Source organism: Pseudophryne corroboree, chromosome 3 (genome assembly GCF_028390025.1).
Source record: "Pseudophryne corroboree isolate aPseCor3 chromosome 3, aPseCor3.hap2, whole genome shotgun sequence".
Classification (NCBI taxonomy): domain Eukaryota; kingdom Metazoa; phylum Chordata; class Amphibia; order Anura; family Myobatrachidae; genus Pseudophryne; species Pseudophryne corroboree.
In genome coordinates this window covers 285,682,457-285,826,635 of record NC_086446.1, presented here as the reverse complement: position 1 = coordinate 285,826,635, position 144,179 = coordinate 285,682,457, and the positions used below count along the sequence as shown (strand labels likewise).

The 144,179-nt window shown below is 46.1% G+C and overlaps 1 protein-coding gene across 3 annotated transcripts; it reads right to left on the bottom strand.

The window, feature by feature from the left end:
• Positions 1 to 28,722: 28,722 nt before the first annotated feature.
• On the bottom strand, positions 28,723 to 104,178 carry NKAIN4 (sodium/potassium transporting ATPase interacting 4). Of its 3 annotated transcripts, XM_063959253.1 has the most exons (7): positions 103,895 to 104,176; positions 62,335 to 62,472; positions 57,518 to 57,598; positions 54,217 to 54,414; positions 41,995 to 42,055; positions 36,336 to 36,420; positions 28,723 to 29,345 (listed from the first exon to the last, which is right to left on the bottom strand). In XM_063959253.1, the coding sequence occupies exons 1-7, from the start codon at positions 103,946 to 103,948 to the stop codon at positions 29,336 to 29,338; spliced, it is 627 nt and encodes a 208-aa protein (XP_063815323.1). In that variant the 5' UTR covers positions 103,949 to 104,176; the 3' UTR covers positions 28,723 to 29,335. The 3 variants fall into 3 exon arrangements, with proteins under 3 accessions (XP_063815323.1, XP_063815325.1, XP_063815324.1); XM_063959255.1 differs by lacking the exon at positions 36,336 to 36,420 and having other exon boundaries at positions 103,895 to 104,178; XM_063959254.1 differs by lacking the exon at positions 28,723 to 29,345 and having other exon boundaries at positions 36,332 to 36,420; positions 103,895 to 104,178.
• Positions 104,179 to 144,179: the final 40,001 nt, after the last annotated feature.

Genomic DNA, 144,179 nt, shown 5'->3' with positions numbered 1-144,179 from the left:
AGTGTTTGCTTTCACAATTAAGTAACCAGACACATTTGCCACAAACAGGCATATGTATGTATTTAAGTTATGAGTGATGATGTTGCTAGGCAGAATATCTGAAAGCAACAGTGAATGACATGTGTTCCATGTGTAGTGATTTGTTTTCATTTATCAAACATGGATAGCTAACGGCAAATTTTTCGACATTTCAGCTTCTAGTCCTGGTAACAGCATCCCTCCGCAACAACAGCAACACAGTGCCATGGAGGAGACAATCATCTTAGAAATGCAGCCATTAAGCCAAGGAATCAGCCCCCCAGCACCTGTGAGTACACCACCACAGCAAAGCACACCACCACCACAACACAGCCCAACAACACCAGTAACACAAGTCCCTGATCAGGTGTTTTGGACCATTTGGGCTAGACAGCAGGCCACTAATGAAGATTGCCTGCGTAGGCAGACACAAATGTTTGCAAGCCTACCATGTCACCTCAGAAGAATAACCAGAAATATGAGTAGACAAAATGAACAAACAACCAGAATTGGCAATACCATGGAACTCATGCGTACAGACATTACACAGGTCATGGGCAACTTACAACGCATAATGGAAGAACAGCACAGACAACAGCAAAGTTATATGAACATTTTTCAAAACAATCAAAAGATTCATGAAAGTTTATTCCGAATTGTAGACAATCAAAATGCTGCTACACGTGAACTCAATGCGACCCTCACTAACCTGAATGAAACACTCCGATCCATGCACCAACAGCAAACAAGCAGCAGTTCTGGTACGACTACTCCAAATATCACGCCAGTCTCATCACCACGAAGACGCTCCACCAGAGCACGACAACATGACAGTGCTAAAGGCAAAGGGCAGGACAAGCAGGCACCCAAAAAAAATTAACACAAAACAAACAAATTTTACATTTCTGAGAAGTAATTCAAAATAGTTAGTAAGTGTATGTTTGGCAAAATATATATAACACTTAGCTCCTTGACAATTTATACAACATCATTAATTATAAGTGGTACAAACAACAGCATAAAATGTGTATGCACATTTATTCTTTACCATCTTTGTTTTCTTTTGGAGGAGGGAAATGTTGTTGGAGCTGCACATACATGTTAGCAGGAAGTAACCAGATCACTTGATTTTTTTCTAATCATTACTCTTTCTAGATTCCAATCATTCTCCTATCCTGCAGCCAATCCACATTACAATGTGATTGTTAACTATTTTACCTTTCTTCGCTATACAACATTACAAGAATAACACAATTTAGTTGCGTAAAAAGCTTTTAATATGTTGTCATTGAATTGAGATAATTCATTGCCAAAATGAATGTCATTATTGTTGGGCCATGTTTGTGTGTGTTAAAAATGAGTAATAATGTTATTACACATGATGCAGAAACAAAAAAAAACAAAAAATTTTACAACCAAAAAATACATAATGTGTATAATAATGTATATATGTGGCAAACTGTGTATTTACTCACAAATCAGCAAGTTTACTGCAGCAAACATTACGAAATAAATTATTTTGGATGAGAGTAAGTTTGTGTCCCTTAAATATGATGGAGCATCACACATAGGGACACATGTATTCCTCAAGGCTAACATATTATATGTTGAGGACTGTTTATTTAGAACACAGGTTCTCAAACTCGGCCCTCAGGACCCCACACAGTGCATGTTTTGCAGGTCTCCTCACAGAATCACAAGTGACATAATTAGCTCCACCTGTGAACCTTTTAAAATGTTGTCAAAGTCGACAAATATTCCAGTACACACATCACGTACAAACCACACACACATGCCCGCTGCGCATGCACTTGTTCCGCCATGCGTGCACATATTCGCAAATTGCGTGTGGTCGCACCCACGGTCCTGCACGGTTTGAGCGTGGTATGAGTAATTACAGTGGAGTTTGTACTCTCATGGAAAAGCCACAAAGACATATCATAAATCTAATATATATATATATATATATATATATATTGTATAAATCCCACACTGTCTGCGTTAACCTTTAAATAGCATGAAAATCAGTCACACATAAATTAAAACTCCCAGAAACTAAAATACAATGGCCTTATTTACACTAAGCTTTGAAATTCTATAAAGAAGGCATACACCTTTGTTTACTAAAATAGCCAAGTTTCTATTTAAAACAATGAGTACTGAATTGTCATTGTCTCACCTGAAAGTAAAAACAAACGAAGTGACAATACCCAGGAACCGATTCTGTTTAGAAAATCAGAGACAATAGCTAACCACAACACAAGACCAGACAGAAATTTAACATTCATAGTCTAAAACCCATGGAAATGTAGGTGTTCATATATATGTATAATATATATTTTATATATATATATATATATATATATGAATAAATATATAATTCCTAACCAATTGTAATAGCAGGAGTATGTGTGTACGTGTGTGTATATATGAATATGTGGATATATGTATATCTTGAAGATTGAAATAGATAATCATATCATGTGTGGGATCATATTGTTCAGAGACACGTAAACATTAATCTGGTGGGAATAAGAACATTATTAAATATTACCTCATTAAGTTATTAATAATACCAGATTTATGATTAATGTGATGGGTTTAACTGATCATGGGGCGGGAAATCAGATGTAAACAACAGAAACCACATCTCAAGTCCTAGCCATCGCCCACTTCTTGAACTGACCAATGGTCCCCGGTGCACAGGATATGTCCCACCCCCGAACCAATGGAAGAAGAGCACTCAGTGTCTATTGTATTATGTTTTGATCTACTGAATAAAGAGCGAGCTGCAGGCCAGGTCACCATGACAAACTCTTAACGCTTTCAACCTGATTAGTGGAGGACCGGGACCGGGAAGCGCACGCGATTATTCACACGTATGTACATTGACTGTAGCCATTATTCTGTTGTAGATTTATCTTGTTAGCCTGTAGTGTATAATTTGTACTGTTTTACCTTTTGAAATAATCCACTGTGGCCTTAGAACCCTGTGGTTCAACTACATATCGGTGTTGTGTCCTCATTTCCCTGCTAAGGGTTTAAAGCGTATTTAACTGTATAAGGTTTATAAGTATTGATAAGGTGTACGCACTGCGGGTACTTTATACCGTCAGCGCTACTTAAGGTTTAAGGTATAACATCATTGCAGTGCTTTGCTGCATAAAGGTTTAAAGTGTAACCATATTTATTACATTGTATTACTAAGGTTTAAAGGTTATCAATTGTGTGTGCGCGCGCTGTGCGTACTCTGTACACTCAGCGCGGCGTGTGTACGCCAAGTATGTACCACGTACGGGACTCTGTACGCAAATAGCGTACAAAGTGCGTAGCGCGTGTATTCAGGTAAAAGTGTATCTAGAGGTATAGCTTTATGGTTTAAGATAATATCGACATTATCAATGTGTATGTGAGTAATTCATACACCTGTGCTTCTACTGGGTTACCTGTAAAACATGCACTGTGTGGGGTCCTGAGGGCTGAGTTTGAGAACCTGTGCATTAGGACGTTACACACAATCATAAAGTAAAATACTAAATAAATTACTATGTGGATTATGTGTGCTTGTAATAAATTATCAGTGCAAGTTTAAGAACACTTATCCAGACTTAATGCATGGCACTCATAATCTGTTGCTTTGATTTTTCAAATAAACACAATACATATGCGACATTAGTTTTGCATAAAGCGAGAGTATGTTTGCATGTCTCAAGGAGACAGACACATTCTGAGTAATGGTTTTTACAATAAAAATGGCCCAACATCTATTTAGGATTACACAACAAATGAAATTAGCAAACCAAACTTACCTTAGAAATAGCGAGTGATGAGCTTTTGCCTAACCTGCCTCCCTACATCTGTACTCCAAGTATCACCAGATGTCTCTAATTCCTCTGCTTGCTGGCTGCTTTCTTCATCCTCCTCCTCCTCAACATGTGGCAGATGTTGTTGCAAACACATGTTATGAAGAAAGCAGCAGCAGAACACAATTTGAGTCACCTTCGAGGGACTATACAACAAAAGGCCACCAGACTTATCCAGACACCGAAACCTAGATTTCAGCACACCAAAACATCTTTCTATCACATTCCGCATGGACTTATGTGCATGATTGTAATTGTGTTCAACAGGGGTATCAGGTCGGGACAATGGAGTTAGAAGCCAAGAGAAACAGCCATATCCTCCATCACCTAAAAGACAGATATAGTAACGTGATTCATGTTAAGATACAGCAACACATAAGTAACACACTGTGGGCCAGATGTATTAACCTGTAGAAGGCATAAGGAAGTGATAAACCAGTGATATGTGCAAGGTAATAAAGGCAGCGGACAATCTGTTCCTAAATGTTCATTTACATATTGGAGCTGATTGGCTGGTGCCTTTATCACCTTGCACATATCACTGGTTTCTCACTTCCTTATGCTTTCTACAGGTTAATACATCTGCCCCTGTATTTGGACAAAGTATACGCAGGCCTACACATATCAAATTACATATCCAGCAGCCATCCATCTGGCATTTGTCCATCCTCAAACTTATCAAAGAGGGATGACTGACTGAGGATGAAGGAGTCATGGCAGCCCCCAGGCTAACCAGCAACAACACTTATTATTTTGAGATTTGCATCACAAACCACCTGCACATTTGTGGAGTGTTCTTGATGGCGATTAGTATATATATATGTGCTGCCTGCCCCTAGGTGGTCTCAGCTGAATGTGTGTGCAATCTATGGCTCCAAGCACATTGGGCATGCCAGCCAGCTCATAGAAATCTACCCTGACGGCATGCCACTGAGACTCCTGGGTAGGGAAGCAGATTGAGGCATCGATGTGGGGCTGCAAAACAGCCAACACCTGTGTGTATATTTAAAAGAACAATAAACATGAGATTTTAGGACAGAACTGTCCACCGAGAAATTAAAACAAACAAAAAAAAGAAGAGGTAGTTAGGTATACATCACCTGTGTTAATATTCTCGAAAATGAGGGCTGTGAGATTCCTATGACATCCCCAGACACAGCCTGAAAGCTACCAGTAGCCATAAAGTGCAACACAGCCAGGAGTTTGTGCAGGCCTGAGACAGAGCGAGAGCGTGCTATCTCAGGGTCTAGGCCCAGTTTGACAAGGTCATACAGACGGAAAATGTTGTTACGATTTAGACGGAACATCTGTATGACCATATCATCGGACAATGCGTTCAAGTTTAAACGCCCCCTAAAAAAACGAGGCCTGCGCAGCCTCCGCGGAACCTGTACAACCTGCTGAGCATGTTCAGTTTGTTGGCCCTGGTTACTTACAGGCTGATGTCTGAGTCTGAGGAATCCCACAGCACACAAAATATCACTGGTCCACAGTCCTGCTGCCATTTCTGAGTGTAGGTGGATTGAATTGGGCCTAACATCCTTTTATAGGCATCCGTATTCAGGTGTGATTGATTTTTGAGTTGCAACACATGTAAACACGCCTGAAAAAAGCAGGTCTATTTTTTTGCCCCTTTTTTTAACGATTCGCAAAAAAATACGACAGCATTTGAGCACTCAGAGACTAACACCCAAATACGAATGAATGGTGAATTCCCGTATTGTATGAAATAACCGCCGCGTTTGACCGATGGTCTATTCATTCATATTTCTGAACTTTGCAAATCAAACCATTACGAATAGTCCAAACACTGCCGAGATTGGTGCTTAGTGAATTTCCGGATTGGGACTTAGAAAAAAAAACACAAATCGGCCAAACTCGGATTTTTAGTAAATATAGGCCCAGGTTGGGAACAGAATAGGCCAGAGGCAACAGCAGGAGATACTGAAAGCTGGCACATCCTGGAGCTCTGCCCATCCTCTTTACATGGCTCACTGTGTGCTTGTGGCTGTGCAGCAAGGTGACTTCTGTACTGCAGCACCACTCTGCCACCGCTGCTGCTGACCTCTCTCTGTCTAGCCCAGCTACTGCATGCAGCAACGCTCTCTACCCCAGTTGCTGCATAATCTCTCTCTGCACTAGCTTTTGCAACATGTCTCTCTTTCCTGGAAGCTGCAGCACGTCTTTACTTCAGATGCTGCAGCAGCACCTCTCTCTGCCCTAGCTGCTGCAGCACCTCTCTGTGCCCCAGCTGCTGCTGCAGCAGCACCTTAAGGGGGGTACTCACTGAGCGATCGCTGCTTAAAATCTAAGCAATCTGACTAGATTGCTTAGATTTTAAGCAGTGATCTCTACGTGTATACCCCTCACAGCAATAGCGATGCACAGCCCCGCGCATCGCTATCGCTGGTGCTAGATTGGCCAATCTAGCGGGTCGCTCACTTCACCCGCTGGGTGAAACGAGCGCCCCCCCGCACGCTCAGCACACATTGCGCTGTGCTGAGCGGGGGGAGAGATGTGTGCTGAGTGGTTCGCTCAGCACACATCTCTCCCCACATCTGCCAGTGAGTACTGGCCTTTACTCTGCTTCTCATGAAGTTGCAGCACTTCTCTCAGCGCCTCAAGCTGCTGCAGAGCAGCTATTTCTGCCCCTCTGGCAATTATGTAACATTATTTTCATTGAGGCATAGTGGGATTATCAGGTCAGAGATGGTAATCATTTTCATTGAGGCATTGGGAGATTATCAGATCTGGGGACGAGGCAGTTTTGGGACATTTTTTTCATTGAGAGATTGGGGGGTTGTGAGGTAAGGTTAGTGGGGCATACATAGTGTTTTTAATTTATCTGAATTAAATAAGTATATAGTTAAATCCAGCTACTCCCATAATGGTTCTACTGTGGCGTAATGTGTATAAGCAGCTCTACCATGGCATAACAAGTGCAAGGGGCTTTACCATGGTGTAACATGTATAAGGGGCTCTACTGTGCCATAATATGTATAAGGAGCTCTACTTTGGCGTGACGTGTATAAGTGGCTCTAAAGGCATAATGTGTATAAGCAACTCTACTGTGGCGTAACATGTAAAAGCAGCTCTACTGTGTGGCGTAACTTTTATTGTCTGCTCTACTGTGGCCTAACGTGTATAAGCAGCTCTACTGTGTAGCGTAACGTGTATAAGCAGCTCTAGGGTGTGGGGTAAAGTGTATGAGCTGTTGTACTGTGGCATAACATGTATAAGCGCCTCTACTGTGTGGCGTAACGTATTAGGGGTACTACTGTGTGGTGCTATGTGAATAACGGACACTACTGTGCGGTGTTATGTGAGTTGGTACAATTCTGTGGCCACGCCCCTTCCCTTGAAGCTACGCCCCTATATTTTAGTTGCACGCCTTTGACTCACACTGTCCATATTTTAGACATGGGGCACCCAAATAAAGCTTCACAAGGTCTAGAACTGGCCCTGTCACCAATTTAGGAATGTTACATTATTTTTATTTTCAAATTTAACATGCCACCACATGTTAGCCAGTCCCCCAATTCCGTACAGGGGAGGGGGCGCCAAAACATGCCCTTGTTCCGGGCACCATGGCACCTAGCTACACCTCTGCACACAGCGGCCGGGCCGTGCATGCAGTTTTTGGACAATAGTCCAAATTGAGCTGCATGCACGGCCAACAACGAGGGTCGTTAACGACCTGTGGGGCCGCACTTTGCTCGGTGGCTACATACACAGCGATAAAGTAAACAATGTCGCTCAGCAAGGGACAAAATGAGCGACGTTGTTTAATTTATCGCTAAGTGTGTAGCCACTTATACACTGGGAATATCATATAGTACAATATAAAAGTAATATTAACTGTATCAGATGTAAATGCTTGCACCTGGTTTGCACCAGTTACTCCAGACATATTCGTGCTAAACAGAGTTGAAGGAAATTGCAATCTGACAGCAGGTTTTTTGCAAGATTTTGCTGTTTTTTCAAGGCACTAAAGAACCGGTGCATATACTATAACAAGATGTTTTCAGATGCACTGAGGAGTCACGTACATACTAGAAAGTGTAATGTATGCACAAAATGAACCAAGCAAATAGATAATAGTGAGCTATTATGCAAAAGTAGGCATAACTGCACCAAATCAGATGTGCTAGTCTGCATTGCACTGTCCAGTAATTAGTAGTGATGTGCACCGAAATTTTTTCGGGTTTTGGATTCGGTTCCGCGGCCGTGTTTTGGATTCGGGCGCATTTTGGCAAAACCTCCCTGAAATTTTTTTGTCGGATTCGGGTGTGTTTTGGATTCGGGTGTTTTTTTACAAAAAACCCTCAAAAACAGCTTAAATCATAGAATTTGGGGGTCATTTTGATCCCATAGTATTATTAACCTCAATAACCATAATTTCCACTAATTTCCAGTCTATTCTGAACACCTCACAATATTATTTTTAGTCCTAAAATTTGCACCGAGGTCGCTGGATGGCTAAACTAAGCGACCCAAGTGGCTGACACAAACACCTGGCCCATCTAGGAGTGGCACTGCAGTGTCAGGATGGCCGATTTAAAAAATAGTCCCCAAACAGCACATGATGCAAAGAAAAAAAGAGGTGCACCAAGGTCGCTGGATGGCTAAGCTAAGCGACCCAAGTGGCCGTCACAAACACCTGGCCCATCTAGGAGTGGCACTGCAGTGTCAGGATGGCCGATTTAAAAAATAGTCCCCAAACAGCACATGATGCAAAGAAAAAAAGAGGCGCACCAAGGTCGCTGGATGGCTAAGCTAAGCGACCCAAGTGGCCGACACAAACACCTGGCCCATCTAGGAGTGGCACTGCAGTGTCAGACAGGATGGCCGATTTAAAAAAATAGTCCCCAAACAGCACATGATGCAAAGAAAAAAAGAGGTGCACCAAGGTCGCTGGATGGCTAAGCTAAGCGACCCAAGTGGCCGACACAAACACCTGGCCCATCTAGGAGTGGCACTGCAGTGTCAGGATGGCCGATTTAAAAAAATAGTCCCCAAACAGCACATGATGCAAAGAAAAAAAGAGGTGCACCAAGTTCGCTGGATGGCTAAGCTAAGCGACCCAAGGGGCTGACACAAACACCTGGCCCATCTAGGAGTGGCACTGCAGTGTCAGACAGGATGGCCGATTTAAAATATAGTCCCCAAATAGCACATGCAGCACACATATGGATAGTATACTTGACGACACAGAGGTAGAGCAATGGACTACTGTACCGTACTGCTATATATATACTGGTGGTCAGCAAAATTCTGCACTGTCCTCCTACTATATACTGCGCACAACTAAAACGCAACACAGGTATGGATGCATAGTATATTTGACGACACAGAGGTAGAGCAATGGACTACTGTACCGTACTGCTATATATATATATATATATATATATATATATATTCTGGTGGTCAGCAAAATTCTGCACCTTCCTACTATATACTGCGCACAACTAAAACGCAGCACAGGTATGGATGCATAGTATACTTGATGACACAGAGGTAGAGCAATGGACTACTGTACCGTACTGCTATATATATACACTGGTGGTCAGCAAAATTCTGCACTGTCCTACTATATACTGCGCACAACTAAAACGCAGCACAGGTATGGATGCATAGTATACTTGACGACACAGAGGTAGAGCAATGGACTACTGTACCGTACTGCTATATATATACTGGTGGTCAGCAAAATTCTGCACTGTCCTCCTACTATATACTGCGCACAACTAAAATGCAGCACAGGTATGGATGCATAGTATACTTGACGACATAGAGGTAGAGCAGTGGACTACTGTACCGTACTGCTATATATATACTGGTGGTCAGCAAAATTCTGCACTGTCCTCCTACTATATATTGCGCACAACTAAAATGCAGCACAGGTATGAATGCATAGTATACTTGACGACGCAGAGGTAGAGCAGTGGACTACTGTATCGTACTGCTATATATATATATATATATATACAGCAACTCCTAGCAAGCAGTGGCACTCAGGGAAAAACTCATGGGTATTCCAAACAAGTGGTGTTTATTCCATGATGATACACAAAAAGAACATCCAACGTTTCGGGGTGCTAACACCCCTTTGTCAAGGTGAACGAAAAAGAAGTATATATATATATATATATATATATATACTGGTGGTCAGCAAAATTCTGCACTGTCCTCCTACAATGCAGCACAGATATGGAGCGTTTTCAGGCAGAGAACGTAGATATTTGCAGCACACTGAGCACAGATATTTGCAGCACACTGAACACAGAAACTGAGAGAATGCAGCCACGTCCTCTCGCTATAATCTCCAATGCACGAGTGAAAATGGCGGTGACGCACGGCTCCTTATATAGAATACGAATCTCGCGAGAATCCGACAGCGGGATGATGACGTTCGGGCGCACTCGGGTTAACCGAGCAAGGCGGGAAGATCCGAGGCTGCCTCGGAACCGTGTAAAATGGGTGAAGTTCGGGGGGGTTCGGATCTCAACGAACCGAACCCGCTCATCTCTAGTAATTAGTGGTTACTTTCAAAAAGACCCCCCCCCCCCACCCCATATAGTTCATTGGCCCTAATGTGTGCCTTTGAAAATAATTTTACAGCACATTATAAACAAAAATGCTTTCTTTTTATTCTCAAAAGTGGAACTTCTAACATTCAATTACCGATGAAGAAGCTTCGGGCAATTTTTCACGAACATCCTTTTCACCCAAAAACACACAGGTTCAGTGAAACCTGTGTGTTTTTGGTAGAATCAGCCCCATTTTTGCCTGAAAAAATGCGTCTGTTTTTCAGGGATTTTGCTGAGGTAGGTGAAACAAATCCCTGATAAGCCGAGTCTCGCACCGGCTTATCGGGGCTAATTGACGATACAATGATCACATGTAATTGAATATCTTCTAAAAGACAATGCCAGTGAGTGGCAGCAGAAGGAGGGACCAGGAAGTGTAACAGTTTAATAGTTACCTACCCCTGAAATTTATAGATCTCTATTTCTCCTCTGTCCTTAATTTTCATTTATGCTGAATGTAATAACTTTCTCGATTATGGACATATTTTTCAGTATATCTGTAGTTATGTCCCCAGTAGTTTAGTCCCCAGTAGTTTAGTCCCCTGTAGTTTAGCCCCCTGTAGTTCAGCCCCCTGTAGTTTAGATCCCATGTAGTTTTGCTCCCATGTAGCTAGCCTCCATGTAGTTTAGCCCCATGTAGTTTATGTAGTTTGCCTCCAGTAGTTAGCCCCCATGTAGTTTATGTAGTTTGCCTCCAGTAGTTAGCCCCCATGTAGTTTATGTAGTTTGCCTCCAGTAGTTAGCCCCCATGTAGTTTATGTAGTTTGCCTCCAGTAGTTAGCCCCCATGTAGTTTATGTAGTTTGCCTCCAGTAGTTAGCCCCCATGTAGTTTATGTAGTTTGCCTCCAGTAGTTAGCCCCCATGTAGTTTGCCTCCAGTAGTTAGCCCCCATGTAGTTTATGTAGTTTGCCTCCAGTAGTTAGCCCCCATGTAGTTTATGTAGTTTGCCTCCAGTAGTTAGCCCCCATGTAGTTTGCCTCCAGTAGTTAGCTCCCTTGTAGTTAGCCCCCAGTAGTTAGCCCCATTTAGTGTAGTTTTCCCCCATGTAGTGTAGTTTGCCCCCAGTAGTTTGCTCCCATGTAGTGTGGTTTGCCCCCCAGTAGTTTGCTCCTATGTAGTTTGCCCCACGTAGTTATCCCCCATGTAGTTTGCCCCACGTAGTTATCCCCCATGTAGTTTGCCACCAGTAGTTAGCCCCCATGTAGTTAGCCCCAGTAGAAGCGCGCTTATACTCACACATAAAAATAAATAAATAAACACAATACTCACCAAGCCCCGCTCCTGCGTCTGACCACTGTGGTTCTTCTGGCGCCCGCTCCTCGGAACTAGCAGTGGGGCGGGGTCTGTCATGGTTCTGCCGGAGGTGCATGTGTGCTGGAAGGGGGCGGGGCTGCCAGACAGTGTGTGTCATGTGAGTGTAGAGCGCTGAGCAGCAGCTATGATGAGCTGGGACTGGACGGAGGAAGCATGAAGGCTGGCTCTGCTCTGTCACCCAGGGGAGAGGCTGTCACTGGTGAGGTAAGACAACCCCCCCCACCCCACCCACCTAATTGGGGAATGTCAGGACGCCATTACGCATAGTTTTGGGCTGCAGCAACAATCTGCATGCTTGGAGACCCTCTCCCTGCCGGCGTCTGTTCCCATCCCTGTCCCTCCCTATGTGACATTAGGGAATGCGGGGGATTGGTTTACCTTTGTGGGGCACCATGAGATTCCACCAGGAAGCTCCTGCAAAATGCAGGAGTGTTAATAACTATGTCCCTGCAACTAATACCCCTTTCACACCGCACAAATAACCTGGTATCAACCCGGCATATTGCCAGGTCGACACGGGTCAGCGTGCGGTGTGAAAGGGGCATAGCCAAAATCCCGGGTCGCCTGACCCGGCAACTCAACCTGGGAATAAAGCAGTGTTATTCCCGGGTTGAATACCAGGGTCAATGGCAGCGTAAATGGGCTCCCGGGTCGATGCAAACCGAGACTCATTCATTACAACAGGGAGAGGCGACGCAGAGATGATCTCATCTCCCAGCGCCACCTCTGCCTCCACCCCCGCTGCTGGCTCCGCTCCCCGCCGCTATGGCAGCCCACCCAGTATATTGACGGGTCAGGGAAGCCAGCGGCAGCGACCAATGCTGGATCCCACCCGGGAACTTCTCCACTGGCTCACTTCTCCACTCTTTTCACTGCTTCGTGAATAGACGCCTAAAGCTCTGCAATGTTTCATCATGACTGCAGCACAGCGGCGCCCTCCAGTCCTCACTTTTGCGCTCTCCACATCCGCATACTCTGCGTAATTGTCCGCCCTGGGATGCAAAACTTCGAGTTCACTTACCCACAGCTGACGGGCAGCCAGGTAAAAAGAAGCACACTTACTAGGATGAAATGTAGGTACTGTTTGTAAATTGGGTGGTAGACTGATCAGTCGCCATGGATACATCAGTGAGTGACGTTACTGCAGTGTAGCTTCAAGTTACACAGAGCTGTGAGCTCGTATTGGCTGGCACGGTTGCACGTGCCATTAGTCCTGCAGCTGGGATGGCCCAGGCTGCAGGTTTGAGTCCCACCCCTGCGCTCTGCCACTCGAGCTGATGTCTGTACCTAAGCAATAGATAGAGACTTCAGCTTTGCAAGGGGGTGATCTGGAACCTTGGGAGCAGCCTGCTTTTTAGTGTATGATACAGCATACGAAGCAGAACATTTCCTGTTCAAAATACTTGCAGAGATTATTTATGAAGTCTTCTGAAAGTTCCCATGTACTGTGCCAATTGGCTTATCAGGACTGGACATTTCTTATACACTGTAACAGAACGTGACATGTGACCATGGCCTGCAAAATGCCACTGTCATTATCATGCCAAACCATTACCAACAGTGCAGATATCCCAGTAAGCCAGTGTTGTACTGTGGGTCAGGAATGAGCAAACCAAGGATGATTTGAAGGTCAAGCATGGCAATTTTTTTTTTTTTTTACAAAATGTTAAAGTTTAATTGCAGACTGTTGTAATAATGTTTATTAGTATAGTTGAGTGGCACTGGTTCCCAAACTGGTTGCCATGGCACCCTCTGGGCACTTGCAGGGGTGCCCTGGGTTGATGGTCCAGGACCAATTCACATTTTTTCTGGTCAGTGTGATAGGCAAAACCAGTGTTTGTGGCTTCCAACATGACATAGCAACACAAATTTAATTTAATATTTTTTTATGATTTTTTTCATAAGAAATTTTTGTCCTTGGGGTGGAGTGAACATTTTTTGATACTTTAGGTCGACGTGATTCAAAAAAGTTTTGGAACCACTGGTAGAGTGTATGCAGAAGAAATCCCTCCTATAGACTGCTTCTTCTGACTACTGGGGTAATTGAGCAGTAATTCTAGGTTTTTTATAGTCTCTAATTTCCACGGACAAACCCAGTTTATAAAGATTTGTACCTCAAAATGTTCCTGTTTTCCAGTATTGCTCAACTTCACAGTACGATTTATATTATGTGTATTGGAAGCCTCACTCAGTATATATGATATGGGTTTAGTCACGATTTATAAAACTGGAGCATTTAAAATGGAAAAGTTTATGAACCAAATCCTAATGGGAATGGTCGTTTATTAAAGTCCTTCTAAAGATAATAATTACACATATATTCTGTACTGAGGTTCATCTGCTCAGCTGCAAATTGAGCCTCAAAATGATTTTAAAATGTAGACAGCCATGCTTTTTATGGGTATGGGACTTATTGGTCGACAGTGACTAGGTCGACACCAGAAATAGGTTGACACGGTCATTAGGTCGACATGGAAAAAGGTAGTTATGGAAAAAGGTTGACATGAGGTTTTTATTGTTTCGGGCAAGGTGCATCGCTCTGCTACCGCTGCACTCGGCACAAGTTACCGACCCCAATTGTAGTCCATGTGGATCGTAAAGTATGGAAAAGTTAAAAAAAAAAATATATTTTTTAAAAACTCATGTCGACCTTTTTCATGTTGACCTAATGGCTGTGTCGACCTATTTCTGGTGTCGACACACTCACTGTCACTGTCGACCAATAGGCATCGACCTAATGGGTGTCGACCTAAGTGCTGTTGACCTAGAGTCCGGATACCGCTCTTTATAATGCTAGCCTCACAACCAGGTGTGTAGTCTGCATAAAAGTATTATTTCCACAATATTACCCTTAATAAAATATAAGTTTTGGTTTGAGTTGGTATAAAAAGCTGCATTTTCTTAAGTATATGATTATATTGGGCAATGCTTTTTTTGCATGAACTACCATAGGTCTCCTTCACACCTATCCTCTGTTATTGTTTTTTTGTCTTCTGACGAACACCTAAACAACGCATTAAAACTGTATGAAGGTTATATTACAGCCTAATTCCTACTATTCCTAACTGAAATGTCAAACCTGCAAGCCCATGGAAAATGCACAAAAATTTATTTTTAACCGTGTTTGAAGTTTTCATGCACTTTACCCATTTTTCCAGCATGTACAGTATGAACAAGCCAGTATTTATAATACCCAGCGCAGTGCAAAATACCTATGTGAAAATATTCCACTCATACTTGCCTACTTTCCTGGAATGTCTGATAGACTAGATCATTTTGGAAAGCTTCCTCCAACCCCCGAGACAGCAAGTGGGTTGGGTAGAAATTGTCCATAGTTATCATGTCTACATAGTTGATATGTCAACATGATAAAACAGTCGACAAACATTCACTGGTGGTCTAGTGGTGTCTTCAGGGCCGGTTCTTGACCTTTTGGCGCCCCGGGTGGAAAATAGGGGTGTGGCTTCATACAGGGGGTGTGGTCAGTTACGCCCCCTGTACAGTAGAGTAGCGCCGCTGAAAAAAATAAATACATTTATACTTACTATCCCCGTTCCCGACCGCTGCAGCCCTCCGCCGGCGCCGCTCCTGTCCTCGGATCTGGCATAGACAGACACTAGAGGTCAATTATGACCCCTAGCGTCTGTCAGTCCCACAATGCTGTGCGGTGCGCGATGACGTCATTGCGCACTGCACAGCAAAGGTCCTCTCCACGAAGGGAAACTAGACGTGTAGCGTCTAGTTCCCTTCACAGCGGGGGACACAGCGGGCAGCGGGGGGCACAGCAGTAGCAGATCTTGCCATGGTGCGGCGCCCTCCGGAAGGCGGCGCCCCGGGCAAAAGTCCTGCTTGCCCGTGGCAAGATCCGCTACTGGGTGTCTTACCTTGTCCCGGAGGCTGTAGGAGGTCCCGGCGGTCACGTTTGTATAATTTCCAATGCAGGCATCTGTAGAGGGGCGTTCCGGTAAGTAGTTCTCCCTTAACAAGAGGTGTCACTATGGGGGTGCCAGACAACATCCGGGTGGCACCCTACGAGAAGTTGACACAAAAATGCCGGCTCCTCCTCAATGACCTGGAAGCGTGTGCTGCATCGTTACATTATCATGCAGCGCTTGGCTCCTGTCACTTAACAGGAGTTGCCACGGCAGGGAGAGCCTCTCGGGACATAGCATCTCCAGGAGTACTGGGCCTGCCCCTGAAGTGATAAAAACCCAGGAGACCTCACCCATTTTCAATTGCATCCGTCATCAACATTCCCGCTGGCACTATTAATGCACTGAGCATCACCGACCACACTGACTCTTGTATCCAATAAACCTCTCCCTAGTGCCTATCCCTAACCCCCCACCAGGGGTGTAGTGAGGGTGGCTCCAGTAGAGCGCGAGCTCCGGGCACCAAAAAATTTAGAGTGCGCGCTGCCGCCCACCCCCACACCCTGTCCGTGGGCCACTGTACTGGCAGATGCAGAACAGGAGAATCAGGGGGCGCACACTGACTCGGATATTAGGTAGGAAACAGGGCAGGCCAGAGGCGACAGCAGGAGACACTAACAGCTGGAACATGCCGGAGCTCTGCCCTCCCTCTTTATATGTCTCACTGTCTGCTTGTAGCTGTGCAGCAGGGTTACTTCTGCCCTGCCCAGGCTGCTCTGGCATCTCTCTGCCCCGGCTGCTGCAGCACTTCTCTCTACATTGATGTTGCAGCACCCCACTCTGCTCCAGCACCTCTCTCTGCCCCTCAGGCTGCTGCAGCACCTCTCTCTGCTCCAGCACCTCTCTCTGCCCCTCAGGCTGCTGCAGCACCTCTCTCTGCCCCCTCAGGCTGCTGCAGCACCTCTCTCTGCCCCTCAGGCTGCTGCAACACCTCTCTCTGCTCCAGCACCTCTCTCTGCCCCTCAGGCTGCTGCAGCACCTCTCTCTGCCCCTCAGGCTGCTGCAACACCTCTCTCTGCTCCAGCACCTCTCTCTGCCCCTCAGGCTGCTGCAGAACCTCTCTCTGCCCCTCAGGCTGAGGCAGCACCCCTCTCTGCCCCTCAGGCTGCTGCAGCACCTCTCTCTGCCTCTGAGGAACTTCTGGGACATTATTTTCATTGAAGCATAGTGGGATTATCAGGTCTGGGATATCAGTTATAGGGTTAAGGTATTGGGGACTATGAAATTGTGTGTGTGTGGAGGGGGGAGGGGGCAATTTTGATGCAGTATTTTCATTGAGAGTTTGGGGGGGTTGGGTCTGTGTGTGCGGAGGGGTGTCACATTTGGGGCATTCTTTTAATTGAGGCATTGGGAGATTATCAGATTGCCATGAGCTCCACAAGGTCTACAACCAGCCTTGTCACCAATTTAGGATTTTTAAATATTGTTTCTTTTCAAATGTAACATGCCACCACATGTTGGCTAGGCCCCCAATTCAGTATTCAGTATAGGGGAGGGGGGCACCAAAACATGCCCTTGCTCTGGGCACCATGGCACCTAGCTACACCTCTGCTCACAAGCTTACAATCTATAGGATCTGTCTATCTACAGCTATCTCATATATTTCTGATATTTATGTATTTAACTCTTTATTTCATATCTATCTAAGGGCAGAATAGATGGGCCAAGATCTTCTTATCTGCCATCAATTTCTATGTATTTAAGAGGGCGCTACTCCCTAAACTTTTGTACGCTTTCCATAATTCACCAGTTCTTCTCCCCTCTGCTATTTACAGACAGAAAAACTATCTAATTTCTTCCCTGGCTGTGGGACAATGTGTTCCATGCGCAGGTTCTTGACTGTCATTTCAGCGATGGTTTGTTTGTTGTAACAGTTTCACCGGGTTACTGCTAATCCTTACCGTAATCTTTTAAAAGAAGTACTAGTATTGTGGGGTTGCAGGGGGAGGAGTTTAGAATTAAAATGACAGTAGTTTGAGTGCCAAACTCCAGCCCATCTTGCAATCCCATGGTCTGGCATCTCACAGGCTGATTCAGAGAAAAGGATTCAACGGCAAGTGACCAAAAATCCTCTTTTTGCAAATTAAGCTGAAAGTTGTCAAAAAAGTCTGTTATGGCAAGTCTGACGGTGCATTTAGACTGTTCTAACTTAACGAAAAATGAATATTGCGTTGGTCCATGGTGGATGTGCCACTACCAATTCTTAAAGAACTGGTAACCCCATTGCCAAGGGGCCATGCCCGATAGCCATGCAATAACAGCCACGGGTGGGTTTCTTTGCCTTAGGTTCCCAAGCCTGAAATTGGGTTTCTTTTGCCTTAGGTTCCCAAGCCTGAAATGGGGTTTCTTTTGCCTTAGGTTCCCAAGCCTGAAATGGTTTTTTTTTTTTGCCTTAGGTTCCCAAACCTGAAATTGGGTTTCTTTTGCCTTAGGTTTTCAAGCCTGAAATGGGGTTTCTTTTGCCTTAGGTTCCCAAGTCTGAAATGGGGTTTCTTTTGCCTTAGGTTCCCAAGTCTGAAATGGGGTTTCTTTTGCCTTAGGTTCTCAAGCCTGAAATGGGGTTTATTTTGCCTTAGGTTCTCAAGCCAGAAATGGGGTTTCTTTTGCCTTAGGTTCCCAAGCCTGAATTTGAGCTTCTTTATGGTTCTCAAGCCAGAGCTGTTGCTTTCATTCCTGGAAACAGAATTTTCATCAACGCTCACCACAGTTACTGGTTACTGTATTAGTTTATACCACCTCTGATGGGAGGCTGATCCACTTTTGAGGCCGCACTGCCGGTTTTGGTAATGGGCCTGTCCAGTACGATTTTAAGCTGATGTAATACCCTGCTGTCCACCCTCAGCTTTAAGATTCTCAAAGACCTGGGCAAAATACTGGGGGTCAGCGTGGAAGCGAAGCATCTTTGCTACTTATTAGGTTGATAACATAGAGGCAATGACTGCAAAAGGCTTCCTTTGAGCATTCAGCAAGGAACAGCTTAGTGGGTAGGTGATCTCACTGCCCACATATAAATAGGATACCTAGAGACATGTTGATAGACATGACATTAGCTCCCACGCGCTGAGCAACTCGGATGACATGACCTCTTGGCAGAGCATGTAGAGAAACACTACATTGATCAGAGTGATGAAACTGACATTAAACCAGTATTCAGAAAGGAAGCTACAGCGGTTATCCATAGAGCAATATATGTTGGTGATATAACCTGGAACTCTTTACACCTGCGGCAGAGGAACTCTGTTAGAAAGCTGAGCAGATCGCTGGTGGATGCCTGCACCGTCTTGGATTTTGCAGGTGAGCGCACTTCCTGGTCTCTACCAGGTTCCTTGTCATGAGCATCATGTGAGGCCTGTATTAAGGCTGAGAGATCCACACAGGATAGCATTGAATCCTTCCTGCTCTCAGTGATGAGGTGGGTAATGTTGGTTCCACCCATTTTGCCTTGCCTCCTCGTAGACATGAATCTCCTAAAACGCGCGATGAGTGAACGTCTCTCGGCAGGTCTTGCAGTCTCGCTGTTCTCAGTGCGATGGTTCCCACTTGAGTCCTGATCAGGCCGGCTCGCCTTGCGGCAGCACGGAGGTAGCAAACAGTTCAACATTCTTATTCAAGGAATGCCAGCAAATCTGGTGTCTGTAATCTGTGGTGAGTCTGATTGTAGAAAGTTATCCAATAGGTACGGTCTGTTTCCAGCACATGAGTGATGCTGCCTAGTTCAACACTAGGCAGCAATTGAGTCCAGCAGACCGTAATCAGAGGTTTACCCTGCTTACTGTGGCATTGTGACATCACTGTGATGCGTTATTTATGCAACTGAGCTGGTGATTGTGATGCGTTATTTATGCAAATGAGCTGGTGATTGTTATGCTGAAAATTCGTTTAAAGATAGAAGGTATTATCACCTTATTACAGCCCTGTAAGGGAGGGAATATGTGTAAAATTAATAATAGGATATTTTGAATAATCTGAGAGATAATTAGTTGAAAATAAAACAAATGCAAAATTATTTCCCTTCAGCAATGGATCTATAACGCTTCTCCTACTCTTTCTGTGTTTTAAGAAAAATGATTCTTCCTTTTTAATATGAGATAACATCAGATGCATTTATGTCTGTGGATGTAACGCTGAGATAATAGCGGGTCACTGGCTATGTCAGCTGGCACTGAAGTTATAATGAAACAGAAACTGAGGGTGTATGGCTGAATATTGAACATTTGGTGGATACATGCGATGGATGCTTAGAATCAGCACCTGATGTATTTTCTTCATGATCTTGTGCCTATCCTTGTTATGCAGTTTTTCTTTTCTTATATAATGTAGTATTGGTAAAACTGACCCTATAGGTAAGTGCACAGTGGATCACATGCTTGTATCCTTCTAATGCGAAACACAATTCAGTGACTATGTTGCAGTCTGCTGTTTCCTAAAGCATGGCTGCAAGACACATCACACACTTACACTGTCACCCCATTTCTATCTCCCTACCTTATATCATTCTGTATAGGTCATATCTATCTCCCTACCTTATATCTGTATAGGTCATATCTATCTCATATCTATCTCCCTACCTTATGTCTATATAGGTCATATCTATCTCATATCTATCTCCCTACCTTATATCTGTATAGGTCATATCTATCTCCCTACCTTTTATCTGTATAGGTCATATCTATCTCATATCTATCTCCCTACCTTATATCTGTATAGGTCATATCTATCTCCCTACCTTTTATCTGTATAGGTCATATCTATCTCATATCTATCTCCCTACCTTATATCTGTATAGGTCATATCTATCTCCCTACCTTTTATCTGTATAGGTCATATCTATCTCATATCTATCTCCCTACCTTATATCTGTATAGGTCATATCTATCTCCCTACCTTATATCTGTATAGGTCATATCTATCTCATATCTATCTCCCTACCTTATATCTGTATAGGACATATCTATCTCATATCTATCTCCCTACCTTATATCTGTATAGGACATATCTATCTCATATCTATCTCCCTACCTTATATCTGTATAGGTCATATCTATCTCCCTACCTTTTATCTGTATAGGTCATATCTATCTCATATCTATCTCCCTACCTTATATCTGTATAGGTCATATCTATCTCCCTACCTTATATCTGTATAGGTCATATCTATCTCATATCTATCTCCCTACCTTATATCTGTATAGGTCATATCTATCTGCCTACCTACCTTATATCTGTATAGGTCATATCTATCTCATATCTATCTCCCTACCTTATATCTGTATAGGTCATATCTATCTGCCTACCTACCTTATATCTGTATAGGTCATATCTATCTCCCTACCTTATATCTGTATAGGTTATATCTATCTCCCTACCGTGTATCTATATATGTCCTGTCTATCTTCTATCTCATATCTATCTACAGGTTGGGTATGAAATACCGGCTGTCAGGATGCAGACAGTCACAACACCGACTGCGCCATCCCGACACTGGACACGGGTAAGTATTTTACCCCTCTTCTGCCCCCTACCATAACCCTTGGGGGGTGCCATCCAGGACTAAGCTGTGGGGAGATGGCGGCTACAGCTAACAACCCCTCTAGTGCCTAACCCTGATACTCACCTTCAGCATTTCGGCGGTCTGTGTTCCGGTGTCTGTCACACGACCACCAGAATACAGGCCACCGGGAAGCCGACCACATCCCCTATCTCCTTTTTATTATTTATTTAGTAAGTTTCTTAGCGCAGAAAACTCTGAAAAAACTGGGTAATAACAGTCAGAGGTAGGAAGGCCCTGCTTGCAAGCAGGGGTGTAGCGAAGGTGGCTCCAGTAGAGCGCGAGCTCCGGGCACCAAAAAAGTTAGAGTGCGCGCTGCTGTCCACCCCCACACCCTTCTCGCAGGCCACTGTACTGGCAGCCGCAGAATAGGAGAAGCAGGAGGCGCACACCGACTTGGATACTAGGTAGGGAACAGGGCAAGCCAGAGGCGACAGCAGGAGACACTAACAGCTGGCACATGCCAGAGCTCTGCCTGCCCTCTTTATATGTCTCACTGTCTGCTTGTAGCTGTGCAGCAGGGTTACTTCTGTCCTGCCCAGGCTGCTGTGGCATCTCTCTGCCCCGGCTGCTGCAGCACTTCTCTCTACTAGTGATGAGCGGGTTCGGTTCCTCGGAAACCGAACCCCCCCGAACTTCACACATTTTACACGGGTCCGAGGCATACTCGGATTCTCCCGTATGGCTCGGTTAACCCGAGCGCGCCTGAACGTCATCATCCCGCTGTCGGATTCTCGCGAGATTCGGATTCTATATAAGGAGCCGCGCGTCGCCGCCATTTTCACTCGTGCATTGGAAATGTTAGGGAGAGGACGTGGCTGGCGTCCTCTCCGTTTATTAATAATATTTGTGCTTATTTCTTAATTGTGGGGACTGGGGAGCAGCTGTATTATATAGGAGGAGTACAGTGCAGAGTTTTGCTGACCAGTGACCACCAGTATATGTTGTCTGCCTGAAAAACACTCCATATCTGTGCTCAGTGTGCTGCATATATCTGTGCTCACACTGCTTTATTGTGGGGACTGGAGACCAGGAGTATTATATAGGAGGAGTACAGTGCAGAGTTTTGCTGACCAGTGACCACCAGTATACGTTGTCTGCCTGAAAAACGCTCCATATCTGTGCTCAGTGTGCTGCATATATCTGTGCGCACACTGCTTTATTGTGGGGACTGGGGACCAGCAGTATTATATAGGAGGAGTACAGTGCAGAGTTTTGCTGACCAGTGACCACCAGTATTATACGTTCTCTGCCTGAAAAACGCTCCATATCTGTGCTGCATTGTAGTATATAGTAGGAGTACAATGCATAATTTTGCTGACCACCAGTATATAATATATAGGAGTACGGTACAGAAGGCCACTGCTCTGCCTACCTCTGTGTCGTCAAGTATACTATCCATCCATACCTGTGGTGCATTTCAGTTTTGCACAGTTTGCTGACCACCAGTATATAATATATAGCAGTACGGTACGGAAGGCCACTGCTCTACCTACCTCTGTGTCGTCAAGTATACTATCCATCTAGATTCTATACCTGTGGTGCATTTTAGTTTTGCAGTTTGCTAACAGTGACCACCAGTATATATAGCAGTACGGTACGGAAGGCCACTGCTCTACCTACCTCTGTGTCGTCAAGTATACTATCCATCCATACCTGTGGTGCATTTCAGTTGTGCGCAGTATATATAGTAGTAGGCCATTCATACTGGCATATAATTCCACACATTAAAAAATGGAGAACAAAAATGTGGAGGTTAAAATAGGGAAAGATCAAGATCCACTTCGTGCTGAAGCTGCTGCCACTAGTCATGGCCGAGACGATGAAATGCCATCAACGTCGTCTGCCAAGGCCGATGCCCAATGTCATAGTAGAGAGCATGTAAAATCCAAAAAACAAAAGTTCAGTAAAATGACCCAAAAATTAAAATTGAAAGCGTCTGATGAGAAGCGTAAACTTGCCAATATGCCATTTACGACACGGAGTGGCAAGGAACGGCTGAGGCCCTGGCCTATGTTCATGGCTAGTGGTTCAGATTCACATGAGGATGGAAGCACTCATCTTCTCGCTAGAAAACTGCAGTGCCACTCCTAGATGGGCCAGGTGTTTGTGTCGGCCACTTGGGTCGCTTAGCTTAGTCACACAGCTACCTCATTGCGCCTCTTTTTTTCTTTGCATCATGTGCTGTTTGGGGACTATTTTTTAAATCGGCCATCCTGTCTGACACTGCAGTGCCACTCCTAGATGGGCCAGGTGTTTGTGTCAGCCCCTTGGGTCGCTTAGCTTAGCCATCCAGCGAACTTGGTGCACCTCTTTTTTTCTTTGCATCATGTGCTGTTTGGGGACTATTTTTTTAAATCGGCCATCCTGTCTGACACTGCAGTGCCACTCCTAGATGGGCCAGGTGTTTGTGTCGGCCACTTGGGTCGCTTAGCTTAGCCATCCAGCGACCTTGGTGCGCCTCTTTTTTTCTTTGCATCATGTGCTGTTTGGGGACTATTTTTTAAATCGGCCATCCTGACACTGCAGTGCCACTCCTAGATGGGCCAGGTGTTTGTGTCGGCCACTTGTGTCGCTTAGCTTAGTCACACAGCGACCTTGGTGCGCCTCTTTTTTTCTTTGCATCATGTGCTGTTTGGGGACAATTTTTTTGAAGTGCCATCCTGTCTGACACTGCAGTGCCACTCCTAGATGGGCCAGGTGTTTGTGTCGGCCACTTGTGTCGCTTAGCTTAGTCACACAGCGACCTTGGTGCGCCTCTTTTTTTCTTTGCATCATGTGCTGTTTGGGGACTATTTTTTTGAAGTGCCATCCTGCCTGACACTGCAGTGCCACTCCTAGATGGGCCAGGTGTTTGTGTCGGCCACTTGTGTCGCTTAGCTTAGCCATCCAGTGACCTCGGTGCAAATTTTAGGACTAAAAATAATATTGTGAGGTGTTCAGAATAGACTGAAAATGAGTGGAAATTATGGTTATTGAGGTTAATAATACTATGGGATCAAAATGACCCCCAAATTCTATGATTTAAGCTGTTTTTGAGGGTTTTTTGTAAAAAAAAAAAAGAATCCAAAACACACCCGAATCCGAGAAAAAATTTTCAGGGAGGTTTTGCCAAAACGCGTCCGAATCCAAAACACGGCCGCGGAACCGAATCCAAAACCAAAACACAAAACCCGAAAAATTTCCGGTGCACATCTCTACTCTCTACATTGATGATGTAACACCTCTCTCTGCTCCAGCACCTCTCTCTGCCTCTCAGGCTGCTGCAACACCTCTCTCTGCTCCAGCACCTCTCTCTGCCCCTCTGCTCCAGCACCTCTCTCTGCCCCGGCTGCTGCAGCACTTCTCTCTACATTGATGTTGCAGCACCTCTCTCTGCTGCAGCACCTCTCTCTGCCCCTCAGGCTGAGGCAGCACCTCTCTCTACCCCTCAGGCTGCTGCAGCACCTCTCTCTGCCTCTCAGGAAATTCTGGGACATTATTTTAATTGAAGCATAGTGGGATTATCAGGTCTAGGATATCAGTTCTAGGGTTAAGGCATTGAGGACTATGAAATAGTGTGTGTGTGTGTGTGTGTGTGTGTGTGTGTGTGTGTGTGGGGAGGGGGGGGGGGCAATTTTGATGCAGTAGTTTCATTGAGAGTATAGGGGGGTTTGGGTCTGTGGGGGGGGGGGGTCACATTTGGGGCATTATTTTAATTGAGGCATTGGGAGATTATCAGATTGCCATAAACTACACAAGGTCTACAACCACCCGTCACCAATTTAGGATTTTTAAATATTGTTTATTTCAAATGTAACATGCCACCACATGTTGGCTAGGCCCCAGATTCAGTATTAAGTATAGGGGAGGGGGGCACCAAAACATGCCCTTGCTCTGGGTACACCTCTGCCCCCCGCTTAACCCTAACCATCTCGGAGGCGCCTAACCCCAGCCGTCAGCATCTTCAGAATGCCGACATTTCACATTGTGACATTTCATATGTCGACACTGTGAGCCTGTCAACAGTTTGAGGGGGATGCGGGAATACCAACACTAGGATCACCACCGGCACAATCCCGATATATTCTCCTTCTGTGGGTGTCCATGACACCCATAGACGGAGAATAAATTAGTGTGCCGAGCGTAGCGAGGCACCGTGCCCGCAGCGCGGTCAGCGCAAGCCCACAAGTGGCTGCGTTGCGCTCGCCCCCCTGTTGGTATTGTGCCGGTCGGGATTCCGGTGTCGGTATTCCGACCGCTGGGATCCCATCCGGCGGTACCTCGTACTGATCCCGTTTGAGGCTACAGGCTGGTGTCTGTAGACAGTTTGGACCATGTCAACATTCTGATGGTTATTGTCAACCTTCTGGTCGGGTACCCAGCAAGTCACATTCTCACATCCCACCTAACATCCCTAGAGAAATGCAGTCTGAAATGCAAATAGTATTGAGATTATTTGTCAATTAACCACTTGCCTGGCATGGTCCATTGAGATGCGACCACACTAGGCTGAATTTTCCCTGATATGGTCGCGTCTGATGTGACAAGTCAAAAACACCCACTGTTCGGCTGTGGGAAGACAATCTTCCAGCAGCCACCAAAATCAGAGGGACCTCCCGACCCCTCTGCACCTTTGGATCCTCCTCCAGTGTCTGTGGATCAATGCTGGGCATAGTCAGGCCTGCCAGCAGGAGGTACTGCGGGGACAGCTGTCCCGGACCCGGCCTCTCTATAAGAGAGGGGAGGGCCCAGGCCGCACATGCGGCCGCCGTCTGTATCCCTATCGCTCCGCTGCCGTCCATCCGGCAAGCTCTATTGAAAATGTCCCTCTCAAGATGTCCGCCATTTTAGAGGAGACAGTTATAAAAGATATTAGAGGAGGCTCTAGTATCTTTAATAACTGTCTCTTCTGAGGCAGCGGCCATTTTGGAAGCATCTTTTTCAATAGTTTTTACTTGAAGCAGGCTGCCGAACAGTCTGCTGTGGCAGTGGGGAATGAGCAGAACCCCTAACAAGAAGCAGATACTGGGGCATTACTGTGTTGGGCATAATATGGTGATAGGGGCATAAGTAGGAATTTAATTAAAAAAAAAATATATATATATATTTATTTATTTTTTATTTGGGGGGGGGGGGGGGGGGGCTGCCTATTTTGCTCAGTCCTGGGCCCCACAATTTCTGCTGGCAGCTCTGGGCACAGTGATCAGCCAGCCCAGCAGTCCCCCCACAAACACACACCTTTCCCCTATCCCGCGCTGCTCCTCTCTGCAAAGACCGGGAAAATGAAATCAGTGGAGCCATGGAAATAGTATGAGTGCAGTTGCTGCCCCCACCCCCCACTCCCGTGTACACCTGGCGCTGCTCTTTGCAGACACAGAGGAAATGGTGTAAATGGAGCCGCTCGCTACCCCCATTCCCCTATGTGTACACCTGGTGCTACTCCTCGCAGATGCTGGGAGAATATAATAAATGCAGCCGCTGTGTACCCGGCGCTGCTCCTCGCAGCCACCGGGGCAGTGTAATAAAAGCAGCCAATGTCCCCTGTGTTCCGCATCCGCCGGAGACATATAATGAATGGAGTCACTGCCCCTCCGTGTACTGTACACCCTGCGCTGCTCCTAGCAGCTGGCGGGGAAATAGAACGGTATACTGTGTTTCAAAAAAGAAAAAAAATATTTTTAACTGTTCTTGCCCTAATTTAATTTAAAAGTAAATTTCTGCAAATTTTTGGGGAAAAAATATTAGCCAGTAAAGTGGTGAAGGAACTTTCAGATACTTAATTATTATATGACTGCATAAAACACTGATACTAATTTACAGTGAGCCAAAGCAATGTGGGTGATTTATTAACCTGTGCACTGCTGCACTGTAGGAAGAGACTCAAAAAAACTTACACATGATGTTTTTATTAGAAGGACATTGATAATACACTGACGCCAGGGATGTATAAAGGGGGTCATTCCGAGTTGATCGCTCGCTAGCTATTTTTTGCAGCGCTACGAACAGATAGTAGCCGCCTATAGGGGAGTGTATTTTTGCTTTGCAAGCGTGTGATCGCATGTGCAGCCAAGCACTACAAAAATGTTTTGTGCAGCTTCTGAGTAGCTCAGAACAACCTGTTCTTGTCCGGAATTGACGTCAGACACCCGCCCTGCAAATGCTTGGACACGCCTGCGTTTTTCCAACCACTCCCAGAAAAAGGTCAGTTGCCACCCACCATCGCCCTCTTCCTGTCAATCTCCTTGTGATCGGCTGTGCGAATGGATTCTTCATTAAATCCATCGCTCAGCAACGATACGCTTTGTACCCGTACGATGCACCTGCGCATTGCTGTGCATACGCATGCGCAGTAGTGACCTGATCGCAGCGCAGTAAAAAATCCTAGCATGCGATCAGGTCGAATGACCCCCAAAGAGAGTAAGCCCGTGTGCAGGATCCAACTGTGCTCTCTCCTCTCTTGCTGGCAGCTTTGTAAACTCTGACCACTAGGGGACCCTAGCGCTGTCCCAGAGTCTTGTGCGCATGCGCAGGTCTCTGGGGAAAAAATTGCGCAGCAGGTATTTTCCTGGAGTTTTTCTTGCTGCGCATGTGTGAATGAAAATATGGGTGTTTTTTGCAGGACATAATTGGATAGGGGTGATAATTAAAAATGCGAAAAACTGGGTAATTTTATACCACCCTAGCTGTGTCAATTTACATGTTCTTATGATGTGTCAATTGACTGTTACTATGTATGCTCCTTGTTCCTACTATGTTCCAACAGCACCCCCTACCCTGCAGCGCTGTGTGCGATGCCCCTTACGCACACACCTAGTTACCGGTCTGGATAATCCTGTGCGACCAGGTCAGATAAAGCACTTTCTGGTATGGTTGCATCTGATGTGACAGTGCCAGGCAAGTGGTTAATGAGGGACCCATGAATTATACTGGTTCTGTGGCTGATGAAATTCAGACTTGAAGCCAGCCCGCCATTCATTCACAGAATGTGTAAATATGGGTACACACTACATGAGTTATGAAGGACGGAGTGACATATTGTTCCATCCTTCATTTACATATAATAGGTTGGTAGCGTTATCACCTGGTTAGCCAACTGCATCGGCAAATCAGGTATACACACTGAGCGATATGCCTGATTTTTCATTCTGATTTGGCAGGAAACGACAGTGTGTACCTGGCTTTATTCACGTGTGTATGTGTGTGTGTTTTTTATTTTTCTTCTTAGCATTAATCTGGTAACCTTTAGTCTACCTTAACTCTGTGCATTATTAATGGGCTACATACAAATGTAGCCTGTGTTTCACCTCTACATACATAAAATAAAACCTACCCCTTGCTATGCAATGTGTTTCTCTGAAGTGCTAGTTATTTTTTCCCTTTTTGTTTTCTTCAAAGTCTGCACCAGCCCCATGTTTGTGTAATGTAGAATTATGATTCTTGTAGTAGTAGAATAGTGAGACAGGTAGATCGGACACTGGTTCAGAATTACAGATTTATTAAATGTTAATGTAGTGGTAAATGATGTTGCCCACACTGGGACACTCAAACTCTTTGCAGTGATGCATGCCTAGGGGCTGTACTCCTGGTATATTACAAACTGCTGTAGGCTACATCTGATCATGGTTCCTATAAGATGCCATTTCCAGAACCTACTATTAAATATTTATCTAACCACTCATTTTGTAAACTTTTTTTTAATTAACATTTGTTGTCCACTGGGCACTACAACCAGCTACAGATGGGAAATCACATTGTTCTACTCAATAGCTGCAAGGTCAGGGAGCCACAAAATGCTTTGAATAAAGACAGGAAAAGCTATGAAAGTAGAACTGTGTATTAGAGTCTGTTCCACAAACCAAAATTCTGTATCAGTCAAAGCTACACAGAACAGGCTTTGTCACTTTGCTGTGATGATTCTAATTCTTCACGGCTTGTTAGCAAATCTCAGCTCTCCGCCCAAAATGGGGTGACGCTCCAGTCCTGTGTCACCTGCCTTCTCTCCATGTAAGGCTGCATGTCACTAGTACAAGAGACGTCTGTGCTGGCAAAGAGATCTAGTTCCTTCAGCTGGCATTGCCCAGTTTCACTTACGCTGGCCTGTAGTAAGACAGAAAGATGGTCAGGAGGAGATGAAAGGCAAAGGGTGGTATTCAAATGATATATCATGCCCAATCTCCTTTCTAAAGTCATCCCTGTTTTTGCGCATATCGCGCCCATGGTAATCAAATTTAGTTGTATAAAGGGTTAGGGTGCCTCGCTACCGCGGGGGTAGCAAGCTGAAATGATGATACCACACTCACCAGCAGAAGCAGAACGGGGGTGGAAGGGGGTGAAAAGAACTGAATACCATCCAAAGTGTTCAACTCATTTTACCATCCAGAATCTAAGCAGTAAACCTATTCGGACATGGGCCAAATTGCCATGTGCTAAGTTCTGCAACACTACAGCTAACTGTATTGTGTGCCATTTATTCTTATAGCTGTAAATTTGTTCCGTATCATCTATTATTATCATGGCACTTAGAGCATAGAGCTACATGAAGTGTTTTGGTAAGTCAAATGTCAAACTATCCCCTGCTCCAATTTGAAGACCTTTTAGTAGTAATCTAGGAACAGAGAATTTGACGGCAGATAGGAACCACTTGGCCCATCTAGTCTGTCCAATACACATGTACACGTACACACTTACATAGTAGGGTTAATTTTTTTTGTAGGCGGCCAATTAACCTACCAGTATATGTTTGGATTGTGGGAGAAAACACATGCAAGCATGGGGAGAATATACAAACTCCACACAGAGCCATGTTGGGTATCGAACCCATGACTTCAGTGCTGTGAGGCAGTAATGCTAACCAACATTTTCTCAGTTCAGACAACTGTATAGTATATTAATGGTCGAAATGTAGCAGATGTTCTCTTAGGGATGGTATCAGAATGCTGGCAGTGAGAATACAGACAGCGGCATCCCGACGTCAAGGATCTCCCCCACCCCCATAGCTTACCAGTCTTGAGCACTGGAAGACCTTTATTTGGGATCTCAGCGCTGGCATTTCGATCCATGTCAGGATACCGACGTCGGTCTTCCGAGCAGTGTCAGGATCCTGACCGGATCCCGTTGCTCTATGACAGTGATTTTCAACCTTTTTTTACTCGCGGCACACTGAACAATATTTTAAAATTGCCAAGGCACACCATCAGTTCCCCACAGAAAAAAACCCCCCACACACATTGGCCTTCACAGTAAAAAAATAAAAAAAAAATCCACACATACTTTGGCCTACACAGAAAAAACAATCACATTGTTCCCCACATAAATCCTATTGCTCCCCACATGAATTATTCACATTGTTCTTATTCTCCCCACATAAATCCTATTGAAATACTATTGTTCCCCACAGGAGAAATAAAATAACAAATATTATTATCAGCTGTCTTCCTCCCTGTCCCTCAGTGGCGGGGGTTGTTCATACAAGCAAAAGAAAAAAAGGTTTTTATGGCGCTGAGCAGAACTGTGTATGTTTACACCCTGGGATTAGCTGCCACCTGGTGAGGAGGAAGCCAGCCTCCAACAACAAAACAAATGCAGAAAATTACCAGGTCAGCGCTTAATGCCAATGGATGTACACAAAAGTATATAAAACAATTTATTAGACAAAACTAAAATACATATAACAATTAAAAATGATAAGACCACAGCATAACAATCATATAAAACTGAGGTATCTATTACCTCTGAAATAAACAATAGTATACACTAATTGTAAACAGTAGAAGGCAGTCGCAAAACCTTAATGGGAATGACCCTCAGTTTGATTTTATCCGTGTTTGAATAATTGCCCACAGTATAAGCACAGATGAATCTCACACGACCGTGCACTATGGGGGTTGTTCATAGTGGAGTTCTGCGAATACAGAGCAGCGGGCGGTCGGGCAGGTGTGGATGTGGGTAGGCAAGGAAAGCTGTGTATGCAAGCGGGAACTGGAAGATGTGTATGCAGGCAGGTGGGCTGGCTGGGTGGTGAGATGCGGCGGCTGTGACCTATGATATCACATCGTTTTCAAGGCATAGGTCATGGCCGGAGCACGACTGATCCTCTAAGAAGATCCCGGGCCAACAGTTCACTCTGACGGTGCAGGAAGCTGCTCTGGCTCCGCGGCACACCTTGCAACTGGTCGCGGCACACTAGTGTGCCACGGCACACTGGTTGAAAAAGCCTGCTCTATGAGGTATGAGAGACGTGATACTACTCATTGCTAGACATTTACCAGCAATGTGTGCAAGGCTTATGAGTTGTCACAATTACATGCCATGCTTATGCTGTGCAGTGCAAGACATGTAAGATGAATAAGGAAAGAGAGAGTGGTGACCCTTCTGATTGAGCTACATTGTTCCTTCCATGACCTTGGTCCTAACAATTAGCACCTAAAAATGTAAGTAGTCCATTTCTTGCTCAAAAATATTTCCAGAACATCCCATGTACAACACAATCCTAGTCTACACAGGAAAATCAGCATTTTACCACAAAGAAAATATTTGTGTCAGTCCAAGAGGACATTGAGAAATTGCCATAAAAAGAAAGTCTTTACTTTAGATTTTTTCTGTTCCCAAAGACTAATACAATGAAAATATAGTTTTCACATTTTCACAATAATGGAGCGTAACATACTATTTTTTTTAGCTTTCACTAGCGTAATTAAAAACTGTGTGGAATTCCTACATTTACCAAATGTGAGAACGTAGCTGTCCAAGGAATATTGGTAACGCTTTCCAGAGTTGCGCCTTATTCGGGTGTCAAGGAGAAGTTCTCATTGCAGGACTAATTCTTAAACAGTTATTGGGGGTCATTCCGAGTTAATTGCTCGCTAGCAGTTTTTATCAGCCGTGCAAATGCATAGTCGCCGCCCACGGGGGGGGGAGGGGGAGTGTATTTTTGCTTTGCAGGAGTGCGAACGCCTGTGCAGCAGAGCGCCTGTAAACGCATATTATGCAAATAAGACCAGCCCTGTAGTTACTTGGACTGTGCAATGATTGCTGTGATGAGTGACACGGTGATGACATCAGATACCCGCCCGGCCACGCCTGCATTTTTCCAAATACTCCCAGAAAACGGTCAGTTGACACCCATAAACGCCCTCTTCCTGTCAATCTCCTTGCGTTCGGCTGTACGATTGGAATCGTCGCTAGAACCAGTGCAAAACCACAAAGGCCTTCGTACCCGTACGACGCGCGTGCGCATTGCGGTGCATACGCAGATTAGCCATTTTCTGTGCTTTGTGGGTTATAGGAAAATAACTCTAATATGGGCTAGTTTTAGCCCATTTTGGGCTTCGTCTCTGGCTCTTTTTATGACTAGGGTTATTACAAATGTATAACAACTCAGATTAGCATTAGATTCAAATTATGATTATTATTTTTATTTGGAACTGAAATAACAATGTATTGAAATAAAAGAGCCGACTCGGATTTCTTGTCTGATATTGTAAGTGCCTGCGCTGGCCTTAATACCTCTACAGGAGAAGAGAATACACTATATGCTACATGCTCTCTGGGCCCAAAAGGGTATAGGAAAAAAAACAACAACTAATTTTTTTACTTATTATGTAGTGTGCAAGGTATTATGCAATAAGCAAAAAAGGCCACTGTAAAACCTGGTTAACAGGTTCTCTTAGAAGTCTGACATTTAGTGCAATCCTGGATTGTTCTTCTACAAGTTTACATAACATATAATGTTTAAATTGTACAAGTTTTAGGGAAAAGGTGCTGGTGTAATCTTACAAGAGGGCAATTTTACTGTATTAAGCTAAGCTAGCCTTACATAAGTTTAATAGTTTCTTGTTAGGAAAATTATCATTTCTATAAAAACAGATGACTAGAAACCTCAGCAATACTGAAAGGACACTGACCATTTATCAGAATTTCCAGGCTGTTACTCTTAGTGATAAAGCCTGACATGATCAATATTTAATCTCCAGCACGGTATGGTCTAATGACGTTTCCTACTACGCTTTATCACTCTCCAGAAATGACAAGAACCACAATCAACCAACAATCAGTCAACATCTAAGTTCTCTCCACTATGTACTAAGGTGGTAATTCAGACCCGATCGCTAGGGTGCGTTTTTTGCATCCCTGCGATCAGGTAGTCGCCGCCTACAGGGGGAGGGGAGGGGGTGGAGAAATTCGCTTTGCAGGTGTGCGATCGCATGTGCAGGAGAGCTGCACAAACAGAAGTTTGTGCAGTCTCTGCTCAGCCCAGGACTGATCGGGGCCGGAGCAGACGTCACGATTCCTCCCACAAAACGCCGGGTCCCTCCTGCGTTTTTCCGGACACTCCCTGAAAACGGTCAGTTGCCACCCACAAACGCCCTCTTCCCGTCAATCTTCTTGAGATCGCCGGTGTGATCAGATTTTCCGCACCAACCCGACGCTCTCCATCACGCCTGCGCATTGCAGTGCATGCGCAGTTCAGACCTGATCGCCCAGTGTGCGAAAATGCACAGCAGCGATCAGGTCTCAATTAGCCCCAAAGTGCCAACTCAAAGTTTGAATAGGCTGAGGAGACTGCTGTGCCCTTTCTTTAGCTGCTGAATGCAATTTGCGAGTCCACACAAAACAATAGTCTTGTGTCTTTCTGGAAAATCACCTTTCCCCCCCACTAATTTTGTAAGATCAACTGAGTCCTTGGGAGAAAACTGTTCTGTATGCACTTGACCAAACGCTTACTCAATTAGATACCATGCCAGAGAGTCAGCTGGGTATATTTGTAGGTTGTTACCCGCATTTGCCACAAGAGTGTATGTAATGGCAATTCAAAATAACAAGTCTAGTAAACACTAGATTATTGTCATTTAAAACATTTTGTTGCAATCCAATTATGACAATGCAGGTTATCAACACACTAGGAACCAGTAACATTATTGAGGCCTATGACATATTGTGCCTCATACTTCTAGTAGATTATTACTTCAGTCCACGTAGTGGCTGCCTCTGTTATGTGTAGGTAAAGATTCACTTTAAGGAGACTATTTATTAAGGGTAAAAAGAGTTGCATGGATAAAAGCTGCCATTTAGCAAAGGATAAATGTAGGAAGTATCTCCTTTGTTAGGCTAACTAATGCTGCAGACTGCAGTCCCCAACACTGATACTATTTCCGACTTCTGTTATACCTCTTGTACTCCACACAAGTAACCCTGTATATGGGCCCTAATTCCGAGTTGATCGCTCGCTAGCTACTTTTAGCAGCCATGCAAACGCATAGTCTCCGCCCACGTGGGAGTGTGTTTTTGCTTTGCAAGTGTGCGGTTGCATGTGCAGCCGAGCGGTACGAAAAAGATTTTTTGCAGTTTCTGAGCATGTCTGAACTTACTCAGCCCTTGCGATCACTTTCAGCCTGTCTGGTCCCGGAATTGACGTCAGACACCCGCCCTGCAAACGCCTGGACACGGCTGCGTTTTGCCTACCACTCCCAGAAAACGGTCAGTTGACACCCATAAACGCCCTCTTCCTGTCAATCTCCTTGCAATCGGTTGTGCGAATGGATTCGTCGCCAGAAGCATTGCACAGCAATGATGCTGTTTGTACCCGTATGACGCATGTGCGCATTGCGGTGCATACGCAGTAGTAACCTGATCGCTGCGCTGCAAAAAACGGCAGCGAGCGATCAACTCGGAATGAGGGCGATTGCCGGGTCGACGCAGGTCGAGGTGCAGTGTGAAAAGGGTTATGCTACAATTTCCCAGGTTGACTGACCCGGTATTTCAACCTGGGATTAAATCGGAGTTACACTATAGGTAGAGGCGGCGATATAGGGACAGGTGGCACTTGGAGATGATCTGATCTCAAAGTGCCGTCACTGCACACGTCACCAACCCAACAATATGACGGGTTGGTGCCGCCAGTCTGCAAGAGGTCTCAAGCGGGTTGCACCTGGGAAGGACCCGTAGACAAGTCACGGGTGCAACCAGCTTAATGCAATATGAAAGCGATATAAGGTTAACGCCATATTCAGATTGTACAAAGAAGCCACTCTGTCCCTACCACTCCCTATGTTCGCCTTGTACAGTCTACAACAGGCATTCCCACCCTCAGTCCTCAAGGAACACTAACAGTGCAGGTTTTAGTGGTATCCAGGCTGCAGCACAGTTGGTTAAATCAAAATAACAGGTACTAATTAAGTCACCTGTGCTCAAGCATGGATATCACTGAAACCGACTGTTACTGTGCCTTGAGGACCGAGGTTGGGAATGGTCTATAGCAAAGTAATATTGCGCATGTGCAGACTCAGAGACAGCAGAAAGTGACAGCAGTAACGATCACTTTACTGCAAAGCTCTTCGCTGGGACAGGCTACTGTCAGAGCTGTAGTCCTAGCAAGGTTTTCTTTTTTCTTTAAAGGCACCAATATGCTGTAACCCATATTGTCCAATCAGATATTGGTGGTCATTCCGAGTTGTTCGCTCGTTGCCGATTTTCGCTATGCTGAGATTTGTTGCTAAATGCGCATGCGCATGGTACGCAGAGCGCACGCGCTAAGTTATTTAACACAAAACTTAGTAGATTTGCTGGTGTTCGTGCAACACTTTTCAGTCGCACTGCTGATCGGTGAATGATTGACAGGAAAGGGGCGTTTCTGGGTGGTAACTGAGTGTTTTCCCGGGAGTGTGCTAAAAAACGCAGGCATGTCAGTGAAAAACGCGGGAGTGTCTGGCCGAACGCAGGGCGTGTTTGTGACGTCAAACCAGGAACTAAACGGACTGAGGTGATCGCAATCTAGGAGTAGGTCTGGAGCTACTCAGAAACTGCAAGAAAATATTTAGTAGCAGTTCTGCTAATCTTTCGTTCGCTATTCTGCTATGCTAAGATACACTCCCAGAGGGCGGCGGCCTAGCGTGTGCAATGCTGCTATAAGCAGCTAGCGAGCGAACAACTCGGAATGACCGCCATTATCTTCAGTTCAGTATAAGTTAGATTAATAAAACAAATATTACGTTGGTCTTTGGATCCCTTATGCCTCTGCCTAGCCCTTCAGAGATAGGGAGCCAGAAAGCAGAGTGCCTGTATTATCCGCTTTCGCCAGCTTATACTTACAGGTAACTCTGCTTGAACAGCAGGTGATTGGATTTTTCATTGACATGATAGAGAGGGAATGGATCAAATCCACCAATGAAATCAACTGAAAGAAATAAATTACCAAAATAAAAGCAAAACGAATGAAATGGGCATGTAGGCAGCATGGCAAGATGAGTATGTGAATATGGAAAAATGTATTGGTAATGGCCATGGAGTATAGATATACAAATCAATGACATACAGAAAAAGACAAAAACAGGTAGATGAAGGGGGTGGCAAGAACAGACAGAGGACAAGGACATGAGGGCCATGGAGGAGAAAAGGGGGAAGTCTGTAATCATACAATCTCTTTTCTATAAACACCCTAGTCCTCTCTATCTATCTCCTGAATGTCATTATATTAACTGTGCAGAGTTTGTGTATTTTCCCCGTTCTTGTGTGGGTTTCCTCCGGGTACTCCGGATTCCTCCCACAATCCAAAAATATACTGGTGGGTTAATTGGCTCCCAACAATATTAACCCTAGTGTGAATGTCAGTGCATGTATATGTGATAGGGAATATAGATTGTAGGCTCCACTGGGTCAGGGACTGATGAGAATGGGCAAATATTCTCTGTAAAGTGCTGCGCTATATGAATAACTGGTAAATAAATAAATAAATAAATAATAGTATCTCCTCTATATAAACCATGTCAATCTAGTTCTGTCTCCCCTATCCATCTCCAGAATATCACCATAGTACCTCTATATGCACCCAGCTTCTCTCCTTCTGTCTCCCCCATCTCCAGAATGTTACCATAGAGCACAGGTTCTCAAACTCGGTCCTCAGGACCCCACACAGTGCATGTTTTGTAGGTCTCCTCACAGAATTGCAAGTGAAATAATTAGCTCTACCTGTGGACCTTTTAAAATGTGTCAGTGAGTAATTAATACACCTGTGCACCTGCTGGGTTACCTGCAAAACATGCACTGTGTGGGGTCCTGAGGACTGAGTTTGAGAACCCCTGCCATAGAGTATCTCCTTTATATACACCCTGGTCCGCTCCGTCTCCCCTAGCCATCTCCAGAATGTCACCATAGTCTCTCCTCTATATACACCCTGCTCATCTTCTTCTGTCTCCCCTATCTCCACAATGTTACCAGAGTATATCCTCTATATCCACCATGGTCCTCTCCTGTCTACCCTGTCTATCTCCAGAATGTCACCATAGTATTTCCTGTATATACACCCAGCTTCTCTACTTCTGTCTCCCCTATCTCCAGAATGTTACCATAGAGTATCTCCTCCAGATACACCCTGCTCATATCCTTCCGTCTCCCTATCCATCTCCAGAATGTCACCATAGTTTCTCCTCTAATACACCCTGGTCTGCTCCTTCTGTCTCCCCTATCTACAGAATGTCACCATAGTCTCTCCTCTATATACACCCTGCTCATCTTCTTCTGTCTCCCCTATCTCCACAATGTTACCAGAGTATATCCTCTATATCCACCATGGTCCTCTCCTTCTGTGTACCCTGTCTATCTACAGAATGTCACCATAGTATCTCCTGTATATACACCCTGCTTCTCTACTTCTGTCTCCCCTATCTCCAGAATGTTACCATAGAGTATCTCCTCCATATACACCCTGCTCATATCCTTCCATCTCCCCTATCCATCTCCAGAATATCACCATAGTTTCTCCTCTAATACACCCTGGTCCGCTCCTTCTGTCTCCCCTATCTATTTACAGAATGTCACCAAAGTCTCCCCTCTAATACACCCTGGTCCGCTCCTTCCGTCTCCCCTATCTACAGAATGTCACCATAGTCTCTCCTCCATATACACCCTGGTCCTCTCCAGCTGTCCATCCTATTTATTTCCAGAATGAGTCTGTCCTCTTTATACACCCTGCCTCTCTCCCCTATCCTTCTGCTGTATGTCACTGTAGGGTCTCTCCTCTATATACACCCTGCCTCTATCCTTCTGTCTTCCTATATTTTCCAGAATGAAGGGTAAGCTTTTGCCCTTCTCCACATCAGATTTTTGTCCTTCCTGCGCTCACCTTAGGACACCTGCATTACGGTTTGACAGGTGTACCACACAACTCAAATTCCCTAATGCCACTTCCCTGGAGCAGAGAAGGATTAGGGAGACAAAAGGAGAGATGAAGGGTGTATATAGAGGAAAGACTCTATGGTGACATTCTGGGGAAAGATAAGCGAGGCAGAAGGAGAGAGGTAGGGTGTATATAAAGAGGAGTGTCTCTATGGCTATGGTGACACTCTGGAAAAAGACAAGGAAGATAGAAGGAGAGAGGCAGGGTGTATATAGAAGAGAGATGCTATGGTGACACAGGAAAAAGATAGGGGAGACAAAAGGAGAGAGGAAGGATGTTTATAAAGGAGAGACTCTAAGCTAACATTCTGGAGAAAGATTGTGGAGAAAGAGGAGAGGCAGGGTGTATTTAGTGGAGAGACTTTGTGGTGACACTCTGGAGAAGTATAAGGGAGACCTATAATCAGATTGATTCTAGGATGACATGTTGTAGAAGAATAGGGAAACAGAAGAAGAGGAAAATGGTCTATAGAGAGAAAAGACACCAGTGACATACAGTAGAAAGATTGGGAAGACAAAAGGAGAGATGCAGGGTGTATATAGAGAAGAGACTCTATGATTACATACTGGAAAATAGTGGATACAGATTGAGAGGAGCAAGTTCTAAATAGAGTAGAGATTCTATGGTGACATACAGGAGAAGGATTGGAAAGAGAAGGAGATTAGCAGTGTGTATATATAGAGGAAAGCCTCTATGATGACATACTGGATAAAGTTAGGGGAGACAAGGACCGGAGCAAGACGTATTATAGAGAAAACACTTTATGGTGACATTCTGGAAAAGGAAAGGGAAGACAGAAGGAGAGTGGCAGGTTGTCTATAAAGGAGAGATTCTATGGTTACGTTCTAGAGAAGCATAGGGGAGACAAAAGGAGTGAGGCAGAGTGTATATAGAAGAGATTCAGGAGAGTATGGGGTCAGGGATGATAGGAACAAGGGGAGAGACTGCAGGATGATAAATGTGAGAATAACAGATGAGACAGGAGAACGTGGATGAAACACAAACATAGGAACATGACATACTGTATCCCCCTGAAAAATAACTACATGCAGAACTGAAATTTTTTGTCATTAAGCCAATTAAAACTAAACTGCAAAGCAATTTTTTTTCTAACCTTTCATTCTCGTGGAATGGCATGTAAACAATAACATGTCTGTGTAAAAAAAGAATAGTTCTGACAATACAAAGCACATATACAGTATATGAGAAAGGACAGCTCTGTCACTCTTCATCCTTAACGATGTCGTTCCTTCTTGGTACAAGGGTGGTGGTGTATGGGAGGTGTTACTCATTAGAGATTTCTGCCTGTACTGCTGTTTCTATGTACGGATCAGTAGTTATAGGACAAAAGATTAGTCTGAGTGATTGGGAAAGAATAGGGGGTCTAAAGCAACTTTATTAATCCTTACTTATCGTGAGTATAAGATCTCATAGATATTGTGTATATGCAATGAATATAAACAGCTTGTGTCACCTGAGTGACCCAGATTTCCACTGACAATCAGTCATTGTGCTAGAAGGGGGATAGATGAGGATTGTGTTATAGCAGTGGAGGGAAACTGCTTGGGGTGGTAGCTGAGAGATGCATTACTAAGAAGTTGACATCAGTTAAGGTGAATGTGGAGGTTGGTGGTATTGAAGAATTGAAGTACAGTTAATGTGAGTATTGGGGTGAATTTTAGCAGTGAGCTTTTGTGATGAGGAGTGAACAACTGGGGTGGGTGAGGATGCAGGGAATGTGAAGAAAATAGCTGTCACAGATGTGTATTCACACACTGTGACCTGCGTTGCACAAAACAGCCCCTCTCGTCACACCACCTCCCATGCAAGTTGGCCACGCTGAGCGTCTTTCTCACTGCATCTAATTCATATAAATAAAACTGGAAGCAACAAAATGACTCTGCTAGATTACACTGATCAATCTGATGTGCGACATGTATACATCTGTTTGTGGGTAAGTTTGAATCTGTCTATGACACAGTGGCCTCAGATTGTTCCCACGCACTGCGCTTCATCTGCCACTTTACATTGTTTAATACTAAATTCCTGTGCAGTTAAGTTTGCATTGTCTCTTGTATACTTTGAGTGGTGTTTTGTTGCGAATAAAACACAAAATGTAAAGAGAAAGGTGGTACACTACATCTCAGTCTCTTGCCGTATGGTATATAGAAGCTAGGTGAATGTGGACACATCTGTGAGGAGTACTGAGGTGGGTGGGGTAGTGGATGAATGGTTCTTAAGCAGGTTGATAACAGTGGTCATAAGAAGTGTTGAGCTGTTGATTTAGGCATTGGACAGTGTGATGAGTGCATGCATGTGTCTGGATAAGGTGCTGGTGGCTTCATCACAGAGATTAAGTGATGTACAGGTAAAATTATTAATAGCTCACAAATACTGATGAGGTAAAGAGGTATGGTGCAAAGGAGGTGACATGAAGGGCAGGTAACAAGGTTGGTGTATCTAGAGAGAAGGATTACAGAATTGTTAAGGACATGATAGTCTGGGGAAGTAAAATGGTTGGTAACTGAGAGTGCAAGAAGGAGTGTCAGTTTGGTTTCAGGAACATTTCTATCTTTTTGTGCCCGAGGAAGGAAGTATCTCCAAAGTAGTGCTCGGCTCTCTTTCCGCTCTTAATAATCATGTGGGGTTTTTTGTCCACAGGCGATAAGTGCCCTAAACAGTAACAACGCTATTTAAATTGCTGAAGTTATATTTATTTATCTGGTGATGAAGTATGTTCTTTGTATCTTTGATGTCCTTATTTTTTGTCTTTCTTTACCATGTTCTCTGCTCATGTCCAACATTTCGTTGATTGTTACTTGTGAACATCAATGACAATAAAAGGTATTATTATTTTATTAACACATTGCTTGTAATTAGCCTTGATGAAGTCCCATCAGTTCTCTAGTTTCTTCTGTTTTATGCTAACTTGCTATGGACTTTTTGGTGAAGATCCTAGTTTTCCAGTGTGCACTTTAGCAGTCAGACTCAGCTTCTCAGCTTTGAGAAGTGCACTGGGGGTATACATACTTGGCCCTTATTAAATGGTGTGGAGCCCATATCTCTGGACCCCAGCAACCTCCCAAGGAGGGTGTAAGTGGGTTACATTGCAGATATCTCCAACAGTTATAATACTTGCGAGGTGAAGTAAAGGTCAGCTAAATAGCTTGATCATCATGTGCAAGAAAAAAACATGGGGTTAAAGGAGGCAACAGTTCAGGGGAGGCAAAATTAAGGGCAGGTAAGAAGTATGGCGAGTGAGAAGGAGGAGAGGTAAGCAGGACATAGGAAGGCAAGATAGAAAAGGGGCAATTGTTGAGGAGAGAGTTGACAAATTATAGCAAATATATTGGATGGACATCTCTAATGCAGAGAATCTGTGGCAGTGAGGGTGTCGCATCATTACTTCCAATGAAGTCAGTGAGAATAGTTGACACAACTTATGCTGGCACAATACACTCTCTATTTAAGCAAAATGCAGAGAATGCTGTTCTTCACTGACATTTAGGTGATATACATCATATAGGCTAACAACATCATCAATAAACCTATGTATGAGGTATATACTGTACTTACAGCTGTCCTCTTCTTCTGTGAACACACTGGTCACGTAACAAGCGTACACAAACCCGAGGAGCTGAAACAGAGCATATAGGTGAATACATTTCCAACATGCACACAATACTTATCTATTCATGGAGAATACACTTCATCTATCAGACATATGGAGAGAAAATATCTAATTAACCGTAATTCATGAACTATCTGCTTGAGGTAGCAGGGCAGCAATGGAGATCAGTTTAATATTAGCTAACTCCATAAAAAGGGTTAATGCAGAGTTGGAAACAAATCGTACATTGTACAAAATGATGTGCAAGCAATAATGTGTGCATTTGCCTATATGCAGAGTTGTGCACGGGTGGAGATGCGGCTGTAGCAAAAGCGCCTGGTAACTGTTATCATCACTGAGTACTTGCGCCTACCCTATACTGGATGCAAAGTAAAAGCATGCAAAAAAGGCCTATTCCTGCTCATTTTGAGGTCTACAAAGACTGCAGTTGATGCCTTAACTTAACTTTTCATACGTGAGAATGCCTTGTCACACCACTGTTACACCTCTTCAGTCATATGACTCTGTATCTCCTGTACTTGGGTGCACCCATTTTTGGAAAATGCTCATTACCTAATCACACAAGATATGATCCGCAAACAGCGGTGTATTCGACTCTGCATCAGCCCTAATGTGTTTCAGTGACGGCACTAGTCCCTAGTGAATTGATAGGTTGCATTTCTATTAATAGCAATTGTGAAGACATTGTGTTAACTTTCGGTCTTTCTTCTATGATTTTCAGAATGTTTTTCATGGCAAATGACCCCGGCCAAAGGTTCAAATTAAGGGGCAGATGTATTAACCTGGAGAAGGCACAAGGAAGTGATAAACCAGTGATAAACGCAAGGTGATAAACGCACCAGCCAGTCAGCTCCTAACTGTCAATTTACATATTGGAACTGATTGGCTAGTGCGTTTATCACCTTGCACTTATCACCGGTTTATCAATTCCTTATGCCTTCTCCAGGTCAATACATCTGCCCCTATGACCGCAATGGCAGTAGTATATATGATTTTACAAGAGCTACAGAAACCACATGCAATTTAAGAAATGGAATGAAGCTGCTGTGCATGTCCAGTGGCAGCAGCTTCTCCTACTAGGTCTGCTGTGTGTGGATCTTAGTCATAGTTGCCTACTCTACCTCATTCTGCAGGAGACTCCCTGAAATAGCAGCAATTTCCCTGACTCGCTGAATAGACCAGCAATCTCCCTGATTGCACCTTACCCCCATTATGCAGCTGTTCTATTCTTGGGGGGGGGGGGGGGGAGAAATCAGATACATACATTCATATGAACTCATCAGTGCAATTTCCCTGCATTGGATATAAGGCACAATGATCCCTATGGCTACATGCATTTTGAGTAAGGTTTCTCATGGCCACTTACAGTATATGGAACCTCTTGTATAACACAATACACAAACAAATCTTGAAAAATATCAGTGTCTTTTCTTCAACAAGTAGATCCTACTAACTTTGGGGCTCATTTACATTTGAATGTTAGTCATTCTTATGACACGCCTCTCAGATGTAGCATTACACATCCACGCTGATAGGTGTTACTTTCACAATCTCCCTGAAATGCTTTTTCAAAAGTAGGCAAGTATGATCTTAGTGCACAATCAGCACATTGGACCAGAGAAAAGAGACAGGCATCTCAAAATGAGGTGGGAGAATGTGTGCTTAAGACACAAAGTATTTTATATATATATATATATATATATATATATATATATATATATATACATACACACACACTGATCAACATAACAGTAATGTCAGCACAGGAAGCGCCTTGAGTCCTATTGGAGAAAGAGCGCTATATATATAAAATTATTATCATTATTAATTATTATTCACTGGCGGCTGAGCGCTCTTGTACGCAGCAACAAATGAATTACTCCATCAGGAGCCATCTAGTGCCTGCCATCACGCAACACAATTGAATTCCCCCCTAGATCCGAGGAACTGTATTAGACTTTCATTATATAGGATATTATGGGATGTTCAGCTTTTTTCTGACCACTTACATCATTTACACAAGATAAATGTTTCATTCCTTTTGTAGTACTGTTTTCAGTATTTGATATACTTGTGTAGTATAATTTAGTGCTAATGATTGTTACTGAAATTCAATATGCTGCAATTAGTACAATCTAGAGGACTCTGCAAGAAAAATGCAATGTAATGCTGGCCAAGCCCCAGGAATTCCTGACCCTGCTCAGCTGGATCTCAGGATGAGGGAGGATTGGCAGAGGAATGTTTTGGTAACAGGGGGTGTCAGGGAGGGGAGAGTGTGGGGGGCTGTGGTGGTGCAGACATTGTGTGGACATAAAAGGTCACAAAACACCATGGTTTGTTTGCTGAGCAATGAACAGAGACACTTGTATTGGAGTGATAATTAAAACTAGACATTCTACCCCTGTATGTGTGTTACTACTGTAAATTCTATCTAGTTATTTTGATGATATGTACAATATTATTCAGGGCCTATCACTCACTTCTAGCTAGAAGCACATTGTAGTGCTTTGTATATAACAATGTGATAAAATAACTGGCAGAGATTTGGATAAAGCTGTCCGCTATAAATCTGTCTGTGGGAACATTTGCGGCTTTAGGACAGTATTTTTTTTTGTCTAAAACCTCTGAACGTCAGATGCCCCTGATACTCCTTATAAACCTCCACCCCTCCCACCCGTTGACCCCGATACCTGAAATAGGCAGACAGAGACTTTTATATGGCAAATGTAAAGGTCACAGTTTGAGTATAAATTTGCTATTACTTCTTTGGTGGCCTAGATACCACTGCGGGACTCCAGCTTTACCCCAACTGAATCATGTAACCAACCGGGATGCCCTTTATGCCCCCCATGCACAGAGCTGTCCCTGGCTGTGGCGGGTGCCGGCTCTGTAGTGCGCATGGTATCTCGCGTGAGTAGCAAGATCCCGCGCAGGCGCACTGGAGCCGGCCGGGACAGGGAGACACAGCGCTTCAGCTCCCCCGCTTTGGCAGACAAGATGTTAGTACATCTTGTCGATGTCCCTTCCTGCTTTGCCTCGGTAATGAGGTGTAGCAGGAAGTGTTCCGTGCTGCTATAATACATTTACTCCAAAGCCTGTAGCATGGCTGTTAGTAGCTGGTTGGTTAGTACTTTATCTCTCTCCACTTCATTTCTCTCTATAAACTTTGATAAATCTCCCCATGTAAGCTACAGTCCAATTTCTGAAAGACTATTGCAGTGACCTTCAGTAGGGTTACAGACTGCTGAAATGGGTGACTAGGGAGACAATCTTGTTATCAGTAAATTCTCTCAGATATCCTTATTACTAATAATAATATGATGGAACTGTTATATATGTGTGGATGTTATTTGTAGATTTTTTATTGAAAGCAACTTACATGTTACATTTATTGGATCATTAAAGAACAAGAAAAAAAAACCCACTTGGTTTATTAGCCATTTATTAAAAGTGGGCTTTACTGTACTAATCCTAGAATTAGCAGTGCTTCTGGGTTGCAATCCAATCCTTTCAAAATCTGCTGCTTGTGACTGACATTTGTTATGGGGTCACCCTTGTTTCTATTCAGTAATACAGCATAGCAGCCGAGGGAGGTGTCTGCAGAAGAGGTGCAGGGAAAGAGCAATCTGCGCACAAAGGAAGGGAACACATGGGATGTATACAGACCCAGACAGCCATTCTAGGTCATCAGCTTATGAATAATTTAGCAGGTCGATTGACAAACAGAGAACAAAGACAGCTTTAAGAATTGAAAGAGTTGTAATAAAATGATTATTGACCACTTGCACTAAAGCTAGCGGGTCTATATAAGTTAAGGTTTATAAGTAGATGTGCCAGGAGAAGCGATGTAGCAGTGTGTAAAGGGATATTTACAGTACATATCAGCACTGCTTTTAATAATAGGGTATTGAACCAGGGATCACAACTGCCTCCTCCTCCTCCATTCATGCACCTGCTGCCTCAGGCTGCGCATATAAGATGCTTGTGGTGATTGTGCTGTGTTGATGAATAATTAATGCAGCAGAAAATAATATGGAATAGGGATCATTAATCCTTATAATGATCTACACAAAGCATAGAAATAGGTTGCAGTTAAAATGCCGGCTGTCGGGAGTCCCAGCGTTTGGGATACAGACGCCGAAATCCTAACAGCCGACAATGGGGGTAATTCCAAGTTGATCGCAGCAGGATTTTTGATAGCAATTGGGCAAAACCATGCGCATATTGCACCCATAGTAATCAGGTTTAGCTGTGTAAAGGGTTAGATGCCTCCCTACTCCGGACGTAGCGAGCTGAAATAATGATACAACGTCCCTGAGGGCAGAAACAGAACTAGTGTGGAAAGGGGTGAAAAGAACTGAATCCCGCCCTTAAGGTGCATACACACAGGGGTAACTTTACTAAGATGGAAGTTCTATTTAAGATGTGATGTTGCCCATAGCAACCAATCAGATTCCAGGTATTATCTTCAAGAAGGTGCTAGATAAATGAGAAGTAGAATGTGATTGGTTGCTATGGGCAACATCCCATCTTAAATAGAACTCCCATCTTAGTAAATTTACCCCACGGTGAGATATGAAGCTGCGATTTCCCCTGAACTCCCCGGAACCACCAATATTGACTATATTATGTACACAATATAGTCAAGATTGACTTGCCGCACAGTCTAGCTTTTCTTATGATACCGACCCCATGGGAGAGCGCATCGGTATCACAAGCTGTGTACACACGGTGCAATTTGCACTAACTTACCTTACGATTTTGACTATATAGACAAAATCGTAAGGTTACATTGCACTGTGTGTATGCACCTTTACTGTAAAAAGAGCCCAATTATGTATGAAATCAGGTAATGTAGAGAAAGATCACTTTTCTCTATGTTATTTGCCAACATCTAATGATTTTGATGTCATCATTCAGATGTATTAAAAAACGATAAGCGCACCTTTGCGGCTGATTGTTTTTACCTGTCGGTGTGTGTGCAACCTGCGGCGGCTGCTGTGGTCCGGGCTGTGCACAAGATATCTCGCGCAAGCCCAGTGGTGCCGGCCGGAAGGGGAGACACAGTGAACCAGCACTAGGCTGATGTGCTGTGGCTCTGGCAGGGATTGCTGGAGGGGGGAGTTTTCACTCCCCAACTGCGGCAGCTAAGATGTTACCATATCTTGTCGGGGGATCAGTATGATATATACAGACAATGGCATCCCGTCCGTCAGTATGCAGGCAGCGGGGTGAGCGCAAAGAGTCCCCTTGCGGGCTCGCTGCACTCGCCACAGGTTCTATTCCCACTCTATGGGTGTCGTGGGCACCCATGAGTGGGAATAGCCTGTTAGCCGGGATTCCGTCCGTCGGCATTGTCAGCGGTCAGGCAAATTAACTGCATCCCCTTGTCGGTACTGCTTCCTGATTTGCTCAATAAAGAGGCAAAGCAGGAAGAGCTATAACGACTGTATGTATGTGTATTGAAACCTTTTTTGTGATATTTTTTTAGTACAATAAATACCTATATAAAATAAGATTTTACTTACCGATAAATCTATTTCTCGTAGTCCGTAGTGGATGCTGGGGACTCCGTCAGGACCATGGGGATTAGCGGCTCCGCAGGAGACAGGGCACAAAACTAAAGCTTTAGGATCAGGTGGTGTGTACTGGCTCCTCCCCCTATGACCCTCCTCCAAGCCTCAGTTAGGATACTGTGCCCGGACGAGCGTACACAATAAGGAAGGATATTGAATCCCGGGTAAGACTCATACCAGCCACACCAATCACACCGTATAACTTGTGATCTAAACCCAGTTAACAGTATGACAAACGTAGGAGCCTCTGAACAGACGGCTCACAACAAATAACAACCCGATTTTTTTGTAACAATAACTATGTACAAGTATTGCAGACAATCCGCACTTGGGATGGGCGCCCAGCATCCACTACGGACTATGAGAAATAGATTTATCGGTAAGTAAAATCTTATTTTCTCTGACGTCCTAAGTGGATGCTGGGGACTCCGTCAGGACCATGGGGATTATACCAAAGCTCCCAAACGGGCGGGAGAGTGCGGATGACTCTGCAGCACCGAATGAGAGAACTCCAGGTCCTCTTTAGCCAGGGTATCAAATTTGTAGAATTTTACAAACGTGTTCTCCCCCGACCACGTAGCTGCTCGGCAGAGTTGTAATGCCGAGACCCCTCGGGCAGCCGCCCAGGATGAGCCCACCTTCCTTGTGGAATGGGCCTTGACAGATTTAGGCTGTGGCAGGCCTGCCACAGAATGTGCAAGTTGAATTGTGCTACAAATCCAACGAGCAATCGTCTGCTTAGAAGCAGGAGCACCCAGCTTGTTGGGTGCATACAGTATAAACAGCGAGTCAGATTTTCTGACTCCAGCCGTCCTTGAAATGTATATTTTCAATGCCCTGACAACGTCCAGCAACTTGGAATCTTCCAAATCGCTAGTAGCCGCAGGCACCACAATAGGCTGGTTCAGGTGAAACGCTGACACCACCTTAGGCAGAAACTGAGGACGCGTCCGCAGTTCTGCCCTGTCCGAATGGAAAATCAGATATGGGCTCTTATACGATAAAGCCGCCAATTCTGATACTCTCCTGGCTGAAGCCAGGGCCAGTAGCATGGTTACTTTCCATGTAAGATATTTCAAATCCACCAATTTGAGTGGCTCAAACCAATGGGATTTGAGAAAATCCAAAACTACATTCAGGTCCCACGGAGCCACTGGGGGCACAACCGGGGGCTGTATATGTAGTACTCCTTTTACAAAAGTCTGGACTTCAGGAACTGAAGCCAATTCTTTCTGGAAGAAAATCGACAGGGCCGAAATTTGAACCTTAATGGACCCCAATTTGAGGCCCATAGACAATCCTGTTTGCAGGAAATGTAGGAATCGACCCAGTTGAAATTCCTCCGTGGGGGCCTTCCTGGCCTCACACCACGCAACATATTTTCTCCAAATGCGGTGATAATGTTGTGCAGTCACCTCCTTCCTGGCTTTAACCAGTGTAGGAATGACCTCTTCTGGAATGCCTTTTTCCTTTAGAATTCGGCGTTCAACCGCCATGCCGTCAAACGCAGCCGCGGTAAGTCTTGGAATAGACACGGTCCCTGCTGAATCAGGTCCCGTCTTAGAGGTAGAGGCCACGGATTTTCCGTGAGCATCTCCTGAAGTTCCGGGTACCAAGTTCTTCTTGGCCAATCCGGAGCCACGAGTATCGTTCTTACTCCCCTTTGCCGTATAATTCTCAGTACTTTGGGTATGAGAGGCAGAGGAGGAAACACATACACTGACTGGTACACCCACGGTGTTACCAGAGCGTCCACAGCTATTGCCTGAGGGTCTCTTGACCTGGCGCAATACCTGTCCAGTTTTTTTTTTTGGTTGAGGCGAGACGCCATCATATCCACCTTTGGTTTTTCCCAACGGTTCACAATCATGTGGAAGACTTCTGGATGAAGTCCCCACTCTCCCGGGTGTAGATCGTGTCTGCTGAGGAAGTCTGCTTCCCAGTTGTCTACTCCCGGAATGAACACTGCTGACAGTGCTATCACATGATCTTCCGCCCAGCGAAGGATCCTTGCAGCTTCTGCCATTGCTCTCCTGCTTCTTGTGCCGCCCTGTCTGTTTACGTGGGCGACTGCCGTGATGTTGTCCGACTGGATCAACACCGGCTGACCCTGAAGCAGGGGTTTTGCCAGGCTTAGAGCATTGTAAATTGCTCTTAGCTCCAGTATATTTATATGAAGAGACATCTCCAGGCTTGACCATACTCCCTGGAAGTTTCTTCCCTGTGTGACCGCTCCCCAGCCTCTCAGACTGGCATCCGTGGTCACCAGGACCCAGTCCTGTATGCCGAATCTGCGGCCCTCTAACAGATGAGCACTCTGCAACCACCACAGAAGAGACACCCTTGTCCGTGGCGATAAGGTTATCCGCTGATGCATCTGCAGATGCGATCCGGACCATTTGTCCAGCAGATACCACTGAAAAGTTCGTGCGTGGAATCTGCCGAATGGAATTGCTTCGTAAGAAGCCACATCTTTCCCAGGACTCTTGTGCATTGATGCACAGACACTTTTCCTGGTTTTAGGAGGTTCCTGACAAGTTCGGATAACTCCTTGGCTTTCTCCTCCGGAAGAAACACCTTTTTCTGAACCGTGTCCAGAATCATTCCCAGGAACAGCAGACGTGTTGTCGGGGTCAACTGAGATTTTGGAAAATTCAGAATCCACCCGTGTTGTTGCAGCACTACTTGGGTTAGTGCTACTCCGTCCTCCAGCTGTTCTCTGGACCTTGCCCTTATCAGGAGATCGTCCAAGTAAGGGATAATTAATACGCCTCTTCTTCGCAGAAGAATCATCATTTCGGCCATTACCTTGGTAAAGACCCGAGGTGCCGTGGACAATCCAAACGGCAGCGTCTGAAACTGATAATGACAGTTTTGCACCACGAACCTGAGGTACCCTTGATGTGAAGGGCAAATTGGGACATGCAGGTAAGCATCCTTTATGTCCAGGGACACCATAAAGTCCCCTTCTTCCAGATTCGCTATCACTGCTCTGAGTGATTCCATCTTGAACTTGAATTTTTGTATGTACAGGTTCAAAGATTTCAGATTTAGAATAGGTCTTACCGAGCCGTCCGGCTTCGGTACCACAAATAGCGTGGAGTAATACCCCTTTCCCTGTTGTAGGAGGGGTACCTTGACTATCACCTGCTGAGAAAACAGCTTGTGAATGGCTTCCAATACCGTCGCCCTGTCTGAGGGAGACGTTGGCAAAGCAGACTTTAGGAACCTGCGAGGGGGAGACTTCTCGAATTCCAACCTGTAACCCTGAGATACTACCTGCAGGATCCAAGGGTCCACCTGTGAGCAAGCCCACTGTGCGCTGAAATTCCTGAGTCGACCCCCCACCGCTCCTGAGTCCGCTTGTACAGCCCCAGCGTCATGCTGAGGGCTTTGCAGAACCCTGGGAGGGCTTCTGTTCCTGGGCAGGGGCTGCTTGCTGCCCTCTCTTACCCCTTCCTCTGCCCCGGGGCAGATATGACTGTCCTTTTGCCCTCTTGTTCTTATAGGACCGAAAGGACTGCGGCTGAAAAGACGGTGTCTTTTTCTGTTGGGAGGGGCTCTGAGGTAAAAAGGTGGATTTTCCGGCAGTTGCCGTGGCCACCAGATCCGATAGACCTACGCCAAATAATTCTTCCCCTTTATACGGCAATACTTCCATATGTCGTTTGGAATCCGCATCACCTGACCACTGTCGCGTCCATAAACTTCTTCTGGCAGATATGGACATCGCACTTACTCTCGATGCCAGAGTGCAAATATCCCTCTGAGCATCTCGCATATAAAGAAAAGCATCCTTTAATTGCTCTATAGTCAATAAAATACTGTCCCTATCCAGGGTATCAATATTTTCAGTCAGGGAATCCGACCAGACCACCCCAGCACTGCACATCCAGGCTGAGGCGATGGCTGGTCGCAGTATAACACCAGTATGTGTGTATATACTCTTTAGGGTAGTTTCCAGCCTCCTATCAGCTGGATCCTTGAGGGCGGCCGTATCAGGAGACGGTAACGCCACTTGTTTTGATAAGCGTGTGAGCGCCTTATCCACCCTAGGGGGTGTTTTCCAGCGCGCCCTAACCTCTGGCGGGAAAGGGTATAATGCTAATAACTTTTTTGAAATTAGCACTTTTCTATCTGGGTTAACCCACGCTTCATCACATACATCATTCAATTCCTCTGATTCAGGAAAAACTACAGGTAGTTTTTTCACCCCCCACATAATACCCCTTTTTGTGGTACTTGCAGTATCAGAGATATGCAAAGCCTCCTTCATTGCCGTGATCATATAACGTGTGGCTCTACTTGAAAATACGTTTGTTTCTTCACCGTCGACACTAGATTCAGTGTCCGTGTCTGGGTCTGTGTCGACCGACTGAGGTAAAGGGCGTTTTACAGCCCCTGACGGTGTCTGAGACGCCTGGGCAGGTACCAACTGGTTTTCCGGCCGTCTCATGTCGTCAACTGATTTTTGTAATGTGCTGACATTATCACGTAATTCCATAAACAAAGCCATCCATTCCGGTGTCGACTCCCTGGGGGGTGACATCACCATTACCGGCAATTGCTCTGCCTCCACACCAACATCGTCCTCATACATGTCGACACACACGTACCGACACACAGCAGACACACAGGGAATGCTCTTATCGAAGACAGGACCCCACTAGCCCTTTGGGGAGACAGAGGGAGAGTTTGCCAGCACACACCCAAGCGCTATAATATATATGGGAACAACCTTATATAAGTGTTGTATCCTTATAGCAGCTTAAATATATAAAATATCGCCATAAAAAGTGCCCCCCCTCTCTGTTTTACCCTGTTTCTGTAGTGCAGTGCAGGGGAGAGTCCTGGGAGCCTTCCTCACAGCGGAGCTGAGCAGGAAAATGGCGCTGTGTGCTGAGGAGAATAAGCCCCGCCCCCTATTCCGGCGGGCTTTTCTCCCGTAGTTTGTAATATCTGGCAGGGGTTAAATACATCCATATAGCCTCAAGGGCTATATGTGATGTATTTTTTTTTTAGCCATAAAAGGTATTTACATTGCTGCCCAGGGCGCCCCCAGCAGCGCCCTGCACCCTCCGTGACCGTTGGTGAGAAGTGTGTGACAAACAATGGCGCACAGCTGCAGTGCTGTGCGCTACCTTCAAGAAGACTGAAGAGCCTTCTGCCGCCGGTTTCTGGACCTTCAATCTTCAGCATCTGCAAGGGGGGTCGGCGGCGCGGCTCCGGGACGAACCCCAGGGTGAGACCTGTGTTCCGACTCCCTCTGGAGCTAATGGTGTCCAGTAGCCTAAGAAGCCAATCCATCCTGCACGCAGGTGAGTTGAACTTCTCTCCCCTAAGTCCCTCGATGCAGTGAGCCTGTTGCCAGCAGGACTCACTGAAAATAATAAACCTAAAAACTTTTTCTAAGCAGCTCCTTAAGAGAGCCACCTAGATTGCACCCTGCTCGGACGGGCACAAAAACCTAACTGAGGCTTGGAGGAGGGTCATAGGGGGAGGAGCCAGTACACACCACCTGATCCTAAAGCTTTAGTTTTGTGCCCTGTCTCCTGCGGAGCCGCTAATCCCCATGGTCCTGACGGAGTCCCCAGCATCCACTTAGGACGTCAGAGAAATTACCTTTTAGTACCTTGTACTAATGCTATATTTATTTTGATTTACAATTATTCACTGCTTTTATTTTACTATGCACGCCTAAGGTGGATTTTAATTTAAATAAACCTCAGTCAATGGGCTATCAAGCAATTACCAAATATATTTTAGTAGGTCACACGAAGCCGCTCCGATCAAAAAAATGTCGGCGGGCCTCCTGCCATTGCAGCCAGGCTGCGTCGACAGGAAGCATCCACAGATTCTGTGACCAAGCCAAGCTGTAATTGGGTGATTGCAATGGGTGGGCGGTGGGTAGCAAGCTGGGCGACCTTAACCTGTGATGGGCGGCCCCCAGCATGCAATTGAAAGGATTGCTGAATAAGGTCCATAGTCAGAAAAAAAACGTAAAAAATATTGTCAGTGTATCGAGATTGCCCACACACTGCATAATATCAGAAGATTAGGCCAAGATTTTCGGCTTTGGCTGACTGATCCAATAATCTTGAGTGCTTGTTTCTATTAAATATTTTTCTGGTTTATTGCTGAAACGATCATTCATACACACAATACTATAAAAGTGGCCAGGCACCAGATTATTGGCAAATTGGTATAATTATTGTACAGTGTGTACCTTTCTAAAGCCGCAAAACATGATCTGTTGAGAGAACTTGAGGGTTGAGGTTGACAACCATTACTGTAGGTTATAATAAGGGCTGTCATAATATCCCTTTAATCCGGGACATATATGAATTACACATGTTTTGTGGCTGGATAAATTCAATCCTGCAATTTAAATAGTTTTAAGCAGCCACAAACCCTGTGCAAATCATACGTGCCCCAGATTAAATGGATATTATGACAACTCTAGTTATAATGAACCATGGACACTGGAGAACTATAAACATGACAGAGATAATCAGATACAGAGATGTGCATCCTATTGCTGTGTAAGACTATGCAGGAGAAGCATTTATGTAAAATAACACTTAGACTTACCGCCAGTAGTATCTGTGTGGCACTATGTAACACCTCAATGTATTGGTATTCTATGGCACATCCAATCACTGAAACATAAGAGTGGCTCTCTAATCCAGCCATTCCGGCCACCGGGGCCTCTTTTCTCACACAGCCAGGTCCATGCTCGCTCCACCAAGACTGATGCTGAGACACATGGAACGTGAGAAGGTCGCTGTCCTGTAAAGGTGGAAAATGGTCAATGTTTCATGTGAGGAGTGATGAGTGACCCGGCCCGCCGCCTGCCAGCCACCTTACAAAACACTTGTTTTTCTTATTCAGGAAAAGATTTTAGGAGTTGGGTACAGGTGCTCGCTGTTTTAGAGTGTTACACTTGGCCAGCACTTTTATCAAGAGTCACCGGCAGGCTGCAGGCCTAACAGCTGTGCTTAAAATCTCAATGTAGTAGGGCCTGAGCTTTCTGCACTGTCTGTACTCTCAACAAATGCTAAGCTCCTCTAAGCACAGTCCAGCACATTCTCCTCCAACTGCTTCTGCTCAGTAGTGATAGCCATCGATGGCTCTACCATTGATGGGTGATGGTTTTAAACCACAGGTTCTCAAACTCGGTCCTCAGGACCCCACACAGTGCATGTTTTGCAGGTCTCCTCACAGAATCGCAAGAGAAATAATTAGCTCCACCTGTGGACCTTTTAAAATGAGTCTGTGAGTAATTAATACACCTGTGCACCTGCTGGGTTACCTGCAAAACATGCACTGTGTGGGGTCCTGAGGACAGAGTCTGAGAACCTGTGTTTTAAACCATCTGCAGAAACCCATCCATAGTTGAGAGACCACACCTGGCAAGTGGTTAATACATTGTAATCTGCTGGGTTTCTTAGTGCATTATAGTGAAACATAGAGCCATAACATGCTAGAAAATACAGCATACTTTATGTGAGAGATAAAAAGGTTACTGTAGCCCTTCCAAATCATTTCCACATAAACTGCAACAATGGACTGAGCAGAATACACAGATATCTGCATGGTATAACTATGTGAAGGCAGACATTTCAGGTGGTCGTCAGTAAATATATATTATCATGCACAGAAAATGTCCTAAATTCACTAAGGAACTAAAGGACATGAAATAGCTGTATACATAGAAGTAGTTCAATTCCCAAAGCAGCATAAATGCACTCGGGGCATGATTCAGCAGTGGAAGTAATATCATTGAGTAAACCCCCAGCGCTGTTTCAGTTCGTTTCACTGAATAAAGTGCAGACAGTACACTACACACAAGCTTTTAAGTTGGAGTGGACACTGGGTGGAATGTGAAAGCAAGACAATAAGAATTGTAACTTTATGTCCATCCGGCAGTTACTGTGTATAATCTTCACACATTCTTCAGAGGGTTCATCCCTGGTTACAGTGACAACTGAGCTGCACTCACAAAGAAGTGAACATAACTAACAGTGAAATGACTACTGTTAAGAATATACATTGTATTATTTATTCTAGACAAGTAGTTACTGTATTTAAACATATTATATTATATAAGGGTTCTATAGAGTACTGAAAACCCCTTTATAATCCGTGTTCCATAATAAAAGGGGTTTTCACCGCTTCCAGTCATTCAGGAACAGAGTTTTCTTGGAAAACTTAGAATTCTCTTGCCGCCACCATTCTCTTGACCAATTTTGCATGCCTACATAGAACAAATGGGTCAGGGTCAGACATGCCTCTCAGAAAGCTGCCGAAAGGTCAGTTTTTCAAATAATGAAGAGAAAATAATTAGCCATGCTGCCAAAGGAGGCATAGCTTCCTGCTTCTTCCCCATTCCTAGCCCCGCCCCTGTGTCCGTTGAGGTGATCCTAAATGCACAGTAACTAGATTAATTATACTGTATTATCCCATCTTCTATCACACATGGTTATGTGATTGAAGTAAAAAATAATAAAAAAATCATATTAATAAAGATTTTCTTAGCAACAGTTTAGAACATATTGCCATTTCCACCCAGAGTTACATGTTATTAGGTGAACTGTGACTACATGTGTACATGCAAGAAATGAGTATCTGTAGCATATGGTCATGTTAACCTTACACACTATAACATTAAGTTCAACTCCATGTGTTCAGTGATCCTTGGGGTAGACAGACGTCCCATCTACTTCCACATGCTGCAAATAAGCACATAAAACATTCCCACAAGACAGAAGCGTTCTGTGCATGGCCGCCGCCCAGCTACCACTCACAAACACCCATTTCACGAATAGTGTGGTCCAACAATGGACAAATCAATCCATATGCACTAGCTATCTCCGTCCCTGTGCGTTTACCTCATTCGGCGCATTCACAGAAACAATTTTTTTTTTCTAAAGTGCACGTAAAGTATGCTGATATCTGTGAGATCTGTGTGTATTGAGGGCCTAATTCAGACTTGATTGCAGCAGCAACATTTTTCTCTAATGGGCAAACCCATGTGCACTGCAGGTGGGGCAGATGTAACATGTTCAGAGAGAGTTAGATTTTGGTGGGTTATATTGTTTCTGTGCAGGGTAAATACTGGCTGCTTTATGTTTACACTGCAATTTAGATTTCAGTTTGAACACACCCCACCCAAATCTAACTCTCTCTGCACATGTTATATCTGCCCCACCTGCAGTGAACATGGTTTTGCCCATTAAAGAAAAATTCTGCTGCTGCGATCAGGTATGAATTAGGCCCTGCGAATCAGACATAGCCCTAAAATCTATAATAAACTGCACTCTTTTGAAAAGAAAGTTATTTAAGTATACTACTATCCACACAGGACAAACAACTGAAAGTATACTTGAGACCTATAATATACTAAATATTGTTTCAGATTACTAAATGGACTGTTTTTACTAAGAACCAGTGAAAGATTTCTTTCAGATTTTTGATCCAATGGGATATGTAGGGCTCTTCCACACCCTAAGACCCTTGGAAACTCTTTGTCCAGATGCAGCTTGTGGTGCTGAAGAAGAAGCTGGTGAAACAATGGCTTTCAAAGGACAGCAGATGGGAGCAGTTTGGCACAGGAATCTAGGAGCAGCCGGTGGTATAGGACACACAGGGAGTACGTGTGCAAGAAATGTTATAGGAACTCGGTTTACACTTACTTTTACTTGCATCACAGCACATCAATGTAATAATACGCTAACTGGAATCACCTTAGTTATATGGCTTCCAATTCATGTAATACAAAACAGCAATGGAATGTGGCATGATTTGGCCAAGTAACCACAATACTGTTGGGTAGAAAAACATCTGCTGCTGTAAGGTACTTAATAAATGAGGGCATGAGAATAAAGCTTACCTTAGACAAATCACCCACTTCCAGGTAGAAGCATATAAGGAAAACATTCCAGGTCACCCACACTGCAGCCCATAGAGCATACTGGCAGAAGGAGAAAGAAGCAGTTATGTCACAAAGATCTAGGTATCATTACGCAACTGAGGGGCAGATGTATTAACCTGGAGAAGGCATAAGGAAGTGATAAACCAGTGATAAGTGCAAGGTATAAACACACCAGCCAATCAGCTCCCATATGTAAATTAACAGTTAGGAGCTGATTGGCTGGTGCATTATCACCTTGCCCTTAACACTGCTGTATCACTGGTTTATCACTTCCTTATGCCTTCTCAAGGTTAGTACATCTACCCCTGAATTTCTAAATGTGTCCTTAATGCATATTGATAAATAAATTACCATAATAGTTATCTTTCTTCAGAGTCATTATTTATATACCAGTCATTCACACCCTACTAAATGAACTGTGCTTGATAAAGTTAAAAGCAATTCCTGAGGCTAAAACACCATGTAACCAGCATTTACACTCTGTACTCATGCGCACAGTGCAAATGCTGAGTTCTAACACACAAATGCGGATATGAACCATGAGTTCTGGTATGCACATGGCGTTTATATGGCCTGCTATTTCCCAAGGCTTAACACGCAGCGTGACTGATTAATCTTTGGAAATTACTGCTTGATCTACTTCTCAAGCTCCATGCCTCTGAACAGATGTATTTATTTTTATACAAAGTCCCTGGTCACTGACAATGAATAAAAACCTGAGCTGCCCCAGCAGAGCTAACAGATTCTGCAGGAGTTTCATTTTGGAATATATATTGTCTTTCAAACTGTCATTTCCATGGTGGTCAGGAGACCTCAAGATGGTTGAGCACAACAGGTTGGCTGTATTAACACCACACAGTAATGCTCACCAAAGTGGGATTTTCATGACCAAAGTGGAAAATAGTTGAAACACAGGGAGGCAATCAGTTTGCCGGCTGCCAGGATCCCGGCGGTCATGATACCGACGCCGGCATATGTATTCCCCCTGGAATTTGCAGAGAAACAGATGTTTCCCAGAACTGGCAGGAAAAGTATGGATGAGCGTGGATGTTCTAGGGATAGCACTTTAAATGTCTACCATCGGGGGTGAAAAAGCATTAACCTTAATGTTGAACATTAGATATCGGTCACAAGACACATATATTTTGCTAGCCTTCGACAGATTACAGATGAAACTGAGAAGTTGGCACCAATCAGAACATAGCAGGGACCAGGAAGTCAGGAAGTTGAACATGATCAAACATCAGTACAAAACCAGAGTGTGTGTGTGTGTGTGTGGGAGGGGGTTGTGAATCTATTCAAAGCTTTGATGTTACAGTCCCACTTGTAGAGTGGTCTTTCCAAAGTACAGAGTGGGCTTACGTTTGCAACTGGTTTTCTGCAAACAATAACATTTCATATTGTAGGCAAAGGTTATTGAAATGGGATAAGTAAGTAAAGTGTGTGTGTGCGTGTGTGTGTGTGTGTGTGGGGGGGTTTGGGGATGTTCCTTGCAATCTGGGGGATAAACAACCACTTCTACTCTGCAAAAGGGCTCGGATGTATTTGCACCAGCTCTGAGTGGCCTCACACGATATGGTTACTGGGCTGAAGCTTGTGCCTTCCTTGTAGCAGAACCGCGTTTGTAAGACCACTGTACACAATATAAAACAAAGAAAATGGATATATGTAATAAGGGTCATAAAAGTTCCAATATCCCCTCACTCTCATGAATCATTTAACTATTAATTAAGATAGATTTGGCATTACACTAGGTGAAATTCTGTAAAGTTTAATTAAAAGAGATTGGTGTTTCCTGCTACTCCTAGTTGCACTTTTGACTTGCGGAGGCGACTCCTGAAAGTGGAGACTAGGCGTGCACAATATTCTATTCTCCGGGGTAAGAGACTGAGTTCCCTAAGCTACATTTTTCCAAAAGTAAGATAAAACATGTGCCTGAGCAACTTAGAATCGTCTTTCATTAGTTAAAGATGTAAAAAATTATTCTAAATGGAAAGATACTATGGATAAATAGTGATTTTATGCAGTAAAATACAAGTTTCCCTGTTGAAATATCAGATGACTGTTACTGTACACTGGCCCGCATAGCAGAATAGTCTACCTTTCTGATTGTGATGAGGAGTCAGGCCTTATGGAGATTGGGCTAGATTATTTTATTTATTGTTTTGCCAGGTAGAAATTACTCTTTATGCACTACATCACTGCCTATGCGCGGCAGTGACCTAACGCACCGTGGATAGTAAATTACAATTCAGTATTGCTCAGGTGCAGAGTCAGCTGCTTTCAGAAGTACCTGTCCCTGCGATCCCTAACTCTGTCACTGAAGCAGAAGTGTTACTTACCAGCGCCCGTCCGGCTAACTGCACATATGTGACCTAACTTTATGCATGCGGACAGTTGCTGGGAACATAGGGGGACATTTACTAAGCAGTGATAAGAGCGGAGAAGTGAGCCAGTGGAGAAGTTGCCCCATCAACCAGCAGCTCTGTATAATTCTATAGTATGCAAATTATAGATGTTACGCCAGTGCTGATTGGTTGCCATGGGCAACTTCTCCACTGGCTAACTTCTCTGCTCTTGTCACTGCTTAGTAAATGTCCCCCTTAGAACCTAATTCATGTTTGTATGCAATGTTGATGTTTTCGCAGTGGAGCGATTATAGACAGACTGCACGTGCCAAGGTACCTTTGCGTTTGAGTTGATATTTTATACGCAGAGTGATTGACACGAAGGAACAGTTTAGGGGAATTAACGTGAGAGTGGCAGCAAAAACAAATGTGTGTCATGGATGTTTTTTGAGGTGTGTATCTTCAGCTGCGATCATGTACATGGTTGCTACAGCCATGGCCAGTTTGCGTAGCTGTATGTCAACCCTAGAAGTCGGTGTTCCTCATTATTGCACTGGTGCTGCGTATGATTACAGATATGCGGAGGACTATGCGATGGCTCCAGAGGGCATCTATCTTCTTTCCTGGTAGCGTTATCTTCACTTGCGATAATTAGAAGTTCTGTAACCGAGAAGAACGCAGCTGTGTATGTATGTATGTATGTATGTATGTATGTATGTATGTATGTATGCGTACAAACATGAATTACACCTGCAATCCTGAGGAGGCAAAACATCCCTCTTTAAAACCCTGAATTTCTTTCCCATAGGCGTTTGTTCCTGCAGGCAAAACTGAAAATTTGCAGAATACTAATATCATTGGACCTCTAATAATGACTGGGCTAGTTACTTAAAACAAGTGGAAAATAGCATTTTTGCATGTGTAATGGGATAATTCGTGATGATGAATAAGCCCCTAAATCATGAATAACTTGGATACGTTTTATTCAGAGCTCAAAAATAGTTTGTTTTGAGTTATCTGTTGTTCCACCTGTAAGAAATAAGAACCTCCTTGTGGCAACAGAAAGCTGAGCTGGTCACTTAAAAACAGTATCATCTGCATGCATATCTGTACAATCTACTTTTTCTGAGAAACCTAAAAAGTATGGATGGAGGAGGATGGAGACGGAGCCAAACAACGGGCTCTTCCTTATAAGCAGTGGTCAATCACTTCAGCGCATTTGTTCTGAAACTGAAAACTAAAGTTTGCTCAACAGTACAGCAGATTCAGGGCCTAATTCAGATCTGATCGTAGCAGCAAATTTGTTAGCAGTTGGTCAAAACCATGTGCACTGCAGGGGGGGCAGATGTACCATGTGCAAAGAAAGTTAGATTTGGGTGGGTTATATTATTTCTGTGCAGGGTAAATACTGGCTGCTTTATTTTTACACTGCAATTTAGATTTCAGTTTGAACACACCCCACCCAAATCTAACTCTCTCTGCACATGTTATATCTGCCCCCCCCCCCCCCCCCCCCCCTGCAGTGCACATGGTTTTGCCTATTTGCTAACAAATTTGCTGCTGCTGCTGCAATCAGATCTGAATTAGGCCCTCAATACTTTTGAAAATCTAGGAATAATGCACCAGTCAACTGTCCATGCTCCAATCTACGCAGAGTGTTATTGCGGATATAATAGGGTTGTTACCATGCAAGTATTTTGTCAAGATTAAAACAAGCTAAGGTAATTTGTTGTATTTGGAAAAGCTGTTGGTTATTAAGTTGTATCAAAATAAGCAAATATGCAACCACTGTAATTAGGGGACAGATGTATTAAGCCTGGAGAAGTGATAAAGCAGTGCAAGGTGATAACGCACCAGCCAATCAGCTCCAATATGTAAATTTACAAATAGGAGCTGATTGGCTGGTGCATTATCACTTCCACTTATCACTGCTTTATCACTTCTCCAGGCTTAATACATCTGCCTCCGGATTCTGTTGGAGGAGGCATCGCATGCGAGTGTTCAAACAGGGCATTAATTCTGGTTCTGATTATGTACAGTTAATAAAGAAGTAGTGCACTCCGCAAAGTAATTAAGCAACAAAGCCGCAAAAATTACATTTTGTTCAGAACTGAGAAAATGTGAACTATTATAATGAAAGGTGTTGAGAATACACTAAGTGTTCTCATATTCCCAAAGGGTTGCTGAATATTTTCACCTTGCAAAAGGCTCTAATCTGAACACAATTTGCAGGTGGCAAACAGCTACATTCAATGGGTTTCTCAATTGTTAACCTCCGTACTCTGAAGGTACAGAGCACAATAGACATATAACAGTATCAGAGCAAAGAGGCAAATCCATTATTCATCTGGGTGTGACCAAGGAGATGCAGTCCATGCTCAAAATAAGGAAAGCTAATTAGCAGCACTAGTGGTGATGAATACTCACAGCAATAACATAGCGAGGTCTGTATTGTAGGGTCCCAAACAGGCCTAATATGATTGCAATAATGTGAAGAAAGTTGGCTAAAATTGGAGCCCATTGATATCCCAGAAAGTCAAAGACTTGGCGCTCTAATGCTGCTATCTGCAGAGGCAAACAGAAAAAACACATTAGAAGATAAGCGAAGAAACAGTGCAAGATGAAAAAAATGTCAAAGTAAACTGCAGGAAGGGTGTAGGAAGCAATGAACACACTGTGACACCCTCAAAGCGCTATCCATGTGAAATTATATGCCTTTAGAGCCTGGAGGGAAATATTATAAAGTTTACCCTTGCTCAGCACTCAGAGCCAGTGGCCAGTGTGACACCAATTACACCCTGCACTGCAATGCTCATGGGAGCTAGCCATGGCTTGTGTACCCCTTCCATCAGGCCCTTTCACTGCACATGATGGATGTCTGTGTCCACTTTCCTTGTGACAGATCCATCATCCTGTCTTGGTGCTAGTGCGCCTAATAGAAGCAGGATTCATCACTCCATTATCACACATAGTCTGCAAAATCCCTTCAGGGTCATCACAATGAGAAGAAAGGCTGGCACTGCCAGAGATTGCTACACACCTGATATGCGTGCAAATTATATCAGTGGGTAATATAGGTGAAGGAGAATGCCCTGTACCTAACAAGATTTTCTTTATATGCAGACCATACAGTACCTGCAGCTCCACTGTGTTTGTTTTAATTGGTTTAGCGCCTGCTGGGGTTGCTATGACAACATTCCTTGGGGTCCTGCGATTTGTGATTCATTTCCCAGCATCCCTTGCATGTAACCAAAGGTCATATGTGATGGATGCCTTTAAGTCAATGTGGCATTTAACCCTTTGCCGAGTGATGGGATAACAGAAGTTTGGCATGAATATAAAGTAGGAAAACGTCAATTTTATTTATTTATTCCTGGCAACATCAACTGAGTTAATAAAATTACCACAGCATTTTACCAATCTATTCAGCTGCAATTAGTAAGCATGTGTTCAGAATGTAATGCTACTATTCATTAATCAGGGACAATAAGCTATTGTCTAGTGTTGAGGATATATATTTTTGATTTTCTTTAAATTTGTCTTAATTTTCCTGGTAAAAAAAACAGGACATTTTGAAAGCCGAGGTTTGTGACTTGCTTATGCTTTGTAATATATTTTGAAAATAATAAAACTTCTAATAAAAAAAAAAAAAAAGAATCCGGGTTCTGTAATCTTACCCAAGCATCTCTGCACATCACAGCATAACAGATCAAGTTTCTGACCCTGCTATGGAGGTTACATTTACAATACTGAGAAAAGCGCTGTAAAAAGGAATCCTGGAATTCAGAGGAACTCACATGGTCCTACACTGACTGACAGGTCAAAAGGAAGGGGCCACTGCATGATCAATACCGTCTCAGAGCAATAATACTTCACACCTATCCTACACATTCCTCCAGGGGACGGAAGATGCTTACAAAGCAGTACATATACCACATTGGCTTGCTAAATGATTTCATGTCATTGCATAATAAAGGTCAGTGTAAATAAATGTAAGGAATGTCATGCTCCAACCTTAATGCACTAAAGCAAATATGAATGTGCTCTTAGGGGATAAAAAGACAAGTAACCTTTTGCAATATTCTCTAGGCTGAACAGGTTTGTAAAGCATCAGTCTTTGGCCCTCATTCCGAGTTGATCGGTCGCAAGGCGATTTTAGCAGAGTTACACACGCTAAGCCGCCGCCTACTGGGAGTGAATCTTAGCTTCTTAAAATTGCGAACGATGTATTCGCAATATTGCGATTACAAACTTCTTAGCAGTTTCAGAGTAGCTCCACACTTACTCGGCATCTGCGATCAGTTCAGTGCTTGTCGTTCCTGGTTTGACGTCACAAACACACCCAGCGTTCGCCCAGACACTCCCCCGTTTCTCCAGCCACTCCTGCGTTTTTTCCGGAAACGGTAGCGTTTTCATCCACACGCCCCTAAAACGCCGTGTTTCCGCCCAGTAACACCCATTTCCTGTCAATCACACTACGATTGCCGGAGCGATGAAAAAGCCGTGAGTAAAAATACTATCTTCATTGTAAAATTACTTGGCGCAGTCGCAGTGCGAATATTGCGCATGCGTACTAAGCGGATTTTCACTGCGATGCGATGAAAAATACCGAACGAACGACTCGGAATGAGGGCCTTTGTTTCAACAATCAGTCTGTTGTATTAAAACACACAATTACGCAGGTATTTGGACCTATGCAGACTTGCAAGATATAGGGGTTGATGTATCAAGCAGTGTAAAGTGTAGAAAAGTGGACCATTGGAGAAGTTGCTCAGAACAACTAATCAGCTTTGAGGTAGCACTTATCAAGTACATTCTATAAAATGATCGTTAGGAGCTGACTGGTTTCTATAGGTAACTTCACCACAGGTTCACTTCTCCACTTTTTTCACTGCTTGACACATCAACCCCTGAGCTACTTTTAACTGCCTGTGACTGGAGAGATGAGATGGGCAAGAGCAGGGCCTTCTTTCCTCATGTGCCTTTCCTTTTCTTACTTACACTATCTTATACTCCTTACTCCCTTTGATGGCACCTAACCCCTGGGTTTACTATACCTGTCCTATATTGTCTTTAACTGTAAGTGCTGTTTTCTTGTTTGCTCATTTGATTATGTACTGTGTAATGGGTGCTGCGGATCCCTTGTGGCGCCATATATATAAAGGATAATAATAATACTAATAAGGGTTAGAAGTAGTGTTCTGACATAGACTGAGTTTAGCAAAGGCAAATGTGCTTCATGCCATACTTTTTCACTCCTGGGAGGTCCAGGTAGCAGGGTTGGAAGGGTGGTGCCATGATCATTGTGGACCTGCTCTTGTGATGTAATAAAGGTTGAGTATCCCATATCCCCCATATCCAAATATTCCGAAATACGGAATATTCCGAAATACAGACTTTTTTGAGTGAGAGTGAGATAGTGAAACCTTTGTTTTTTGATGACTCAATGTACACAAACTTTGTTTATTACACAAAGTTATTACAAATATTGTATTAAATGACCTTCAGGCTGTGTGTATAAGGTGTATGTGAAACATAAATGAATTGTGTGAATGTACACGCACTTTGTTTAATGCACAAAGTTATTAAAAACATTGGCTAAAATTACCTTCAGGCTGTGTGTATAAGGTGTATATGAAACATAAGTGCCTTCTGTGCTTAGACTTAGGTCCCATCACCATGATATCTCATTATGGTATGCAATTATTCCAAAATACGGAAAAATCCGATATCCAAAATACCTGTGGTCCCAAGCATTTTGGATAAGGGATACTCAACCTGTACTACCAATTTGCAGATTTCCTTTGAAGGGCCAGGGCAATGATGATGCTGGTCACAGCTAATCGCGTCACCACCCCCCTGTCTACTTCATTGAAGAAGTGGTGGGAATGTGGCAGGAATAACTACTCTCTGGGAAGCTTGTGAAAATTTTCTCAAATTAATGTGTTCCGTAAATTCTGTGGGTGTAGGAAAGTATGGCTCATGCAGACCTGCATACAGGCCCAGTGACAGGGGTGTGTTTGGGTGGGTGGAGGAACGGCGGGTTTGGGGGCTGTACAAGGAGTACACTTGTACCGGGCTTTGAGATTTCTGTTGCTGGCCTTGCCTGTAGAAACACAAATATATATCTCTTAGAGCCACTACAGGGTAGGTGCAAATACAGTGTACATGCTAATAACCTGCCAAAAACCAAGCACATGATATCCATGCGGACATTTGTGAAGATGTTTATGGTGCTGCAAATAGGTGCAGTTTTACAACCATTTTGCCAACTCAGACCTATTATGTACCACTGAAAACAGCAAAGGCACCAGGAGCTATTAAAAATAATATTTTAAACCTACCGGTAAATATTTTTCTCATAGTCCGTAGAGGATGCTGGGGACTCCGTAAGGACCATGGGGTATAGACGGGCTCCGCAGGAGACATGGGCACTATAAAGAACTTTTTTATGTGCACTGGCTCCTCCCTCTATGCCCCTCCTCCAGACCTCAGTTAGAGAAACTGTGCCCAGAGGAGACGGACAGTACAAGGAAAGGATTTTGTTAACCTAAGGGCAAGATTCATACTAGCCCACACCATATAACCTGGAATATACGAACCAGTTAACAGCATGAAACAAAACAGCATCAACCCGAGACTGATCCAAACTGTAACATAACCCTTATGTAAGCAAAAACTATATACAAGTCTTGCAGAAATTTGTCCGCACTGGGACGGGCGCCCAGCATCCTCTATGGACTAGGAGAAAAAGATTTACCGGTAGGTTTAAAATCTTATTTTCTCTTACGTCCTAGACGATGCTGGGGACTCCGTAAGGACCATGGGGATTATACCAAAGCTCCAGACCGGGTGGGAGAGTGTGGATGACTCTGCAGCACCGATTGAGCAAACCAGGAGGTCCTCATCAGCCAGGGTATCAAACTTGTAGAACTTTGCAAAAGTGTTTGACCCCGACCAAGTCGCCGCTCGGCAAAGCTGTAACGCCGAGACGCCTCAGGCAGCCGCCCAAGAAGAGCCCACCTTCCTAGTGGAATGGGCCTTTACCCAATTTGGTAACAGCAATCCAGACGTAGAATGAGCCTGCTGAATCGTGTTACAGATCCAGCGAGCAATAGTCTGCTTAGAAGCAGGAGCGCCAACCTTCTTGGCTGCATACAGGACAAACAGAGCCTCTGTTTTCCTAACCCGAGCCGTCCTGGCTACATAAATTTTCAAGGCCCTGACAACATCAAGGGATTTGGAATCCTCCAAGTCCCCTGTAGCCACAGGCACCACAATAGGTTGGTTCATATGAAACAATGAAACCACCTTAGGCAAAAATTGAGGATGAGTCCGCAATTCTGCTCTATCCACATGGAAAATCAGATAGGGGCTTTTGTGAGACAAAGCCGCCAATTCAGACATCCGTCTTGCAGATGCCAAGGCCAACAACATGACCACCTTCCAAATGAGAAATTTTAATTCCACGTTGTCTGACTGAATCAGAACCGGTAGGTCGCGAAGAGGAGTCTCCGCTTGACGCAGGCCGTTGTATATGGCCCTCAATTTCAGTACGTTGATGTGTAGACAAGCCTCCTGGCTTGACCATGGTCCCTGGAAGTCTCTTCCTTGTGTGACTGCTCCCCATCCTCGGAGGCTCGCGTCCGTGGTCACCAGAACCCAGTCCTGAATGCCGAACCTGCGACCCTCTAGAAGGTGAGCACTCTGCAGCCACCACAGGAGAGACACCCTGGCCCTGGGGGACAGGCTGATTTTTTGATGAATGTGCAGATGGGACCCGGACCACTTGTCCAGAAGGTCCCACTGAAAAGTCCTCTCATGAAACCTGCCGAAGGGAATGGCCTCGTAGGACGCCACCATTTTCCCCAGTACTCGAGTGCATTGATGGACCGACACACTTTTCGGTTTCAACAGGTCTCTGACCATGTTCTGGAGTTCCTGGGCTTTTTCCATTGGGAGAAAAACCCTCCTTTGTTCCGCGTCCAGAATCATGCCCAAGAAAGTCAACCGGGTCGTTGGAACCAACTGCGACTTTGGACAATCCAGCCGTGTTGCTGCAGCACTCTTAGGGAGAGCGACACGCTTTGTAGCAACTGTTCTCTCGATCTCGCTTTTATCAGGAGATCGTCCAAGTACGGGATAATTGTGACTCCCTGCCTGCGCAGGAGCACCATCATTTCCGCCATTACCTTGGTGAAAATCCTCGGGGCCGTGGAAAGCCCAAACGGCAACGTCTGAAACTGGTTTTGACAGTCCTGTACAGCGAACCTAAGGTACGCCTGATGAAGAGGATATATGGGGACATGAAGGTATGCATCCTTTATGTCTAGTGAGACCATAAAATCCCCCCCTTCCAGGCTGGAGATAACCGCCCTGAGTGATTCCATCTTGAATTTGAACTTTTTCAAGTACAGGTTTAGGGATTTTAAATTTAGAATGGGTCTGACCGAGCCATCCGGGTTCGGGACCACAAATAGGGTTGAATAGTACCCCTTCCCCTGTTGAACTAGGGGAACCTCGACAACCACTTGTTGTTGACACAGTTTTTGAATTGCCGCTAAAACTATCTCCCTTTCTGGGGAAGAAGCTGGTAAAGCTGATTTGAAAAACCGGCGAGGAGGCACGTCTTCGAATTCCAGCTTGTAACCCTGGGATACAATTTCCATTGCCCAGGGATCCACCTATGATTGAGCCCAGATGTGGCTGAAGAGTCGAAGACGTGCCCCCACCGGAGCGGACTCCCTCCGCGGAGCCCCAGCGTCATGCGGTGGATTTAGTAGAAGCCGGGGAGGACTTCTGCTCCTGGGAACTAGCCGTAGCCGGAAGTTTTTTCCCTCTACCCTTACCTCTGGCGAGGAAGGAAGAGCCCCGACCTCTTCTGGACTTATGCGACCGAAAGGACTGCATCTGATATTGTGGCGTTTTCTTTTGCTGTGAGGAAACATAAGGCAAAAAGTAGATTTACCTGCCGTAGCTGTGGAAACCAGGTCCGTGAGACCCTCCCCAAATAAGTTGTCATCTTTGTAAGGCAAAACCTCCATATGCCTCTTTGAGTCGGCATCACCCGTCCATTGGCGGGTCCACAGGGCTCGCCTAGCAGAAATCGCCATGGCGTTGGCTCTCGAACCCAGCAGGCCAACGTCTCTAATAGCATCTCTCATATATAGGACTGCGTAGTTAATGTGACCCAAGGTCAATAACATGGTATCCCTATCCAGGGTATCAATGTCAGCTGACAAGGTATCCGTCCAAGCCGCCACAGCGCTACAAACCCAAGCCGACGCTATTGCCGGTCTGAGCAAGGCACCTGTATGTGTATAAATTGACTTCAAGGTAGTTTCCTGCCTGCGATCAGCAGGATCCCTGAGGGCTGCCGTGTCTGGAGACGGCAGCGCCACCTTTTTGGACAAGCGCGTTAAAGCCTTGTCCACCCTGGGCGAGGATTCCCATCGTACTCTGTCCTTTGCCGGGAAAGGATACGCCATAAGAATTCTCTTGGGAATCTGCAGTTTCTTGACTGGAGTTTCCCAAGCTTTTTCAAATAACTCATTCAGCTCATGAGATGGGGGAAAAGTTATCTCAGGTTTCTTTTCCTAAAACATGTGTACCCTCGTGTCAGGGACAGAGGGGTCATCTGTGATATGTAAAACATCTTTTATTGCAATAATCCGTGTCGGTATCAGTGTATGCTACTTGGGACAGTGGGCGTTTCTGAGACCCAGAAGGGACCTGTGACACAGTCAAAGCCATGGATTAACTCCCTGCTTTATTCCTGGACTCTGCTTTGTCCAATCTCTTATGTAATAAAGCCACATTTGCATTTAAAACATTCAGCATATCCATCCAATCATGTGTCGGCGTTGCCGACGGAGCCGCCACAATCATCTGCTCCACCTCCTCCTTAGATGAGCATTCCGCTTCAGACATGCCGACACACGCGTACCGACACCCCCACACACTCAGGGATATATCTATATGGAGACAGTTCCCCAATAAGGCCCTTTGGAGAGACAGAGAGAGAGTATGCCAGCACACACCCAGCGCCAACTGACACTGGAAACCAAATTCCCAGACAAAAAGCGTTTATATAAATATATAAATATACACTCACTGCGCCAATAAAAAGTGCCCCTCCCCCTCTTTTTTGCCCTCTGTGACCGTGTTCAGCAGGGGAGAGTCCGGGGAGCCAGCTTCTCTGCATGTGCTGTGGAGAAAATGGCACTGGTTAGTGCTGGAGGATCAAGCCCCGCCCCTTCAGCGGCGGGCTTCGGTCCTGCTCAAATAATCAAAAAACTGGCGGGGGTTAATAATATACTGCCTCCGCAGTATATTTACATCTGCCAGTGTCCCTTGAGGCTATTAATTGCTGCCCAGGGCGCCCCCCCTGCGCCCTGCACCCTTACAGTGCCCGCTGTTGTGTGTGTGGGAGCAATGGCGCGCAGTGTTACCGCTGCGCATTGCCTCACTGAAGAACTGAAGTCTTCTGCCGCCTTTGAAGTCTTCTTTCTTCTTCTACTCACCCGGCTTCTATCTTCCGGCTCTGTGAGGAGGACGGCGGCGCGGCTCCGGGACGAACGGCGAGGGTGAGACCTGCGTTCCGACCCTCTGGAGCTAATGGTGTCCAGTGGCCTAAGAAGCAGAGCCTATCATTAAGTAGGTCTGCTTCTCTCCCCTCAGTCCCACGATGCAGGGAGCCTGTTGCCAGCAGTGCTCCCTGAAAATAAAAAACCTAACAAAATTCTTTTTACAGAGAAACTCAGGAGAGGTCCCCTGTAATGCACCCAGTCTCCTCAGGGCACAGGATCTAACTGAGGTCTGGAGGAGGGGCATAGAGGGAGGAGCCAGTGCACACCCATTCTAAAGTTCTTTATAGTGCCCATGTCTCCTGCGGAGCCAGTCTATACCCCTTGGTCCTTACGGAGTCCCCAGCATCCTCTAGGACGTAAGAGAAATACAGAATAAGGACATGGAGACATCACAGAATCAGTTCTGCAGGAAACAACCATTTTGTTTATTAGTCACAAATTAAAGTAGACTTAACATTGGGAACAGCTGAAATGTATTTATTATAATAATTACAAAAAAAACTTCACCTTGTTAAGTCATCTGCCGTGTGGACTACCTACCATTTGCACAAAACTGCCACCTAACACCATAGTGTCTGCCGATACCGTCAGCATCGCATTGTATTACATCATGTCTGCTGCCAGGAGCTGATTCCCGACATCGCGGACATGATGTAATACACTGTGATGCTGCTGGTAAGGTGCATAGTGGCGGAGGTGTTGGCAGAGGAAGGGTTGGGAAAGTGTGTTGGGTGTGTGATCAGTTTTATTAGCGGTGGCCATCTTGGTATTTCAGGTTTTTTTTCAAAGATTTTAATTATTTCCTGTTCGAATGATTCTTGTTTTACACTAATAGAACTATAAGCAGTGGTGCTGAGAGGATAGGGGAGAGAGGCACTGAAGGAAATAAACATACTTTTTTAACGCAATAGCATTTTCCATTTTCCTTCTGGATGGCACTTGGGCCAGGCCCCGTAGCTGTCTCAATGGCCCTGACTATAAGTGTAAGTCCAGACTTGCTGTCTGCAGACCAAAGTTGGTTAACACATGACCAAAAGGGGTCCAGACTGGCCAGCAAATCAGTAAGTTCAGCCTTATCCCTTCCAGACAGTAATGCTGTTGCGATGTGTACAATTGAGCATAAAGCTGAGTGTATATTTAGATCCATGCACCGAGGGCCTTATTCAGGTTCACTCGTAGAAGTGCGGAAATCGCTATTCGGCAATTTCTGAATTTCTGCAACTGCAGTTTAAGTCTTGGTTTTGCCCAACTGCTAACAAATTTGCAACTACGATCAGGTCTGAATCACCCCCTGAATGCGGAAGACTTATGTTGAACTCTGTCAACCCCAATAGTTTTATTCAAGAAGTGTCTACTGAGACGTCAAAATAGTCAATACAGTTAGATATAAATGCATTTTGTGTTGTTTTCCCTACTGCCCATGCACAGTAGAAAGTAATATACTCAGTTTCCCTGTTGTATCTGTCTGTACTTAGGGCTCCATGTACTAAAAAAGCTACTTGTCATGGAGAAAAAGCAACTCCGACTACGCAGATTATCATTGCAAAGCAGGAGGCAGCTATCATGATTTTTATATAAAAATAACCTGATCTAGGAGAGTGAATGAAAAGTCACATAGCGTACAATACTGGTGTTGTGCTAATTTATGTGAATTTTTAACTTTATAATTGAAAAACACTACACAGAAGATGTCCAGATTACCTCTTTTTCAGCTAGGGCAGATCCCGGGACCTTCTAGCAGTAATATCAGCACTGGAGAAGACAACCGGCATTAACAGTGGGATGTAATGGAGTTCGAGATCTACGGAGGCGCGGGATGACGGCTGATCTCAGACATTTTTTTTAAAGGGGCAATCACTTACAAGGGGGTTGGGTATGGATGACCGGCGGTCGGGATACGCCGGGATCCCAAAGTTTAGGTTGTCGGCGGAGGTGGCGAGCGCAATGAAGCCCCTTGCTGGCCCGCTGTGCTAGCCACGCAGCGGCCTCGGTGCTCGCCACAGGTTCTATTCCCACTTTATGGGTGTCATGAACACCCACGAGTGGGAATAGTCCCTGGCAGTCGGCATGTCAACTGTCGGGATTTCACCCGTGCGGGATTACGGTGTCGGTGTAGTCACCGACACAAAACCGCTTCCCCTTACAAGGCATAATTTTGCCTTGTAAGTGTTTGCCCCTTTAAAAAAAAACATCCAAAATCATCCCGCACCTCCGGAGATCTCTGACTCCATTACATCCCACCAAAAGTGTCTTCTGAACATAGTAACACCTGGGTCACTTGGTGCCACCACAGGTGTCTATTGCAGCACTTCTATTCTAAACTGCTTTTAGTGTTTGATAGAAGAAGACAGAAACATCTCTTTGGTACATTTTGAGAAGGCATATGTACAGGGATTTTCTCTGTCTTTTTCATTCTGACCCCTAATATCCCCTCAGTACATAGAGCTCTTAGAAAGGTGGAATGGGTGAGTGAAGGAACAGGCTACCATAGCCCAAGGTGGAAGTGTATGGTAATGTACTGAACTTCTAAAATTAGTCAGGAACTCCACTGGAACAAACAGATTCGACCCTCAAATATTCCAAAGGCGTAAGGCTGACATAGTGGCATTTGTAGGGCCTTCACCAGTCAGAATTAGGAAGTCTAATGATGGGACTCTTGCCCTCTTCTAAAATTATCTTGCCAATAGCAATCTTCAAAGGTGGATAGCATTAATGTGCTGTCTCCTTTTCCACATGTACCACACTCAAAAAGCCATCTTATTTTGCCTTTTCATCATATACAAAAATTTGACTGCCTTGTTAATCTTAAAGGTAACAGTGTTCATAGTCATCCTAACTGTACCTTGGCTGCAATGCCCAGGGATGAACAGGCGGAATAGCATGTGATACAAAGGATCAACATCAAAGACGTCATCATAGCTTGTTAATGGAGATCGTCTAGCAATGTGTGAGATACTTGTGTCACCCCTCCTCTTATTCAACCTCCCTCCCCCTGCATGCCGAGTCATAGATCTGTATATATCCTGTTATAGAAGGCTTTGCATCTGCAAATGAGAACAATTGTACCCAGGTGGAAAATTAAAACTTATTAATGCTGTATTGGTGATCTGGCCTTTCTTTTTCCACATTCCAGTAAAAAACAATTTTCTAGCAGTTGTAAGATTAATAGGCTCATATTTAGTAATTGTTGTGTTTTAGACTTGATAATTATAATTTCTTATCGCTGCTATTCGCAGTAATAAGAAATAATACAGTAGATCGTCCAGATAGACTATTAATCACTTGCAGGGACAGCGACTCCAAAAAGGAGAGACTGTCCCTGCGAGGTGTAAGAAGTAAAATGATTGCAAAAGCGATCATTTCATTTCTCCTCCAGGAGTCGTGGCTGCTCTGTGCATTCGTAGTCTGCCAGGTTCAAACCATGGGATGTTTTGCATTACGGAGCTTGGTAAATCTGACAGTTTAGCAGCCCCCGTAGAAACCTATGGGGGCTGTGGCTGTTGTTGGAAATGGAGGAAATGTGGCAGATATGGAACTATCTACTGCAGTTCCTCCTTCATACGAGCATTTGCAGATACCCCCAGAAAAACACCCAAGCCACAAATATTGTATGATAAATATGCTCCTAAGAAAGCAGACAGAACTGCAACTCCAGGCCGATGATACAGTACAAGCAGGCCCTGTAGTTATCAAACATACATAATCATATTGTTAATACTTAAAGCATGTTTATGGGACTATTCATGACAATCAAGGCTATGTCTATAAAGAGGCAACTTCAGGCATCTGTCTAAGGCAGTGGTTTTTAAACTCAGGGGCAGATGTATTAACCTGGAGAAGGCATAAGGAAGTGATAAACCAGTGATATGTGCAGGGTGATAAAGGCAGCAGCCAATCAGCTCCAATGGCTGCTGCCTTTATCACCTTGCACATATCACTGGTTTATCACTTCCTTATGCCTTCTCCAGGTTAATACATCTGCCCCTCAGTCCCAAACAGCTCACGTTTTCTAGGTCACCTGGCAGGTGCACAGGTGTTTCGTTACTCACTGACACATTTTAAAAGTTCCACAGGTGGAGCTAATTAATTTACTTGCGATTCTGTGGGGAGACCTGGAAAACATAAACTGTTTGGGGTTCTGAGGACCGAGTTTGAGAACCTATGGTCTAAGGCAGGCAACCCCGTTCCTCAAGGCACACTAAAGCTGCGCACACACAGAGGCGACAGGGATTCATTCAGACACTGGAACAAATCCCCTCATGCCACAACACACTGGGGCGATGTTAATGAAGGACGGAACGACCATGTTTCGGCCTTCTTTAATATAATACAGGACATCAAACCAAGCGTCTGTCGCATGCGAACGAGGGAGCGTGCAGTCCATGTTTTAGTGATATCCATGCTTGATCACGGGTGACTTAATTAGTACTTCAGTTATTTTGATTTAACCATCTGTGCTGAAGCCTGGATATCACTAAAACCAGCACTGTTATACCCCTTTTACACCTACGAGCACGGGTCGCAGCCGGGAGCCTGACACGGGAGCTGCCCCCTGCTGCGACCCGTGCTCGGTCCCTTTCCCATTAGCAGTCACAACCCGGCATATGCCGGGTTGGTGACGCTTCTAGCTACACGGCAGGGGCGGCGCAGGGAGATCACATGATCTCCCAGCGCCGCCCATCCATACAGTGTAAACGGGAGCCGTGTCTCATCGACACGGCTCCCGTTTACACTACACCCTACCCGGATCATTCCCGTGTCCTACCCAGGTAAATAGCCGGGTAGGATTCACGGGTCACTTGATCCGGGTTTACCCTTTTCCACTTGCCAAAAACACGGGTAAATGCGCGCCCCCGTGCATTTACCCGTGTTTTTTGAGCTAGTGGAAAAGGGGTATGAGTGTGCCTTGGGGACCGAGGTTGGGAATGTCTGGTCTAAGGCGTCAGGCTTTGAGGTGAAGTAAAATGTAGGGAATTAAATTTACAACATGAACATTTTCTTGACATTGACGAGTCTATTCATGAAGCAGTGAAAAAAAGTGGAGAAATGAGCCAGTGGAGAAGTTGCCCATGGCAAGCAATAAGCTGCTCTGTATCATTTTATAGTATGCAAATTATAAATGTTACTTCAATGCTGATTGATTGCCATAGATAACTTCACCACTGGCTCACTTCTCCACACTTTTCACTGCTTCATGAACAGACACCAAAGTCTGTTAGTGGTTACTCTCCTGTTGTATGCAGCGCCAGAAGGTGACTTCACAGTGTACAGAAATTACATGATTAAATGGTGTTTTTCTGGCCTACTATGTGATGTGATTTAGCATAAATGCTCCTATTTTTCCCTTTGCTCAAACTTACTTCAAAAACCGGCCACAACACCAATGCCGATAGCCAGTCCATTCACTATGAACCAGTGATATCACTCTTCTGTCATGTTATTTCACTGTTGCCAAGGAAATTCATATGCTAAACTCTAAATTTAGTACAATACTAAAACTGATGGCATTATTAATGCATAGATGCAGTTTATTTCCTCATTTATCATTTTTACATAGTATTTTTTTATTTTTAAATACATTCCGAGGAAGTCAGAGGAACTTATGTGTGCTTCACAGTGATATATCACTGGGGTGGATACTTGGCAAGGAGTAAGGAAACACAGTAAGTGAGCAGATAAACACCACCACAGTATGAGGCTGATTCTGATTCGGATGTTAATGTTCATGCAAATTGCCAATGTTTTGGGTTTTTTTTAAACTGCACATACACCCAAGTTGCTAAAAAGTCACAGTGTGGGCCTAATTCAGCATGGATCGCTAAGTAGAGAATTAGCAAATGGAGCGATTATCGAATGACTGCACATGTACAATTATTTCCCTTCCAAACTTGCTGGTTGAGTTTCGAATGTTTGGTGCTCTTTCTAATTTCAAGGTCAACTATAATAAGTCGGTAGCCATAAATATTATAGCGCCAGGGGTGTAGAGAGGGTGGATCCGGTGGAGCGCAAGCTCCAGGCGCCGGAAGAGTTAGAGGGCGCGCCACCAACACTGACAGCCAGCACATGCCGGAGCTTTGAAGCCCTCTTTAAATGTCTCACTGTCTGCTTGTAGCTGTGCAGCAGGGTTACGTCTGTCCTGCTATACCACTCCCTGTGCACGCTGCTGCAGCACCTCTTTCTACCCCAGCTGCTGCAGCACCTCTCTCTGCCCTGGCTGTTGCAGCATCCCTCTCTGCTCGGCTGCTACAGCATCTCTCTCTGCATTAGGAACTGCAGAGTAACACGTATACGAGGCTCTACTGTGGAATAACCTGTATAAATTATTATACTGTGGCATAACATGTATAAGCAGCTCTACTGTGTTGTGTAACGTGTATAAGGGGCTCTACTGTGTGGCGTAACGTGTATAAGGGGCTCTACTGTGTGGCGTAACATGTATAAGGGGCTCTACTGTGTGGCGTAAAGTGTATAAGGGGCTCTACTGTGTGGCGTAAAGTGTATAAGGGGCTCTACTGTGTGGTGTAAAGTGTATAAGGGGCTCTACTGTGTGGTGTAATGTGAATATTGGACAATACTATGCGGTGTAATCTGAATTGGTACTATTCTGTGGCCACGTCCTTTACCATAAGCCACACTCCTATATTTTTGTTGTGCGCCGTTGGTGCACACTGTCCCTATTTTAAACAAAGTGGGGGTCTCCAAAGAAAACTTTCCCACTGAGATCGCCCCAAGTTCCACAAGGTCTAGAACCAGCCCTGTTAGCCGATTTAAGGTTTTTAAATATTTTTTTCTTTTCAAATGTAACATGCATCCAATACAGTACAGGAGAGGGGGCGCCGAAACACACCCTTGCTCCAGGCACCATGGCACCTAGCTACACCTCTGTATAGCGCCCTCCCACATGTTTCCTGGCATGCCTCTAAACTGAAATATTTGGGGTTATTCTAACTAGAGATCTCACTCCCCTATTTGAGGCTAATTTTATCCCTCTCTTGGCCAAAATCCGTGCAGAATTGCAATCTTGGAAAGTTAAGACCTTCTTAGTGGTTTGGAAGGTTGGGTATCCTGAAAATGAACTCTCTCCCCAAGATTCTTTACCTCCTGCAAGCTTTGTCCATTAAGATACTGCCCCACTAGTTTCTGGAGGTGCAGGCGCTTATTAGGGACTTTGAGGTGGGGATAGGGCTCACTTGAAGCAGGAATTGATGCACAGACATACACATAGAGGGGACCTTCGACTTCCTAATATCCAAGCATATTACTGCACATGCCTCCTCACTAGGATTCTGGAATGATCTAGAGTTCATAATACAAAGCAATGGGTATAGATAAACAGGCTTTGAATGTCCCTGATTCCATAACTCCGTGACATCCCAACCTCCCTACTTGTTCACATTGTACTCTATCTCCTCAATGGCCTCCTCTTAGATGTCATTCTTATCAAATTACAATTGTCCCCCTGGAAAGGATCTTACAGCTTTCCGACACTGGGTTGATGTGGTCTTTGTCGGCTTGGACAAATGGTGAGTGGGGATGCAATAACGCCCTGTGCAGACGTGCGGAACAAATGGAACTTACCTCTGGGGGAAAAATTGGCCCTTATCCTATTATTAACATAACGAGATTGCAATAACGTCCTGACTATCATACTGGTACATATATATACGGATTACCTACGGATTAGTGTATATTTGTATGTAAATAGAATTTTTGTAATTTGGAAAGAGAGTTTGCGTATTCCATGCTTGTACTGTAGAGAAGAAGGGAATAGCTTACTTTTTAAAAGTACTTCAGTTAAATATCAAGACAACACTGGTTTATATTTATAGTTCATAGCTGAAAATTTGTACTTTTTGGGTTTAGGATACGTCCCAACATTCCGGAATAAAAAATCAGAACACATTAAGGCACCCCTCTGATCTTAGCAAACAACACTCATCTGTTCCTAAGCTCCTTTCATGTGAGTATCATTGGCAGGTATGAGTTAAGTGTCAAGAATCTAACTTTATTTTATATCCCTAGTCTCTACAGTACAAGCAATAGCCTCCTCCACTCATCATATCCAAATCAAATATTTTAACAAGTACTATCAATGTATAAGAACTTTGCACATGTTTTTCTTGACTTTTACAAAGACCTTTTTGTATTTTAACTTTCCCTTAAAATATACAAGAAATTGGCTCAGTGATGAGAAAACAATGAGAGTGCATACCAGGTTAGATTATGAGTAATAAACATTTCTCATGTATTTTCGTTTGTATGCGTGGACCCAGTTAACACTTTCAGACTCAGCAGTGGTACCGAAGTAGCAGTGTTAGAGATCACTGGGGATCCGATGTCTCCACACTGGACAATGTTGAATTGCTTCGGTGTTTTAGTATTGGCCGCTGCTACTTGCAGTTAGCAGCGCTTAATGAACTGTAGTTTCTGCATAATTTTATGAAAAAACTCCTGGATAAATAGGCCACACAGAAGTGATTCTTAAAAATAAAGAAAGGGTAAAGCAGAATCTGGGCACTATGGCCAAATGTATATGACTTTAGATTTGTTACAATCCTGAAGCAAATCCCAGAAATCATCACACCAGTGTGTGATGTAGAATGGAGGTAGAACAGACAGGGAATGTCCCAGATGATATCTAAACAGATAAACTGTGGCAGGCAATGCCTATAGACTAATCACACTCCCATGATCCTTAGCCATAGACCCATAAGCCCATGATGCTGTTGTGCACTTCCAGAGCCTTTGTTTCAGCAGCAACTCAAAATGGTCCCAATTTGTCAAAATTAAATGAGACAAGTCACAGTCCATATAATAAGACCATCTGGTAGTGTAGCCGTTGCTAGGTCAAAATGGGATATTCTGGAAACTGTTATTCCTGCTGTCTCTTATGGATCTCCTGCTGTTACAGAAATAGCTGATTCTTAGTTAAACAATTCTGTGTAGTTTAAGTCTCATAAACATTATTCTCATTGTTATTAAACACACACACACACACACACACTCTATTTTAATTAAGTGAAGAGATCTAATATTGGTTATGGCACAACGTAATGATTATTAAGATGTTAAAAACTGCTTCCTTTTATATATACAGTATTATACTAAGATGTATTCATTCCATTATAGGACACCAACTTAACAATGCTGTATTTGGTATAATTCCAGCTTCGGCCTTTGTTTTAAGTGCAATACTTTTTTACAGCATGTGACACATTCAAATACAAAGCTCACTGCAAAAAATAAATTAAAAAAATCACCGGATTATTGAGCTATTTGAAATACTCTAAGGCCTCTTACCCATTGGTATCAAGGATCATGCACTTATTAACAATTTAATGCTAGTACATCAAACCTAAAGGGGGTAGTGAAACCCATTTTCTCCAATTCCACTGTTACCATAATCAACGTTGCATTTGCAATGTAGTTTGTGGGACATTGCCTACTCTATTTTTTATATTTCAACGCAAATTAAAACACAATGGGGGAGATTCAAATGTTTGAAAAGTCAGTTGGGAGTCTGTTTTATCCTATCTAAAGGTGGGTACACACTAACAGATATATCTGCAGATCAATTGATCTGCAGATATATCTATGGACGGATCGAGCAGTGTGTTCAGCATACACACTGCTCGATCCATCGGGGACTGACGTCATGAACTGGGCGGGCGTGTACACACGCCCGCCCAGTTCACCTGTCAATCACCGCCGGCCGCCGCAGCATGTGTACGGGCGGTCGGCCGACCGCCCCGTACACACACAGCGACGCGCCAATATATCGGTAGATATATTGGCCGTCGGCTGTGCTGCGCGGCCGACGCGATACGTCTGTGAACGACGGAGTTCACATACGTATCGGCCGTACACACTGGCCGACGGTCCCGCGATATATCGGCCGTTCAAGAGAACGGCCGATATATCGACCAGTGTGTACGGGCCTTAACAGACAGGAAAAAACAGACACCCAACCGACTTTTCAAACATTTGAATCTCCCCCATTGAGGTGAATGTGGTGCCATTCACTGACCCTTCCCTCGATAGTAAGTAGTAGTGTTCTACTAATGCAGTCCTGTTTGATAAGGAATGTCAAAGGAATTTGAACCTGTGCTGTTTAAATACAAGTGGTTATAAGGACGTTGCAGTAAATCCTTCATGTGACTTTCAATAGCTTTACCACAGAACTTCTTGTAAGATCACAGGATATCTGGTATGTACTGAAAACTCCAATCATTGTTATGAATTGTAGAAACATCTGGATACAGGCATTTAGAACTAGAACAAGGATGTTAAGATGGGCATACACTGTACAAATTACTTGGCTGATCTGCCCGTTATTGGCAGATCGGCCAGATAATTGTACAGTTCATGCGGGCGATCGGTCAGGCATGCTGGACCGTTCAGCATGTCTGTCCAATACAATATTTTGAAAGTTGCCAGCATTGGGTAGTGTATACACCACAGCGGGTGGTCTTCAGGTTGCCGACTGTCAGCAGCTGTCCGAAAGACATGTTCCTTCACATGAGAACAGGGAAATGTCTCCTGCCAGGGGATGAGCACAGAAATTTCACAGTGTATGGCCATGATATCTGGAGGACAGTCAGGCTGCCGTGTATGCCCAGATTTACGCATAGCTGAGCAGAAAGTTTTGCAGTAACTGTAGCAGTAGTGGTATTGTAGTACTACAATAGCAGTGAGTGTATAAACACACATTATATATATATATACACACACACACACACACACACACACACACACACACACACACACACACACACACTATACTGTATATACAGTGGTGTAGCAGGGCTCCTAAACAATCAGCACCCCCCTCTGCCCCTCCTGATCCATCCACCAAACAAGTATGTAGCCTGGCAATGTCGGAAGCAATTGGCCAGCCAGTATCACTACAAAGAGTGGTTCTAGACATTTGTGGCTATGAAGTAACAAGACCCCTATAGCATTAGCCCACTGAACCCCGCTACTTACCAAAGGAAGGAGATCCTGACAAGTGCCTCCTCCCCCCTTCGGAATGCGTATGCATGACTAAAAATGCTTCATGCGCAGTAACATTGGTAGCATTAGCAGTGGTAATGGTAGGGCTTTGCAGGACAGATGCTTTTTCATTCAGCTGCTCCAACACTGGAGAAGAGATGAATTGCTCTGCTCGCTGCAGCGAATTAGACCTATAATTTGCACATGGCCATCACACTTTACGTTGAATAGGCCCTTCAGTTTTGAAATGTGTCAAAAGTATACATTGAACACCCAAACAGAATGCATATACACTCACCACTCCAGATTCTCCCCCCCTTCTATCCCCTGCTCTTCTGAGTCTGTGCAAGGGATGGCACATGCGCAACGGAGCCCTGTTTGGACTTTTAGCTGCCGTAGCTATATCCCTGCTGTGGTGTACATTTGTGATATCAATGAAGACTAGAGCAACCAAACCAACCACTTTAAAGGCATTACTATGATTCTTGATGAAAGGATTCTATGATACTTGGGTAAAATATAGCCACTGATGAAAGTCCAATGGTATGATGTTCCATCCTTTGCACACAAGCTGTTAACAATAAAAGAAGGGTTAGTGGTGGAGGAGGGTGAGGCTGGGTGGGGGTAGGGAAATGTTACGTGCTTCTCCATGGCAACATCAATCTCTTGCACTAGAAAAACCTGACATCAATCACACCACAACTTCAATATTGAAGCATTCACCTGCCCGTGTGACTAACATACGAGCTAAACAGCGAAACGCAAGGTCCTGATACAAAAGGAGGTTTTCGTTTTACACATATACATATCAGTTCCTCTTTGGTACACTAATACTTTGACAATATTATTTATAATCTTCAAATGCTTAAACTATGCCAGAGAATAAGCAGAGAATCAAAATGTTGAGCTAGAAACAATCCACAATCTCATAGTTCCTTTTTTTACATTTACCTCCAGATTGATGTTCAGTTAGACGCACAATGGGCATACAGAAAAAAAGACGCACATAAAAATAACATATTACCGCTCATATTCTGAGGAGTAAGAATAAAAAAAATTACATGCTAATCGGCACCACAAGCATACACACCTCAGGTATGAATCACATACACGTACAAACATTCTAACCATATGTTTGGCTTATGAGACATTTATTCATTATTAGGTTCCAATAAAAACAATTAAAAAAAAACCTATGCTTGAAAAAGACATACACCCCCCACAGCATCTTTCATCTTCAAAGATAAATTTGCAATCCACCAATCAGAAGTGGTTAGGTAGAGCTGGACACCCTCATCATTATCAGAGTGAAATTGCACCTGCAATAAGGTACCTGCAACTAATATAGGCGTATATACACCATATAATGTATGAGCAATGAAGTAAGCAGCTTTCATATATACACACCATACTTGCCTACTCTCCTGGAAGGTGATTTTTCGGGTAGTCCCCCTCACCCCATGGAAAATTGAGTAGATCTTCCACAATCTGCTCATTTCCTAGTGAAGTGGACAAGATGTGGAGATAATACCAGGAATTGGGGGTCTGTGTGGTGAGAGTAGGGCTAAAATGATGCAATTTGCACCATTTTAGCCCTGCCCCTTCCCCACGGACTTGCGATTCCCAGCATTTTGCTGTGATGGGGACAGGAACTAATGACGTGAAAAGCTTGCCCCTGAAATGATAAGCTGTAATTCCTCTCCGGACTTCTCCTGGAGAAGAGCAAACATTTAAAAACATTTTTTTTAAAAACAACAACAACAGGCCATACAACAATGAATTGGCAAAATTGCCCTTTTATATGTAAAATCTACAGAGACTTTCAGGACCTTTCCCCCCCAACAGGATTTTGTGTTTAACCTAGGACAAGTGCCTTGTTACATTACAAATGTTGGGCTTGCGGATATGCTTCACTCACTTTCCATAAAAGCCTGCTGCATTTTTTTAGCTGGTCACATTGGCATTTCCTGCATTATTTCTTGGCTGATGATTGCCATTTTGTGGAAGATTTCTTTCAGAAATGCTTAGAAATACCCCAAGATCATACTTTTATGCCTCACCTCTTGGAAATGCAGGTATGAATAGCTGAAATAAGCATGGCATTCAAGTGTGCAGGAAAACTTCATTATTACAACTCACTCAGGTGTTGATTCAGACTTAATTACACCTGCATTGTGTGCATGGAAGAAAACATGCCGTGATGTAGATGGCCGTTGTAGATGGCCCTTAACTCCAGCACATTTATGTGCAGACAAGCTTCCTGGCTTGACCATTTTCCCTGGAAATTTTGTCCCTGTGTGACTGCTCCCCAACCTCGCAGACTCGCGTCCGTGGTCACCAGAATCCAATCTTGGATGCCAAACCTGCGACCCTCTAGAAGGGGAGAACTTTGGAGCCACCACAGGAGAGAAACCCTGGCCCTGGGGGACAGACCTATCTTCCGGTGCATCTGTAGATGGGACCCTGACCATTTGTCCAGCAGGTCCCACTGAAACGTTCTTGCATGGAACCTGCCAAACGGAATGGCCTTGTAGGCCGCCACCATTTCCCCCAGCACTCGAGTGCAGTGATGAATTGACACTCTTGGCGGTTTCAGTAGTCCCTTGACCATGTTCTGGATTTCCTGAGCTTTTTCCAACGGAAGAAAGATCCTCTGCAGTTCGGTGTCCAGAATCATACCCAAAAACGACAGCCGAGTTGTCGGAATCAACTGTGACTTTGGGAAATTTAGGAGCCAGCCATGCTGTTGCAGCACCTGCAGGGAGAGTGCAACGTTTTTTAGTAACAGCTCCTGTGATCTGGCTTTTATCAGGAGATCGTCCAAGTACGGGATAATTGTGACCCCTTACTTGCGCAGGAGCACCATCATTTCCGCCATCACCTTGGTGAAAATCCTTGGGGCCGTGCTAAGACCAAACGGCAATGTCTGAACTTGGTAGTGACAATCCTGAACAGCGAACCTCAGATACGCCTGATGAGGATATATGGGGACATGTAGGTACGCATCCTTTATGTCGACTGACACCATAAAATCCCCCCCCGCCCCCTCCAGACTGGAGATTACCACTCGGAGAGATTCCATCTTGAATTTGAAACACATTGAGGGATTTTAAATTCAGAATCGGCCTGACCGAGCCATATGGCTCCAGTACCACAAAAAGGCTTGAATAAAACCCTTCTCCCCGTTGTGACGGGGGTACCTCGACAATGACTCGCTGTTGACACAGCTTTTGTATTGCCGTACACACTACCTCTCTTTCCGGAAGAGAAGCTGGCAAGGCCGATTTGAAAAACTGGTGTGGGGGCACGTCCTGAAACTCCAGCTTGTATCCCTGGGTCAAAATTTCCAGCACCCAAGGATCCAGGCCAGAGAGAACCAAGACCTGACTGAAGAGCCGAAGACGCGCCCCCACTGGTGCGGACTCCCTCAGGGGAGCCCCGGCATCATGCGGTGGATTTGGCAGAAGCCGGGGAGGACTTCTGCTGCTGGGAGGCTGCTACTGCTGGCGATCTTTTCCCTCTTCCCTTACCTCTTGCCGCAAGGAAGGATGATCCACGTCCTTTCTGGAATTTCTGCGACCGAAAGGACTGCATCTGATATGGGGGCGTTTTCTTTTGCTGTGGAGGAACAAAAGGCAGAAAAGAGGACTTACCCGCGGTAGCTGTAGAAACCAGGTCCGCGAGGCCATCACCAAACAAAACTCCACCCTTATAGGGCAGAGCCTCCATAGCCTTCTTAGAATCAGCATCACCATTCCATTGATGAGTCCGCAACGCCCTTCTAGCCATAGCATTGGCCCTTGATCCCAAAAGGCCAATATCCCTTGTCGTCTCCTTCAGACTCTGTCCCAGAGTCAAAAGCACGCTATCCCTATCCAGGGTGTCAACTTCCTATGACAAGTTATCTGCCCACTTTTCAATCGCGTTACTCACGTTATGTACCTGTCGTGACATAAATAGATTTCAAGGTAGCCTCCTGCCTACGATCAGCAGGATCCTTAAGGGTCACCATTTCAGGAGACGGTAGCGCCACTTTCTTGGACAATCGCGCCAGAGCTTTGTCTACCGTGGGTGTTGTCTCCCACCCAACCCTATCCTGAGAAGGAAACGGGTATGCCATAGCAATTCTCCTGGGAATGTGCCCCCTTTTGTCTGGCGTTTCCCAGGCTTTTTCCAAAAGGGCATTCAGTTCATGAGAGGGAGGAAACGTTACCTCCGGTTTCTTCCCCTTATACATACAGACCCTTGTCTTAGGGACAGCGGGGTCTTCCGTGATATGTAACACGTCCTTTATCGCCACAATCATGTATTGAATACTCTTAGCCACCTTAGGATGTAACTTTGGACATCGGAATCCGTGTCGGTATCAGTGTCAGCTATCTGGGTAAATGAACGTTTTTGGGACCCCGAGGGGGCCGGAGTGAGTGGTACCACTTCTCCCATGGATTGTCTCCATGCTTGGTTCTGAGACTCAGATTTGTCTAACCTTTTGTGCAACAAAGCCACACTGTTATTCAACACACTCCACATCTCAACCCAATCCGCAGTCGGCGGTGCCAACAGAGTCACTCCTTCATTCTGTTCAGCTCTCACACTAACCTCCTCCGGGGAAGAGCATTCAGTTTCTGCCATGTCGACACACACGTACCGACACCCCCAAACACACTGGGCTAAAGGGGACAGACCCACAGTAAGGCCTTTCAGAGAGACAGAGAAGAAGTTTGCCAGCTCACACCCAGCGACCCACCGGTCTGAAAAAAAGCACAATGCCCCAGACCTATAAGCGCTTGTTTATATAAACAACCAACACCAATTTTATGTGCCCCCCCCCGTTTTGGAGAGAAAATGGCGCTGGTCAGAGCTGAAGGATGAAGCCCCGCCCCCTACATGGCGCGCTTCAGTCCCGCTATTAATTATACTGGCGGGGGTCTCCTAACAGTGTCTATGCACTGTATATAGCTGCCAGTCCCTATAAATGAGGTTTTCATTGCTGCCCAGGGCGCCCTCCCTGCGCCCTACACCCATGCAGTGCCTGTGTGAGCGGGAGCAATGGCGCGCTGCGCGGTACCTCAGGAAGACTGAAGTCTTCTGCCGCCTTCAGACGTCTTCTTTGCTTTGGTTACTCACATGTCTTCGATCTTCTGGCTCTGTGAGGGGGACGGCGGCGCAGCTCCGGGAGCGAGCAGCTAGGCGACCCAAGTGATCGGACCCTCATAGAAGTAGGTCTGCTTCTCTGCCAGCAGTGCTCCCTGAAAATAAGAAACCTAACAAAAGTCTTTTTAGAGAAACTCAGTAGAGCTCCCCTAGAGTGTGATCAGTCTCCTCTGGGCACAGAATCTAACTGAGGTCTGGAGGGAGGAGCGAGTTCACACCCATTCAAAGTCTTATAGTGTGCCCATGTCTCCTGCGGATCCCGTCTATAACCTATGGTCCTTTTAGAGTCCCCAGCATCCTCTAGGACGAAGGAGAAAAACACAATGGTTTTGTTTTGTTTTCTACAAGGTGCCAGGACACTGATAGGCCCGACGCGGACACCCATAAAACAACCCCCCCCAGGTTCTGATTGGCCTATAGATGATCATCGGTTAGTGAAACCATCGATAGTCATCCAATTCATAGTTTGCCATCACCGATGACCACTTGACATTACACAATCGATGGTTAACACACTGCACACACTTCTGACCATTCCTACTGAGAAAGCACTGAGGTCTTGCACATATGAAACAAAGCTCAAAGCTAAAAATGAAATAAACTTTCATGTATAAAAATATATACTGTAGTTACCATAAATAATTGAAATTTATTGGCAGATCCTATAAATGGTTTAGATGGCAGAAGTGTGTGATGGAGGTTAGTCCATATGGTAAATAACTTACAGTATTTGCTGGCGTATAAGACTACTTTTTTGCCCTGAAAAACATGCCTCCAAGTGGGGGGGTCGTCTTATACGCCGGGTGCATTTCAGTTGGGATAGACATAGCTGCCATAGTGGCCTTCCGATACTCGCCCGGTGCCCATAGTGGCCTCCCGATGCCCGCCCGCCCACCTCATTCTACTCACCATCCAGTATCGCGCGATATCCAGTGCGGCCGCGGCGGGTCACTAGTGCCAATTACAGGGAGATGCAGGGACTGGCCGGAGGCGCTGCAGTCGCATTGTGGCCGTACAATGGTGACAATGACAGGTACTGTAATGGCACTAATACTAATACTAATGGCACTCATGTGAAACCGGTAACACTAAATGCACACAGGGGTATACTTTTATACATTTTACAACTTTCTCCTCGCCCCCTCACCCCTTCTTATGCATACCTTGATAAATACTCCCTATCCAAATCTCTTATCAGGTCATAATATACAGTATGTCACAAATCTGATGTTCTTTTACGTTTTATTTGGTGTGTGGAAGGGGGTAGTCTTATACGGCGAGTATATAACAAACTCTATATTTTGAGTGGAAATGTTGGGGGTCGTCTTATACGCCCAGTCGTCTTATACGCCGGCAAATACGGGTATTAACCAGACAGAACAGGTTTACAGTGTTACACATGGTTAATGCAGCAGATACTGTATGTATAAGAGGTACACAGTGCAGATCCAGCCAGGAACATATAAGAGAGAGCAGGTAGGAGCACACATTTGTGTCTGTACATACAGTGGTGGAAGTGGAGTATGCACGCTGGTTTACACATTATATATATACACACACACACACACACACACACACACACACACACACACACACACACACACACACACACATTCATTAATGGTGGTGCAATGGAACTATCAGGGGTTTGTAGCATGTGTAACGTCCTCTCGCTTTGAGTATAGTCAGGGGCATGTCCTTCTAGCATGGAGGGTGGAGTTGAAGACGCAAAGAAACGCTGCGCATGTGTAGTAGCATACAAGGTTTGAAGGTTGCACCTCTGACAGTCCAGAGAGACCGTGTAGGCAATGCCATTACTACATTGTTCAAAGCAAAAAGGAAAGCCCCAAATTTGCTTCCAATAAAAGCAATAACATTGAGTTATATTTAGCCTATAATTCTGTCATGCACAAACAACAGCTCTCAAGCCACATGTGAAAGAGGTCTGATGGGTGTTTGAAGGAGGCCTGGTGTCCATATAAGAAGTCTGATGGGCATGTACGGGGGATGTGGGGACATTTTATGGGCATGTAAGGGGTACATGGGGAAATCTGTCTGGCACATGTAGAGGTAAGATGGGCAAGGCAGAAGGTCTGGTAGCATGTGACAAGGCCTGGTGGACATGTGAGAAGCATGAAGAGACGTCTGACGTTATGTGGGGACATCTGATTCCATATTTAGGGTCTTACTGTAAGGGCTATGCTGTAAGATCTAATGGGCATATAGGTTGGTCTTATTAGCAATTAAGAGGCAGTTTGGGCGGTCTGGTGCAGGGCTGTACCAAGCATGGAAAGCAAGGAGGTGGCACAGATGTCCAGTACAGCGCTCTGGTCTCTGAAGAAAAAACGAGTTTTATGGTAAGAACTTACCTTTGTTAAAACTCTTTCTGCGAGGTACACTGGGCTCCACAAGGATTGGACAATGGGGTGTAGAGTAGGATCTTGATCCGAGGCACCAACAGGCTCAAAGCTTTGACTGTTCCCAGACTGCATAGCGCCGCCTCCTCTATAACCCCGCCTCCCTGCACAGGAGCTCAGTTTTTAGTTAACCAGCCCAATGCAGTAGCAGGAAAAGAGACGACAACGGTTAGTAGCCACATACACCACACTCTCACGACAGGAGAAGTGTCAGCGGCTAATGCCATACCAACCCAAAGAAGCTAAATGCGTCAGGGTGGGCGCCTTGTGGAGCCCAGTGTACCTCGCAGAAAGAGTTTTAACAAAGGTAAGTTCTTACCATAAAACTCGTTTTCTGCTTCGGGGTACACTGGGCTCCACAAGGATAGACATTGGGGATGTCCTAAAGCAGTTCCTTATGGGAGGGGACGCACTGTAGCGGGAACAAGAACCCGGCCTCCAAAGGAAGCATCCTGGGAAGCGGCAGTATCGAAGGCATAGAACCTTATGAACGTGTTCCCTGAGGACCACGTAGCCGTCTTGCACAATTGATCAAGGGTCGCACCACGTTGGGCCGCCCAAGATGGTCCAACAGACCGAATAGAATGGGCCTTAATGTGAACAGGAGCAGAGAGAGACCAGCCTTCACATAAGCATGTGCAATCACCATTCTAATCCATCTGGCCAGAGTTTGCTTGTGAGCAGGCCAGCCACGTTTGTGAAATCCAAACAAAACAAAAAGAGAATCAGATTTTCAGATAGAAGCAGTTCTCTTCACATAGATACGAAGAGCCCGTACCACATCCAAAGACCGCTCTTCGGGAGACAAATCAGGAGAGACAAAGGCCGGAACCAAAATCTCCTGATTAAGGTGGAACGAAGAAACCACCTTAGGTAAATATCCGGGACGAGTCCTAAGAACCGCCCGGTCACGGTGTAAAATCGGCACCCAGATCCGACACTCTTCTAGCAAAGGCAATAGCCAGCAAGAACACCACCTTAAGGGAAAGCCACTTAAGGTCAGCTGAACCAAGAGGTTCAAATGGAGGCTCCTGCAACGCCTCCAAAACCACCGACAAGTCCCAAGGAGCCACAGGCGGGACATAGGGAGGTTGGATACGCAACACACCCTGAGTGAAAGTATGAACATCAGGTAAAGTCGCAATTTTTCTCTGAAACCACACCGACAAGGCAGAAATACGAACCTTGAGGGAGGCCAGACGCAGGCCCAAATCTAGTCCTTGCTGCAGAAAAGCCAAAAGTTTGGCTGTACTAAACTTGGAAGCGTCATAATTGTTAGATGCACACCAAACAAAGTAGGAATACCAGACCCTATGATAAATCCGAGCAGAAGCCGGTTTCCGGGCCCGCAACATAGTTTTAATGACCTCTTCAGAAAAACCCTTAGCCCTCAAGACGGAAGCTTCAAGAGCTATGCCGTCAAAGATAGCCGGGCTAGGTCCTGGTAGACACAGGGGCCCTGAACGAGGAGGTCTGGGCGTTGTGGAAGTAGCAGTGGACGGTCTGACGATAGGCCTTGCAGGTCTGAGAACCAGTGCCATCTGGGCCACGCCGGAGCTATGAGAAGCAGATTTCCTTTTTCTTGCTTGAACTTCCGAATTACCCTGGGCAGGAGTGACACCGGAGGGAACACGTACGGCAGCCGAAACCTCCACGCCACCGCCAGCGCATCCATGAATGCTGCTTGAGGATCCCTTGTCCTTGCTCCGAAACCTTGTGATTGTGTCGAGACGCCATCAGATCTACATCTGGAAGACCCCACTTTTCCACATGGAGTTGAAACACTTCTGGATGGAGGCCCCACTCGCCGGCATGCACGTCCTGACGACTGAGAAAGTCTGCTTCCCAATTCAGGACTCCCGGAATAAATATTGCCGATATGGCCGGTAGATGGCGTTCCGCCCAACGTAGAATAGGCTTTGAGTGCCGCCTTGATGATTTATGTAAGCCACTGTGGTGGCGTTGTCCGACTGTACTTGAACAGGACGGTTCTGAATTAAATGCTAGGCCAGGTTCAACGCATTGAAGACCGACCGCAATTCTAGAATGTTGATCGAGAGGAGAGATTGCTCCTTGGTCCACCGACCCTGAAGGGAGTGTTGCTCCAGCACCGTTCCCCAACCTCTTAGACTGGCATCTGTCGTCAACAGGACCCAGTTGGATATCCAGAAGGGACGACCCCTGCACAATTGTTGGTCCCGGAGCCACCAGTGTAGTGACAGACGGAGCTCCGGAGTCAAGATCATTTGAGATCTGATCCGGTGAGGCAGGCCGTCCCACTTGGCTAGAATCAGCCTCTGGAGGGGGCGAGAATGGAATTGAGCATACTCCACCATGTTGAATGCTGATACCATGAGGCCCAGCACCTGCATTGCCGAATGTATCGACACTTGCGGACGAGAAAGGAAGCAACGAATCCTGTCCTGAATCTTCAGGACTTTTTCCTGAGACAAGAACAACCTCTGGTTGTGAGTGTCCAACAACGCTCCCAGGTGCACCATGCTCTGAGCAGGGACCAGGGAGGATTTCTTCCAGTTGATGAGCCACCCGTGGGTTTGTAGAAACTGGACCGTCATATCCAGATGACGCAGGAGAAGATCTGGGGAATTTGCCAGGATTAACAAGTCGTCCAGATACGGCAGTATTCTAACCCCTTGACGGCGGAGTACCACCGTCATCACCGCCATAACTTTGGTGAAGACTCGCGGAGCCGTTGTTAAACCAAAAGGTAACGCCCGAAACTGGTAATGTAGGTTGCCAATAGCGAACCTCAGGTATTGTTGATGTGACACTGCTATAGGAATATGCAGGTAAGCATCCTGTATGTCCAGGGAGATCATGTAGTCCCCAGGTTCAGAGGCCAGAACTATAGAGCGAAGGGTTTCCATACGGAACTTGAAAACCTTCACAAACCTGTTCAATGCCTTGAGGTTGAGAATGGGCCGGGAGGACCCATTCGGTTTCGGGACTAGAAACAGCGGAGAATAGTACTCCCGGCCCCTCTGAGCAAGAGGCACCTGTACGACGACTCCTGTATCCAGGAGGGTCTGTACCACCGAGTGTAGAGTTTTTGCCTTTGTCTGGTCCAAAGGGACGTCTGTCTGTCAAAATCGATGAGGGGGTCGGTATTTGAAGGCTATGGCGTAACCTCGAGTGACGACTTCCCTTACCCAGGCATCTGAAGTGGTCTTCAACCATTCCTGGGTATACCCTAGAAGCGGGCCCCTACCCTGGGATCCGCCAGGGGGAGGCCCACACCGTCATGCAGCAGGCTTCTCGGTGTTGGCAGTTGGCTGACGGGCAGCCCAGGCTCTTTTGGGCTTCGGCTTACCAGGTTTGGAAGTGCGGGCCTCCTTATGTTACGCCTGACCTTTTGCTTTACCTGAAGGACGAAAGGGGTTAAAGGACGTACCTTTAGCCTTCGATACAGAAGGAGCGGTATTAGGCAGACAGGCAGTTTTGGCAGTAGCCAAGTCAGCCACAATCTTATTTAAGTCCTCCCCAAACAGAATATCTCCCTTGAAAGGGAGTACCTCCAGGGTTTTTCTAGAGTCCAGATCCACAGACCAGGATCTCAGCCACAATATCTGGCGAGCCAGGACTGACGTAGTAGAGGCCTTGGCTGCTAGGATACCGGCATCAGATGCCGCCTCTTTACTATATCGAGAAGCTGTGACAATATATGACAAGTATTGTCTAGCATGGTCAGAAGAGATTTCAGCTTCTAACTCCAAGGCCCATGCTTCAATAGCATCTGCAGCCCATGTAGCTGCAATAGTGGGCCTTTGTGCAGCACCCGTGAGGGTGTAAATCGCTTTCAGACAACCCTCCACACGTTTATCCGTAGGCTCTTTTAGAGACGTGACGGTAGTGACAGGTAGAGCTGAGGAAACCACCATCCTAGCCACATGTGAGTCTACTGGAGGAGGCGTTTCCCAATTTTTAGACAGCTCTGGCGCGAGGGGATAGCGAGCCAGCATCTTCTTTTGAGGCACAAACTTCGTACCCGGGTTTTCCCAGGGTTCCGGACGTATATCCACTAGGCGGTCAGAGTGAGGTAAAACTTGCTTAACCACCTTCTGACGCTTGAACCTATCTGGTTTCTTAGGAGGGAGGAGGGACGGATGGCTCGGGATCATCCGTAATCTGCAGAATTAACTTAATAGCCTCCAAAAGGTCAGGAACATCCACATGTGAACTACCCTCCCCATCAGCCGTATCTGAGTCAGAACCTGAGAGGTCAGTAAATGTGCCGTCTTCATCAGACGAGGTGTCAGTGACAGCAGTGGATTGTGAGGCGATAAGCTCTCGCGTAGAGGACCTCTTGGACTTAGACGAGCATTGGTCAGACTTTTTAGTAGTCAAGGACTGGTTCAACTTCTTTAATTGAGCAGATAAATCGTCCGCCCACGCAGAGCCGGCCTTGGGCATAGGCAAACTAGGCAAATGCCTAGGGCATTTGGTATGCTTAGGGGCACTAGCAGCTTCTGCTGATTAAAATGATATGCGGCATGCCTATATTCTGTGTGTGACTGCAGCTGTATCTGCATACGAAATGCTACGTTGCAGTTTATTCCTGGAAATCACTGTAATGTACCATTTCGTATGCAGATACAGCCGCAGTCGCACACAGAATATAGGCATGCTGCATATCATTTTAATCAGCAGAAGCTGCTTGTGCGTCCTAGCCACATAGTAATGCAAATAAGATGCATTTTCATAAACAAAAGGTGCCCGACGTTAGCAGAACTGCCATCTGACTCATGCCAGGCATCTCCTGCAGAACTAGCAGCGGTGCTAGGGGGCACCAGCCAAAATCTTGCCTAGGGCATCATATTGGTTAGGGCCGGCTCTGCGCCCACGGCGGGTTAGCTGCAGGGACCACATACGGTTGTACCGGCATTGGGGGTCCGATAGGGGGAGTTAGTTTATGAACTAGCGTATGCAGAAGTGTGGAAAAAGTGGCCCACGGTGGGTCAGTATGTGCCTCCGTTGCCACAGTCCCACTGGGGGGCAAGGAGCCCCCAGAACCAGAGCCCCCAGCTGCTATATTCTCCTCATATGGCCCCGTGGCGTCAGCAACACTGGCAGTGTGTTCAGCCCCAGAACCGTTACCCTCAGAAGCAGACATGATATAACTTGCAGTATGAGGTTAACACAGTACAATTATCAGCAGCACTATACCTCTGAACCCAAACCCCTGCGCAGTGTAGTCAGCACTAGCAGAGATAAAGGAGAGATATGGTGACTAAATCACAGAGAAAAATACGTAATACAGTATAGATAACACCTGATGCACCAAGCCCCCTCAGGTTATGGAATATAGGGATAGCAGGTTGAGTGAAAGACACGAAATGGACACCACTCAGCTATCAAATGCACACACAAATAGTCACAGTTTGTACAATGCAGAGGTTATTACTGACAATAATACTGCACTGGACTAGCTTACACAGCTATATAACAATAGATATAACAGTACACAGTAAGAACTGGATGTATATCACAGGGTAATTGTACTATAAAACCCTGACTAAGTGCACTCTTTCACTGTCTAAAAAGGCAGGTAGAATACTTAAGTGTCATGTAAAGGCACAGCGCTGACAACCAGGCGGCTTTACATAGGAGGATTTGCCCAAGCAGTCCCAGGAACAGTGAGCTGAGGGATAATGGCGCCGCAGACACTGACTGGGAGTGAGGAAAAGACAGATATGCAGCTCCAGGGCGGGAACACTTGCTAGAAATGGCGCCCTGGGGCTGGGGGAGGTGCTTCAGGTCTAAGCCTTATCCCCTCTGCTGGCAAAACCACCGGGTACTGTGGGCGATATAAGAATTGGTTTAGAGAGAAAACCTGACCTGCGCCCATGCCCTGGTGATCTAGTGGGATCGCCTGTATCCACAGTGTCCACCGCCAGCGCGCGCGGCCCGCCTCCCACTGACCGCGCCGGATCGCGATAAAGACCGGGTCCCGCAAGCGCGACCCACTTACCACCTCCCGAAGCGTGGCCACGCGATCCTGGAGAGCCCCAGCCGTGTGTGTCTAACGTGAAGAAAAGCGGAGCCTCCGCTGTAGGTACCCGGCAACCAGGGCTCGGGAGTGTACAGCGCCGCTGGGGAGAGCTGGAGCAGTGGAGCTGCAGCAGTGAATGTCTCCTGACATTTACCACCGCTGCTGCCCTTGAAGTCTTCACTTTTTACCTCATAAAAAGCTTTTCTGAGGGCTGCTTGGAGCAGCCCCTCTGTTAAGTGCCTGCTTACTGCAGCACCAACTTACAAAACCGAGCTCCTGTGCTGGGAGGCGGGGTGATATAGGAGGCGGCACTGTGCATTCTGGGAACAGTCAAAGCTTTGAGCCTGTTGGTGCCTCGGATCAAGATCCTACTCTACACCCCATTGTCCAATCCTTGTGGAGCCCAGTGTACCCCGCAGCAGAAACATAGACTGCCCTACAGGCTCCCAGCTCCATGATGTAAGTACAACTAGGAAGCGGTTTTGTTATGTAAAAGTATTGGTGAAAAGAATCTCTGAAGTGCCAATGAGAAAGTATAGCACTGGTCTGAGCATGTGGGGAAGTCGGAGGGACATGTGACTGAAATTAATGTCTCTTTGCAGTATCTATAGGCAAGGACGTAGCTACCATAGGTGCAGGGAGTGCAGCTGCTATGGGGCCCAGAGCTGAGAGGGGCCACCTTCCCTGTCACAGTTACATGTGTTATATACATTATTCCCCATTGAGTGGTACATAAGGGCCCTTACAAATGTTAGCCTAGGGGCCTACAACTTTGAAGTTATTTCACCTGCTCATTGTGATGTGGTATAAAATGAACTGGGGAGAATTATAATGTTACATAACATGTACTGGGGTATTGTAACGTGGCATAATATGAAGTGGAGGTACTATATAGGGAGGCCAATCCCGGGCCGTTTTTTCAATCCCGGGATTCGGGATTGAAAAACGGTTAATCCCGGGATTCCCGGGATTGCAGTAGGGATTAGAGAAAGTTGTAGGGAGCAGCGCTGGAGGGAGGGTGTAGGTAGCGGTGCGGGAGGTAGGGAGTGTGTAGGTAGTGGTGCGGGAGGTAGGGAGGGTGTAGGTAGCGGTGCGGGAGGTAGGGAGGGTGTAGGTAGCGGTGCGGGACTCAGGACAGAGGGTGTAGGTCGCGGCAGGGAGGGAGGAAGGCTGCACGGAGGGAGAGAGGATCATGTGTGTAAGTAATAGCACTTACTATTAGACGGGCGGCAACCATTAACACACTGAACGCGGCGGCATTTCAAATGAAGTGCCGGCCGCCAGCCAACCAGAGCTGGCGGACCGGCAGCCAATCAGGGAAGCGGCCGCAGCAGTTGCTCCTGATTGGCTGCCGCTGCAGCTTCCCTGATTGGCTGCCGGTCCGCCAGCTCTGATTGGCTGGCGGCCGGCGCTACATTTGAAGTGCCGCGCGCGTTCAACTTGTTCATGGCTGCTGCCCGCCTAAATGAGTAAGTACTATTACTTACACACCCACCCTCCCGCCGCCGCGCATGCGCAGTATAATCCCGTGAATCCCGGGATTGGATGCTCCAAATCCGGGATTCAAATCCCGGCATTTTTGGGTCCAAATCCCGGGATCCCGCCGATCCCGATCCCGGGATTGGCCTTCCTAGTACTATAGTGTGACAGAATATGAACTTGGACACTGTGGGTGGAATTCAATTGTTTGAAAAGGTGGTTGGGTGTCTTTCTTTTCCTGTCTATTAGATAAGAAAAAAAGACACCCAACTGAAGTTTCAAACAACTGAATACCCCCATGTATGTCATAATGTGAATTGTACAGTGTTGCATAATGTGTACTGGCAGTCCTACAATGTGACATAACATTAACTAGGACACTACTACGGCTCATAAAATGAACTAGGGCACTATTATTGGGCATAACATTAACAACTGCTGCATAGAGATGTGTCTTTCTAAAAGCATTGGGACAGGGGCCCCTCCAAAATGTTGCTATGGGACCCACAAAGTTCTGGCTATAGGTATTATTTTTTGCACTGTTTGGCTACTCCTGTTGTAATTCTTGAGGATTTGTTATTCTCTCTTGGAAAAAGTTTCATACTGAAACTGCTTTACCAGACCAGTCTCCATTTGTTTCTATGATGAAGTTGAATACCACTGAGAGAATATAAAAAAAAATAAAAAAAATGGAAAAAGCTAACAATAATGAATAGATATTAACACAATTGTGCTAGAAAAAATTCTTGTTGGCAGTTAAAAGTTAACACCAGTCCCATGTTTGTTAAAGTCTCAGGATGCCATAAAAATGTGGCATTCCTGTACTAGGTGCTTGGAAACCAGCCTCCTGCTAACCCCCTACCATAGCGACCACCCAGATTCCAGGCTTTGTAAAGCAGGTCTTGGTGCTAAGCAGACAATGCCTGCCTGTACACATCCAGCAATCTGATATACTGGACACAGTATACACAGGGAAATATAGCTACCTAAATACAATGATGATTGTGTATAGTTTTACATACGCATTCGAGCAGAAAACACATTTTAACAACTCAACAAATTATATATATATTAGTAAACTAGGTGCTTCATCGCGCCCTATGGGCGCTCTTCACACCGTCGTAAAGGGGCTACGCCCCCTTAAACCCTGTACGCCGTTCAATATATGTATTATATGAAGTATTACCTGCATTCCTAGTTTTGTGAGTGGTTAAATATTGCACAATAAAAGGGCGTTGGATGGTGAAGGGGCGTAGGCCCTTGCGACGGTGTGAACAGCGCCTGCAGGGCACACTGTACAGAATGCAGCGGGTGTGGGGGAGAACGCGGATGGGGTCGTGAGGCGCTGCGGGTGGGATCCGGAGGCAGTATGGGTGGGGGAGGGCGGGGGGTGCCGCGGGTAGGGGAGGGGCAGGTACGGGGATCTGGGGGATGGGTGAGGGGGTTCCGGAGGTGCTGCAGGTGGGGAAGGGGCGAGTGCGCTGCTGGTGGGGTAGGGGGTCCGGAAGTGATGTGCGTGGGGGAGGGGCAGGTGGGGGAGGGGGCGGGGGGGCAGATGGGGTGGGCGGAGCAGCGGGTAGTGGAGGAGCGGGTGCAGTGGGGCCGTGCGGGTGGGGTAGAGGGGCAGGAGGTGCTGCAGGTGGGGAAAGGGCGAGTGCGCTGCGGATGGGGTAGGGGGTTCGGAAGAGATGTGCGTGGGGGAGGGGCAGGTGCGGGGGTGCGGCAGATGGGGGAGGGGGTCCGGAGGCGGTGCGGGTGGTTGAGGGGCAGGTGCAGTGGGGCAGCGGGTGGGGTAGGGGGTCAGGATGTGCTGCGGGTGAGGAAGGGGCGGTTGCGGGGGTTGACGGCGGATGGGGGAGGGTGTCTGTAGAGGCTGTGGGTGGAGGAAGGGCGGGCTGTGGTTGGGAGGGTCTGTGGTTGAGGGAGGGGCAGGGGAGTGGGAGCCGTGGCTGGTGTAGGGGGTCTGGAGGGGCCACATGTGAGGGAGGGGTGGTGGTGCGGCGGATGGTGGAAGGGTCCAAAGGAGCTACAGGTGGTGGAAGGGCAGGTGCGGCGGGTAGGGAAGGGGCAGGTGCGGGCATCTGGCGAATGGGGGTTCCAGAGGCGCTGCAGGTGGGGAAGGGGCGAGTGCGCCGTGTGTGGGGGAGGGGAATGTGCGGCACATGGGGGAGGAGGTTGTGAGGCACTGCGGGTGCTGGAGGGGCGGGTGCAGTGGGGCAGGGTGTCAGGAGGTGGTGCGGGTGGGGAAGGGGCAAGTGCGCTGCGGGTGGGGTAGAGGGTCCAGAAGCGACGCGATGATTGAAGATTTCTCATTCCCCGAGCCAGTCACTGGCAGAACGGCGAATTGGCCCAATTAATTTCTGATACCTGGGACCCATGGGCCTTGGTCAACTAGAAGGTGAACCTTGGAAAAATCAAGTTGTACTAAAGTGGGACAAATGCAACATGTACGGACAGATTTCTAATTGAGTAGGTTATGTCCTAGCACAAATCACAGTGTTAAAATAAAGCTGCAAAGTATTTGTATCACACTTCCCATAAGCAAACGCGGGAGGGCTTCCAGTTGCCCGGAACCCCCACCCCACCCCTTCCCCTCCACTTGGCCAGCAGCTCAAATTATAACCACAATAGCAATAGTATATAATATGATTACTAGAACTGCCGGCACAACATGCAGTTTAAGGGACAGAGTATATGCAGCGCTGCCAGGAAGCAGAGACAGGAGACTTACCATGAGGTGGGAAAATGTGTGCTTATGTTTGTATATTTATTTATTTATTTATTTATTTATTATGAGATGTTTAACCTTTCCCTGACCACTTATGTTATTTATATTAGTTACATATGTTTTGTACTGCCTATAGTATAGACCATCTATATACATCTAAATACACTTTGTTGTTCGTTTGGGTTGTCATTCGAGGCATACACACTGAACGATGTGCACAGCGTCGTTAACATTCTAGACAAAATTGATTTGCATTCACAGACGACAGCGAGCTTCGTTAACGCCGCACGGGGCCGCACATTGTTCGTACGTCGTTGGGAGCATATACACTGGGCAATTAGTTAACGATAACGCTCATGACGGTGAAAATGAGCTATATCGTTAACTATCTAGTCAAGTGTGTATGCATCTTTAGTGTCCATGCCTCCACACAGATCCAGTCCAACTGCTGTGGAGCTCCAACAAAAGCACCTGGAATAATATTCAGGCTACCACACATTGTCTATCCTATACGTGGTGGATATCCCAAATAAAGAATCCTTCGCTGCCACACCACTGCCTGGTGGTATTGTACACACAAACAACTCTAGGGGGGGGGGTATATTTACTAAGGTGCGGGTTTATAGAAGAGAGATGTTGCCCTTAGCAACCAATAAGATTCCAGCTATTATCTTCAAGAAGGTGCTAGATAAATAAGTAGAATCTGATTGTTTGCTATTATTATTACTACATTTTATTTATAGGAAGCCACAAGTGTTTTGCAGCGCCGTACAAAGTACAGTACAGGGAGACAAAACTTAGCATTACAGTAAATAAATAACAAAAAGAGTGTACAGGTAACAAAGAGCACCACAATTCTCAAAACATAATACAGCTTAGATGTAAGTAGCGAGGGAGTAATCATCGTACTACTTGGGGCTGGCGGCCATAGATAGAGATGAGCCTTTACCAGCAGGAGAGAAAGCAGGTAAATATGGTCGCTGAGTAGGAGAGAGCTGCGAGTGAAATGTGTTGAGAAGAGGGCTTTGACAACAAGAGGAAAAAGGGCCCTGCTCTGAAGAGCTAACAATCTAGTGGGGAGGGGCGACAGACAGATGACATGAGGTGCAGGCAAGCGAGAGGAAACCTAATGGCAGTATGCAAGCAAAGCATCGATGGTCAAGGCATGAGGCAGGGGGATGGAGGAGCAGCCTAAGGACTAGGTTATGCATTGGAGGGGTACGCTTTGATAAATAGGTGGGTTTTCAGTGCCCGTTTGAAGCTTTGCAAGGTCGAGGAGAGTCTAATGGAGCGGGAGAGCGTGTTCCACTGAAGGGGTGCAGCACGAGCAAAATCTTGAACTTGTGCATGGGAAGCAGTGACCAGGGTAGAGGAGAGGCGACGGTCATCGGCCGACCGTAGGGGGCGGGAGGGAGTATGAAGGGAGAAGGAGGTTGGAGATGTAGGGAACAGTGGAATTAGAGATGGCCTTGTATGTGAGGGTGAGGAGTTTGAAGAGGATTCTGTGGGGGAATGGGAGCCATTGTAGATTTTGTCGAAGATGTGGAGTGGCGGGAGAGGAAGATGAGCCTAGCTGCGGAGCTCAGGACAGATTGGAGGGGAGCCAGATGGGAGCAAGCGAGGCCAGTGAGGAGAACATTCTATGCTGTGCTATGGCAACATCTCCACTTCTATAAACCCGCCCCTTAGTAAATATACCCCATGGTGTTCCTTGTACAATGTCTCTGAATTCTTTATCAAAAGTAGGCAAGAACGGGTGAGAAATAGTAGTACAGAAAATGCAAATAAAAAGTTACAGTGGAGAACTGATTCTAACAATCTTGTGTAATATGTTGCCACTATATGAATAAAAAAAAATATTTGGGATAAAACTAATATTGTAAACAATAAAAAAAAAAAGTGCTCACATATTGGACAGGTGGATTGCATATATTTTTGTTAGCCAGGTTAGGATAAACATTGCAATTATTTTTACAGATGGATGAAAAGGTTTTACAGGTTGAGTATCCCTTATCCAATATGCTTGGGACCAGAGGTATTTTGGATATCGGATTTTTCCGTATTTTGGAATAATTGCATACCATGATGAGATATCATGGTGATGGGACCTAAATCTAAGCACAGAATGCATTTATGTTACATATACTCCTTATACACACAGCCTGAAGGTAATTATAGCCAATATTTTTTATAACTTTGTGCATTAAACAAAGTGTGTCTACATTCACACAATTCATTTATGTTTCATATACACCTAATACACACAGCCTAAAGGCCATTTAATACAATATTTTAATAACTTTGTGTATTAAACAAAGTTTGTGCACATTGAGCCATCAAAAAACAAAGGTTTCACTATCTCACTCTCACTCAAAAAAAGTCCGTATTTCGGAATATTCCGTATTTCGGAATATTTGGATAAGGGATACTTAACCTGTATTAAGTTTGGTTGACAGTTGGTTACCAAGCTTCCAATTCTGAATGATATGGTAGGGGGTCAGCTGGTACTGTAGCCCAGAGAAGGGTTATATAAGAGCAGTAAAAAATGTTAATAAATGAAATAAATGTACTAAAATGGCTTTGCCCAACGCTAAATATCTCCATGTAGACAGAGAACACTGAAATCATTTGATATCATTAGGTAGTACGGATGGTGTAATGGTTAGCATTACTGCCTCACAGCATTGAGGTCATGGGTTTGATTCCCACCATGGCCCTAACTGTGTGGAGTTTGTATATTCTCCCCGTACTTGCGTAGATTTCCTCCGGGTACTCCGGTTTCCTCCCACAATCCAAAATATACTGGTAGGTTAATTGGCTCCCAACAAAATGAACCCTAGTGTGAATGTGTCTGTGTTTACATGTGGTAGGGAATATAGATTGTAAGGGGTGGGGACTGATGTGAATGGTTAAATATTCTCTGTGAAGCGCTGCGGAATATGTGTGCGCTATATAAATGGTAATAAATAAATATCAATTTTGTGTTAAGGTCTGTACACACGGTGAGATATTTTCTTACGATTTTGCCTGTAAAGTCAAAATCGGAAGGAAAGTTAGTGCAGATCGCAAGGTGAAAGTCACTTTGCGATGCCGATGCGCAGTCCCGCGCGGTCGGCATCGCAAGCCTAGATAGTAAAAATTGACTTGCCTGCACAGTCTATCTTGTAGAGAAGATAGTCAAAATTGACACTTCGCCAAAATCGCACAGTCAGTATCGCAAGCACAGTCATTATATGCTTGAAATACCGACCTAGTCCCTATCGCACCGTGAGAATCGGGGTTAGCCCGAATCTAACCATGTGTATGCACTTTTAGTCTCTATTAGAAGACACAACAGAGCAATATACTGCATGGATTCTCCTGATATTTGTTGACCTAATTAGTCAGAATTGGGTTATTGATGTAACTCTCTTTTTCTCTCTCTTTGCAATAAAATATGTGGCTGTCCCCACACTTGTCCTCACTGTGCTATCCATCAGTCCTTTAGCACTGCACTCCTTATGTCTTCAGGAGATCCCATTCACTAAACAGCAGTGGCTTCAGAAAGTCATGACTCAATATAAAAGCAATGAGCCATAACACTCCTTTATGTCCGCTGTAAACATCTTATGAAGCTGATAAATGTAGCCAGTATGTGAATATAATATGTGAATGTACACAAATGAAAGCTATGAAGCCTACCTGCCATAACTTACACTAAGGCAGCACTGGATAGATTATATTGTATCAGGGGACAGAATGCCAACTACTTTCCACTTTGTTACTAATTGCGATCGACAGAGAGCGAAATGATGCACAAGGAAACTCAGGCAAATACTTAGTGATGGGTAACGAGAGAGAGAGAGAGAGAGAGAGAGACATTTTTCAGTGACCTGTGGCTAATCATCACTGAAGTGTTAATGATATGTTGGACCAGGGGACATGCCAACAATAATAAGTCAAATACAAGAAAGTGTGACCACCCATGTATTATCTATATGCCATACGTGGCTCAATGATATCCCCCCAATGCTGGAAAATGACAGAGGAATCTGAGAACAACCCAATTTAAAAAGGTAGAATGTCCCTGTTCAATTTATTTACTCCCCTTTAACACTACTTTAGTGTCCTCATGTTTAACAGACTTCTTTTGTGTGACACTTCATGAATACGTGTTTGTGTGCATTAACATCAATATTGAGTAGCATGTACTGTATATAATGGTCTGATGGTCTCACAAGATACAAATATAAATATAGATCCAAAGGGGAACACAGAAAGCATTATTAATGAGCCCCTTCCCCCACCAGCATGCATTGATATGCATGAACCTGTCATAACGGTATGTGGAGAAGGGCTGTTTAGTATGTACGACATGAGGACTAAACCAGTTCATCACAACAAGTCAATGGGCTGAATTTGTGCACATAATTACCTAACGCATTAATGAAAAGTTTTCTCACACCATCTTTCTAGATCACAAACCTCACAATCTCCACGCAAAGGCTCACAACCACACAATAGCTTTAAATGACAATCTTTGCAGGTAACAGAGTAACAATGTAAGTTGCATTTACTGTACAAGGATCTACTGTAAGTAATACTATGATCTGTGAAAGAATATACCAAGTAAACTCACCAGTTGAACGGTGCAGAGGAGTACTAAGGTGCATCTTCCAGTACAGCATCCCATCCTTTTGTCAGGGGGTACAAAGTTCTCTGGCGTACCACCCCAAATCTACACTCATACGCTGTCTGTTACTATATGGGTTTGTATTTGACCATGTTCAGAATAGGCAATGCTCGCTAGGCATAAACTGCTGGGGACTAGCTATGTACAGACTACAGACCTGTCTTTCTCACCAGGATATGTAGGAACAGATGCTTTTCTCACAATGTGATCAACTGATGCTGAGCCTCTCCCCCTTAATCTCTCTTTCTCACAAATGCAAGGAAGAGGGAGGGGCCAGTGTCTGTTTTAAAGGAGCCATGCTGAACTAATCACAGACAAAAGAGCCTGACAATGGGCAGACCTCAGACAGTTCTGTGGAACAGTCAAAAAATTGTAAATGGGTTACACTATCCACAGCAGACATAACAACAGCAGACAAAGAAAGTGTAATATAAGTTCCTGATTTAGGGCGAGTCAGTCCTGACATGAGTGGACTGTTCTGATGTCCTGCCAGGCAACACCTTTGTGTGACTACGGACTGTCATTAATGATGGTCCCACTCACCACGCTGAGTAGATGCCAGTGCACCTGACACTGCAGAAAGGGTTTTTTAAGGGTTGACAATGGAGATTAAAGGGTGGCATAGTGCTTTAGAATGCCAGGAGTACATAGTAAACCCAACCTCTGTCAGCATTTACAGCACTGCACACAGGTTGCACTAGACCGATATTGGGAGTAACAGTATATACATATCAGCTCCATATAGAAATAATATACCCTCTACTGTAAACGATAAAGAAATTAGAAATGACAGAGAATTTCTGGGACCAGACTAAAAAAAGCATAAGGTTGCAGTTGATAAGGTATCGATCAAATGGGTCACACATCTCCCAATAATCTAACTTTACCATTTAAAAAATAGTGGTAAATCATTTCATATAACATAGATGTTTTATTATTGGAAAAAAACAAACCCTGTTTCTTAACACACAGCTCAATACCCAGATAGACTGACACAACATGACTATTACTATATATAAATAAAACACACCTCTCTGTATACCATTAATATATATACAGTATAACACACCTCCCTGTATGCCATGGGATCCGGACTATAGGTTGACAGCCAATAGATCGACCCCATATGGTCAACATGCATTAAGTCGACACTGACAAAAGGTCAACACTTTTTTCTTTTTTTTTTTCATGTTTTTCTGCTTTTTCCATGTCATAAATCATAACCTTTAGTAACCTTGTGTCGAGCAAAGTGGTGCAAGATGCCATGTCTGAAGCGCGAGGGGATGCGTTTCTACAAATAGTGGTCCCAAATGGAAAAACTATCCACATTAACCCCAAAAATGCAAAAAAAAGTGTGTTGGATATTTTCGCCTGTCGACCATTGCCATGTCGACCTTTCAAAGGTCGACCTTTTGTCAACGTCAACCATATGGAGTCGACCTAGACATTGTAGATCTTGTATACCACACATGTATACCATTACTGCATATAACACCTCCCTGTATAACATTACTGTACATAACACAACTCCTCCTATACCATTACTGTATGTAATACACCTTTCCGTATAACATTTCTATATATATATTTTAATTCCCTTACATTTTATTTATAACAGGCCACTGTGGGGATGGGGGACCACCAGTGCTACTGCTGCTGCCTCCGCCGCTGCTGCCACTCAGAATGTTTCCCCTCTCCTGCACTGCTAGATGGCCACCGCTACCAACAAGCCAGCAGTGGTCGGCATTTTAATAACAGGATGTCAAGCGTCATGATGTTGCCATTGCAGGCCCCGCCCCCTCGGGAATTTCCAGACACAATGATGAACATTGATGTAAATCAATTGCTGCGTTTCAGGGGCTAAAACACACATTTACTAAACATAATTTTTTTTAATACTAATTTTTACATTTTCGTAAAGTGAAGTCAACGGCCCTCCACCATAATGCCAGTAATTTCATTTACAGTTGGGACTGTCTTTGATACAAATAAGAGCTATATTGTTATGGGTGTGGTATAATAGATAGACAATATCTTGTTAAACAGTCAATAGATAGACACCACATGTTAGACAGTCAAAAGGTCAACATGAAAATGGTCAACATAAAAAAGGTAGACACACAATTTTTTTTGCATGTTTGGGGTTTTTGTGGATTGTTTTGTCATCTGGAACCCCCAATTGAAGAAAGGCATCCCCTCGCTGCGCTCGCCACAAGATTTATAACCAACTCTATGCTGACATGGATAGAGAAGGTATGAAAAAGTAAAAAAACATTTTTTATGTTGACCATTGTCATGTCAAACTTTTATATTGTCTACCTTTTTCCTGTCGACCTAATGTCTGTCTAACACAGGGATGGGAAACCTTTGGCCCTCCAGCTGTTGTTGAACTACATATCCCAGCATGCCCTGCAACAGTTTTAGCATGGCCAAATAGCAAAACCATTGCAGAACATGCTGGTATGTATAGTTCAACAACAGCTGGAGGGCCAAAGGTTCCCCACCCCTGGTCTAACATATGGGGCCAAATGTAATAGAGTGAGAGTTTCAGAAAGTGAGAGATTTGGTAAGGTTTTTCTTTTTTTTTTTAAAGTGGCAATCATTTACAGGTTGATCTTGCTGTGTAGATGATTGCCACTTTAAAAAAAAACTGCAAAACCTTACAAAATATCTCACTTTTTGAAACTCTCACTCTATTACATTTGGCCCAAGGTGTCTATCTATTGACTGTCTAACCAGACACTGCCTATCTATCATCCGGATACCCATTATTACACTGTTTATAAATGAATATTCAAGGACAGGAGATTGTTTTATATGCCGAGTCATGCCCATTAATAATATCAATGTTATATTAAATTTTCAATTGCAATACATATTGTTTTTTATTATTGTATATAAAATTAACATTACCGTTTTATAAATATAGTGCTATTGATTTTATGCAGATAGTGCTGTGTACTTCTTTTTAACATAAACATAACAGATACAAATATAGCAAAGTGCTAAAAGCAGTGAATAAAATCATGTGTGGCATTTTGTGATGACAATTTTACACACAGAGGGAAAAATTCTTTCACTCTTCACATTACTCACACATGCAGCAGTAGCTGCTCCTACCTATTTAACTCTTTACTTGTATCACTCATGCGGTGCCCTGGGGTTGTCTGGCTGGGTGGCTTTGGAGTGTCCTGCCCCCCGGACCTGAACCTCTGGTTATTACAGGTTGAGCTAGTGTGAGATAGTCGCAGTGGTTCTCAACCTCGGTCCTCAAGTACCCCCAACAGTTCATGTTTTCCAGGTCACCTAGCAGTAGAACGGGTGTATTCATTACTCACTGATACATTTTAAAAGACCTATTATTTCACTTGCTATCCTGTGTGGAGACCTGGAAAACATGAAATGTTGGGGGTACTTGAGGACCGCGGTTGAGAACCATTGAGATAGTGCATCTGCATCTTTCTCCCTCTGTACATTGTATTAAGTCTCAAGCAGAGTAGCACCTCATTACCTAATTATGGTGTGCAAAGTAGGGCCCCCCTCCCTTTGCACAATTTTACACACATCTGTGTCAGGAATCTGCATTTTGCGTCACGCCACTTACCGGTGCTCTGATGTACTGGCCTCCGGAGGTCACATCCTCATCCTGGCAGCATGTTCCATGATTGCCTGCAATGTGCAAAGACTCTCCAGTGTGAACCCTGCTTGCCATACAGCATGTACCCCAATGTATTCCCACCATCTCCGGAGTATGGGCGCCGCCATGACACCTGCAGTCAGCTGACTTGGTGCTATTCACTCGTGAGAACTGGAGTGCTTACATGACTTGATTTTCCAATCCCTGCTGACCAGGGGGTATATAGCCAGAGTTCTGCTCAGTACCATTGCCTTGAACAATGCGTCACATCCTGTGAACAAGCGTCTCCTGGCTCCAGTCTCCTGAGACTCCCATGTGTTTATGCTCCATAGAACTACAGGCACCAGCCATCCAGTTTTGTTGCAGCTTCATTTGCTTTCTGCTTCAACTTCTACTAACAGTTTCCTGAGGCTCTCCTGTGTCAGTTTTCAGAGGAACTACAGGCACCAGCCATCCAGTTTGTTTGCAGCTCAATCTGCATACTGCTCCAGTATTCACTAGCAGTCCGAGATTCTCTCAAGGTGCTGCATTATTACTCACAACTGTTCGTTACCATTCTGCAGCAGTACTGTGCTAATTCACTTGCACCAAGAATCCTGCTCTAATTCTCAGCCTGTCTCTTGTCTAAAGCCAAATCTGGTTCTGCTGCTGCTAAACACACCAACTGCCTTGGTAGTCCTGCTCCAAGCTCTAATCGCTTCCCAGACAGATCATCGGGAACTCCAAGTCACCATCGGTTCCCAGACTGGTCATCAGTTATTCCAAGTCACCATCGGTTCCCAGGCCGATCATCGGTTACTTCAGATTACCATAGGATCCCAGACCAAACAATCACAAAGAGACTAACCATTCCAGAGACTCTATCAGCTTCCACGCTGAATTGTATATTATTATCTCCATTGTTCCAGTTGCCAATATCCTGTGTGTATTTAAACACGCGCAGGAATCTACTTCAGCCTCCTCGCTTCCTCCATCGCACCACCACTGACCCATTAGTGCCCCCTCCGGGAACAGACACAAACACAGACATGACAATCTGAACCTAATGAAAAATACAGTGACCTCAGAATGGCGCTTATGTTTTTTTTACATATAATATATAACTTAAAACATCTGAATAAGATCTCTTACTCTAATGTTAAATGATGGTAGGTTGTTATACCATCTAAACCAGGGATGGGGAACCTTCGGCCCTCCAGCTGTTGTTGAACTACACATACCAGCATGCCTTGCTACAGTTTTGCTATTGGCCATGCTAAAACTGTTGCAGGGCATCCTGGGATGTGTAGTTCAACAACAGCTGGAGGGCCGAAGGTTCCCCATCCCTGATCTAAACCTACAACTGGGAATAGTACCAATGATGAACAGTTGAAAAATCCAATTCTCAATATTCCTAATGCAGCAAAGTGGCTAAATATTGTCTGTGATTATTTGCTATAAATATAGGACACATAGTAAGTCCAGAGAGAGCCTGTAATACCACTGTCTGAGCAATGGGTCCATCCCCTTGTAAGTAGGGTTGCCACCTCATCCCTTTAATTCTGGACACATATTATTAATTACACAGGTTCTATGGCTGGTTAACTTCAAGACTCCATTTCACCTGGTTACAGGGGTATATTCAATTGAAGTCGAAAGCTGCCATCTGTCGAAAAGACGGCAGTTTTCACAATTTTTTAGGTCGGAAGGGGTTCTGACCTATTCAATATAACCCAAAATTATCCAACAAGTCGGGGAATTTGACCTGTCGGAAAGCACATGGATTGGCGGAATAGCTGCCGTTCCGCGTGCTTCTGTCAGAAACGGGGCCAAATCCGACAGGTTTTGGCCCCCTTTCCTACCATCTCAATCAGACTTTAAAAAAAGTCGTATTGAAACGAGGGACATGAGGGAGCTGAGAGGAGGACCAGCGCTACAGCAGTGGCTCCAGCAAGCGTAGCAGGAGGATGTGTCACAGCCGCTGTTCACGGCAGCGTCCACCCATCTCCAGCTAGCGAAACCTCGCTTGCTGGAGCCGGGTGGACGCTGCCGTAAGCGGCGGCTGTGACACATCCTCCTAGAAGGAGCCGCTGCTGTAGCGCTGCTCTCCCCACGGCTCTCCCCTGTCTCTGCTCCCTCATCACAATTCGACTTTTTTTAAAGTCGGATTGAGATGGCACTGAATAGCCCTTGTCGGATCCATTTCGACAAATGTATGTCGGAATGGATCAGACTTCAACTGAATATACCCCTTAATCAGCCACAGAAGCTGTGTAATTAATACGTGTCCAGAATTAAAGGCATGAAGTGGCAACCCTACTTGTAAGTGACAGCTCTTGGTAATAAACACACCATCATAGAACACAAAATACAGACAGGCTCCAATATCTGTTGGCAAGTCACTGCTCTGAGTGATACACACCATCATAATGTAGCAAGACGTAACAGACTGGTTCCACTAATTCAGTACTTTGACAGAGGTTTGGCAATACCGCTGTAAACTACTAGACCTAGAAAAGAGCCTGCACAGCCCGGCGGGTCAGCCCATTGCACAGTAGAGGACTGTGAGCAGGTTGCCGGTGGAGTCTTGGTGGGGGGTGCATTGAAGAGACGTCATTGCTGCCCCCCAACACTTGTTCTCCAACTCCATAGGGGCCACACTTTCAGTAGTCCTGACACTGTACCTGACCTTGCAGCAAATTAACATTAACCCTCCGTCAGGCGCAACACCCGGGTTCAGCTGCAGTGCGCCTGCTAGAAAATCGTCATTAGCACCTAATTAACTCTATTCTAACACTCTTAAAGTGATTAGTGACCTTCATTAGGACGTACAAAGAGAGAAATCTTAGGTTTTACGGGCCATTTCAGCAGAAAATCTGAAAAAAGAGAAAACACGAACATGAGTATAAGTTTGGGAGCAGTGTTCCTGAGAGGCAAACCTACATATTTCCGCAAAATATCCACAACCTTTGTAATTTTCATTCATAAAATGAGCAAATGAAACAATTAATAGATGAAAATAAAAATAAAAACGAACCTTCAAAAGTCAGGAGTTTGGGCGCAGTGTGCCTGAGAGGCCAGGAGGGTCACTATTGCACTCCACGCAGGTGTCGGGAAAACTGACTAGGGGGGTTTCGAACAGCACCTAGAGACAGGAAGGTACTAGGAGGGACAACTGCGCCCCCTTGGGGAAGAGAGGGGAGCGAGAGCAGCTCTGCGGCGCCTGTCATTCCAGCTGCGCCTGACTGAGGGTTAATTTGCTGAAAAATCCCATTCACATTTGGATCAATGCTGCTAGAGTAGGTAACATTTATTCTATACATATCAAGGGACCTGGGGCCTAATTCAGAATTGATCGCAGCAGCAAATTTGTTAGCAGTTGGGCAAAACCATGTGCACTGCCGGGGGGATGGGGGGGGGGGGGGGGGGGGGGCGGAGGCAGAAATAACATGCGCAGAGAGAGTTAGATTTGGGTGGGGTGTGTTCAATCTGAAATCTAAATTGCAGTGTAAAAATAAAGCAGCCAGCATTTTTCCTGCACAGAAACAATATAGCCCACCCAAATATAACTCTCTCTGCACATGTTACACTGACCCCCCCCCCCCCTGCAGTGCACATGGTTTTGCCCAACTGCGAACAAATTTGCTGCTGCGATCAAATCTGAATTACCCCCCTGTTCTGCCTGACTGAGGTTTGTAAGCAAAGCAACAAAAAACAAAAAAAAAGCACACAACTGGGCAAAACCATGTTGCACTGCAGGTGGGGCAGATGTAACATGTGCAGAGAGAGATTTCCATGGGGTGTGTTCAAACTGAAATCTAAATTACAGTATAGAATATAGTTGTCTAACATTTGGTGGCTACATGGAAAAGCAGTCCATATTTACCCTGCACAGAAAAAATATATAGCCCACCTAAATCTAAATCTCGCTACACATTACATCTGCCCCACCTGCAGTGCAACATGGTTTTGTGCTTTTTTGGTTTGCTTTCAAACCTGAATCAGGTCCAGTGAGTGTTCAAAATAATATTCACTTTAAGTGGCTTATTTATTATAAGGTTTAGGATCTGATAATTATTTAATGTTATTAGCGGAAAATAAGAATTTACTCACCGGTAATTCTATTTCTCGTAGTCCGTAGTGGATGCTGGGGACTCCGTAAGGACCATGGGGAATAGACGGCTCCGCAGGAGACTGGGCACATCTAAGAAAGATTTAGGACTATCTGGTGTGCACTGGCTCCTCCCCCTATGACCCTCCTCCAAGCCTCAGTTAGGAACTGTGCCCGGAAGAGCTGACACAATAAGGAAGGATTTTTAGAATCCCGGGTAAGAATCATACCAGCCACACCAATCACACCATATAACACGTGATAGGAACCCCGGTTAACAGTATGATAACAAATGGAGCCTCTGAAGAGATGGCTCACAACAAAACCCGATTTTTGTAACAATAACTATGTACAGGTATTGCAGACAATCCGCACTTGGGATGGGCGCCCAGCATCCACTACGGACTACGAGAAATAGAATTACCGGTGAGTAAATTCTTATTTTCTCTGACGTCCTAGTGGATGCTGGGGACTCCGTAAGGACCATGGGGATTATACCAAAGCTCCCAAACGGGCGGGAGAGTGCGGATGACTCTGCAGCACCGAATGAGAGAATTCCAGGTCCTCCTCAGCCAGGGTATCAAATTTGTAGAATTTTGCAAACGTGTTTGCCCCCGACCAAGTAGCTGCTCGGCAAAGTTGTAAAGCCGAGACCCCTCGGGCAGCCGCCCAAGATGAGCCCACCTTCCATGTGGAATGGGCTTTTACAGATTTAGGCTGCGGTAAGCCTACCGCAGAATGCGCCAGCTGAATAGTGCTACAAATCCAGCGCGCAATAGACTGCTTAGAAGCAGGAGCACCAAGCTTAGCGGGTGCATACAGGATAAACAGCGAGTCAGTCTTTCTGACTCCAGCCGTCCTGGAAATATAAATTTTTAGGGCCCTGACTACGTCCAGCAACTTGGAATCCTCCAAGTCCCTAGTAGCCGCAGGCACCACAATAGGTTGGTTCAAGTGAAAAGCTGAGACCACCTTTGGGAGAAACTGAGGACGAGTCCTCAATTCTGCCCTATCCATATGGAAAATCAGATAAGGGCTTTTACAAGACAAAGCCGCCAATTCTGAAACCCGCCTGGCCGACGCCAAGGCCAACAGCATGACCACTTTCCACGTGAGATATTTTAAATCCACAGTCTTAAGTGGTTCGAACCAATGTGATTTCAGGAATGCCAAAACCACATTGAGATCCCAAGGTGCCACTGGGGGCACAAAAGGAGGCTGAATATGCAGTACTCCTTTGACAAAAGTCTGAACTTCGGGTAGTGAAGCCAGTTCTTTTTGGAAGAAAATCGACAGAGCCGAAATCTGGACCTTTATGGACCCCAATTTGAGGCCCAACGTCACCCCTGCTTGCAGGAAGTGCAGGAATCGACCCAGTTGAAATTCCTCCGTCGGGGCCTTCATGGCCTCACACCAAGCAACATATTTTCGCCAAATGCGGTGATAATGTCTTGCGGTGACATCCTTCCTGGCTTTGATCAGGGTAGGGATGACTTCCTCCGGAATACCCTTTTCCTTCAGGATCCGGTGTTCAACCGCCATGCCGTCAAACGCAGCCGCGGTAAGTCTTGGAACAGACAGGGTCCCTGCTGCAGCAGGTCTTGTCTGAGCGGCAGAGGCCAAGGGTCCTCTGTAAGCATCTCTTGAAGTTCCGGGTACCAAGCTCTTCTTGGCCAATCCGGAACCACGAGTATGGTTTTCACTCCTCGCCTTCTTATTATTCTCAGTACCTTGGGTATGAGAGGTAGAGGAGGAAACACATAAACCGACTGGTACACCCATGGTGTCACTAGAGCGTCCACCGCTATCGCCTGAGGGTCTCTTGACCGGGCGCAATATCTTTTCAACTTCTTGTTGAGGCGGGACGCCATCATGTCTACCTGTGGTTTTTCCCACCGGTTGACCAGCATTTGGAAGACTTCTGGATGAAGTCCCCATTCTCCCGGGTGGAGGTCGTGCCTGCTGAGGAAGTCTGCTTCCCAGTTGTCCACTCCCGGAATGAACACTGCCGTCAGTGCTAACACATGATTCTCTGCCCATCTGAGAATCCTTGTGGCTTCTGCCATCGCCATCCTGCTTCTCATGCCGCCCTGTCTGTTTACATGGGCGACCGCCGTGATGTTGTCTGACTGGATCAGTACCGGCTGGTTTTGAAGCAGGGGTCTTGCCTGGCTTAGGGCATTGTAAATGGCCCTTAGCTCCAGGATATTTATGTGAAGAGAAATCTCCTGATTTGACCACAGTCCTTGGAAATTTCTTCCCTTTGTGACTGCCCCCCAGCCCCGAAGGCTGGCATCCGTGGTCACCAGGACCCAGTCCTGTATTCCGAATCTGCGGCCCTCTAGTAGATGAGCCCTCTGCAGCCACCACAGCAGCGACACCCTGGTTCTGGCCGATAGGGTTATCCGCTGTTGCATCTGGAGATGGGACCCGGACCATTTGTCCAACAGGTCCCACTGGAACGTCCTTGCGTGGAACCTTCCGAATGGAATTGCTTCGTACGAAGCTACCATTTTTCCCAGGACTCGTGTGCATTGATGTACCGACACTTTTCCTGGTTTTAGGATGTCTCTGACCAGAGATGACAATTCCTCGGCTTTTTCCAGTGGAAGAAACACTCTTTTCTGGTCTGTGTCCAGAATCATTCCCAGGAACAGAAGACGTGTCGTCGGGACCAGCTGTGACTTTGGAATGTTTAGAATCCAGCCGTGCTGTTGTAGCACTTCCTGAGAAAGTGCCACCCCCACTATCAACTGTTCTTTGGACCTCGCCTTTATCAGGAGATCGTCCAAGTACGGGATAATTAAAACTCCCTTCTTGCGAAGGAGTATCATCATTTCGGCCATTACCTTGGTAAAGACCCTCGGTGCCGTGGATAACCCAAACGGCAGCGTCTGGAACTGATAGTGACAGTCCTGTACCACAAATCTGAGGTACTCCTGGTGCGGAGGGTAAATGGGGACATGCAGGTACGCATCCTTGATGTCCAGGGATACCATGTAATCCCCCTCCTCCAGGCTCGCAATAACCGCCCTGAGCGATTCCATCTTGAACTTGAACCTTTTGATATAAGTGTTCAAGGTTTTTAAATTTAAGATGGGTCTCACCGAACCGTCCGGTTTCGGAACCACAAACATTGTGGAGTAGTAACCCTTTCCTTGCTGAAGGAGGGGTACCTTGACGATCACTTTCTGTGAATACAGTTTTTGAATAGCCACCAACACTGCCTCCCTGGCAGAGGGAGTTGCCGACAAGGCAGATTTTAGGAAACGGCGGGGGGGAGACGTCTCGAATTCCAGCCTGTACCCCTGAGATACTACTTGAAGGACCCAGGGATCCACTTGTGAGAGAGCCCACTGTGCGCTGAAAAACCTGAGACGTGCCCCCACCGTTCCCGATTCCGCCTGAGCAGCCCCAGCGTCATGCTGTGGACTTACCGGACGCAGGGGAGGACTTCTGCTCCTGGGAACTAGCTGTGTGCTGCAGCTTTTTCCCCCTTCCTCTGCCCCTCGGCAGAAAGGATGAGCCTCTAGCCCGCTTATTTTTCTGGGGCCGAAAGGACTGTACCTGATAATACGGTGCTTTCTTTTGCTGTGGGGTAGCCTGTGGCAAAAAAGTCGATTTCCCAGCAGTAGCTGTGGAAACGAGGTCTGAAAGACCTTCCCCAAAAAGTTCCACCCCTTTATAGGGTAAAACTTCCATGTGCCGCTTGGAGTCGGCATCACCTGACCTAGTCCATAACCCCCGTCTGGCGGCAATGGACATAGCGCTTATTTTTGATGCCAGCCGGCAAATATCCTTCTGTGCATCACGCATGTATAAGACCGCGTCTTTTATATGGTCAATCGTAAGCAAAATATTGTCCCTATCCATGGTATCAATGTTTTCCGACAGGGAGTCTGACCACGCAGCAGCAGCACTGCACATCCAAGCTGATGCAATAGCGGGTCTCAATATAATGCCAGTGTGTGTGTATATAGCTTTTAGGGTACTTTCCAGCTTTCTATCAGCAGGTTCTTTTAGGGCGGCCGTATCCGGAGACGGTAGTGCCACCTTCTTTGATAAGCGTGTCAATGCTTTATCTACCCTAGGGGGTGTTTCCCAGCGTGACCTATCCTCTGGCGGGAAAGGGTACGCAGCCATTAACCGTTTAGAAATGATCAATTTCTTATCTGGGGAAGTCCACGCTTCCTCACACACCTCATTTAATTCGTCAGATGCAGGAAAAACTACTGGTAGTTTTTTCTCACCAAACATAATACCCTTTTTTGTGGTACCTGGGGTATCATCAGAAATGTGTAAAACATTTTTCATAGCCTCAATCATATAACGGGTGGATCTATTGGAGGGTACACTCGTCTCATCATCGTCAACACTGGAGTCGGTATCCGTGTCGACATCTGTATCTGTCATCTGAGGTAGCGGGCGTTTTATAGCCCCTGATGACATTTGAGACGCTTGGACAGGCACAAGCTGAGTAGCCGGCTGTCCTATGTCGTCAAACCTTTTATGTAAGGAGCTGACACTGTCACGTAATTCCTTCCATAAGTCCATCCACACTGGTGTCGACCCCGCAGGGGGTGACATCACATTCACAGGCATTTGCTCCGCCTCCACATCATTATCCTCATCATACATGTCGACACAGCAGTACCGACACACAGCAGACACACAGGGAATGCTCTTACAGAGGACAGGACCCCACAAAGCCCTTTGGGGAGACAGAGAGAGAGTATGCCAGCACACACCAGGGCGCTATATAACACAGGGATATCACTATACAGAGTGTTTTCCCCTATAGCTGCCTATAATATATATACTGCGCCTAAATTGTGCCCACCCTCTCTTTTTTACCCTTTCTGTAGTGCAGGACTGCAGGGGAGAGCCAGGGAGCTTCCTTCCAGCGAAGCTGTGAGGGAATAATGGCACCAGTGTGCTGAGGGAGTTGGCTCCGCCACTTTTTCGGCGGGCTTTCTCCCGCTATTTTATCGTTTCTGGCAGGGGTTAATATACACCTATATAGCCTCTGGGGCTATATATGGTGTTAGTTTTGCCAGCCAAGGTGTTATTATTGCTGCTCAGGGCGCCCCCCCCCAGCGCCCTGCACCCATCAGTGACCGCAGTGTGTGGTGTGCATGAGGAGCAATGGCGCACAGCTGCAGTGCTGTGCGCTACCTTGGAGAAGACAGAAGTCTTCAGCCGCCGATTTTCCGGACCACCTTCTTGTTTCTGGCTCTGTAAGGGGGACGGCGGCGCGGCTCCGGGAACGGACGACGAGGTCGGGTCCTGTGTTCGATCCCTCTGGAGCTAATGGTGTCCAGTAGCCTAAGAAGCCCAAGCTACCACCACTTAGGTAGGTTCGCTTCTTCTCCCCTTAGTCCCTCGTTGCAGTGAGCCTGTTGCCAGCAGGTCTCACTGAAAATAAAAAACCTAAACTATACTTTCTTCTAGCAGCTCAGGAGAGCCCCTAGTGTGCATCCAGCTCAGCCGGGCACAGAAATCTAACTGAGGCTTGGAGGAGGGTCATAGGGGGAGGAGCCAGTGCACACCAGATAGTCCTAAATCTTTCTTAGATGTGCCCAGTCTCCTGCGGAGCCGTCTATTCCCCATGGTCCTTACGGAGTCCCCAGCATCCACTAGGACGTCAGAGAAATAAGAAATTGCAGATTGCCTGAATGTATTAAGGCTCTGAAAGAAGCCAGTCACTGTAGTGTGTAATCGCTAAGGTGATCCCTTAACTTCTCCTTCAGAAGCCGTGTGCACTACTGTGCATGTGTGGTCTCCTGGCCACGCATATGTTAAGGGAGAGTGCTTTTGGCAAGAGGTAACTTATAGTCTGCAATGGCTAACACCACCTGGAAATGACATTAGTTATGGGGCCAAACTTCGGAATGCATTGCATTCCAGAGATTGGTAACATTGTAAAAAATGCAGCCCTGTAAAAACATTTAATGAGCAAAAATGGGGCACTGCAGCAGATATTGGAGATATCGAAGTGTCCTGTACAAATACCTGTGACACTTAATATTTGCTGGTACTCCTTTCATGGTATATCCTGCAAATATTCATTCATAAACGAGCCCATAACCCTTTAAAAAGCACGTAAAAAATAAGATTTTACTCACCGGTAAATCTATTTCTCGTAGTCCGTAGTGGATGCTGGGAACTCCGAAAGGACCATGGGGAATAGCGGGCTCCGAAGGAGGCTGGGCACTCTAGAAAGATTTATGACTACCTGGTGTGCACTGGCTCCTCCCACTATGACCCTCCTCCAAGCCTCAGTTAGGACACTGTGCCCGGACGAGCTGACATAATAAGGAAGGATTTTGAATCCCGGGTAAGACTCATACCAGCTACACCAATCACACCGTACAACTCATGATACTATATCCAGTTTGACAGTATGAAAACAACTGAGCCTCTCAACAGATGGCTCAACAATAACCCTTTAGTTAGCAATAACTATTTACAAGTATTGCAGACAATCCGCACTTGGGATGGGCGCCCAGCATCCACTACGGACTACGAGAAATAGATTTACCGGTGAGTAAAATCTTATTTTCTCTGACGTCCTAGTGGATGCTGGGAACTCCGAAAGGACCATGGGGATTATACCAAAGCTCCCAAACGGGCGGGAGAGTGCGGATGACTCTGCAGCACCGAATGAGAGAACTCAAGGTCCTCCTCAGCCAGGGTATCAAATTTGTAGAATTTTGCAAACGTGTTTGCCCCTGACCAAGTAACAGCTCGGCAAAGTTGTAAAGCCGAGACCCCTCGGGCAGCCGCCCAAGATGAGCCCACCTTCCCTGTGGAATGGGCTTTCACTGATTTAGGATGCGGCAGTCCAGCCGCAGAATGCGCCTGCTGAATCGTGTCACAGATCCAGCGAGCGATAGTCTGCTTAGAAGCAGGAGCACCCAGCCTGTAGGGTGCATACAGGATAAATAGCGAGTCAATTTTCTTGACTCTAGCCGTCCTGGAAACATAATTTTTCAAGGCCCTGACTACGTCCAGTAACTTGGAATCCTCCAAGTCCCTAGTAGCCGCAGGCACCACAATAGGTTGGTTCAAGTGAAAAACTGATACCACCTTAGGGAGAAACTGGGGACGAGTCCTCAATTCTGCCCTATCCATATGGAAAATCAGATAAGGACTTTTATATGACAAAGCCGCTTTTAGATCCACAGTTTTTAGTGGTTCAAACCAATGTGATTTTTTTTTTAAACAGTTTTCTTTATTCACACCAAGAGAGACTGAAAGATCTACAACACATGGCACAAAAAGCAGTGGCATAATAAAATGTACATAACAGTCTTCAAGGCGTCAGTTTTCCAATTATTTTGTATATAGTTAAACAGATAAGCAAAATTTCTCCTCGAATAGGGAGCGCATAAATGGGGAAAATGGGAACATCAGCAGGTAACGGGAAGGGGGGGGAGGGGGAACAGAGAGAGAGAAAAATAGGATTTTACTTACCGATAAATCTATTTCTCGGAGTCCGTAGTGGATGCTGGGGTTCCTGAAAGGACCATGGGGAATAGCGGCTCCGCAGGAGACAGGGCACAAAAAGTAAAGCTTTTTCCGATCAGGTGGTGTGCACTGGCTCCTCCCCCTATGACCCTCCTCCAGACTCCAGTTAGGTACTGTGCCCGGACGAGCGTACACAATAAGGGAGGATTTTGAATCCCGGGTAAGACTCATACCAGCCACACCAATCACACCGTACAACTTGTGATCTAAACCCAGTTAACAGTATGATAACAGCGGAGCCTCTGAAAGATGGCTTCCTACAACAATAACCCGAATAAGTTAACAATAACTATGTACAATTTATGCAGATAATCCGCACTTGGGATGGGCGCCCAGCATCCACTACGGACTCCGAGAAATAGATTTATCGGTAAGTAAAATCCTATTTTCTCTATCGTCCTAGTGGATGCTGGGGTTCCTGAAAGGACCATGGGGATTATACCAAAGCTCCCAAACGGGCGGGAGAGTGCGGATGACTCTGCAGCACCGAATGAGAGAACTCCAGGTCCTCCTTAGCCAGAGTATCAAATTTGTAAAATTTTACAAACGTGTTCTCCCCTGACCACGTAGCTGCTCGGCAAAGTTGTAATGCCGAGACCCCTCGGGCAGCCGCCCAAGATGAGCCCACCTTCCTTGTGGAGTGGGCCTTTACAGATTTAGGCTGTGGCAGGCCTGCCACAGAATGTGCCAGTTGGATTGTGCTACAGATCCAACGAGCAATCGTCTGCTTAGACGCAGGAGCACCCATCTTGTTGGGTGCATACAATATAAACAACGAGTCAGATTTTCTGACTCCAGCTGTTCTTGCAATATATATTTTTAATGCTCTGACAACGTCCAGTAACTTGGAGTCCTCCAAGTCACTTGTAGCCGCAGGCACTACAATAGGCTGGTTCAGATGAAATGCTGACACCACCTTAGGGAGAAAATGCGGACGAGTCCGCAGTTCTGCCCTGTCCGAATGGAAAATCAGATATGGGCTTTTGTAAGATAAAGCTGCCAATTCTGACACTCTCCTGGCAGAAGCCAGGGCTAGAAGCATGGTCACTTTCCAAGTGAGATATTTCAAATCCACCTTATTTAGTGGTTCAAACCAATGAGATTTTAGAAAATCCAAAACTACATTGAGATCCCACGGTGCCACTGGAGGCACCACAGGAGGCTGTATATGCAGCACTCCCTTAACAAAGGTCTGGACTTCAGGGACTGAAGCCAATTCTTTTTGGAAGAAAATCGACAGGGCCGAAATTTGAACCTTAATAGATCCCAATTTGAGACCCATAGACAATCCTGATTGCAGGAAATGTAGGAATCGACCCAGTTGAAATTCCTCCGTCGGAGCACTCCGATCTTCGCACCACGCAACATATTTTCGCCAAATTCGGTGATAATGTTGCACGGTTACTTCCTTCCTTGCTTTAATCAAAGTAGGAATGACTTCTTCCGGCATGCCTTTTTCCATTAGGATCCGGCGTTCAACCGCCATGCCGTCAAACGCAGCCGCGGTAAGTCTTGAAACAGACAGGGACCCTGCTGAAGCAAGTCCCTCCTTAGAGGTAGAGGCCACGGATCTTCCGTGATCATCTCTTGAAGTTCCGGGTACCAAGTCCTTCTTGGCCAATCCGGAACCACTAGTATCGTTCTTACGCCTCTTTGCCGTATAATTCTCAATACTTTTGGTATGAGAGGCAGAGGAGGAAACACATACACCGACTGGTACACCCAAGGCGTTACCAGCGCGTCCACAGCTATTGCCTGCGGATCTCTTGACCTGGCGCAATACCTGTCCAGTTTTTTGTTGAGGCGAGACGCCATCATGTCCACCATTGGTCTTTCCCAACGGGTTACCAGCATGTGGAAGACTTCTGGATGAAGTCCCCACTCTCCCGGGTGAAGATCGTGTCTGCTGAGGAAGTCTGCTTCCCAGTTGTCCACTCCCGGGATGAACACTGCTGACAGCGCTATCACATGATTCTCTGCCCAGCGAAGAATCCTTGCAGCTTCTGCCATTGCACTCCTGCTTCTTGTGCCGCCCTGTCTGTTCACATGGGCGACTGCCGTGATGTTGTCCGACTGGATCAACACCGGTTTTCCCTGAAGCAGAGGTTCTGCCTGGCTTAGAGCATTGTATATTGCTCTTAGTTCCAGAATGTTTATGTGAAGAGACGTTTCCAGGCTCGTCCATACTCCCTGGAAGTTTCTTCCTTGTGTGACTGCTCCCCAGCCTCTCAGGCTGGCGTCCGTGGTCACCAGGATCCAATCCTGTATGCCGAATCTGCGGCCCTCCAATAGATGAGGACTCTGCAACCACCACAGAAGAGACACCCTTGTCCTTGGAGACAGGGTTATCCGTAGGTGCATCTGAAGATGCGACCCTGACCATTTGTCCAACAGATCCCTTTGGAAAATTCTTGCGTGGAATCTGCCGAATGGAATTGCTTCGTAAGAAGCCACCATTTTTCCCAGGACTCTTGTGCATTGATGTACAGACACTTTTCCTGGTTTTAGGAGGTTCCTGACAAGCTCGGATAACTCCTTGGCTTTTTCCTCCGGGAGAAAAACCTTTTTCTGAACCGTGTCCAGAATCATCCCTAGGAACAGCAGACGAGTTGTCGGCATTAACTGGGATTTTGGAATATTCAGAATCCACCCGTGCTGTTTTAGCACTTCTTGAGACAGTGCTAATCCCATCTCTAGCTGTTCTCTGGACCTCGCCCTTATTAGGAGATCGTCCAAGTATGGGATAATTAATACGCCTTTTCTTCGAAGAAGAATCATCATCTCGGCCATTACCTTTGTAAAGATCCGAGGTGCCGTGGACAATCCGAACGGCAGCGTCTGAAACTGATAGTGACAGTTTTGTACAACGAACCTGAGGTACCCCTGGTGTGAGGGGTAAATTGGAACGTGGAGATACGCATCCTTGATGTCCAAGGATACCATAAAGTCCCCCTCTTCCAGGTTCGCTATCACTGCTCTGAGTGACTCCATTTTGAACTTGAACTTCTTTATGTACAGGTTCAAGGACTTCAGATTTAGAATAGGCCTTACCGAGCCATCCGGCTTCGGTACCACAAAAAGAGTGGAATAATACCCCTTCCCTTGTTGTAGAAGAGGTACCTTGACTATCACCTGCTGAGAGTACAGCTTGTGAATGGCTTCCAAAACCGTCTCCCTTTCGGAGGGGGACATTGGTAAAGCAGACTTCAGGAAACGGCGAGGTGGATCCGTCTCTAATTCCAACCTGTACCCTTGAGATATTATCTGCAGGATCCAGGGATCTACCTGCGAGTGAGCCCACTGCGCGCTGTAATTTTTGAGACGACCGCCCACCTTCCCCGAGTCCGCTTGAGAAGCCCCAGCGTCATGCTGAGGCTTTTGTAGAAGCCGGGGAGGGCTTCTGTTCCTGGGAAGGAGCTGCGTGTTGCTGTCTCTTCCCTCGACCTTTGCCTCGTGGCAGATATGAATAGCCCTTTGCTCTCTTATTTTTAAAGGAACGAAAGGGCTGCGGTTGAAAAGTCGGTGCCTTTTTCTGTGGGGGAGTGACTTGAGGTAGAAAGGTGGATTTCCCGGCTGTAGCCGTGGCCACCAAATCTGATAGACCGACTCCAAATAACTCCTCCCCTTTATACGGCAAAACTTCCATATGCCGTTTTGAATCCGCATCGCCTGTCCACTGTCGCGTCCATAAAGCTCTTCTGGCCGAAATGGACATAGCACTTACCCGTGATGCCAGTGTGCAGATATCCCTCTGTGCATCACGCATATAAAGAAATGCATCCTTTATTTGTTCTAACGACAGTAAAATATTGTCCCTGTCCAGGGTATCAATATTTTCAATCAGGGACTCTGACCAAACTACCCCAGCACTGCCCATCCAGGCAGTCGCTACAGCTGGTCGTAGTATAACACCTGTATGTGTGTATATACTTTTTTGGATATTTTCCATCCTCCTATCTGATGGATCTTTAAGTGCGGCCGTCTCAGGAGAGGGTAACGCCACTTGTTTAGATAAGCGTGTTAGCGCCTTGTCCACCCTAGGAGGTGTTTCCCAGCGCTCCCTAACCTCTGGTGGGAAAGGGTATAATGCCAATAATTTCTTTGAAATTATCAGCTTTTTATCAGGGGCAACCCACGCTTCATTACACACGTCATTTAATTCTTCTGATTCAGGAAAAACTATAGGTAGTTTTTTCATACCCCACATAATACCCTGTTTAGTGGTACCTGTAGTATCAGCTAAATGTAACGCCTCCTTCATTGCCAAAATCATATAACGTGTGGCCCTACTGGAAAATACGGTTGATTCGTCACCGTCACCACTGGAGTCATCGCCTGTGTCTGGGTCTGTGTCGACCGACTGAGGCAAAGGGCGTTTCACAGCCCCTGACGGTGTTTGAGTCGCCTGGACAGGCACTAATTGATTGTCCGGCCGCCTCATGTCGTCAAACGACTGCTTTAGCGTGTTGACACTATCCCGTAGTTCCATAAATAAAGGCATCCATTCCGGTGTCGACTCCCTAGGGGGTGACATCCTCATATTTGGCAATTGCTCCGCCTCCACACCAATATCGTCCTCATACATGTCGACACACACGTACCGACACACAGCAGACACACAGGGAATGCTCCTAACGAAGACAGGACCCACTAGCCCTTTGGGGAGACAGAGGGAGAGTTTGCCAGCACACACCAAAAGCGCTATATATATATCAGGGATAGCCTTATAATAAGTGCTCCCTTATAGCTGCTTTGTTATATCAAATTTTCGCCATAAATGTGCCCCCCCCTCTCTGTTTTACCCTGTTTCTGTAGTGCAGTGCAGGGGAGAGACTTGGGAGCCGTCCTGACCAGCGGAGCTGTGAGAGGAAATGGCGCCGTGTGCTGAGGAGATAGGCCCCGCTTCTTTTCTGGCGGGCTCGTCTCCCGCTATTTAGAAAAATTAGGCAGGGGTTAAATATCTCCATATAGCCTCTAGGGCTATATGTGAGGTATTTTTAGCCTTTATAGGTAATCATTTTGCCTCCCAGGGCGCCCCCCTCCCAGCGCCCTGCACCCTCAGTGACTGCCGTGTGAAGTGTGCTGAGAGGAAAATGGCGCACAGCTGCAGTGCTGTGCGCTACCTTTTGAAGACTGCAGGAGTCTTCAGCCGCCGATTCTGGACCTCTTCTGTCTTCAGCATCTGCAAGGGGGCCGGCGGCGTGGCTCCGGTGACCATCCAGGCTGTACCCGTGATCGTCCCTCTGGAGCTTGATGTCCAGTAGCCAAGAAGCCAATCCATCCTGCACGCAGGTGAGTTGACTCCTTCTCCCCTCAGTCCCTCGCTGCAGTGATCCTGTTGCCAGCAGGAATCACTGTAAAATAAAAAACCTAGCTAAACTTTTTCTAAGCAGCTCTTTAGGAGAGCCACCTAGATTGCACCCTTCTCGGCCGGGCACAAAAATCTAACTGGAGTCTGGAGGAGGGTCATAGGGGGAGGAGCCAGTGCACACCACCTGATCGGAAAAAGCTTTACTTTTTGTGCCCTGTCTCCTGCGGAGCCGCTATTCCCCATGGTCCTTTCAGGAACCCCAGCATCCACTAGGACGATAGAGAAAGAAAGAAAAAGAAAAAGGGGAGAGAGGGGACAACAAATCCGTTCTAAGCAACAGTGGGAGCACAACAGCTGGATTATCCACAATAATTATAAACACTACTTATAGAATAGGCATACCTGTATGATATGTAGCAGTGCAGGGACAATCAGGTACCAAGAGTGCGGGGCGGTGTCCGGAGGGAGGGTCTGGGTGCGTCCCACTCGGAGGTCGATGAGATGGGGTCAGAGGCCAGGTTTGAATCCTAAATTGAGGGGGACCGCGCGGTTAACCATGGACCCCAAACTAATTCAAATTTGTGGGGACAGTCATGCAGGTAATATGTGATTTTTTCCATGTTGGCTACGAACCATATATGGTTGTTTAGGGCAGGAATCGTGGGCGGGGCGGCGGTTTTCCAGTTTTTGGCAATCAAGGATTTAGCCGCTACTAATATATGGGAAAATAATTTATTCAATAGGGGGTCAAGGTCCGGGTGCGGACGGGCCAGTAGAAACATCCATGGGTCTAGTGTAAGCTTAAGCCCTGCTAACGAGTTCAATATGTCGAGCACTTTCTTCCAGTAGTTAACGATACGTGGACATGTCCACCAAATATGGAGGAGAGTACCCCGTAGGCCGCATCCCCGCCAGCATACCGGGGTGGCAGAAGGGAACATCCGCGATAGTTTGTCTGGAGTATAATACCACCGGTAATACAATTTATAGGATGTCTCCTTGAGTCGGGTAGAGATTGAACTTTTAGCAATGCCTCCCGTACTTCCTCCCAACAGGTTTCGTCGGGGGGGGGGGGGGGGGCCCAAGTCCCTCTCCCACTCCCGCTCGTGGCGGGTCTGCGGCCCAGAGGAGGTCCCAACCAACAGGGTATATATTTGCGAGATTAGGCCTCTGCTTATGGGTTTTGCAAGACATAGAGACTCAAAGGGTGTAAGGTCCCGCTGGGCGTCGGCCTGTGGCAGGGATAGGAGGAAGTGGCGGAGTTGGAAATATTCAAAGAAGGGAGGGGACAGTGAGGGGAATTTGGATTTAATAACATCTAATGACATCCATTGGCCTTGTAGGGATAAGTCGTGGACCACAAGGATCCAGGCATTAAACCAGGATGTAAACTTACGAGGAGGGATCCCGGCGGGAAAATCTGGGTTGTCCCAAAGGGGTGTAAGAGGGGAGTGTGGGGAAGATAAGCAGTATTTCGTAATAGACTTGTGCCAGGTAGATAGGTGGAACTTAAGGGAGGGAGAGATGTCTCTAAGAGCCAGCCGGTGTGATTTACCCAGGCCCCACAGCGTAGCCAGTGAACGGATTCCCATGGAGAGTGCGGTAAGATCAACCCAGGCGATACAGCCACGGGGTGCAAATGAGGCCACCATTTGACTGAGATGGCTAGCCAGGTAGTAGAGTTTGATATCGGGGAATCCTCGGCCTCCCGCAGAGCGGGGAAGTCGAAGTACATTAAAGGCAATCCGTGGGGGTTTGTCGTTCCAAACAAACTTCAAAAATGAGGCCTGGGCATCCCTGAGGACCTTCTCCGGGACCCTCACAGGCAGGGTCTGGAAAAGATATAGAAGTTGTGGCATAACTGTCATTTTGAGGGCAATTATCCTACCCAGCCAGGATATGATGTGCGTCCTCCATCTTGTCAAATCTGATTTGATCTTGCTCAGTATTCGTGGGAAATTTTCAGAGTATAGGGAGTTATAATGGGAGGTAATATAGACTCCTAGGTACTTGATCTTATTAGTCTGCCAACGCAAGTCAAAGGAGGACTGTAGGGAGCGCCTGAGGTCTCCAGGGACATGGAGCAGCATGGCTTCCGATTTAGAATAGTTTATTTTATATCCCGAGAGGGAACCATATTCCTCTATAATCCTGTATAGGGCGGGTAGGGAAGACTGCAGCTGGGTTAGAGATAGTAGAACATCGTCGGCAAAGAGGGAGATCTTGGACTCCTGTGAGCCCATCTGCACTCCCCGAACACTGCCGGACTTCCTTATCATGGCTGCTAATGGTTCAATGACCATGGCAAACACCAGGGGGGAGAGAGGGCAACCCTGTCTAGTTCCATTAGCCAATGGGAAGGAGGGGGACAGTATCCCGTTGGTAAGGACTTTTGCTATCGGAGAGGAATAGAGTGCTGAGACCCCAGTCAGAAATTCCGCCGATATCCCGAACGCCTGAAGAGTCTGCAATAAGAACGGCCAAGAGATACGATCGAACGCCTTCTCAGCGTCAAGGGAAAGGATAATAGATGGGGTTTGCCTGTTATTCAACAGGTGGATAATGTCGATCGCTTTTCTAGTGTTGTCTCTGGCCTGGCGTCCTGGAATAAATCCCACCTGATCATAGTGTATCAGTTCAGATAGCACACCGTTAAGGCGGGTGGCCAAGATCTTTGCATATATTTTAATATCAAGATTCAATAAGGATATGGGGCGATAGTTAGCGCAATTTCGTGGGTCTCTGCCCTCTTTATGTATAACTATTACTCTTGCCTCCAGCATGGTACTTGGAAATGGGGTGCCCTGTAGGACTGCGTTAAATAGTACCCGCAGATGGGGGACCAACAAGGGGGCAAATTTTTTGTAATAGGAAGCCGAAAAGCCATCAGGGCCTGGGGCTTTAGAAGATTTAAGGTTTCTCAGGACGGCCGTTATTTCCTCCTCCGTGATGTCTCTGTTCAGATCTGCCGAGTCAGTGACAGATAGTTGGGGGAGGTCGGCTCGGCGGAGAAATTCTGAGATTAATGCATCAGGAGGGTTGGGGCTTGGGGCCTTGGGGTTTAAATTATATAGCTTGGTGTAATAATCTCGAAACTCCCTGTTTATACCCCCTGGGTCATATGTGAGTTCACCAGATTCGGTATTTACCGCTAAGATATTGTTACGGGATCTTTGTGCTCTAACGCGAGATGCCAGGATTCTGTCGGCTTTGTCGCCTTTCTCGTAGAAGGTCTGGTTAAGCCTCTGAAGAGTCTTCGCCGTGCGTTCCGACAGAGAAAGTGCCATTGCGTTCCTAGCCTCTAGTAGGGGCTCTAGGTTAGACAGGGTAGGAGAGAGTTAATGCTGACGCTCAAGGGCCTGGAGTTTCGTAGAGAGGGAAAGGAAGCTGAGCTTCCGGGATTTTTTAAACCTAGCCGTCTGGCTTATCAGATGGCCTCGGAGGACAGCTTTGTGTGCTTCCCACAGAGTAGTTGGGGAAATCTCCGGGAAATCGTTGAGAAGGAAGTATTCGGCCAGGCAGTCTTTAATTTGAGTGGTGACTTCTTGGTTGTGTAAGATGGAGTCGTTCAGACGCCAGGAAACGGGGGGAGGTTCGTGGGGTGATGGATTGGAGTTCGGCAGTGATTGGGCAATGGTCAGACCATACCATAGGGAGAATACCGGCAGATTTCAATTTTGAGGATATATCCCGGCTGAGTAGGATCATGTCAATTCTAGAGTAGGTTTTGTGTACAGAGGAATAAAAGGTGTAGTCTCTGGTCAGTGGTTCAGATACCCTAAAGGAATCGAATAGGAAGTGGGTTTTCAAAAGGACTAGCAAAGCAAGGGACGCCACAGTCGGACGGGGGTGGTGGGGGTACCGAGGACGGGGAGGGGTTGACCTATCCAGGGAGGCATCTAGCACCTCATTAAAATCTCCAGCCATGATGACTTCTCCTCGGCCGAGACTAGTCAGCTGTGCACTTATTCTCCCGAAGAATGTAGCTTGGTTTTGGTTTGGGGCGTATATGTTAATTAGGGTACATAGGCTATCATTCAGCTTCCCCACTAGGATAAGCCATCTACCTGCTTTATCTGCATGACTGTCCAGCAATTCAAACGTGAGGTGAGCAGCTATCAGAATGGAAACCCCCCTCTTCTTATGTGTGGCATCGCATGCATGAAACGTAAGTGGGTAAGCTTTGGATTTTAGGTCGGGGTGTAGGGATTTCTTAAAATGCGTTTCCTGTAGGAAGACTAAATCTCCCTTGGCCTGCTTAAGGGAAAGGAATAGTTTGGTGCGTTTGTAGGGGCTATTCAAACCTTTAACGTTGTGCGAATAGACTTTAAGAGCCATGTCCGACCGGATCCCGAAACGCTTCATCGCCTCCCTCCAGACACCGCAGCTCTACGAAGAACCAGAACAAAAACAGTATAAATGTGTGCAGTATCTGGTTGGTATTTATGTATAGACGGACAAAAGAAAAGAAAAAACACAGATACCAAGATAGTGATAGAAACAGGGAGGACAAAACATGGGAAAGACAGGGAAAAGAGGGGGGTTGGAGACCAGAAAAGACGGCATCTGGCCATACGTGCCGGTCAGGGGGAAACCATAGGGGGTCACCACGTGACAACGACCGGACTAGGGTATAAGACCCAATTGTGGGGACGCGGCCTGGCCGAGCCAGACGCATCAAGGGTAGCAGGCACTCATCTCAGTGCCCCGAGTCTGGGAATCTACATTTGAAGGGATATATGCGTAGACATCTGCTCCCCAACTCCACCCTCCCCTAAGTTATCTAACGAGATGTCAGCGGCCAGCCTAGGTTGACGCACCTAGAAGGCGGCGCATTGGATGCGGGGAGGTGGGACGCTGTTGGGGCGGAAGCAGGGGAAAGCCACATCTGAGAGAGATAGACACACAAATAAGCAATATAGAATAGAAGAATAATATAACATTTAGGCTGGGCTGTCCTCAGGAGTCGCGACCAACAGAGGCGGATTTTCGTGTTGATGGAACACGTGTCCAGTCACGGTTCAGAGAGCGTCTCGGAGTGTCGGACGATTCTGCGGGGGGAGCCTCATTTATCCGCAGCGGAGACTCGGGCATAGTCAGAGACGGGGTAACGCCTAGGTTGCGTAGGAGATCTTTAGCTTCAGCTAGGTCCCTAGCCGAGTGGAGGCGGTTATGATGCCACACAAGTATGCGGAAGGGGAATCCCCATCTATATCGAATGCCCTTATCTCGTAGAGCCATAGTGATAGGACGGAATTCCTTTCTTTTAATTAGTGTACTAGGAGCAATGTCCTGAAATATTTGAAGGGAATGTCCTAGAAAATCCAGCTTGGGAAGCTTTCTAGTCTCCCGGAGCAAGTCCTCTTTAGCCGAATAGTAGTGGCAGCGGAGAATAACATCTCTGGGTTGTGCTTGGTCTTGAGAACGGGGGCGAAGAGCTCTGTGGGCCCTATCCAGCAGAAATTGATCTTCCGGCGTTGAGGGCGAGAGATGGACAAACAATTTCTTGAGGAAGCCGGGGAGGGATGTCATATCAACTTCCTCGGGGATCCCCCTGATGCGAAGATTATTCCGGCGCGCCCGATTATCCTGGTCCTCCTGGTGTTCCAGGATTAGGCGCATTTCTTGTCTCAGGGTATGGACATCATCCTCCACCCCCTGCTGAAAGGCGACCACTTCGTCCATTTTGGACTCCAAGTGGTCTGTCCTGTCCCCCAGGTCTGTGATGTCGGCTTTAAGAGAGGTAATAGCGGTATGGACCTCCGTCTGTACCGCCTGTACAGATCTCCTTGTCTCCTTGATTTCGCAGAAAAGCAGGTGAAGATCCTTTCGGGTCAGAGGAGAATGGTCGGAGTCCTCCGAGTCTGAGACGTCGAGTTGTGGTGTGGCCTCTTGACCTGTTGTTTTGGTGTTTGAGTAGGCATATTTCTTCAGGCTCGGGGTCGCCGCTGCCCCTTGTTGCTTTTTGTTGCCTTTAGACATGTTGAGCGTGCGTGTGTATATGCTGGTTAGAGAAAATCACTGCATCAGTGTGTTTGAAAAAGTCCCGGTGGCGGAGACGGAGCAGCTTCTATTTTATAACATAAGTGATCCCGAGACTCAGGGCATATTCCGATGGATCACATTATGAGAGATAAGGTACTCAGCCTGCAGCTGGGATCAGATATGAGGGCTGCCAGCAGGTGGAGCTCCAGGCTCATATATCATAGGTGAAGCAGAGCAGAGTAAATGGTGAATGATACTTGTGGTGAAATACTCTGCGCTGGTTAAGAGACAGGGCCAGAGGGTCTCTTCTGGGCTTATTTATTGTATGCCCGGGTGAGCTGGGCTGCTCTAGTGAACATGTGGTGGGGAGTAGTGAGGTAATGCCGGGCGAGGGACTTCAGGCTCAGCGGACATCCCCTTCTATTTCTGCAGGTCAGGGATGTATATTTGGGGCCACACTACAGGGATCCACAGGGGGGGGCTCCTATCTGCGGTCCAGCCAACACACAGGGTCCCCTAGTCTCACCTTCAGCCGCCGAGGGCCGCACCCGTGCCTGAGCTCCCAATCCAAGATGGCCGCCAGCAGCCAAACTGTCTCCCGCAGGCCCTCGTGGGGGGCACCGCAGGATATAGAGATGGATAGTGCAGGCGGCTCCGGCGTAGTGGGAGAGAGCCGCCGCCGCCGTCTGTCGCACGTTGAAAGGGCCTACCGCCAGCCTCCGGCGGATCTCGGCGGTCGTCCCGGCAACCTCAGGGCTCCGTGCAGGCAGCCGCCCGCACCCGGTCTCACTCTCCGCCGGACGCGGACGGGGCACTGCACTTACGAAGACTGCTGGTGAGGTTGCAGTGTAGATAGCTTGGTCTCGCTTATTCCCGGCAGGTCCCGCAGCCCCCGTCCACCGCGAGCGGGGTCTCCTCCGAAATCTAGCCCCCGGCTTATGCTTGGCACCTAGGCCCCAACCCGCAAGGAGGCAGGAGGCCTCCTCCGGCTCCGGGACTCGACGTGTCGGGTGCAGGGGGGATTATTTAAGGCAGGAGGAGATGAGTGGGCCGGAATATGGGCCAAATAAAGGGCAATTTCAGCTGTTTTTCAGCTCTGGTGCCAGGAGCTGTTCTCAGGCACGTCCTTCCAGCTTGCCTGCCAGGCCACGCCCCCAAACCAATGTGATTTTAAGAAACTCAACACCACGTTGAGATCCCAAGGTGCCACTGGAGGCACAACCGGGGGCTGAATATGCAGCACTCCTTTTACAATGTCTGAACTTCAGGTACTGAAGCTAATTCTTTCTGGAGAAAATCGACAGAGCCGAGATCTGTATCTTAATGGAGCCTAATTTTAGGCTCATAGACACTCCTGCTTGTAGGAAATGCAGAAATCGACCTAGTTGAAATTCCTCTGTTGGGGCCTTTTGTGGCCTCACACCAAACAACATATTTCCGCCATATGCGGTGATAATGTTTTGCAGTTACATCTTTCCTGGCTTGAATCAGCGTAGGAATGACTTCCTCCGGAATGCCCTTTTCCTTTAGGATCCGGCGTTCAACCGCCATGCCATCAAAACGTAGCCGCGGTAAGTCTTGGAACAGACAGGGCCCCTGCTGCAGCAGGTCCTGTCTGAGCGGCAGAGGCCATGGGTCCTCTGATATAATTTCTTGAAGTTCTGGGTACCAGGCTCTTCTTGGCCAATCCGGAACCACGAGTATCGTTCTTACTCCTCGCCTTCTTATTATTCTCAGTACCTTTGGTATGAGAGGCAGAGGGGGGAACACATAAACCGACTGGTACACCCACGGTGTTACCAGAGCATCCACAGCTATCGCCTGAAGGTCCCTTGACCTGGCGCAATATCTTTTATAGCTTTTTGTTGAGGCGGGACACCTTCATGTCCACCTGTGGCCTTTCCCAATGGTGTACAATCCTTTGGAAGACTTCTGGATGAAGTCCCCACTCTCTCGGGTGGAAGTCGTGTCTGCTGAGAAGATCTGCTTCCCAGTTGTCCACTCCGGGAATGAACACTGCTGACAGTGCTAACACATGATTTTCCGCCCATCGGAGAATCCTTGTGGCTTCTGCCATCGCCATCCTGCTTCTTGTGCCGCCCTGTTGGTTTACATGGGCGACTGCCGTGATGTTGTCTGATTGGATCAGGACCGGCCGGTTTTGAAGCAGAGGCCTTGCCTGACTCAGGGCATTGTAAATGGCCCTCAGTTCCAGAATATTTATGTAGGGAAGTCACCTGACTTGACCAAAGTCCCTGGAAGCTTCTTCCCTGTGTGACTGCCCCCCAGCCTCAAAGGCTGGCATCCATGGTCACTAGGACCTAGTCCTGTATGTCGAACCTGCGGCCCTCTTGAAGATGGGCACTCTGCAGCCACTACAGTAGAGATACCCTGGTCCTTGGAGACAGGGTTATCAGCCGATGCATCTGAAGATGAGATCCGGACCACTTGTCTAACAGGTCCCCCTGAAAAGTTCTTGCATGGAACCTGCCGAATGGGATTGCTTCGTAGGAAGCTATCATTTTTCCCAGGACTCGCGTGCAATGATGCACCGATAACTGTTTTGGCTTCAGGAGGTCTCTGACTAGAGATGACAGCTCCTTGGCTTTCTCCTCCGGGAGAAACACTTATTTCTGGTCTGTGTCCAGAACCATCCCCAGGAACAGTAGACGTGTCGTAGGAAACAGCTGTGTCTTTGGACTGTTTAGAATCCAACCGTGCTGTTGTAGCACTTTCCAAAATAGTGCTACCCCGACTAGCAACTGCTCCTTGGACCTCGCCCTTATAAGGAGATTGTCCAAGTACGGGATCATTAAAAACTCCCCTTTTTCGAAGGAGTATCATCATTCCGGCCATTACCTTGGTAACACCCTCGGTGCCATGTACAGTCCAAACGGCAGAGTCTGGACTTGGTAATGGTAATCCTGTACCACAAATCTGAGGTACTCCTGGCGAGGATAGTAAATGGGGACATGCAGGTAAGCATCCTTGATGTCCCGGGATACCATGTAATCCCCCTCGTCCAGGCTTGCAATAACCGCCCTGAGCGATTCCATCTTGAACTTGAATTTTTTTTTTTATGTATGTGTTCAAGGATTTTAAATATAACAAAAGGTCACACCGAACCATGCGGTTTCGGTACCCCAAACCGTGTGGAATAGTAGCCCCGTCCTTGTTGAAGTAGGGGCACCTTAAGTATTACCTGCTGGGAATACAGCTTATTAATTGCCTCTAGCACAGCCTCCCTGCCTGAGGGAGTTGTCGGCAAGGCATATTTGAGGAAACGGCGGGGGGAAGACATCTCGAATTCCAGCTTGTACCCCTGAAATACTACTTGAATGAAACAGGGATCCACCTGTGAGCGAGCCCACTGATCGCTGAAATTTTTGAGACGGCCCCCCACCGTACCTGGCTACACCTGTTGAGCCCCCGCGGCATGCTGTGGACTCAGAGGAAGCGAGAGAAGAATTATGATTCTGGGAACAGGCTGACTGGTGCAGCTTTTTCCCTCTTCCCTTGTCTCTGTACAGAAAGGAAGCGCCTTTGACCCGCTTGCTTTTCTGAAGCCGAAAGGACTGTACCTGATAATACAGTGCTTTCTTAGTCTGTGAGGAAAACTGAGGTAAAAATATTTCTTCCCAGCTGTTGCTGCGGATACGAGGTCCCAGAGACCATCCCCAAATAATTCCTCACCCTTATAAGGCAGAATCTCTATGCGCCTTTTAAAGTCAGCATCACCTGTCCAGTGACAGGTCTCTAATACCCTCCTGACAGAATGGACATTACATTCATTCTGGATGCCAGCCGGCAAAATATCCCTCTGTGCATCCCTCATACATAAGACGACGTCTTTAATATGTTGTCATGTTAGCAAACTAGTATGTTTGACAGGGTCACCGACCACGCTGCAGCAGCACGCTCTGCAGGTTTCAGTCTAGTACCTGAGTGTGTAAATACAGACTTCAGGATAGCCTCCTGCTTTTTATCAACAGGTACCTTCAAAGTGGCCGTTCCTAAAACGGCAGTGCCACCTATTTTGACAACCGTGTGAGCGCCTTATCCACCCTAGGGGATATCTCCCAGCGTAACTTATCCTCTGGCGGGAAAAGGTACGCCATCAGTAACTTTTTAGAAATTACCAGTTTCTTATCAGGGGGAACCCACGCTTTTCACACACTTCATTCATTCATCTGATGGGGGAACAAAACACTGCCTGCTTTTTCTCCCCAAACATAAAAACCCATTTTTAGAGGTTAATGTCAGAAATGTGTAACACATTTTTTATTGCCGGGATCAAGTCACGGATGTTCCTAGTGGATTGTGTATATGTCTCAACCTTGTCGACACTGGAGTCAGACTCCGTGTCGACATCTGTGTCTGCCATCTGAATGAGCGGGCGTTTTTGAGCCCCTGATGGCCTTTGAGACGCCTGGGCAGGCGCGGGCTAAGAAGCCGGCTGTCCCACAGCTGTTACGTCATCCACCCTTTTATGTAAGGAGTTGACACTGTCGGTTAATACCTTTCACCTAACCATCCACTCTGGTGTCGGCCCCCAGGGGGCGACATCACATTTATCGGCATCTGCTCCGTCACTATATAAGCCTCCTCCTCAAACATGTCGACACAGCTGTACCGACACACCGCACACACACAGGGAATGCTCTGACTGAGGACAGGACCCCACAAGGCCCTTTGGGGAGACAGAGAGAGAGTATGCCAGCACACACCAGATCGCTATATAATGTGGGGATTAACACTATAACTGAGTGAATTTTCCCCCATAGCTGCTTGTATATACAATATTGCGCCTAAATTTAGTGCCCCCCCTCTCTTTTTAACCCTTTGAGCCTGAAAACTACAGGGGAGAGCCTGGGGAGCTTTCTTCCAGCTGCACTGTGAAGAGAAAATGGCGCCAGTGTGTCTGAGGGAGATAGCTCCGCCCCTTTTCCGCGGCCTATTCTCCCGCTTTTTTCTGGATTCTGGCAGGGGTATTTACCACATATATAGCCTCTGGGGCTATATATTGTGGTATTTTTGCCAGCCAAGGTGTTTTTATTGCTGCTCAGGGCGCCCCCCCCCAAGCGCCCTGCACCCTCAGTGACCGGAGTGTGAAGTGTGTATGAGGAGCAATGGCGCACAGCTGCAGTGCTGTGCGCTACCTTGGTGAAGACTGATGTCTTCTGCCGCCGATTTTCCGGACCTCTTCTTGCTTCTGGCTCTGTAAGGGGGACGGCGGCGCGGCTCCGGGACCGAACACCAAGGACTGGGCCTGCGGTCGATCCCTCTGGAGCTAATGGTGTCCAGTAGCCTAAGAAGCCCAATCCGGCTGCAAGCAGGTGAGTTCGCTTCTTCTCCCCTTAGTCCCTCGCTGCAGTGAGCCTGTTGCCAGCAGGTCTCACTGAAAATAAAAAACCTAAATCTATACTTTCTTTTTAAGGGCTCAGGAGAGCCCCTAGTGTGCATCCAACCTCGGCCGGGCACAAGATCTAACTGAGGCTTGGAGGAGGGTCATAGTGGGAGGAGCCAGTGCACACCAGGTAGTCATAAATCTTTCTAGAGTGCCCAGCCTCCTTCGGAGCCCGCTATTCCCCATGGTCCTTTCGGAGTTCCCAGCATCCACTAGGACGTCAGAGAAATGATTATTTGCAAGTAAGATACATCAGAGACTTCTAATTAACTGAATAGTACAGGTCATACCTTGCCCACCAAGTTCTCTTCTACAGTAATTGCCTCCACTGTCTGCCTTAGTATGGGAAGGTTGTTACCATCCTACGGTGAACTCTATGAAAACTGTATCCTGAGAAAGCATAACCATTGTTTATACAGATGGAGCCGTCTGCGCGCCCGGACAGAGACACTCTGAATAGGAGCGTCTCTGTGCACTCCCGGCGTTACTAGGCGGACAGATCGCCGAGTCACTCCAGGAGTGTTCAGTTGCGATGGGGCCGCCTCAGATGATCGTGTCTCCATCTGTATGTCTTACTTTCTCCAAACTCCGCTAGGCTACTGGTGGAACAATCATTTAATGTGATAATTTTTGTGATCATTTTTATGGGAATGTGAGTGTAAAATTATATTGTTATTAAACATAATATTTGTCTTTTCTTGCATTATGGGCCTGAGTCATGTTTGTAAGTAAAGCAAAAAAAGGCAAGTAACTTTGTGTCTGGAACGAACCATGTTACCATGTAAGGGGAGAAAATATAGTTATATTTTTTCTGGCTGCTTTTGCATGTAGCCCTAGTATGTTAGACAGCTTTATTTTAACACTGCAATTTAGATTTCAGTTTGGACCCATCCCACCCAAATCTAACGCTCTCTGCACATGTTACATCTGCCCTACGTGCAGTGCAAGATGGCTTTGCCTAGGAGCACAGTTACTTGCTTTTTCTTGCTTTGCTTTCAAATAAGAACCAGGCCCTTTATCTGTTGGTTATCTGTCGATTCCAGTCTGTAGGAGATAAAAGATAATAAAGACAGCAGGAGCCACAGAATCTGAGAACCATACTTGTTGATGCAATAATATTAGAATAAAGATGCAGATTTAAGTGCGTCAAAAGAAGCACCTCTGAATCACACCTTGTATATCTCATCCAATGGTGTGGACTTCATTGTCATCGAAACTTAGAATTTGACGGCAGTTAAGAGCCTCTTGGCCCATCTAGTCTGCCCAGGTACACACGCACACTTACATACTAGGGTTAATTTTTTTTTAGAGATCATATTAACTCAGCAGTATTTTTTGCGATTAAGGGAAGACACCAGAGCACCCGGAGGAAACCCACACAAGTACAGGGATAATATACAAATTCCACACAGCTAGGGCCAATGTGGGAATCGAACCCATGACCTCAATGATGTGAGGCAGTAATGCTAACCATTACACCATCCGTACTGTATGAATATCACAGATTTCTACTCATGCCCTCTTGAGGTGCAAGCAGAAATCGCGTTTGTTTGGGCGTTAGGGGTGCTTGAATTTGGTATTTCATGTCTCTGGAGTATGCCGAGCTCTGCTGCTGAACAGGAAAATTTTGTGCTGGTGGAGGATGGGAATATGTGGATCCGGTGTATAAACTGCAATCAGTAAGCAGGCCAAATAATTAAATAAGTTTGCAAATTAAAATATCAACCCTCGTTGACCAATGAAATACTTACTCTATACCTCAGTCACAATTTAAGTCATTTAAGTTGGTCTAGACATTTTCAGTTGCAGTAAATTACATGAAACAAAAAAATGATGTGCAACCAACAGATCTAAATGAAGCCAGAGGCTAATAAGTACAAAACTGCAAGACTTCAGCCCAAATAAAGTTGACAAACATGTTTACTAAACATTTTTAAGGATGGCATCAGGATCCCGGCGGTCAGAAGACCGGCACGCATCATGATGCGCAGAATCCCAACACCTGCTAGGTAAGTATTTTAATCCTCCCCCGATATTCCCTTAACCCTCCCTACTCGCAGTCTGGCCCTAACCCTCCACCCTGCAGCCTAACCCTAACCCTCCCCGTTTAGTGCCTAACCCTCCCTCTGCAGCCTAACCCTCCACCCTTAGTGCCTAACCCTAACCCTCCCCTTTTAGTGCCTAACCCTCCCTCTGCAACCTAACCCTCTACCCTTAGTGCCTAACCCTAACCCTCCCCACTAAGTGCCTAACCCTCCCTCTGCAACCTAACCCTCCACCCTTAGTGCCTAACCCTAACCCTCCCCTTTTAGTGCCTAACCCTCCCTCTGCAGCCTAACCCTCCACCCTTAGTGCCTAACCCTAACCCTCCCCTTTTAGTGCCTAACCCTCCCTCTGCAACCTAACCCTCTACCCTTAGTGCCTAACCCTAACCCTCCCCACTAAATGCCTAACCCTCCCTCTGCAACCTAACCCTCCACCCTTAGTGCCTAACCCTAACCCTCCCCTTTTAGTGCCTAACCCTCCCTCTGCAGCCTAACCCTCCACCCTTAGTGCCTAACCCTAACCCTCCCCTTTTAGTGCCTAACCCTCCCTCTGCAACCTAACCCTCTACCCTTAGTGCCTAACCCTAACCCTCCCCACTAAGTGCCTAACCCTCACTCTGCAACCTAACCCTCCACCCTTAGTGCCTAACCCTAACCCTCCCTTTTTAGTGGCCAACTTTCAAGGTGCCTACACACTTAGTGATATAATAAACTATATTGCTCATTTTCCCCCTCCTGAGCGATATAGTTTAGTGTGTATGCAGCCGACGCAGAGCGATGTCGTTAACGACCGAGACCGTCGTTAACGACCCTCGGTCTCGGTCGTGCACGACCCTCGGTCGTGTACGCAGCTCAATTTGGTCTCATCGTCCAAAGCTGCATACTCCGGCCGGCCATGGCATGACGTCACTGTGTGATATCACTAGTGATATCGCATTGTGTGTATGCCCACCGTCGGGCAGCCTGTCCCGGAAGGGGAAACACTAGTCGATGTCGCTCACCGAGCACATAGCCTAGTGTGTACCCACCTTGACCCTCCTTCCCCGCAGCCTAACCCTAACTTCCCCCTGAATGTATCCTACAGGTAATAAAATAGATGGGGGCAGAATAATTGTAATGAACTCTGTGATCTAACATTTAACAAAATGGAGGTCCTTAGCATAATTTTTGACCAAAAAATGGGCCCTCCAACCAGGGGCATATCTAGCTATTGGCCAGGATGGCACTCACCAGGGGCGCCGGCCAAGGGGTGGGGGGTGCCACCTGTGGCCAGGGACGGATTAATGCTCAGCACTGCTCACCATCTGCCACCCGCATTGCCCGCCTATGTATGCGTCATCGCAGCATTGCCCACTGTAAAGTATAAAAGTAGCGGTGTCTGGCTCCTTCTCTGCCGGACACACTTCTACTAATAAACTTTGATTACAATGGGCAGCGCTGCAGCGGTCACACCTCCGTATGCTCCGCCCCCTCTCCATCTCCTGCCGTGTCTTCAGGGACTTCCACCATGCGCAGAAGTGACTTCCCATAGGAGCACAGGAGCCGTTTGCAGCTAGGGTCAGAGTCTCCATTTGAGCCACATTGATATGAGGGCACGGGGAATGTGAGCTGGGTCCTCTCTCTCTCTCTCAGGGGGCTGCAGACCAGACCAGTTTTACTTTCTCCTCTTTCTACCTGTCACCCTCCTGCTCTCTTCCTCTGTTCTTCCAATGGCCAGATAATTTAGAAAGTAATAGAGGCAATAAGAAGTTCCCCATTTGTGGCACTTTCTCTCTCCACATCTGTGCCTCTACTACACATTATCTGTTCTCTTGCCCCCTTCCATTATCAGTGCCTCGGCCACCTCCACCCCTCCATTATCTATACGTGTACCCCCCTCCATTTATATGTGCATCTGCCACCGCTCCATTATATGTGACTCTATCCCTTCTACATTTATCTGTGCCTCTGCCTCCTCAGTTATCTGTGCCTCTGCCCCCCTCATCTTATGCCCCCCCTCTCCATCTGTGCCTCTACACCTCGCCATATCTGTGTCTCTACCTCTCATCTTACCAGTGCCTCAAACCATCCCCCCCTCCCCTCCCCCTCCAATTGGGGACAGGCTACTGCTGACTGGGGACAGGCTGCTGCTGCTGATCATGAACGTGGTGTCCTGGAGAATGATTCAGTTCTTAGTGCAGTACCACTGAAAAGGTTTGGTCCCTCTGAGTGCGATGCCACTATATATAATATACACTCTAGTATCATGCCCCCTTCATCACAAATCTCCAATACTTACCTCATTCCCGGCATTCCAGACGTGATTAAGGGGACTACTGTGTCATGTAATGTGAGTAAGGGGCACTTCAATGTGATGTAATGGGAATAGCAGGGACTACTTGAATAATGCAGAATAGCGGACACTACTTGGTGGTGTAATATGTATAAGGTTGCACTACTGTGTTGCGTAATTTGAATTGGTACTAATGTGTGGACATGCCCTATCTCCATGAGGCCACACTACTTTATTTTTGGCGCCGCACCATAGTTGTTTAGAATATAGAAGGAGGGGGGATGCCAGCCTCTTACTTTGCCAGACCCCTAGATACACCCCTGCCTCCAACCAACAACCAGGCGACCTCATCTGCTGGGATCCTAACACTAAAGTTCAAATCCAGGGCACGGTACCCTCAAGTCAGTACAGGCCAATGGTCCCAAGGTACCACACTAGGTTATCGGGCGTTGCCCCTTGGCAAAACTTGCCTACTCTCCCAGAATGGCCGGGAGACTCCCAAAAATCATGGGGCGCTCCCGGCCCACCGGAAGAGTGGGCAAATCTCCCGGCCGAGCGTCAGCCGCCCGCCTGCAACCACCCGCATTCCCCGGCAACCCCACTGTCCAAAGTGGGTGGCCCGGGGGGTCAGATGACACAACTGTGCGGTCAAGCCCCCAATCCCACCCCCTATACACGATCTGCGCCACGCCCCCACTGCTCCGACCTTGCTGCTTCCTCCCGGAGTGGGCAGCCAGGTTGTCGGTAAGCATGCCCTTTGCAATAAGGTTACCAGACCAAAGCAATATTACATTTTTTGCTGTTAATTTCGAAAGGTCCAAGGGCCAGATACATCATCGCTTGGAGAGTGATAAAACGGAGAAAGAAAAAATGCCAACCAATCAGCTCCTAACTGCCATTTTTCAAACACAGCCTGTGACATGGCAGTTAGGACCTGATTGGTTGGCACTTTTCTTTCTCAATTTTATCATCCTGCGCTGTCAGACTTACCATTTATTTTTTGTTTGTTTTTTTACAAATTTTAGCTTCTATTGCAAAACAAATATTGGCCTGTAGCAATCCAGATAAAAATGTCTGAAATCACCAAAAGTTGTACAAAGACACCTAAACACATGGGCCCTCATTCCGAGTTGTTCGCTCGCAAGCTGCTTTTAGCAACATTGCACACGCTAAGCCGCCGCCTACTGGGAGTGAATCTTAGCTTAGCAGAATTGCGAACGAAAGATTCTCAAAATTGCGAATAGAAATTTCTTAGCAGTTTCTGAGTAGCTCGACACTTACTCTGCCACTGCGATCAGTTCAGTCAGTTTCGTTCCTGGTTTGACGTCACAAACACCCCCAGCGTTCGCCCAGGCACTCCCCCATTTCTCCAGCCACTCCCGCGTTTTTCCCAGAAACGGCAGCGTTTTTTCACACACACCCATAAAACGGCCAGTTTCCGCTCAGAAGCACCCACTTCATGTCAATCACACTCCGATCACCAGAACGAAGAAAAATCCTCGTAATGCCGTGAGTAAAATACCAAACTTCTTAGCAAATTTACTTGACGCAGCCGCAGTGCGAACATTGCGCATGCGCAGTTAGCGGAAAATCGCACCGATGCGAAGAAAAATAACGAGCGAACAACTCGGAATGAGGGCCATGGTGTGCTGGCTCTTGCTGCTTTATAACAACGGCCACTGAGAAATGCCTTCTTTTGATAATATTGTTTCCACAAGCCAAAAATGACCTTACTTTTAAAGCTTGCTTTCTCCCTTCAGTGGCAAAAGTGTACAGTATGTTGTGGTTCAAAATTTGCTCTTTTTAATGAAGGCTGTTTTAAAAAAAACAAGTGATTATGATATTTTTTTGCTAATTTGAGGATAGCGTGTTGTAGCGTAACTCTTGTATGCTCCAAAACTGGTAAGCCTGATTTGAAAAATCATTGGGGAGGAGTACTGTCGAACTCCAGCTTGTAGCCCTGGGAAATGAAGTCCTTTACCCAGGTATCCTGGCAAGAGTATGCCCGGATTTGGCTGAAGTGACGTAGACGAGCTCCCACCTCGAGATCCCCCCGGGGTGGGGAGGCACCGTCATGCTGAGGCTTTTGTGGAAGCTGCACTGATGCTTGGTTCCTGGGAAACAGCGGTAGCATCTGGTTTTCTAGTCTTACCTCTGGTGCCTCGTGCCGCATTGGAGGCACCTCTGGCTCTTGACCTGAATCTAGAGGTCTGAAAGGAATGAGTAGCCAGCCCCAGGTAGGCACGCCTAGCCGGTGGGGCCCCAGAGGGGAGTAATGTGGATTTCTCCGCAGTAACTTTAGTAATCCATGTATTCAACTCAACCCCCAAAAGCCATTCCCCTGAAAAAGGGAGAGACTCCACACTGCACTTGGAATCTGCGTCGGCAATCCACTGACGCAATCACAAAGATCTGCGTGCCGACACTGCCATTGTAGAAGTTCTAGCATTAATAGTACCTATTTCCTTGAGGGAGTTACATAGTACTCGTGCAGTGTCCTGAATATGCTTAATGAGGGTCACCGTAGTGACCAGGGGCATATCCCCCGCAAGGCCCTCTTGAATTTGAGTTGCCCAGGTGTGAATGGCATGTGTCACCCAGCAACCCGCTATCACAGGTCTTTATGATAAGCCAGCCGCTGTGTAAATAGACATTAGTGTAGTTTCTATTTTCCTAAACCCAGGGGCCGTAAAAAAACCGCCTTCTTAGAGAGGCGGGAGACTGAGACATCTACGGCTAGGGGTTCTGCCCAATGTTGTCGACGCTCCGGTGTAAATGGGAAGGAACGTAAAAACTTCCTAGTAACCTGATATCTTTTATCAGGATTTTTCCAGGCTTGTTTAAAAACCTCATCTAATTCTGGAAAATCAGGGAAGGTGATGCTGAGCTTGTGCAAGAAAAAACGACTGCGTTGAAGCAGCTTCTTCTAAAGGGACTTTCAGTACATCCCTGATAGCAAGAATGAGGGGTTCAATACCCTCTGCAGGAGTGAAATATTTTATATCAGGTTCCAACTCCTCCCCCTCTTCCAGAATATCCTCCTCAGATTCTGCTAGAAGAACAGGCAGCCCACGCCTAAGTGGCCCTGAACTATGGAGGGAATGATATCTTTCATCAGCCTTAGCTGTCAGGTCTGCGACAGCCTGTTACAGCTGTAGTGTTGTTTGTTTATTAGCATCGAGCTGGGATGACACGTCTGCCATCATAGTCTTTATGGCACCGAGCCAAGAAGGCTCCTGAAACTCCCCCCCAGTCTCCACACCAACTTGAGAAGAATGACTGCATTGATCACACGATAGGGAACCAGTGGTAGAAGGGGAGAAACTGGTATGACAAACTTTGCATAATGTGTGTTTAACCATAGTGACAGTGAAACAACACTCACACACACAAACTCACAGACAAGTGCAACAACAAGCCTGCCCTTACTGCATGTGAGATGGAGACCCAGAGTGAGAGGAGGACAGCACCCCCCCTCCTGCATACAAGAACTGCAAGCTGAATCTAATCTATCTATCTATCTATCTATCTCGCAGTAATACTGGAATATCTGTCCATTTCAGGACACTATATTGTGTGCAATAGCGGCTCTCCCCCTGTTAGTATACCCTTGGACCAGTTTCCAGTGTCTCCCGGAGCCCTGGAGGAGCTGTGTGCCCTTGCTGCTGCTGGAGTATGCAGAGGAAGACAGTGGTCCTGCAGCGGAAAAGTGGCTCTGAGGCCTTAAAGAGGCCGGTAACTGTCCCCCCCCTAACTCCCACGGTGCAGGTATACTGTTGCCCAGGCAGTATACCTAAAATAATAAAGTTTAAAATGAAACAAAGAAAATTCCTTTGGAGCTCCCAGAGTGTGCATCCTCTCCTGAGGACACTTTTTTCTAAATTGCCTGTGGGAGAGGGCATAGAGGGGAGGAGCCAGCGCACCCTGTGGAAGAAATGTAAAGTGCACCGGCTC

What these genes read in the sequence shown, in the direction of transcription:
- NKAIN4 (XM_063959253.1), bottom strand. Translation starts at nt 103,948, where the DNA reads ATGGGATGCTGTACTGGAAGATGCACCTTAGTACTCCTCTGCACCGTT. An exon ending in TCCTCTGCACCGTTCAACTG is followed by an intron (nt 62,473 to 103,894) that starts GTGAGTTTACTT and finishes TTGCCTCTGCAG; the next exon opens with ATAGCAGCATTAGAGCGCCA. An exon ending in GACCTCGCTATGTTATTGCT is followed by an intron (nt 57,599 to 62,334) that starts GTGAGTATTCAT and finishes TCCTTCTGCCAG; the next exon opens with TATGCTCTATGGGCTGCAGT.